The 142,904-nt window shown below is 40.3% G+C and overlaps 13 protein-coding genes and 1 long non-coding RNA gene across 27 annotated transcripts; 8 read left to right on the plus strand and 6 right to left on the minus strand.

Moving 5' to 3' along the window:
- Positions 1–2,740: 2,740 nt before the first annotated feature.
- LOC4335543 (U-box domain-containing protein 9) lies at positions 2,741–6,168 on the minus strand. Its single transcript, XM_015778323.3, has 2 exons — positions 5,819–6,168; positions 2,741–4,149 (listed from the first exon to the last, which is right to left on the minus strand). The coding sequence occupies exons 1-2, from the start codon at positions 6,110–6,112 to the stop codon at positions 3,064–3,066; spliced, it is 1,380 nt and encodes a 459-aa protein (XP_015633809.1). The 5' UTR covers positions 6,113–6,168; the 3' UTR covers positions 2,741–3,063.
- A 9,018-nt stretch (positions 6,169–15,186) lies between these two features.
- Positions 15,187–17,858, plus strand: LOC9268315 (two-component response regulator ORR29-like). Its single transcript, XM_015779664.2, has 4 exons — positions 15,187–15,350; positions 15,826–15,981; positions 16,097–16,258; positions 17,300–17,858. The coding sequence occupies exons 1-4, from the start codon at positions 15,239–15,241 to the stop codon at positions 17,692–17,694; spliced, it is 825 nt and encodes a 274-aa protein (XP_015635150.1). The 5' UTR covers positions 15,187–15,238; the 3' UTR covers positions 17,695–17,858.
- A 9,502-nt stretch (positions 17,859–27,360) lies between these two features.
- Positions 27,361–30,557, plus strand: LOC9269829 (two-component response regulator ORR29). Its single transcript, XM_066309791.1, has 5 exons — positions 27,361–27,433; positions 27,828–27,983; positions 29,168–29,244; positions 29,926–30,090; positions 30,204–30,557. The coding sequence occupies exons 1-5, from the start codon at positions 27,361–27,363 to the stop codon at positions 30,555–30,557; spliced, it is 825 nt and encodes a 274-aa protein (XP_066165888.1).
- A 3,401-nt stretch (positions 30,558–33,958) lies between these two features.
- LOC107280627 (uncharacterized) lies at positions 33,959–35,251 on the plus strand. Its single transcript, XR_010740553.1, has 3 exons — positions 33,959–34,114; positions 34,581–34,736; positions 34,855–35,251. It is a non-coding gene; the product is annotated as an uncharacterized lncRNA (long non-coding RNA).
- A 2,436-nt stretch (positions 35,252–37,687) lies between these two features.
- LOC107277718 (two-component response regulator ORR29-like) lies at positions 37,688–40,649 on the plus strand. Its single transcript, XM_066310106.1, has 6 exons — positions 37,688–37,820; positions 38,177–38,332; positions 38,457–38,618; positions 39,387–39,466; positions 39,700–39,828; positions 39,927–40,649. Exons 1-6 carry the CDS (start codon positions 37,706–37,708, stop codon positions 40,428–40,430), a joined length of 1,146 nt encoding a protein of 381 aa, XP_066166203.1. The 5' UTR covers positions 37,688–37,705; the 3' UTR covers positions 40,431–40,649.
- A 2,082-nt stretch (positions 40,650–42,731) lies between these two features.
- Positions 42,732–46,175, plus strand: LOC107277216 (two-component response regulator ORR28). Of its 2 annotated transcripts, none has more exons than XM_015779313.2 (5): positions 42,732–42,884; positions 43,293–43,448; positions 43,598–43,759; positions 44,318–45,459; positions 45,595–46,175. In XM_015779313.2, exons 4-5 carry the CDS (start codon positions 45,412–45,414, stop codon positions 45,934–45,936), a joined length of 390 nt encoding a protein of 129 aa, XP_015634799.1. In that variant the 5' UTR covers positions 42,732–42,884; positions 43,293–43,448; positions 43,598–43,759; positions 44,318–45,411; the 3' UTR covers positions 45,937–46,175. Both variants share the same exon structure in this region; 1 of them encodes a protein (XP_015634799.1).
- Positions 46,176–50,496: 4,321 nt separating this feature from the next.
- LOC4335546 (U11/U12 small nuclear ribonucleoprotein 48 kDa protein) lies at positions 50,497–56,124 on the minus strand. The gene is given in 7 exon segments (XM_066309683.1): positions 50,497–52,397; positions 52,479–52,744; positions 52,746–53,004; positions 53,074–53,236; positions 53,842–53,949; positions 54,340–54,454; positions 54,935–56,124. Coding segments are annotated over 6 exon segments (1,956 nt in total). The 5' UTR covers positions 56,008–56,124; the 3' UTR covers positions 50,497–52,397; positions 52,479–52,506.
- Positions 56,125–58,567: 2,443 nt separating this feature from the next.
- LOC4335547 (small ribosomal subunit protein eS8-like) lies at positions 58,568–61,336 on the minus strand. Its single transcript, XM_015781076.3, has 5 exons — positions 61,135–61,336; positions 60,919–60,991; positions 59,819–60,152; positions 59,127–59,302; positions 58,568–58,919 (listed from the first exon to the last, which is right to left on the minus strand). Exons 1-5 carry the CDS (start codon positions 61,136–61,138, stop codon positions 58,841–58,843), a joined length of 666 nt encoding a protein of 221 aa, XP_015636562.1. The 5' UTR covers positions 61,139–61,336; the 3' UTR covers positions 58,568–58,840.
- Positions 61,337–64,277: 2,941 nt separating this feature from the next.
- LOC136356200 (uncharacterized) lies at positions 64,278–65,528 on the minus strand. Its single transcript, XM_066309792.1, has 2 exons — positions 64,955–65,528; positions 64,278–64,756 (listed from the first exon to the last, which is right to left on the minus strand). The coding sequence occupies exons 1-2, from the start codon at positions 65,526–65,528 to the stop codon at positions 64,278–64,280; spliced, it is 1,053 nt and encodes a 350-aa protein (XP_066165889.1).
- Positions 65,529–74,653: 9,125 nt separating this feature from the next.
- Positions 74,654–84,284, plus strand: LOC9271016 (protein Rf1, mitochondrial-like). 4 transcript variants are annotated; one of them, XR_010740856.1, is made up of 5 exons: positions 74,654–77,207; positions 78,853–78,965; positions 79,055–79,361; positions 81,336–83,553; positions 83,632–84,284. XR_010740856.1 is itself a non-coding variant. In XM_066309686.1 (2 exons), exons 1-2 carry the CDS (start codon positions 75,014–75,016, stop codon positions 77,056–77,058), a joined length of 1,953 nt encoding a protein of 650 aa, XP_066165783.1. In that variant the 5' UTR covers positions 74,654–75,013; the 3' UTR covers positions 77,059–77,445. The 4 variants fall into 4 exon arrangements, 2 of the variants coding, with proteins under 2 accessions (XP_066165783.1, XP_066165782.1); XR_010740857.1 differs by having other exon boundaries at positions 83,626–83,971; XM_066309686.1 differs by lacking the exons at positions 78,853–78,965; positions 79,055–79,361; positions 81,336–83,553; positions 83,632–84,284 and having other exon boundaries at positions 74,654–76,941; positions 77,034–77,445.
- On the minus strand, positions 79,750–85,361 carry LOC4335549 (receptor-like protein 7). Its single transcript, XM_015780731.3, has 2 exons — positions 84,926–85,361; positions 79,750–83,290 (listed from the first exon to the last, which is right to left on the minus strand). The coding sequence occupies exons 1-2, from the start codon at positions 85,318–85,320 to the stop codon at positions 80,581–80,583; spliced, it is 3,105 nt and encodes a 1,034-aa protein (XP_015636217.1). The 5' UTR covers positions 85,321–85,361; the 3' UTR covers positions 79,750–80,580.
- Positions 85,362–97,959: 12,598 nt separating this feature from the next.
- LOC4335550 (protein Rf1, mitochondrial) lies at positions 97,960–106,109 on the plus strand. Of its 10 annotated transcripts, XM_015780177.3 has the most exons (4): positions 97,960–100,228; positions 100,328–100,433; positions 104,759–104,778; positions 104,904–105,044. In XM_015780177.3, the coding sequence occupies exons 1-2, from the start codon at positions 98,131–98,133 to the stop codon at positions 100,414–100,416; spliced, it is 2,187 nt and encodes a 728-aa protein (XP_015635663.3). In that variant the 5' UTR covers positions 97,960–98,130; the 3' UTR covers positions 100,417–100,433; positions 104,759–104,778; positions 104,904–105,044. The 10 variants fall into 10 exon arrangements, with proteins under 10 accessions (XP_015635663.3, XP_015635659.3, XP_015635657.3 ...); XM_015780173.3 differs by having other exon boundaries at positions 104,759–106,109; XM_015780171.3 differs by having other exon boundaries at positions 97,960–100,433.
- Positions 106,110–106,847: 738 nt separating this feature from the next.
- On the minus strand, positions 106,848–107,683 carry LOC4335551 (cysteine proteinase inhibitor 10). Its single transcript, NM_001419573.1, has one exon. It carries the CDS (start codon positions 107,656–107,658, stop codon positions 107,203–107,205), a length of 456 nt encoding a protein of 151 aa, NP_001406502.1. The 5' UTR covers positions 107,659–107,683; the 3' UTR covers positions 106,848–107,202.
- Positions 107,684–113,020: 5,337 nt separating this feature from the next.
- On the plus strand, positions 113,021–120,252 carry LOC4335552 (kinesin-like protein KIN-12A). The gene is made up of 16 exons (XM_015780166.3): positions 113,021–113,399; positions 113,489–113,641; positions 114,229–114,312; positions 114,412–114,534; positions 114,620–114,679; positions 114,767–114,820; positions 114,893–114,988; positions 115,504–115,599; positions 116,282–116,427; positions 116,991–117,140; positions 117,230–117,359; positions 117,469–118,128; positions 118,222–118,320; positions 118,399–118,551; positions 118,664–119,395; positions 119,679–120,252. Exons 1-16 carry the CDS (start codon positions 113,049–113,051, stop codon positions 119,979–119,981), a joined length of 3,390 nt encoding a protein of 1,129 aa, XP_015635652.2. The 5' UTR covers positions 113,021–113,048; the 3' UTR covers positions 119,982–120,252.
- The last annotated feature ends 22,652 nt before the right edge of the window (positions 120,253–142,904 follow it).

A 142,904-nucleotide genomic window follows, 5' to 3' on the forward strand; every position in this document is an offset into this window, starting at 1 on the left:
ATGTTGCGGCATACAACCTACTATCTCGTTCTTCTGAGCTCTTGGCATGTAGTAGTATTGTCTTTCGAGATGAAATTGCGGAGTGTATCTGGGATGTGCTGCTCTGTATTGATGCTGCTTAATCAATTAAGTGCCGTGATTATCTTTTAAAAAAATATAATTGTCCAGGCCTTCCAAGTCATTATTTCCTCTCCATATATATACATACATAAATTTGGGCCGGCCCAACATACTCCACCTACCTAACCAACAGATTTGGCCCATTATATTGTTTTCTTTGGTTACCTCATCCTCCAAGTTTCAGTGCAGACGAGCTTCGCCGTTTCATTGTCTGCGGATCTACAAATTGCTGCATAAGAAGATCCAAAATTGGTGCACGTGTACGTATCACATCATCAGATTAACAATCTTTTTTTTGGATATTTTCTTTTCTCAATTTTATAATCGATCAATTCATAACTCATACTATTTACTGTTGGTATTAGAATTCTCAGGTTCATGATTACCACGTAGTGTTTGATCAAGCAATTTTTTTTGAGGCCAATTACTTCTGTTAGCAAATCTAACTTCCAACTGTCTAACGCCGAGTTCGGTTGAACAAATAGCTAGTACAACAACTTTCTCAATCGCTATGAGCACGCTTATTAAACTGCTATGTTTCTTGCAAAAGTTAAAATTCAATAAATTCATTTTTTTATATTTATAGTAACTAACACTCAATTAATACTACGCTAATGATTTGTTTTATTTGAAGTGCCACAGAAAATCCTAGCCCAAGACTCATGGTGATGTAGATCGATACCAAAACCAGAGATTTACATATATATACTGATATACAGTATACTGGCTCACAATAGACTCATCTGATTTGGTATATGATTATCTTTGATTAGGCGCAACCTCTATTTTCTACATAACAGGGTTTTCTATTGTTACGCAGCAACGTGCAGGGTTTTATTTGATTCGGCTGTGTTCGGTTGGTAATGTTGAAAACTAATCCCCCACGCAGTAAAACAGAGTGACTCATTAGTATATAGTATTGATTAATTAAGTATTGATTTATTTTTTAAAATAAACCAATACTCCCTCTGTCCCAAAATGTAAGCATTTTTAACTATGAATCTGGACAAGCCAAAAGTTGCTACATTTTGGGATGGAGGTAGTATAATTTTTTAAAGCAACTTTCGTATAGAATTTTTTTTAAAAAATATACTGTTTAGTAGTTTGAAAAGTATGCACGTAGAAAATGAGAGGTTTGCTAAAGCACCCTGTTGTCTCATTCCTGTAGACTTGGAGAGTGCTACTTGAATTGAGACAGATAGGCAGTTTTGACAATTTCGAGTACCCTTTTTTTCGAGAATCCAAGGAAAAAGACCGAACCACCGAAAAATCGGTTTTTACATGACTGCGACCATCTCTCGGTCAATTCGGTCTCGGTCCTGGTCTTTGGTTTTATTTCACCCACTGTAGTTTATGTCGCTGTAATAACCGATAAAGTCCAGTCCAAACAGCAGGATTTTCTGCAAGGATCCTGTGGTGATATGGTGGCAGCGAAGATGCCGGCAATGACAGGAATCCAACATGTGAGAGCACGTGATTTCCTGGTACCTTACTAGCGACTTGCGGAACAGCACCGGGGTTACTCTTAAAGTTTGGTAGGGTTAGCCTTAGAATTCATTGGTAGTAATCCACTTCGGATCCGGCAATAAAACCAGAGGTGTACAGTAAAATGTGTCTGGCGCTACAGTGGAAGACAGTAATTTGTAGTAATTTACTGTAGCACGGTGCAAAATCAGCGAAAGATATTGCGCATAGTTACCATTCACCGATGTAATGTAGCAATCGCTCTCGCTTGTTCACTGTGAATTGGATGGCTAAAAATACTCCAAAGTCACAGCCCTGTAGCTCTCTGACTTTACACATGTGAAGTCAGAGGATCCATATCCATATACTTCCTCTATCCTAGTATAGTTTTAGAATTGAAAGATCAAATTAGTAGAAAAAACGGACTAACTAAATGCTCTTCGTTAAATAGACGGGGTTAGTGCGAAGGTAGACTGAGAGTAAGATGGGAAAAAAGTTTGAATAAAAAGTAGTTGGAGGAAAAAAATTGTAAATAGGACAATACTTATTATGGGACGGATGTAATACTAGGGTGATTTCAGCAACAACCTAAACATGCCCATATATGCAAAAACTTTATCCTTGGTAGTTTTTACCTCTTTATAGGAGTATAGGAAAACAAGAGAAAACTAACATAGACTTTTTAGAAGGGAAGTATATACTAATATTTTTCGAGGTGCTGATGATGTGTCAAATCTGCAGTTCTGAAATACATAATGTCGACTTAATGTTGATTTGCATGGTTGCTGAACATCTTAGTTTGAGCCCTGGAATATCAGGACACTAGGAAACGTCTAGAAGATTTCAGCTTAAACTACCTTTTTATGGTGAGTACTCCAAATATGAAACTCAAGTTAATCTGACGTGATGTCAGAAGGCTTCTTTCTTCTTACTTCCTCCTCATAGAACACTAAGGACCTATTCACTTTGTTGCCATTTTCAACCTTACCAAATTTTGATAAAGTTGCCAAAAAAGTGGCTACATTTAGTTTGCTGTCAAATTTTAGTAACTATATAACAAATCCTGCCAACTATGCCAAAATTTTGGTAATAACAAATTTTGGTAAGGTTTTTTTTGACATCAAAGTGAACAGGCCATAAGATTTAAAATTCAAAATTTTGTGAAAAGCCTAATATTGCGGTCTCTGCAATGATATTATCTCCAGACTGAGTCTTAGTAAGCAAAACTCATAGTGTTCAGCATATGCTGAAGGATTGCTAATCTGAAGAAAAATTCATTCGGCTGCCTGTTTCAAATGACCAAGATTCCAAAAACAGGCAGGACCAACGAGTAAAAACTCTTTACTATTATCTATGCATATGCGGATCTCCTATATACTGAAAAAGGAAAATAGCTATATATGTATCTCAACATATACATCAAATGAGCATCCTCATGCATTGTTCATCGTTCCTCCAGCTTCATCTTCGTTGCTGGAGCTAACATGAACAATGCCTATTGTGCATCGTCCTCTTCATCTTCTCAAGGATCCCAGAAGCTTTCCTCCTTGCCCTTTGAGTGCCAGTTTGTGCGAGAAAAGTGAGGGAGCCGTTTATGCTCTCATCTGCCTCGACCTCCTTCAGCTTTGTCCTGTTGTATGTACATATAGCGAAGAGAACTACCATCGCGTTCTCTTTGCTGCGCTTGCACTCACTCTCCCTTATCGAACGGAGCATGGAAGCGGTACCGTTGAACTCGGTGATGATCTCCACCATCTCTTGATTTCTTGATAGCAAAGCAAGTATAGCTAAGGACTCCTCAACAAGGGACTGATCATCGATGGCTCTCATCGCCACATCGACAATTCCGCTCCTTGCGGCTATTGACCTGTTCTCATGGAGCAGACAAAGATTGAAAATCGCAGATGCCGCATCTTTCTTCGCTATGATGCTGCCATGTTCAAGGAGATCAATCAAAGGATCCATTGCCCCTAACTTGCCAATCTTCTCCTTGTTTGAGTCGAGAGCTGACAGAGTAAAGATGGCAGCTGCAGAGTTGCTACGGCTCCCCATATCTCCCGATTTCAGTGCCCATATGAGAAATTGGATGGCTTCTGAATCATCTCCAATGATCTTCTTATTGCTATCATGGATTGAAAAGTTGAGAATTATAGTCACCATGTCCTCCAATACCTGTGGATCATTCTGTAATCCTGGGGTGGACCGTGCCAAGATCATCTGTGCGATGGAATCTGGTCTCTGTCCTAAAACAGCTCTGAATTCGCTGTTACGTTTTGTAAGAAGCCGAAGATCCTTGATTGCTTGCTTCCGTCCACCACTGTTTGCTGAGGAAGTTATTTTGACAAATATTTCATCAAATGTTTTCTCCTCACTGTTGGTAACATGATCTTGTTCTTGGTTCTCAATTTCTGGCAGAGTGAGCCCATTTTCTGTGCACCACTGTGAGATCATGGTACGAACAAGGTGGTTAGGAATGACAATTGTGTGTGAGAGCACTTGTTGAGTCTGCGGGCATATCTGGTTTCCTGCACTAAACCACTCCTGAATGGAACGACGATCATAGGTCTGCATGGAACAAGAAATAAAGATCAGTTGGATAACGTCTCTAGGTTCTTGTTCTAGTTGTTAATGTGGCGATGTCAAATTTAAACCTAACACTTTGAAACCATCCACTTGTTTATTAACTCTGGTGATTTTCCCCCAATGTTGTCAAGTTATACGTAGCTATTTCCTTACCATATTTGTTGACTTACTATTTTGCTCCATATTCCTAGAGAACCTCATCATATCAGCATATTTAAACAGTAAAAATTCACCTCGGTACTCATAAAGGCAAGTAGTGACAGAAAACACACCAATAGCATGGAACTGACTAGCCAAAATAATATACAAGATCCAGACTTCACACTACACGATCCAAATGTATGTCATAATATTATTAATTCCAGTACAATCAGTATGCCATTACTGCAACTTCATATAAGTACCAATGCCATACTATATAATTTCATAAAATTTTCATACTAACAAATATTGGTCAATACAATGGCCAAATTTGGTTTTTAGAACGCATGCAAAGTGCTCCATCCACTTATGAAAATTTCAGTGTTTAAAACATACATATCTCATTCATTTATGCATGAAGCAACGGAAACCATGCTAAACCTTTAGGTAATTCTGCATGTTGTGGAGTGAATATATAAGATAATACCGTAACTAATACTTACCAAACAAGTACTAGACATAAATTTTTTTGCCTCAATAACCATTCAATTCACACGTTTCGCATGTAAAGAAAGCAAACCAACTCCATTATGTGACAATTACAGGGTTTAAATGGAACCAAATCCATCTTTAAAACATCCGAATCTTTTACGGGAATCCCATCACAACAGCAATTAAATGTGAAAATTGAAACTCTTCGATTCACATACTCCAAAGAACGAATTAAAACTATTCTAAAATTGGAGATGCGGATTACAGGTACTAATCCCTCCATATCCACGCAGATCTACCATCAATCATGAATCAAACATTCGCCGAGAGAGTACCGCTTTCAATTTCCTGTACTAGCAACAAACTGTACTAAACAAATATAATTAAGATCCTAATATTAGGGACCTCTAAATGTACCAAATGTGACAATTGCAGTTGCTCTGCAGCTTTACCTACTCAAGGCATTGTCAAGTACAGCTACAAACAGCTCTTCTGTTGACCACCACATATTCAATAGCTTCCAACTAACAAATTTGCTGTAACCACAAACAGTGGTAAACAGACAAAAGAACCTAACAATTTGGAAGCCCCAAACACGGCACATCTTCGCACTGATTGGAGCAAGAATCGGCAGCAATCATGTTTGATGTACTCCCGGCGGGAAAAAAAGTACCATCGATTTCACACAGGACGAACCACGTACACGGATTCCGAGGGACGAACAGTGCGTTAATCGTTCACCAAATGCGGCGCGGTTGGTTGAATCGAACTAACGCAAGAACGACCACGACGTTTGTGCTGCTGCCCAAGAACTGAATGGAAGAATGCTTGGTGGGTGATAGCCGATCGAGAGCAGAAATTGACCGCGTTTACGAGGTGAGCCGCAGGATTGTTGGCACCGACGGCGCAGTCAATCGAACGAAGGAACCCCCCCCCACCCCCCCCCCCCAAAAAAAAAAAGATGAAATGAAGCAAAGAATTAATGGAGGTGAGGTGAGGTGCTCGGCGGCGGACTCACCTGTCCGGACTCGATGACGACGGGGTCCCTCATGATCCCGGACGAGATCGGGCACAGGAACAGCGCCGGGACGGCGGCGGCGGCCGCCTCCTCTCCTCCTCCGACGCCCTTCCTCCCGACGCCGACCTCCGCATCCCGCAGCGCCGCGAGCGCCGCGGCGGCCTCGTCGAGCACGGACTCCGAGGCGGCGCCGGCGGTGGCCGCCGCCACGAGCCTGCGCAGGCGCCTCCGCAGCGCCGGCGCGTCCTCGTCCTCCCGCGCCCCGGCCGCCGGCGCCGGCGCCGGCTTCGCCATGTCGGTGATGGGGACGCGTCGCGTCGCGGCGGCGGCGAGGGGAGAGAGAGGGAGAGAGAGAGAGAGAGAGTGGGAGGAGTAGACTAGACGGGTGGGAGAGTGGGAGGGAGAGGTTTTTATTTTTTTATTTTCAATTTAATTTAATTTAATGTAATTTAATTGGAAAGGCTTTCTCCTTCAGTCGCTCGCTTGTCGCCACGAGGGCTCCAGATGCTGTAAGGAAAAAAAAAAACGCCCCCCGTTAATGGCCCTCTTCCCAACCAATCTCCCTCGTTTTCCGCACACACGCTGTTCAAACTGCTAAACGATGTATTTTTTTTTACAAAAAATTTCTATACGAAAGTTGCTTAAAAAAACAAATTAATCTATTTTTTTAAAAAATAGCAAATACTTAATTAGTCACCCGTTAATTGCTGCTCCGTTTTCCGTGCGGGCACTTTGTATTGGGAACCAGGGGTTCTGAACACAAGTCTAATGCCTTTTATTTCAGCTTGATATTATTATAATCTAAATTATTGAGTTAGATTACTGTAAACTGGATTATAATAAGCCAACATAGAATAAAATATTAACTGTTTGTTTCTCAATTATTAGTTGTTTGTTAGCTGTTAGCCACCCAATAATCTAAAAAAATATTTAGAGTGGATTATCAGATTATAGTAATCTAGCTTATAGATTGTAATAATATATCATAATAAGCTATTTGTTTATTTCAGCTTAGTCTTAATAATCCAGATTATAAAATCCTAAGTTTTATCAAATAGGGTCTAAGCCTAAACAAACAAGTAGCCTTTTCATTTAGTATTTTTTTTGGAGTCATAAGCCACTCTAGCACTATTATTAAGCCAAATCTAGGTTAGAGAAGTTTTTTTTTTTTGGCTTGTGTGAGATAGATGTATGACTCCACCATTAAACTTAGGACATTAAATCTACCGGTTTATAAATCATATAAGCCAATGAGCTGACTTAAAAATCTAACCCAATAAACCTAAACCTAAACAAAGAAGACCTAATTAAGATACAGATTAAACGATGCAGCCATGCAAAATTTCCCATGCAGTCATACAAAATTTCCAGTTATTAAAGTAATCGTAGTGTTATTACATCGTTGGATTGTAGTTACAGATTTTTGAAAATTACATAAAAGTTGTATTATAATTACATACAAGCTACGATGTAATTACACTTCAACTACATTATATTTACATATGTTAAATTTTTAGGAGAAAATTTATCGACGAATGTATAGTTTTAATGCAATTTACCAAGTAGTGTCACTGAGGTTGCGTTCCTAAGTACTACCTTATAGCAAGAGCTGCTTTCTTATTTATCGTTAGCATACTTCATTCTCAAACTGCTAAACAGTTAATTAATATTCAATTATTCATATGCTAATCACTCATCTCATTTGAAGTGCTTCCGATAGCCCGAGCCTTTCCTCTTGATCGAACCATCGATTTAAAAGGATGCAATCGTATTCCTTCTAACCCTTTATTTAGGCATTTTTATATTAAAAGGGTGTAATTGTATTTTCCTAACCCTTCATTTAGGTATTTTTGTATTTTACATAATAAGGTTTGACTAGATCGATGGAGCCTAGCTCGGCATAAAGTCACAAACCCCAGCTGAAATTGTAAGAGTTATCAGGGTTACATTTTATCATTCCATTATTTACTCCATCCATTCACAAATGACGCATACAAGTTTTTTTTGTGATGATCAACATATAAGATTTTTGAGGTTATTGAAAATTGATCAGCATATAACCAGTTGGAGTGGTGCCTGTTCATTTATCTATGTGTGGGAGTTAATGTGCATCGGTCTTCACCTTCCCTCTGCGGAAACGAAACAACCACGCATCTCGTTCAATGGGAGATAAAGGTACTCCCTCCATCCCAATATATAAGCATTTTCAGTATAGTGTCAAGTTAAATATTTATAACGTTGACTGTTAATAGCAAATAAATAAAAAAGATCAATCATGTAAATTTGATGTTACTAGATTTATCATTAAACAAACTATCACAATATACTACTCTTTTTATTTAAAACATATTACTTTTATAAATATCGTTGGTTAAAGTAGCATCTCAAAGACCGTGTCAAAGTTTAAAAGTGCTTTTATTTTTTGGATGGAGGTAGTTGATGTCCAGAGCGGCCCTGTTTGGATCCGGAGGGCTATTAAATAGCCCTCCAGAATCTTGCTATTTAGGAGTATTAAACATAGATTACTGACAAAACCCATTCCATAACCCTTAGGCTATTTTGTGAGACGAATCTAACGAGGTATATTAATCCATGATTTGCTACAGTGATGCTACAGTAATCAGTCACTAATCATGGATTAATATACATCATTAGATTCGTCTCGCAAAATAGCCTAGGGGTTATGGAATTGGTTTTGTCAGTAATCTATGTTTAATACTCCTAAATATCAAGATTCCGGAGGGCTATTTAATAGGTCGGAGGATCCAAACAAGGCCTATACGACGATCAAATGTGAAAGGATAAAGTATTTTATTGGACTAAATTAATTGCATTGGTAGTACTCCTAGTATAAATTAATCTGGTCCCTTAGATAAGAAAATATTAACTGTATTAATTTCTACCACAGTAGGGAGCACATTAGAAATCTCAAGTTACGGAAAATGTCGGCTGAAGATGGATGGACCACGAGTATTTTCAAGGGGATCTCAGAACTTTTTTTTTTTTAAGGAATCAGAGAGGGGCATTGGTGGTTTGGACACATGGGTAACGAAAAAAAGGTTTTGGCTCTAGAATGTGAACCCGTTCATGTCAGTTTTCATGTAAAAAATAACAGCTTGTCAGTTTGACTTGCGTGCACACGATCTGCTCAGCAGTTTTGTCACGTTTTCTTCAAAGAAAGAAACATGTTGCTGTGAAAAACTATCTGCAAATTGCACTAACACATTTATCTTTCTAGACCCTCCCAACCATTTTTTTACGATATTCTGGTGCTCTCTGCTGGTAGTATTATGCTATCAGTATTATTAGGGGTAAATTAGTAATTTAATAATACAATGTTTAGGAGTTACATTATCATTTATGTTTTTCCCAGCTAAATCGATATATGATCATCCATTACACTGACATCGCTCATATTTCATTAAAAAAAGCCAAAAAAGATAAAAAGTTTAGTCATAGCTAAATGACGATTATACCCTCCGCATCTATTTTTTCTGTGACAATAATATCCCTCCATATTTCTACTACCGCTAACCGACGAGAATCTGAATACTTCGATCAAATAAGATCAACAGTTAAGATTGATTTTTACCGCTAGTAGTGAGCACCGTAGTGGGACTGTTTTTTTAAGGGAAAGCCATTCGGCTAGATTTTATTGATCTGAAAATATAGTTACATTGTTAACCAATTTGCTCATAATAAAACCAAGGGTTCATCGATCCAGATACATGACATTTTATTATTAAAATCTATACCGGTCAATTCATGAGCTACTTGGTTTTCTTCCCTATTATAATACTATATAGAAACCATACCAGAATCATTCAAAATTAATTTGCATTCTTGATATATTGGAGCTGAAACCGTTGCGAAAAACATCCTCTCTCCCTCCGCGTCCTCGAGTTGCTTCGAGAAAAAACGAAATAGATCAAAACAATCGTGAAAGATAAAAAAACCCTCTGGCGAGCCACCAGAGGAAAAAAAGGGAACCCTAGAAAACCCTAGGGGACCCTCCCAACCATTTTTATCTTAAGCATATATGGCCTTGCCTATTTTTAATCACTTAAAGGTAAATTCTCATATTATACCCTTAAAAAAAACTCACCTTATCCCTTATTGGGATGGGGACATGTTCAACCGTAGATGTTTTTTTCATGGGCCTCAAGTTCGACTCATGCTTATGCTTATTTTGACTGCACCTTTCAAGTTCGACTCAGCCCTAGTGAATTCCACATGGAATTCTGATAGCTCAGCTGTTTATGGTGTTTCACCAAGATCAAGAAAAAGTTTTCAAGTACAATTCTATCAGAAAGGTGCCCTCCATACTGAGAAACTAGAGTGCATGCATGCTTGGACAAAAAAGTGGATATATACTTGACTAAGCACATTCAGGTTGTGTTTGGATTCAACGGATGTGAACTAATCCCTCCCGCACGGAAAACGGAGTGGTCCATTAGCGTGTGATTAATTAAGTATTAGTTAATTTTTTTTAAAAAGGATTAATTTGATTTTTTAAGCAACTTTGGTATAGAAACTTTTTGCAAAAAACACACCGTTTAGTAGTTTGAAAAGCGTGTGCGTGGAAAACGAGGGAGAGGGGTTGGAAACATGGGGTTGCAAACACAGCCTCAATCTTTTCTAAACTCGATCTATATGAGATTTGGATGCATTCTCTGTTTGCCTCCATTCTTAATTTGAACGATGTCATTGATTAGTTAATTTATTTCGAACACATAGAAGATCGACGTATCATTTCATTAATAATAATAATAATAATAATAATAATAATAATAATAATAATAATAATAATAATAATAATAATAGTAAATAAATAAAACATACCCATGAGGGGAATTCAGAAACTCCCCAGCCTAAACACTAACACACGTTACAAAAACTAAAAGACACTAAACAAGACAGGGGCGGACACATTCTGGGGCATGGGGTACAATTGTACCCCTAATTTTATTTTTTTTTTGGCCAACAATCAACTACATATATGTCTATTTGCCATGCATATCAATCCAAGTATCAGTTAGAACTTGAAAAATATCAATCTATGTAACAATCCACAAACCCATCTACCTTTCAAATCCCTAGCTTCTCAGTGAATGAAGCACCACTGCACAATCTTCGTCGCAGCAGCGTGAGGTACCCCTCCATAAATAAAAAAAAGAAGACCAATTCTACCTACAAACCAAGAATTCATTTTTGTTTTTACAGAAGAGAGAACACCACCTTCTTGGCTGCTCTGCTACCTCGAGCCGATGGGCCCTCCAGTGCCCCAACACAGGCACTGTCACACCATCCATTCCACCCCTCCCCAACAGTTCCGCCGTCCACGGCCACACTGTTCACTCCCACTCTCCCCAAGGCTTCAGTTGATTGTTGATTGCTTTTTTCTATTTTTTTTTTGAAAAATAATGAATTGAGCAGGTCATTGATTTATGGCACCCATATGAATTTGTGATTTTAGGTTATAGAGCCTTCAAAGAAGAAGAAGTTTTTTGGGTTTGAATACATGTGGAGCAGAAATGAATAGAAACAGAAATATATATATATATATATGTATATATATATGTATATGTATATGTATATATATATGTATATGTATATGTATATGTATATGTATATGTATATATATATGTATATGTATATATATGTATATATATATGTATATGTATATATATGTATATATATATGTATATGTATATATATGTATATATATATGTATATGTATGTATATGTATATATATGTATATATATATGTATATGTATATATATGTATATATATATATATATATATATATATATATATATATATATATATATATATATATATATATATATATATATATATATATATATATATATATAGTTGACAACAACAATCTTCTCTCTTCTGAATGGGGAGAATTTACTTTTTGCCATCCTCTCAAAATGCCAGATCTCAAATGCCACTCTCCCAAAATTTCCTTTCCAAATACCACCTGGGCCCACATGTCATACTCTTTTCCCATTCAAACAAAAGTAATGTAAGCATTTCCTGAACAAGTTTTTTTTTCCTGCAAGTATGCATCTATATCCGAGAACCTGGAATTATTGATTCCTTGATTGAAATTCATTTTCTTTATGTAGGTTATATAGTACATGTTGCCCATAGATGACACGTGGGTCCACATGTATCTATGACATGTGAGTCCAGTGACAAAAAGTTAATTGCCACATCTAAATGTGGCAAATGGTTAAATATCTCTAGATAATATGCTGTACCGGCCGTCTCCTCAGCATGATCACAAAAAGGGCAAAGAAGCTGCAGGGTGTGGCGAGCATCGCTTGTATAGGCCATCGGCCGTCCAACATCGATTTTTTACCGTGAGCCACACAGAAAATTTACACTTCAGGGGTGCCCAACTTTTCCAAATCCTCTTGACCTCTTCCATGGAGCAAATATGATAGTCCCAACAAAAAGAGCCACAAATGCTGATTTGCGACAGCATAAACCGGATCCTGATAATCTGCAAACGGTGCTGATCCGCTGTATCATGTTGCAAATTTACTCCAAGCGCACTAAATCCCAGATCAGATGATACTCTCTAATCACCTGCACAGCGAGAGCTCCTTTTATATCTGTGATCATGTTTGATCCATTAGTTAATTGACAGTAATTATGTGTATAACTTGTGTTATCTATGTAACTTAAGTATGTGGAGTTTATATATATATAGGTTCGGGCCCTCCTCAGGGTACATCCTGTATGTTGTACGTTTGTATATAATTGTATGGCATCCTGTATGTTTGTATATAGGGAGGGTACAACATTTTTTTTTCTAGATAATGGAATATAAATTCCGACCTTTACTTCAAATAAGCTACAACTACTTATTTTAAAAAAAAACTCTCAAAGAGAGCCAATAGTCAGGCAACAATAAGAATAGAATAATAAAACCAGCACATGAGGAGAAAACAATTATTGAAGTATATTTGTGAATCTCCATCCGTAGTTGGTGAAAATATGCATGACCGTAACTTCTAAGCTTCGACATGCAGTATGTATGAGCTCATTGTTCTCTTCACACTTTTGAAACTGTGCCTAGAAGCAGAGCCAATGCATATAAGATTTATTTGGAGATTTGTCAAAAACTATCTCATTCCTATTCAACCAAAGAGCCCAACAAAAAGCAGATGCTCCAACAAATATGAGATTTTAAATTTTTGAGTCAACAACACCAAGCCAATTTTCAACTACATTAGAAATACTATTAGGAGGTTTCAGTCCAAAGGAAAAATAAGCTATTCTCCAAAGAAATTTTGCAATATGGCAATCAAAGAACAACATATATAAGTTGGACTAATCTAGAGCTACTCAACAATCTCAGGGTGACTTGTGGGGTTTCAACGGGTCTAGGTATGGTCTTCAGATCCGTGGCACTAGTCCATCTAGAAAGTCTTACCCCCTTGGAGGTCCCGGGCCCCATGTATTTATTCAAATGGATTTTTAATAGTTGCCTAAATAGGAATGCCCAAATAGGATTGACCTGTATTAACCCTGGTCTTCTGGATTTGATGCCCATCTCACACTTGGGCTGATATCTTGAGACTAAGATATATGTATCTAGATATGAACCAAACATAAAAAAGAAATTTCTCATATGATAATCTATTTCTATGCTTGATATTAGGCATGTTCAAAGTACAAACTCAACCCAATACAGGCTGATTTGGTTGTCCACTGGGCTAGGCTTGCACCCACATTTTGCAGCTTGGAAGCTTGAAATTTTTTTAAAAAGCCTAGGGTTTGGGCCAAAATTGGGCTTGCTTTTTAGGGCGGCATCATGCTTAGGCCTGAATTTTTGGCTTGCATTTTTTTAGGCCAGGCCCGAGGTTTGAACACACTTATTAGAGACATATCCCCTATTTATTACACCAACAAATAGATATGGAGAAATTAATGCATAGATCATCAAGATATGGATGTATGTTGAAAATTCATAAATGAAGTTATGTGAGATGTGGTGCATTAAATCCATCATATCTTCTTGGAACATTAATGTTTTATATAAAACATTTAGATGTGTTACACTTGAAAGATATAAATGTTTTATATCTTGGCCATCTCATTTAATTCATATGGTATAATCTCATAAAAGACCTTGGATTGGTATATATTTATTTTTCAAGACCCTTGTTTGGAGGTAGCACTAAAAGCCTTTCTCAGGACACAGAAGCAATATTTCTTTTTTTTTAAGTTAAAGTGTGGAAATAATATTGAAACTCCAGGACAGTTGTTCATGGTTCAATCAGGAAAAGTCATCACTAATTTTTGTTTGGAGCAATAATTTGAGCATTGTGGTAAGTCGCAACTTGGTGGCTTATATGGAGTAAAGAGATAGCGTTACAGAATTTCATTTCAAATTTGGAGTAATAATTAGAGCATTGTGGTAAATCATAACTTGATGGCTTACATGGTGTAAGCTAAGAATTAGAGATAGCGTTACAAACTTTCATTTCAAATTTAACATTTTCAAAACAGCACAAAATGCCTTTGGGTAACATAAGATGAAAAAAAAATGTGCTTACATTACATATATAGCGTGAGAGGATCACTATTTTAGAAATATGCCTTCCAACCATCATGGTTCACTTGAACAACACTCAAAGTAAAAATATACTTTAGATTTCTTACTGTGTAAATTTACAACAAAGATTGTAATAGTCTCAATGGCAACATTGCCAACTCATTTGTTTCCATTAGGAACATGTCATAGATTGGAAGTTTACCCATTAGGAACTATACTCTGGTTTGAATACATTTTAATGTCACATTTTTTGCCTGTGATAATGAAATAGTACTCCTACAATAGTAAGGATGTCGTACTCCTACAACCAAAGCATGTATAATGCTTTATTTTCCTTAATAAATCACTGATTTCATTTTAGGTTTCTCTTTACATACGACACTCCATATACACTGTAGTGACCATATAAGTTAAAGAATAACTATATTGGAATCATATTAACAAACAATATTTTTATATATGGAAAATATCGTGTGGTACTTTCCCAATTGTTCTGCTATCCCTGTTTTATGGCATTTTTTTTAAACACAAAACATGCATCACACAGAATATTAACATTTATATATTTAGTCCCGTAAGTTCTTTTGAAATTATACATATAATTGCTAGCAGGGGTGGTTGTATAAATATTTATATGTTATGGCGTTTATGAATATAAACGGTGTGAAGTTTGCTCTGCTTTTATTGAATGCAATATAATAATGATATCACGACAAAAACTTATAGCGGAAACCGTGTGCAGGAACCCCATTTTGTGCTATAAATAGACTCCACCGCTTCCAAGGGCTTCACACCAAAAAATAGAACCATAGCAAGTAGAATCCATAGCTTTGAGAAACTCATGGCTCAAAGGGTAGGACACTCTGCTGATGGGGTTTTTGTCATGATCGTTGATGAAGATAAGTCACATGCCAACTTCGCAAGAGGCATGCTCTCCAGCCTCAATTTTCATGGTAAGTTAGTTCAATTCCTGTATATAATCCATGTAAGGGAGACATTACAGTGGCGGATTTACCGCCCGCTCGGTGTTGTCACCAAAATCTCCAATGATTTTTTATGTTTTCGAATAATTTAATACAACTTTTCTTTAATCGGTTGATACTAAGTGTAGTTAGATTTGCTTGGGCTCTGAAAGTTATTTGGATATGTCTCAGGGAAACATACATATGAAAACATTTCTTCAGCTAAATTATTGGTACATGATTTGTCACTTCCAGATCATAAAGTGTCAACATCTGGAGTGACAAATCCTTGTTTTTTCATTTGGGGTACCAACAGTACTACTTTTGTGATATATTGATTTTGGCCTATATGTTACCATGTTACCGATCTCAGCTTTGAAGTATATGACATCAGAAAATGTTTCTATAAAGTCCTGAAAAGATACTGCATTCCAAATGGTTCTTAAAAGGTATTGTTGCTTTTCAGTGATAGTGTACTCAAGTCCTGTGAATGCACTCGTTTTTCTGGAGAATAACGCACAAGACGTCGCTGTAGTCTTGGCAGCAGTGGACATGAAACAATTGAGTGGTTTTCAGTTCCTCGAAGCTGCAAGAGTGAAACGCCAGGACCTTCAAGTTATCAGTAAGTAGGCTGATTCTGTTCTAATTCAACCCCATTATTTTTCTGTGATGCATCTGGAGAGACAAAATGATTTATTGGGAATTGGTTTTCGATAATCTTGCTTTATTTGTATCAGTGATGTCAGCTGAGACAACAATGTCCACAATGATGAGGTGTGTTAAACTCGGTGCACGTTTTCTAGTGAAGAAGCCTCTTAACGAAGAAACTGTAGGTAATCTGTGGCAGCATGTTGACCTGAAAGTTTTGAAGATGGAGAAGATCAGGGAATTACTGCAAGGTTGGAAATAGTTTTTGCAATAATTAATATTATTTTTAGTAGTTGGTATAATTAACCCCAATAATAATCCAGCCATCTATCTCACATTGTTTATTGAAGCTCGTGCTGCAGCTGGGTATAAATCAATATCCTGCTTTTCTTATGTCTCCTTCACATAAGCACAATTCTAACTTGACAATTTGTACAATACACTTATGTCACCTTATTGTACTCGCTCTTAGATATAAAATGACTTCATTAATTAGTATCCTGGTAGCAGATGACTGTTATGAGCAAGTATATTGAATGTCTTTCATTAGGATGATGCGTGCATTAGTTGGGGTATTCCTAATGCTATGCCTCACCTAGTATGCATGTGTAATATATAAAGTGACATTGCTTGTGAATTAATGAAGCAATAGATGACATGTGCAAAGTAAAAGAAAACAATAGAGTAGAGAGGAGTAATGGTCTTGAAAATTTTGCTATGAGTTAGACAAATAAAACCTATCCATTGAGATGCACATTTTGCTGACACAAATTTCTTGTTCTTTCCTGCTAGACTAGTTATAGACCCGTGTGTCGCAATGGTTCGGTTTCTTTAGTTTGGTGAAAGGATTTGATTGGTTTTTATACCATGGTTGATTGTTTTGAGACATCGGTTTTTACGGGAGGGTAACAGTATTTAGGAGAAAGTGGTGGAGGGCAACAAAAGGAGGACGACTCTCTCTTTTAATCAGTAGAGAAACAACTGTAACTTTACATTGGAAGTGTCCACATGGATCTAAAATAGGGCAAGTAATATAATAGAGTTACCGCTACTCAAGATAGATGTGCAAACAGAGAATGTGTAGCTATACTCATAAGCAAAACACTAGGAAGATACCTTTTCCACTGAAAGATATACTGACCAAAGCTTCAAGAAAGTGCCACTGTTGTTTCCATCTTCTATTTACAATGTGTCTCACAGCTAGTATCTTAGGTTGAATTTATCAAAACTATTTGATTGCTATATTTATGTGAAAGTTAGCTTGATTCAGCTTCATATGTTGTACAATGCAGATCCTGGACAAGAGACGGTGATAACTATTAGTTATGAAGAGCAATTCTCTGGAGAAACTGAAGCAGATGAAAATAATGAAGAGGAGGAAGTGAATTCCTTTGAAGCTAAGAAGGCTGATTCAGTTAAAGTTCAATCAGATGAGAAGGGACATGACAATGCTAAAATCTCTAACACTGCTGCTGCTGAAGGGTCTGATGAAAAAGTCTCTAGTGGTGATGGTCATGTAGTGCCTAAAGCGTATAATAATGTGAATGTTGAAGAGAGCATAGGTAGTAACAATACTTCAGGTGAACAAGTCTCCGACAAGATCAAGAGTGATGCAAGAGTTGGGGTGATCCTTGTGGACTACCCAGATTTTGAGGATGATGAGACCAAGAAACCCACAAGCACTTAGATATAATCCGGTCTCGACTCGACTCTGTGTAGAGATCGAGTGAGCTGAGAATGTGGGGGGAACAAGTGACTGAAAGAATGCACTACCATATATGTTTATGGTAGTGTTTGTATCTTACTTTCTGCAAAATAAGAAATGCACCATGTGCTGAATATCTGGAACTATTAGCATTCTGAACCGCGATATTGTGCAAAATTTGTAGAACTATTGAGCATACAAGAAACTGCAGGTGAAAAAGGAAAAAACACAATGTTGCATAAGTATTCTAAAACATGACATCACAATGCTTTACCAATTAAAATATACAAAAGAAAGTGTACGGTATGTAATAAGCTTACTTCTAAAGTTAGAAATTATAAGATTTTGAAACAATATGTGAAGTTCCCATCAATCTTTGTGATGGTGATATCTAGGAGCTCCTACCTCAACTCTATCTAGTGACTTCAATATTCTAGTGGTGCTCTTGATACAACAACACTAGTACACTACCAGTCCAAGCAGAAGCTCCACCTTTGCTCAAAAAAAAAAAAACTTAGACTCCATTGGAGGTATACATGCAACCGAGGATAAATGTCGTGCTGCCCTTACATCATTTTGGCCCTGCCAAGTACGCTAGCCATTAGCCCTGGTTTCAAGCTTGTAAAACCCTATTGAGCTCTGTATTCATTGTCAATTAATAGTATATGATTTTCAAGAAAAAGTATACAAACAATCATGGAAAATTATGAAATAACGTAATGATGCATATACCAATACCAAGGATATTGTAATATACTACGCTAGTAGTATAGGCTCATGTGGCACGTAAACACATATGGTAGTGCTGAATAACTAGAACTATTAGCATTCTGAATTGTGATATTATGAGAAACTTATAGAACTATTGAGCATACAAGAACCTACTAGTAGAAGGAAAAACACAAAGTTGCATACAAACATTCTAAAACATGACATCATAATGTTTTACAAATTAAAATATCCAAAGCAAAGTATTCATCATGTAATAGGTTTTCTTATGACCTTTCATCTATCTTTGTATGTTCGAAATAGATTTGGCATAGACAAGAGTCGGAGCGGGAGCTCCTCTAGTGGGGAGGAGTGGCACATGCCCTTTGGGATTCGGCAGGGGAGTGGGTGCACGGAAACGAGGCGATTGGCGTCGCATGTATGAACGAGGGATACAAGAGATGATGGTTTAGATAGGTTTGGGCCGCTCAGAAGCGTAACATCATACTCATGTGTTCTTAGCTAGATGATAATGATTAAGTTTACAATGTGGGTGTTGAGTTGAGTGGATGTTGTTCTAGGTGGGAGAGGATGAACCCTTCTTCATAGTATTGTGGCTAGATCCTAACTTCCTTTCTCCTTTTTCCTTTTCACTTTTTCACCCTATGGCCTTGGTCCTCCTTTTGTAGTTGCAATGGGATACCGCTTTTGTAGTTGCAATGGGATACCGCAGTGGCCCATTTCTTACAAATGGGCCCTAGTACAGGGGTTATGTGTGTTTAGTCTTGTTGCTTCTTGATGAGTGGGTCTGGCCATCAGAACGCGTGCTTACTGTCAGAAGAAAGTGCAAGATAGCTATGGACCGGACACGTGGCATGGCAGTCAACCGTGCTACCTGACAGCCCATGCCTTTCCACATAGGGGTGATGAAGGCTTGTTGCAGGGTTGGAGTGTGCTGTCTTGTCGTGTGTTGTCCCAGTCACATGCCGGGTTGATATACTTCACCCCGTATTGAATGTGAGGCCTAGTGGGCTTCATGCATTGCTGCTCCCCGAGCACTCGGGGCCCGAGCGTGGGGGTAGATGTGCCTCAAGCACAGCGCATAGAGTGTTGTGCTTCGGGGGCAGCGTATAGATGTACCTCGAGCACCACGTGCTCTGGGGATGTGATGTAGATGTACACCAATCACAACCGATGTGGGGCCATGCTCTGGGAATAGGATGTAAATGTACCCGAGCACAGCCCACGAGGGCTGTGCTTCGGGGGTTGACGGTAAATGTGTCTCGAGCACTACCCAAAGCAAAGCCCATGGGGGCTGTGCTTCGGGGGCAGCCTGTAGATGTGCCTTGAGCATCCACGAGGGGCTGTGCTTCGAGGGTTGGTGACTGATGCCCCCGGAGCACAGTGCATGGGGGGCCACACCCGAGGCTCTTGGAGCCACTACTAGAAAAATAATTTATCGCCACAAAAAAATCGTAGCATTAATGCTAAAATTGTGGCAATAGATACATGTTGCCACAATCTTAAAATCGTTGCTAGCCGTGGTAATAAATAGCGTGGTAATAGGTTATTGCAACGATTTTTATTTAGTTGTAATAAAATTTGATATTGCCATAAATGGATGTGTCAAAAAAATATATATTGCAACACTTTACATCGTTGCAATAAATAACTATTGCCACCACTCCATGTGTGGCATTAGTTCTATGTACCAAATTAAATGTTTCAATATTAATTTATCATCCTAACTATTTTCTTTTGATATCTTGTCATGCCAGGATTCGAACCCAAGATCTCTCCCTCTCGCGCGCTCTCCATGACCAACTCACCTACGCATCATTTTTGTTTAAAAATGCATACAATTCCATTTGAGACTGCCTAACTGAGATTTGAATCATGAATTTGAGTATTTAAAAGGTTTCAAATGAAATATTTAACTTGTAGATCTCATCGAGAGCTATAAATTTCATATAAAATTTGTCCTAATCTTTGTATGCCCCGTACTCAGGGTTTCACGAGTGCATTGTCACGATGTCACCCTGTCATCAACTTGACAACACAAAACCATGGACCCTCTGCTGTCTCAGACAGAGTTTCCTAAGCAAAGACAAAGTGTCACACTTTGCATCATGAGTCTTTCACAATCGTATCTATCTTGCAAATTTTGCTGACACCAAGTGTCAGTTCTCCCTAAGAGATCTAAAACTTGCTTTGTCCTTTTATCAACAAACAATAGAGGTTATGGGAGAAGAGCCTTTTGAACTCATGCTTGAGGAGCATGGTTGCGGAGGTACCATAAAAGGTGGAGCGATAAAGGTATATGGGATTTCAAAATCACATGGGTATTATGCAACTAATAGGTAGGACCATCAGTTCGTCACATGAACCGAGGCTGGTCAAATTTAATGTGCATACTAAAATAGAGTTTTGCAAACAAAACATATATAAATTAGGGGCAATATGATCAAAGGGTGACTTTCATCAGGTATTTGTCTTCAAAGTCTTCGAAAATCCTCGTCCGAAATAATTTTCGTCATCGTTGACTACGCCAAAAGAGGAGAGAAGTGCACAACACCCCAAAAATAAATTACTATTATTAATGACTAATAGTGCCATAGTGTAGATCTTAATTTTAGAAAAGTTTGGAGACTTGAACGGGATCAATTGGAGTAACGACTGAGGATATATGGATTTTTGAAGCTTTCATGGATTTTCGGAAAAAAAGTTTTATTTGATGAAGAAAAATAATATTCTCAGCATTATTTCTTTTCTGACAGGTTCGATATGGTGTCAGTGGGTCAACAATCAACCCACTGAGGAATGAGGACCACAGCCTACTGGGCCGTGAACCACAAACCAGCAATCAACGGTAGATAGTGTGCAGCACCTTGTGATGATTGCTGGCGGCTCATCATCACTGGCAGCCTCTGGCACAATGAGTGAGGGATGAAGAATGTGGTGAATGGCTTTGATTGGGTAATGGGAAAGCGGCGGCGTGGAACCAAGTGCGATTGCCAGGCTATGCGTCGTATGGTCCCCGGCGGTGATGGAGCACGGCCGTGGCTTTGCTCAAAGCTAGCAATCATTTCTAGGGAAATTCGGGGACAGTTAGAAAGGGGCTAGGGCTCACCAGAACTGAGAAATTTTGGAGGCAAATTTGAAGAGCTCAGGCTTAGCCAACACAACAAGAGTGGCAAGACGACCCAGATGCACGGGGGAAACAAGAAGGGAAAGGCAATGGATTTATAGGAGCGGGGCATCGCAAAGCAACAATAGAGAGAGCCGTTGGCTACAGGAAAGTGGTGGCGAGATTTTTTTTTTTTGCCTATCCGCGACGAGATTTTTCTTGCTGAACATGGAAGCAAAACAGACCCGCGCGGAATGAAGGTATATCGGCGATGGCTTGGTCGGTGGGTCAGATGGTGAGGAGGAGAGGAAGGCTAGGACTCGGCTAGCGATGGGACAACTTGGTGGCAGAGCGACGTTATTCACTTGCACATTTGATCGAGCATGTGGTTGACGTGGAGAGGGAAGATCGGAAGTAGGGGGATGAGAGGACGCAGGCGGGCGTTTGAGCGAGTGCTGCGAAGCTGGTGGCTAGAGAGCGGGCCTGTAGTGAGGGAGAGATGGGCGGCCGGTCACGCATGCGTTGTTTGGCCAAACACAGCGTGTGGGCTAGCCCACTTGGGCCATGGGCTTTTGTGGCTGCAAGCGGAGAAGAGGAAAAGATGACGTTGAATATTTCTCAGGATTTAAAACAGAGGGAGTTTGGCTGGGACGTTGAATATTTCTGAATATGATTTGAATTTTAAAATTCATGACTCAGGATTTGGGATGGAATTTTCGGATCGCGGTTTTGGGGTTTCAGGGATGGATCTAATTTAGATATTTGGCACTTAAGTCCTTCATTCACACATAAAGAACCAAAATTTTGAAAACAGTGTTTTTATTAAACATTTTTTAATGTCTCAAAAATCGGGGCGTTACAATTGGCCCTTATTGTCCATGATGTGGTGCTAGTAAGATTTAGGGCCAAAGGATATGGAGACTATACCCGGATGCCCCTTAGCATTTCTCATTAGCAAGTAATAATGTATATTAGTTTGGCCCATGTATGTATTCTGGTGTAGGACCATGTGGCCTATGTGTTGTTGTGTGATTGGATTAGTCCCATGTAGAGAGTTTAAATAGGTTAGGGCTAGCTTATAAATCCTTGTGCTCTAACCATAGTAATTTTGGTTCATCTTTTTATATGTGTCAGTGTTACGGATTAGGTACACTTCTTATACTTAGATTCATAACCACCAGGAATACCTATTATATTGAAAGATATATGCAAATATGAGAATATAGTAGATAGGGACGAAAATTCCTTCCACGTGAATAGGAGATGTCGAAGTACGACCTAGGGAAGGCAAGGTCTTATATTCCTGTATCCTACAAGGGCTCTCCGAGTTCTACTTGGAGAGGAAGTTGCCTACCTGTATAAATACAAAGCCCCCGGGAGGGGAGGGCATCGAATCACAAGCCATAGTCATGAGTCACATTGAGAGACAGCTAGGAGGAAGTCGATCGCTACCCGCTGACCCCAAGTCATTGGATTAGATCTCGGTGGATACTAGTCGACGGGTTAGATTAGCTAACTTGCTCCCCCATTGTAGTCAGTGTGATACATCCTAGAGCTATACATATAAACTGGAGTAGGGTTATAACTCAACTTGAGGGTTCGAATCAGTATAAAAATCCATGTCTCCTGTCTACTTTTCCGCAATCTCGCATATACCTTAGTATCAATGTCCCGTACTATACAAATACCATTGTTGGGTATAGCCTATCAACAGTGTGAAGATGATAGTATAAATTTAGTGCTATACATACATGGGCCTGTTCCTTGGAAGAGCTAGACTACTATGGATTTTTGGGCCAGGATGTTATAGATACCAGTGAGAGGTCAAAGTTCAACATAACAGAAGGATAGTATCATTTATGGCAACAACCAGGGACGTTTGGTTGGTCGATGTGCATGGTGGTGGTTGGTTGATATGCACGGTGGTGGTTGGCCGGTGATATTACATACATGTAGCGTATATATGTGCACTTTTTTAGAGGGTGCAATCCAAACTTTCTATTTCACTTTTGTCTTTGTGTAATAGATGCAATATATAGCTTATTTATGGGTAGGTGGGATAACTCCAAAGTACACTGACCCCAAAGAGATATGCACTGCGGAATTGATGGCCCATTTCTTTTATTCTTTATTGTTACATACCACCATACCTTTTTTTGACTGAAAATGTCATCATATCTTGCATATGTATGTAGCTGAAGTCAAAGGTCTTCTCCATTAGCCTAGGCTCAACCGGTAGAATTTCAAAAAACACCCTTACAATTATTGTATTTTGTTTAAAAACCTTTCTTCCCATGTACAGTCATATTATTTTATACTGTACCATTAATGGGTTATTGATTTTTAACCCCTTCTTATGTTCAGGCTTTCCACCAAGAATGATTACAGAGTTGAGTAAAGAAGAAAAGGGGAGATTGAGGTGAGCTGGTTTTTTTTAATCCTTTTGATTATATCTTTTTGTCATGCAAAATAATTATCTATGTTGATATTGGTTAAGTAACTAGACCTTTCCAGCATACCAAATCATATGTAATTAGTAAAACTTTCTTTTCCCCACTTGTTGCGACCATATTCTCTTTTTCGCCGTCAACAATTTGCACTTCTCTCTTTTACCTTTACTGTGTTTTTATTTTTGTTTTGCCATCCCCTCTAGTCAGCGAAAATTGCCTGGTAAGTTTATCCCTAAAAGACCATTATGCCCTTGTAGCCAAAACAAAATGACACTAAAAAATTTAGCAAATATCATATTTTCCATTTGAATAGTTCATTAAGCACAAGTAGAACTCTTTCGATTTTTTGTAATAATTTTGTAGTTACATAAGGGAATAATTGTCATTAGCTTTCACGCTCAAGCAGCTTAATAGGAATGTATATTTTGCATGATGATAAACTAATTGCAGCACGTTACAACACATATATTACCTCTATCCCATAATATAAAGAATTTTATCCATGTAATAACTATATCCAGGGATGGTGCCAATGTCCAAAATAACATATAGGGCCACAAGCGGCATAGTGCTGCACTTAACCAGGGGGGTTACAATTTTGGATCTGAATTTCCAAAATTTCAAGTTACAGGTGGATCCAGTACAAGGTTCTCCCAGCCAAAATTTTCATTTTTTTTTAGATTTAGCAAATAATTATTTAAATTTATAAAAAATTCACCAAATTCTTCAAGTTATTCATTAGAAATTTGTGGAATTTTGGCCACCCTGAAATAGTTATGCATTCCAAAATAGTGAACCCTGCACGCAAGCAGTTGGCTTTTATAGTCACTAGCTTGTAGCCGCAATTCGTAAATCAGATGATCGGTGCTGCAGCCATCATTGAAGCCTGTGCAACGTTGAACTTCGTATGCAGTTTTAATTGTGACTCAAACAAAGAATTGTTTTTGCTGCTATGTTTTCGTCATGCTAATGAGTGAGAGTTGCGACAATGATCTGAAAAAATGTAGATAAACATTATTTGGTAGTCCACACTATGGTAATTAGGGCTGTCAAAAAAGCTCGAGGCTCGCGAGCAGCTCGAGCTTGGCTCGTCCTAGGCTCGATTCGAGCTCGGCTCGAGCTTCAAACGAGCCGAACCCGAGCCTGAGCAAAAGCTCGCGAGCTTTACCGAGCCGAGCTCGAGCTTTTGCCGAGCCTGGCCGAGCTTGACTATTTATAGTTCATATTGCATGTTCACCTTATTAATATAATAAACTAATAGGTAAATATATATATTAGTATCTATTTACACAATAAATTAGCATGTGTTAGCATAATATATTTATTTTAATTATTTTCTACTCTTTTATTAGTGTGATTAACTAAAAAATAATTATACTTATCAAAAGATTATCATTAAAATATATATTATACTACTTATGACCGAGCTCGGTAGCCGAGCTCGAGCTCGAACGAGCTCGAACCGAGCTTGCCTAAAAGCTCGAAGGTAGAATAGGCTCGGCTCGAGCTCGGCTCGAGCTTGTGTCGAGCTCGAGCTTGGGCAGACGAGCTCGCTCGAGCTCGGCTCGTTGACAGCCCTAATGGTAATGACACAGATCAAAGCCGGTAATGGCAATGATAGTGCAGGTCAGGAATGGAGGCAGTTATGGCCAGTCATGCTTTCTGCACCAATTATTCCATTTTCGTACTGGTCCTCATCCTACTCAAGCTAATTGTAATCCACAAACTAGTCCATCCAAGTAACCCGCAGTCGTAGACAAATTTTGAAATTTTAAGCTAGAGTGGATTTTAGGTTGTTGTTGTAGTTTATTTTCCAGCCTTAACTTTTTAATCCTTCTGTTCCCTCAATTTATTTGAAAGTTTGTGACCAATTTATTCTTGGCAATTATTAGGAAATGGAATTAAGAAAATAAATTGAGGGGGGGGGGGGCGAAGTGATGAGCCAAAATAGAAGTATCCAGAGTAGGGCAATGTTGGAATTTTACTAATGGAAGTGTAGTGGTGGCAGGCATTTTGAAACAAATGATTTGGTCAAATTTAATAGTTATTCAGGACCGTGTGAGTAAACTACTAATAACACACATATAAAAGTTCTATTCATAGATTAGTTTTGATTATTTCATTTATTTTTGTATGACTTATTAGCCGTAGCTAAACCAATCAGACAATTAAACTAGGCCTCCATCATGCCTTAGTATCTTTGACGATGCACAAGTCTCCAACCAGTGCAAATAACAAGGATTTACCTGCGTTTGCATGCACAATATAATGGCTGTTGTGGCTGCCATGACATAGTTTATTTAAGATATCTCCAAGAGCACACATCAGTTTGACAAAGATGCTATGGATGGATATCAAAGTTTCTAATACTTTATATCTCTGCGCACATTTCCTTAAAAAAATAATATATATTGCTGAGCACATCGCAATATCCTACTGCATGCATCATCGAGATACATATCTAGAGTCAAAACTATTTGGCTAGGTCCAATTGGTAGAATTTCAGAAAGGACCTTGGTTGCCCCTCTATCTTGCGCAGAAACCTTTCTTTGGCAAGTTATTCTTGACACTAAAATATATACACTAGTTAGTGCTGCACCTTGCGTTGACATTCTACTGTATATGTTATCAATGTTAAGGACATGATTTTTTTATGAAAAGAATGGGATTATTGGTACAGAAAGCATAGAGAAAATTTGTGTGATTATGGTGTCATCATAACTGTGTGAATACATTACGTCACTATAGTGTGACGTTCTGATTGTGTGATCTATATGTGTCAAAGGAATAAGATAACACACATTGGAAGTTCCATCAATGGTGGCCATCTAACTAATCGGAATTGTTACATCACTATAGTGTGTCACTCCCACGATCCAACTTTTGCCTTATTCGTACAATGTGGGTTCCTCCACTGTGTCTTGTTGGTCATAATCCAACTAGAGAGCATCCTGCTTATGATACACATGCATATTCTTCGTGTATATTGATAATATCATCTAGTAGTTGGTACATATTATGTTCTCTAACTATATATGTTCATATGGAAAATATTATTGGATTTTATCACATTACATGTATCACCATGATAAATTTAAGCAAAACTAATATAAATTAGTTATTTATATCCTTTCAAAATTTATATTTATACAATATGGACCTATTTAGAAATTATCATATGCAATGGCCCTTGATGAATAGCAGTAACAAAACATATACCAAAAACAACATACATCAAACCTTGTTGCACTATAAATAGCCTCTAGTGCTTTCATGCTTCACAAAGAACATAACTAGCGGAATGCTATTCTCGAGGAACTTATGGCCCAAAAGGAAGGACTCCCTGCTGGTAGGCTTAGTGCCATGGTAATTGATGAAGATAAATGCCATGCTGATTCTACAAGCTACATGCTTTCTGCAGAACTCAACTTTTCTGGTAAGTCCCTTCAATTCTGATCCTCCAGCTATGTTGAAATAAAGGTTGTGTTTTTGTCAAGGACTAGCTATCTGCATGTGTTGTAACCTTTGGCTTGATTGTTAAGTCGCATGTTAAAAGGTTGCAAACAAGTTATATATATCAGCTATAGTACTTATGAAGCAATGACAAAAGCTGTAGTGGATGTTATTCATGAACTTGTCTATATTACGTGCAAAAAAAGGCTCAATGAAAACTTTGGGCGGAATGTGTTCCAAGTATGCATACTGACATTAATTCTATGTGTATATTCTTCAAACACTGATTTTAACTTTTCATTTGGTTGGCATCCAAACATTGTAAACCTTATTTTTTAAGTTGGAATAGGCACTGAGATTCTTTTTTGGTTTTTCAGTCACTGTATTTACAAGCCCCATAAAAGCACTAGACTTTCTTCAGAATCATGCAGAAGGTGTTGATTTGGTGCTGGCAGATGTCCACATGGAAGAGATGAATGGTTTTGATTTCCTTAAAGTTGCAAGAGAGCTTCATAAATCCATTCAAGTGATTAGTAAGTAGGCATGCTAATTATTCTTTCTGGAGACTTTAAAGCTCATCTGTAGACCTCCGATTCTTGAATGTCCAGGCATCATGTTTATTAGTTTGATTGATCTACTAAAATATTTATCTGAGTTATTATGCTAATAAATATATCTTTTCAATTAGTGATATCAGCTGAAACGATAAAAATATCTCTTTTCAATTAGTGATGTCAACTGAAACGACAATGTACACAATGAAGAGGTGCGTCAAACTTGGAGCTCAATTTTTGGTCAATAAGCCCCTTGATGCTGGAACCATTAAGAATTTGTGGCAATATGTTGACTTGAAAGTTCTAAGAATGGAGAAGATCAAGGACTTGCTTCAAGGTGGTGTTGTTATAATTTATCAGTTTATTTTACAACTGAAAAAAATATAGCAGTCTTATATCAGCTTGGGTATAGTTTATCACATTTGTGTTTAGATAATTTTATAATTGTCTTATTTTGACTGCAAATATGTTTATTATCTTTTGATAATTTCTCCAGCAATATTTTATAATTAAGAGCATATTTTAGGAAATATTGTTTTATAATTATATAGTTTTTTTTACTACTGCATTGTTTTAGTTTATTTCGGATAGTCAAAGTTGCATTACTGCTATGCTGTGAAGTGTGAAGTATACAAGTTAAAATAAATAGTATCAACTAAAAATAAACTCTATATATGTAGAGTTGGCATAGAGACATATGCACACTTATTCAAGAACCTTTGTAGTGAGAAATAGTGATGGAAGAAAGGCTTTCTAATTTCATTTCAAAAAGTAAAAACAAAAACTTATTAATTTGAAATTTTTTATGTATAGTACCATAATAAAAGCAATATACTTTTTCATACCTTTTTCACAAAAGAACAGACAAGTGATGACAGGAATGGGCAGCTACTGCTCTATGCATATGTAGGTATTGGAGATGAAAGCACTTGTGCCAATGAAACGAATTCTCTTGCTGAAAACCCGAAGAATGATACTAAGAAGAAATATTATCTCATGTGGACTCCACATCTACAGAAAAAGTTTTTACATGCTCTTCAAATACTTGGAAAAGGTTAACAACTTCTGTGTAACTAAGTTCATCGCTATATATAGAAGATATTTTCGAGTCCATATATATAGAGAGTAAATTATATACATGCATGTTGATTGATTTATCTCAGATGCTTCACCAAAAAATATAAAGAAGATCATGGGTGTGGACAACATTGATTGTAGGCAAATTGCTGCTCATCTGCAGGTATGTGTAACATATACATATAAATGACATAGAAGTATATGGTAATTATAATTGCTTTGAAATCTAAAAATAAAGGTAAACATTGACCAAGTAGAAAAGCATTTTTCCTTTGAAGAATTAAATGATTGTCTTTTAGATAGAATAACGAATGCACTTATCCATTGTAAGTAAGCTCGATTGAGAACCTACACCCCTGCAAAAAAAAAACACTAAAGTTATGGATTTGAAAACATTGCAATAACTGCATCTTAACTGTGTCTCTCCTAAAGTGAACCTGATCATCCCAGTCAATTGCAAATGAGGGTGCCTTATAGCATCACCAAAAGATACCTTAAAATACATGATTCAGAATCCTAATAACAGAATTTGGGGATGCATTTTTAGACTTCTCTTGGGCATGCTCTTATGGTGCGTTTCAAAAACAAAAGGATTATTTTACTATAATGGTTGTTGGTAACTTTAGTGTTGATGATGTTCTCTTTGGCACATTTCTTGTCATTCCTTTTGTTTTCTTGTAATTATTTTTCTTCTTTTGAATAAAATATACACAACACTCTTGGGTATTAGGGAATGTGTGTGAGAGAGAAGGTCCAGGTGATATGTCATACGAAGAATATCATGACAGCTGTGCCTTCTTGATTATACAAATATTTCATTAATTGTTCCGTTAATTTATCATAGAAACATCGACTACGGCTAACAAAGGATTTGAAGAAAGCATCATTTACAACGGATACCAGCAAGGATGAATCAAATTCTAGAATAGGGCCTGCAGAGAGTCATCACGTGTGCCGCAACGCAAGTACACTGCAGCCTCGTTCCAACACTCAACCTACAGAAACAACCGTGAGTTAAACGACACAAAACTGGACATTATTAATTACCACGCTCAAATATATTGCCTGCACACTTCATGAAACAAACTGTCAATTTTCTCTTTTCCTTTTTTTACCTTTTAGATGCAAATCCTCTCTGAAGACGCTGAATATGACGATGTTTACGCCGCGATGCGAAGAGCCTTACAGTATGGGATTGTCTTTGATGAGTCCAAGCATTCCAGTGATCCTTCTGGTGATGAGGATGAACAAGTTGTGGTAGGAGGAGATCAAGATGGATGTGCCAATGAAGCCAATGACATAGACTCATCTGGTGATCATCATCAGGTTGCTGCTGTTGTCACTAAACCATGCAACGCAAATGCTTCACAAGAGATAATCAACAAGATGACTAATTCTGATGGTATGCAAGCCACCAAAGGAAGCAAGGCAGCAGTTTTCCGCCTTGTGGATTATTCAGAATCCGATAGCGATTAGACAGAGGCATCGGTCTGCTGCAATCTACTACTAACTGGTCGTAGTTGCAGCAGTAATTAGTAGCCTTCTAATAATAATAATGATGGCCAATTGCATATGGCAGTTCATTATATACCTGTCCTTCATGGAATGTTAAAACTGTTGAAGTTTCTGGACATTATAGTAAAATTGTGATATTGACATATTGTCTGTTAGGAATATGGTTCCAATCAGTGCTTACTTGTTGGGTATACCTTCTGAAATAACATGGTTGGTAAAGCTTAGATATTACAACCCAAACATAATGGAGCTGTTTTTTATTTATGCAAAGTTCACGTGCTGCCCATGGAAGATTAAAAATAAAATTAACAACGAACCATCTATATGTGCCTAGTAATTAGGAGCAAAGAATTATCTAAACACTCGATTGACGATTGGCCCAATTGTAATAGTTGGACTGCAGTGACAAGCTCATTGGTTCAAGCTATGCTAGGTGGCTAGCTTCATCCGGCTACCCAAGATTGAGAAATGTTGGTTGACCACCGGTGTGCACATGTGCAGCCAAGACACAAGATGACATTGAAGATTCAAGTACTCTAACTTCTAATTGACTTTCTAACCCTTACTTCCAAGAAGAATATGTGATCAACTTTAAGTCCTCAGGTTGGAATTTTCTGTAGCATGTACCTTGGACCCTACGTGTTGTTCGTTGTAGTTCTAATCTAAACAACTTATATATGCTTGTGGTTCTACTGAAAATTGTAATTATCCAATCGATCTTCAAGTTAGTGATGGAACTGCTCTAATCCTAATACCTATCAATGCGGATGCGCAAACCCATGCTATGATATTTCTCGAGTTGGCCGCCCTCTTTGTTATATCTTGTCCCTGCTGCTGGTCTCACTCTCACATGCCAGGGCTTACATTTGGAAGTGGTGTGGGTGAAAATGGTATGGAAGTTTCCGACTGTACATGCCGGCTTTTGTTTCTGTTTTGTACCAACTGTTTTTTCTTAAATTCAGTAGTGTCCAAAAATAGAACATAAATGGTGGAGGGTTTTTTTGGGACCATTTTAGCGTGGTGTATCATGTTTTCATCTTAAATTTTACCAAAAAAAAATTAAAACCATGGTATAGAGAGAACTTTTTCTTCCCTAGTGTCTTATAAACCCAGCTAACTAAAACCAACATCCACGCTTCAACAACGTTAGACTGACCACATGATACTCTGAGGTTTGGGAACATTTAACTATTTGCCACTTTTAAGATGTGGCAATTAAGGATTTGCCACTCGCTGCCTATGAGATGTAGACCCTCATGTGTCTATGACATGTGGGTCCAGTGGCAAATCCTTTATCACCGCTCTTAAGAGTGGCAAATAGTTAATTATTCCACTTTGGGGAGTTCACTGTCACTTGAAGTATAGCACATGCTTTTCCTAGCTAACATGCGTGTGTAGTGTGAGTGTGGTGTGCGTCTGTGTGTCCTTGTTGTAATCTCTCAAAAAAAGTTATAGCACATGTTTTTCCTCTTCAGTAACACGGATTTTCATATATACTCATTATGCCATCACGTAAGTCTCACATATATCCTATACCGCTAAACATTTCTGTTAACACCATCAAAATTAAATCAATTATTTGTATCATATTATCAACATTAAATCAATTTAATTAACCCGTTGTCGTCTCGGTTTCAATTATTCTGTCCCCGTTCATATAACTGATATGAACGGTACTCAGCCTAGAAAACCACCGGCCCAAGAACAGAAATCCTTTCTTTTCCAGCTGATTGACCAGCCAGAGGCCTTGCTCACCGAATTGTTCAGTCTTTCCTTGCTCACATGCTTTGCTAACTTTAGAGAAAAAACTGACTTTGGTTTCTACCGCTGTAGTTGAGCACCGCACACATGCTCCCTATCAGTTTCCACGGTGACTCCTATATCGTCTCCCAAAGACCCCTACTAAGGTTCTTGGCATAGGCATCAATGTTTCAATCTTTGCATTTTGGAAATTGCAACACATCCAATTCTCATGTTTGGGGACTATCACCTATTAGGTTGTTTGTTATGAATCACCAAAATCATTCACGCCATATATTTTTGAATAAACACATTCAATCTAAAATTGATCTATGTGATTCTTGCATGGATGCCTCCTTTATTAATTTGAAATGATATGGAAGAAAGTGCTTTGATCAGTAAGATATGGATGTATGTTCTAAACCATAAATGAACACCTGTGAGATGTGGTGCATCAAGTCCTTTATATTTCACCTACATAGCATACATGAATGCGTTAACTCTTCATAGCATCTGGATCATTTATGTTTGCATTACCCTGGAAAAGTCATAAATGTTTTATATCTTAGGCCATCCTCATTTAATCTAGGTGATGCAATCACACAAAATACCTTGGTAGACTATTTTTTTTAAGACCCTTGTTTGGAGGTAGTACTAAAAAATTTTCTTTGCAAATGCTAATTATTTAGTATGGAAGCAATATTTCTTTTTTTTTTCCTGAAATAAAGCCTTAGCCATCACTGAAATTTTGGTCTGGGGTTATAATCGAGCAATATAGTAAATCATAATCTAGTGGCTTTCATGGAGTAAGCTAAGAATTATAGATAAGAGTTTCTAATTTTTTTTCAACATATGCAATGCCAGCCTTTGGGTAATATAGAATAAGAATGTGATTTTGTAGAGCGAGAATACCACTATTTTCATGGTTCGCTTTAACAACATGCAAATTTCTTTCCTTTGAGACCTTTGTCGTTTCACTTAAATAAAAAAATATTTTTCTATTTCTAACTCAATAAATTTCACTAGAAAGATTGTAATTGTTCCTATGCTAACATTGCCAACTCATTCTTTTCTCTTATGGCAATTATAGCACAACTTCTGCCGAGGACTACGGCATAGATTGGCAGTTTGTCCCAATAGGAATTACACGCTAATGCTTTCCTTTTTGTTAATTAATGGCTGATTTCATTTTGGGTTTTGTTTACATTTGAAATTCCATATACAGTATACTAACCATGTAGTTTAAAGAACATCTGTCCTCAATCATATTAACAAACAATATTTTTTTTAAGTGGAAAATGTCACGTGCCATCTTCACCATTGTTGAGCTATCCATGTTTTATGGCATTTTATTTAACACAACGCTTGTGTTACCCACAATATAAATATTTATATATTTACTCACGTAAGTTCCTTTTAAGAAATTACATGTATACTTGCTAATATGGGGGGTCTGTATAAATGCTAATGTGTTATGGTCTTATATATATGGTGCGGAGATTTCCTGCTTTTATTGAACACATTAGAAATATTATATGACGACAAAGGCTTTATACAGATATCATGAGCAGGAACCCTGTTTTGTGCTATAAATAGACTCCAACGCTTCCAAGGGCTTCACACACCAAATAGAGGACCAGAGCTAGCAGAATCCAATCAGAATTTTATGGCTCAAAGGGTATGACACTTCGCTGATGGGGCTTTTGTCATTATCGTTGATGGAGATAAGTGTCATGCCAACTCTACAAGAGCTATGCTCTCTAGCCTCAACTTTCATGGTAAGTCTGTTCGATTCCTGTATACATCCATGCAAGGGAAATATTACGGTGCTAGATTTACCACCATGAGTCCGGCCGATCAGGCTCTTCGCGAAAAACTCCAATTAAGTTTTACGTTTTCCAATGATTGAAGACGTCTTTTCTTCAATTAGTAAATACTAAGTTTTGTTGGATTTGCTCAGTCTCTCTAAAATTTTTCTGGATCTGTAACCAGGAAATATACATATGAAAATGTTTCTTCCACTAATTGTCACTTTCAGATCATAAAGTGTCAACATCCAGAGTGAAAAAAATCCCTGATTTTTCATTTGGGGTACCTACAGTAATACTTTTGTGGGATATTGATTTTTGATCTATATGTTACCAATCTCAGCTTTGCAATATATTACATCTGAAAATATTTCTATCAAGTTCAGAGCAGATACTGCATCCCAAATGGGTCTTAAAAGTAATTGTTGCTTTTCAGTGATAATGTACTCAAGTCCTGTGAATGCACTCATTATTCTGGAGAATAATGCACAAGACATTGTCGTAGTCTTGGCAACAGTGGACGTGAAACAATTGAGTGGTTTAAAGTTCCTTGAAGCTGCAAGAATGAAACATCAAGACCTTCAAGTGATCAGTAAGTAGGCTGATTCTGTTCTAATTCAACTCTATTAATTTTATCTTATGCATCTGCATGGACAAAAAAAATTATTGGGAAATGGCTTTATTGATAATGCTTGTTTAATTTGTACTAGTGATGTCAGCTGAAACCACAAGGTTGTACACAATGATGAGGTGTGTTAAACTCGCTGCACGTTTTCTAGTGAAGAAGCCTCCTAACGAAGACATTGTACATGATCTGTGGCAGCATATTGCCCTGAAAGTTCTGATGATGGAGAAGATCAGGGAATTACTGCAAGGATGCACCATATATGTTAATGGTAGCGTTTGTGTCTTACTTTCTGCAAAATAAGGCATGGACCATGTCCTGAATATTAGGAAATATTAGCATTCTGAATGGTGATATTGTGCAAAATTTGTAGAAGTATTGAGCATAGAAGAGCCTGCAGGCAAAAAGGAAAAACACAACATATATGTTTTCTAAAATATGCCATCACAATGTTTTACAAATTAAAATATCCATAAGAAATTGTACGGTATGTAATAAGTTTACTTCTGAAGTTAGAAATTATAAGATTCTGAAACAATATGTGAAGTTCCCATCAATCTTTGTGATGGTGATATCTAGGAGCTCCTACCTCAACTCTCTCTAGTGACTTCAATATTCTAGTGGTGCTCTTGATACAACAATACAACCAGTCCAAGTAGAAGCTCCACCTTTGCTCAGAAAAAACTTTGATTTCATTGGAGGTATACATGCAACCGAGGATAAATGTCGTGCTGCCTTATATCATTTTGGCCTTGCCAAGTATGCTAATCATTAGCCCTGGTTTCGTTTTTTTTAAACCGATTAACCCTGGTTTCAAGCTTGGAAAGCCCTATTGAGCTACTCCCTCCAGTTCTCTTAGCTGACGTTATAGCCTAATAGCTTTTGGATTGAAAAAATTGACGGTTTAGCTTTCAAGACTCATAGTTTCCCAGCTTTACCCTTGCATGCATGCAAACACAATACACTCCCGATGCAAACATTTGTTGCTTCGTTTCCATCTGTGACGCAATGGCCAATACTCCCGGAGTAAAGATGCATGCATCCGTTACTTCGTCTCCATCCCCGAATGTATTTAATATGAGTATAACTAAAAATATGGATCCTAATTAATTACTTATTGCTATTTGCAATGCTGTCTAAAACGTCAATTAAACTAGAACTAGAGGGAGTATGTATTCATTGTCAATAGTATACAATATTCAGGAAAAAAGTATATAAACAATTATGAAAATTTATGAAATAATATAATGATGCATATACCAATGCCAAGGACATCGCAATACACTACACTAGAAGTATAGGCTCTTGTGGTTCATGATTTGGGGATGGTGAGATTTAGGGATATATGCTAGTGGAGATTATACTTGGTCATGACCCCCCTATCATCTCTGACTATAGGTGTTCTTTTGTATGCTAGTTCGGCTCATGTGTGTTTTGGTTTGGGCCCATGTGCCCTAAGTGTTCTTATGTGATATTATTAGTCTCGTGTAGAGTGTTTAAAGAGGTTTAGACAAGTTTTTAAATGCTCATGTTTCAACCGTTGTAATTCTGGGTTAATCCTTTTACACTAATCAAGGATGATAGTGTAAGTTTAGTTCCATGCATACATGGGCCTGCTCTTTGAAATAGGTAAGCTATTGTAGATTTTGGTCCACCGTGTTATAGTTAATATCAGTTAGAGGTCAAAGTTTAATGAAACAATAGTATCATATAAGGCAATCACCATGCATGATTGTTTGGTTGGTGGATGTGCATGGGGTGGTTGGCTGGTGACATTACTGACATGAAGTGTATATATGTCCACTTGCTCAGAGGGTGTAGCCCAAACTTTCTATCTTACTTTTGTCTTTGTGTATTAGATGCAAGATATATATATATATATATATATATATATATATATATATATATATATATATATATATATATATATATATATATATATATATATATATATATATATATATATATATATATATATATATATATATATATATATATATATATATATATATATAATTTAGGGGTAGGTGGAATAACTCCAAAGAACATTGACCCATGGAGATATGCATTGCGGAATGGATGTCCATTTCTTTTCGTTCTTTATTGTTGCATGTCATCATATCTTGCATACGTATGTAGCTAGAGTCAAAGGTCTTCCCCAATTTCCTAGGTTCAATGGTGGAATTTAAAAAACACCCTGGTACTTGCTCCATTTTATTTACCTTTCTTCCCATGTACGCAGTATTATGTCCCATGTACACAATCACTCTTAATGGTTTAGAATAAAATGCCTCTTTATGAGAAATTAGTGATAATAATGAATGTGTCATGCACGAAGAAGCTTGTACGATTTGTGTGTTATCACTACTTTCTATAGTGTGTCGCATCAATATAATGTGACTTCTTCTTGCAATGTGACATGTAAGATAAATCAATACATAAATGTTTAGACGTGTTATGCCAATGGTGGCCATCTTTTTAGCGAGCTATGTGATGTCCTTATAGTGTGTTGTCTTCCTACAATTTTATGTTTATTTATGATAAGATAAAACATGAAAATAATATACAAATCAAGTATGTCCCTGCAATATTATCAAACTAAACAAAAATTTTGCTTGTAAAGTACCTATAATATGATCATCAAGCGATACTCATATGGGAAAAATAAGTGGATTTTATCAAATCATATGTTTTATTATGATAGACTAACAATGGTTGCATATTGTAGTGTTTTTAGATATCCTTTTATATTTTATATTCATACATTATGGACATATGTATAAATTGTTTTTAGGCAATGGACTTCAATGAATAGTAATAAAAAGTATACCAAAACAACATATATTGTGCAACTATAAATAAGCTCTAGTGCTTTTGAGTGTACTTCACTCACATACACAACACCAAAAACAATACAATCCATCCTAAAGAAACATATGGAACAAAAGAAAGAAGGAAGGCTTACCGACATGCTCAATGTCATGGTAATCGATGAAGATAGACGTCATGCCTACTCTACAAGTTCCATGCTCACTCAATTCAACTTTTGTGGTAAGTCTTCAATTCTAGTCCTCGATCTATGTTCGAAAAAATGATTTATTCTCTTTCAAGTATATACCACAGTATAACTCTTGGAACATGTGGCTTACTTAGAGGTGGCCATGTGAGTAGTAGTGTGGGTTAATCACTCAATAAAATTTTACAGTAAGTTGCAGCATACTACCTTTGGTTTACCTTGGCTCCAATCAAATTTTGGGCCCAAGGTAATACAATTTCATTTTTTCCAATTTTCGGTGCATTTATATTCTTAAAATAGTATTGCCATATATATATTGTTTGGCATGCAAACTTATGTAAAGAGAAATTTTGAGTTGTAAACATGCACTAATTTTTTTTATTGTTCACAGTCACAGTGTACACAAGCCCCATCAAAGCGCTGGATTTTCTTGAGAATCATGCACAAGATTTTGATTTGGTACTGGCAGAGGTGCACATGGAAGAGCTGAATGGTTTTGCATTTCTTACGGCTTCTAGGAAGATTCATAAATCCATTCAAGTGATTAGTAAGTAGGCATATTATATATGGCATCTTTTGGGATTTTACACCTTCAATTATTAAATGTCATTCTGTCACTACTAAATTATTTTTCACATTTATTTGTTCTAATGAATCTCACTTTTAAAAAGTGATGTCAACTGAAACAACGATGTGCACAATGAAGAGGTGTGTGCAACTTGGCGCTCGATTTTTGGTAAAGAAGCCTCTTGATTTTGAAACTACACAAAATATATGGCAACATCTAGATCTAAAAGTTGTACGAATGGAGAAGATAAAGGGTTTGCTTCAAGGTAGTATTATCAGTTATTGATTTGTTTCTGTAGTTGGTAAAAACAAGTTTGATATATTTCAATCTTGTGTCTCTGCAAAAGTTAAACATATGTTTGTGTTTAGACAGTTTTGTAATCTTTCCAACCTTGACTACTTATATGTGGATTTTTTTTTTTGCTAGATTCACCAAATTAGGGGAGCAGTATGATTTCATAATGCTTTTACTTTTGACACATTTTACTAATTTTAGACGGTCAAAGTTCCATAAAATTCTTTTTTAAGGGTAAGTTCCATAAAATTTTAGTAATGGTGTGTGGAGTGAAAAATAATGCTGAGGAAAGAAATATTTTAAAAAATAAATTAAAATGTATCCACAATAAAAATCCATGTATTTTTTATACATATTTTGCAAAAGGGGTGTGTGCAGACATAGGTTTCTGTAAATAACTTTTCCTTATTACATAATATTCCCTCTGTTTTTTAATAGATAACACTGTTGACTTTTGAACACATATTTGACCATTCGTCTTACTAAAAAATTTTATACAAATGTATAAGATATAAATCAAGTACTTTGAGTGATAAACGACTCACAACAAAATAAATTATAATTATGAGAAATGTTTGAATAAGACAAATGGTCAAACGTGTGAAAAAAGTCAACAGCGTCATCCATTAAAAAACGGAGGTAGTATATAATAGGGGGTTCCCCTACTGTTTCTTAATAAAAAGATTAACTTGTAAATTTTAGATATTGATACTAAATTATGCATGTTGATTTATTTTAGATGACTCATCTAAAAATACGAAGGTGATCAAGAACAAGGGCACCACTGATTGCAATCAAATTGCTACTCATGTTCATCAGGTATGTATTTTTTCCCCTAAAATATGATATAGCATTTGGTGCATGCAATTCATTTCACTAATAAATGTCAAATAATCACTGCCAGAATCCATAATCACTGTCAAAATACATGTCCCCCTATAAATTCTGAAAAAATAAACCAAGCCCAAAGTTCGCACTAGTCCATCTAGGCGATTATCTTCCTCGCTACATATATATATTATTTCAATAATTATATAGTTCATTTATCCTAGGGCCGCCAACTGCACTTGGAAAAGGAAGTAAGCAATGCGTTATTTACAAACAAAAGTAGAAAGGGTGCGTCAAGTTCTAGACGTCAGAGACACCAGTTTCATCCCTCAACTCAACTTGCAAAAACCACTGTGAGTTAACCATACAAAAATTGTATATTATTACTACTGAAAAAGGTAATGTTGTACACCTAAGGTGAAGGTACCTACTGATTTCTTTTGCCATTCAGATGCAAGTCCTCAATGGAGATGATGTTTACACCGCTATGAGAAGATCCTTGCATCTTGGGACTATCTTTGATGAGTCCAACTATTCCAATGATCCTTGCAGCAATGAATATAAAGTTGGAGAAGATGAGATTGGAGGTTATGGCTGTGCCAATGAGGCAAATGCCACACACTCATCTGATGATCACAATGTTGTTGTTCCTGATCTATCCTGCAATATAGCAGATGATGTTTCACAGGAGATTATGAGCAAGGCTACTACTTGTGTTGATCATCGGAAGCAAGACACCACACGAACTGATGGGCCAGCAGCTATGAGTGCTGATGAAGCTAATGCTACATTCTCAACTGGTAACCTGCAGCAGGTTAATGTCATTGTGACCTGCAATGGAGATGGTTCACAAGAGAGCATACAGAAGAATACTTGTGATGACCAGCATGCCCCCACAGGAAGTAAGCCAGAAACTTTCAGACTTGTGAACTATTCAGACTCCGAGAGCGATTAAATAGAGGCATGTCCGAGATAATTAGGATGGAAATTGTAGCGAGCTGAAGAATGGCAAATAAAAATAAAGGTTCCAAAAAACGATATTGATGGCCATACATCTCGCCCATGGCAGTATTTGTATATTTTCATCATGCGAAATAAGTATTTATGGTGACACTTGCTTGTATGCACATCGGGGAATGTAGAGGAACTGGAATAATTTATCATTTTCCTAAAATGTATGGTTTTGTTTTGTTCTTTTTAGAAACAGTGCACTAAGTTCGTATGAATAGTTTCTAATTGTGACTCCAACAATCTATTTTCTACAGTTTGTACTAATGTGTGTGATTTGTGATGAGCCGAAAAAACTATTTATTTGGTACTCTCACACTATCAGTAATGACAACTATAGTATGTGCAGGTTAAGAATGGAGACCGCTACGGTCAAGGCTTCCACACCAATTTATGTTTTCCTTTCATCAATTACTGGTTCTTGGACTACTCAAGTGAATTTTAATCCGCAAACTACTCCACTCAAGTAGCATGTTTATATATGCTCTCATCGGTCTGCTTGTTGGCTTATCTGCCATAGCTAAAATTTGAATTTTGAAACTTAATATCGGAGTCGATTTTTGAGTTTTTGTTTTCATCGTGGTTTGTTTTCCAGCTTTTCAGTTTTACACTACTAATAACACTAACATAAAAGGTTTACCTATATATATTTTTGGTTGTTTCATTCATTTTCCGATGAATTATCGGCATAGCTCAACCAATCCGAGCGGTACATCTTTGCTCATAATTTACATCATGCAGGGCCAAAAACGAGGCTTCCATCATGCCTTGGTGTCTTTTTGATGAATGCACAAGTTTCCAGATAGTTGAAATGATAAGGATTAACACTTCCCTTGCATGCACGCCAGTATAATGGCTGCTATGGCTGCCATGTCATAAGTTCCATAGTGCCACTTGTCCATAATATGGCCAGATGATTGATATGCACACTTGCAGTGTTGGACTGGCTAGCAATGTCATGCTAGCTACATGCATGCACTGTGGGGCAGACCCAGAATTTTGCTAGGCCTCAGGCCAACCCATGGTGATTTCGTCCCAAATGCTGAATAAAATGGTAAACTATGACAAGGTTCTATGAGCTTTAGCACTTAGGCCCGACCATGGCCCAGGTGGCCCAAGGCCTAGGTCTGCTCTTGTGTGCATGTATATAGTGTATGTACACTTTTGTCCGGATATCATAGTTCTGACTAGCCATATATCAACACTCTATCTCTAAGATATCTCTGAGGTGTAGCTCTTATCATTATGTATTAGCTACAAGATATAATTTATTTATGTGCATGTGAGATATTTTCAAGAGTACACATCAGTTCGAGATAGAGATGCTATGTATGGATATATATGCAAGTTTCTATTATTTTATATTGCTACTCACATTTTGTTTGAAAATATATTGCTTTGCACATCACAATATCCCCACTGCTTGCATCACTAGAGATACATATATATGGAGTCAAAACTATCTGGCTAGGTCAAATTGGTAGAATTTCATAAAGGACCTTGATTGCCCCTCTATGTTATGCAAAAATCTTTTTTTTGGCAATTTATTATTTACACTAAAATATATACATTGTTTAGTGTTCCTCACCTTACATTGACATTCTACTCTATATATTGTCAATGTTAAGGACATGGGTCTTTCTATGAAAAGTATGTGATAATGGATAACACCATGCCTTGAGAAAAAAACGGTGATTGTGGTTTCATCACAACTGTGTAAATACATTACGTCACTATAATGTGACATCTCTCGGTTATGTGATCTACATGACAAAAGAAAAGATAACACACGTCGAAAGTTCCACCAATGTTGCCCAACTAACTAGCGAGCATCGTTTCTTCACTTCACATTCACAGGATCCAACTTTTGCCTTTTTCATACAAAATGAGTTACGTTCCTCCATTGTGTCTTGTTTGTGATCATCTAACAAGCGAGTGTTACGCTTATGATGAACATGCATATGCTTCGGGTATATGGAAATATCATTTAATAGTTGATCCCAGCTAATGTTACCCAACTATATATGTTTATATGGAAAATATTGTTGGATTTTATCACATTACATGTGCCAGCATGATAGTTCTAAGAAAAACTTATAAATTTAGTTAATTATAAAATATGGACCTTTTTAGAAATTATCATACGCAATGGTCCTTGATGAATAGTAGTAACAAAACATATACCAAAAACACCATACATCAAACCTTGTTGCACTATAAATAGCCTCTAGTGCTTTCATACTTCACAAAGAACATAACGAGTTGAATACTATTCTTGAGGAACTTATGGCCCAAAATGAAGGAATCCCTAATGGTACGCTTAGTGCCATGGTAATCGATGAAGATAAATGCCATGCTGATTCTACATGCTCAATGATCTGTACACAACTCAACTTTTGTGGTAAGTCCTTTCTGATCCTCTCCATCATAATATGTCAAGGACTAGATATTGAACTGCATGTGTTGTAACCCATGGTTTTATTGTTATACCACACGTTAAAAGTTGCAAACAAGTTTTATATATTATATATATAGCAGTGTACTACATTGGGGTTAATATCTTGTATGGTTATGAAGCAAGACAAAAGTTGTATTTGGATTTTATTAATTCATGGATTTGTTTATCTTACGTGCAACGGCTCTAAGCAAGCTTTGGGCGGAATATGTTACAAGTATGCTTATTGACATTCTATGTGTATATATATTATTTAAACACTAATTTCAACTTTCCATTGGTTGGCATGCAGACTACTATAAAGCTATTTTTTGATATGGAACAGGCATCGATTTTCCTTTTTTGTTTTTTCAGTCACAGTATTTACAAGTCCCATAAAGGCGCTAGATTTTCTTCAGAATCAAGCAGAAGGTGTTCATTTGGTTCTGGCAGATGTCCAAATGGAAGAAATGAATGGCTTTGAGTTCCTTAAAGTTGCAAGAGAACTTCATAAATCCATTCAAGTGATTAGTAAGTATCTAGACATATTTTCTATTCTTTATGGGGACTCCAAAGTTTACACATACAATTGTTTAATGTCCATATGGTTTATTACTTTGATTTGTCTACCAAAATATTTACTAGATTTATTATGCTAATAGATCTCTCTTTTGAATTAGTGATGTCAACTGAAACGACAATTTACACAATGAAGAGATGTGTTCAACTTGGCGCTCAAATTTTGGTCAAGAAGCCCCTTGATGTTGTAACCATACAGAATTTGTGGCAACATCTTGACATCAAAGTTCTAAAAATGGAGAAGATTAAGGATATGCTTCAAGGTGGCTTTATAATTTATCAATTTATTTTACAACTAATAATGTATATATAGCTTTCTTACATCAGCTCTAGCATAATATATATGCCACATATGTTCAGATAAATTTTTAGTTGTCTTAGTTTCATTGCAAATATGTTTATTGACTTTTGATAAATATTCCAACAATATATTATAATTAAGAACATATTTTTGGGAAATATTGTTTTTACAATTATATAGTTTCGTTAGTACTAACAGTTTGTAGTAATTTTGGATAATTAAAGTTGCACTAATGTCTACGGTGTTGTGAAGTATACAAGTCAAAATAAATATTGTCAAGTAAAATAAAATCTATATAGAGTTGGCATATTAGACACATAAACATAACAAGAGCCTTTTGTAGTGAAACATAGTGATGAATAAAGTTTTTTAATTTCATTTCAAAAAATTAAATATAAAAACTTCTTTATTTGAAATGTATTATGTATAGTATTCATTAAAAAAATATCTATTTATTTATATTTTTACAAGACATACAAGTAAAAAAAAGAATGAACATACCTGCTCAATGCTTATGTAGGTGTTGGAGATAAAAGCACTTGTGCCAATGAAATGAACTCTTTTCCTGAAAACCAAAAGGATGGTACTAAGAGGAAATATTACCTCATGTGGACTCCACATCTGCAGAAAAAGTTTCTACATGCTCTTGAAATACTTGGAGAAGGTCAAATATCTTTGGTGTAATTAGTTCAATTCATCACTACAGAAGATATTCTGGATTTCAGATATATAAATAGTGAATTATATGTATACATGTTGATCGATTTATATCATATGCTTCACCTAAACAAATAAAGATGATCATGGATGTGGACAACATTGATCGCAAACAAATTTCTACTCATCTGCAGGTATGTATACGATGTACATTTCTAAATTACATATATGCTAATTAAATTTCTTTGAAAATCTAAATAAAAAGTAAACATCAACCAAGTAAAAATGCATTTTCCATGTTGCAATAAAATACCTTGTCTCTGGGATAGAATAATGAATGCTCTGGTCCATCATAATTAAGCTCGATTGAGAATTTGCAGCTAAAAAAAACTACTAAACTCTAAGTAAGAGTAGGGATTTGAAACATCACAATAAATTTCATCTTTTCAATGGTGTATGTAATGTCAATGGATCAGCAGTCAATTGCAAATGAGGGTACCCTGTGGTGTGTTGCAGGAGAAAAGAATCTCGGTAGAATGGTTGTTGGTAGCTTAGGTATTGATGATGTTTTGTCTATTAGCACTTGCATTTACTGTTTTTCATTTTGTTTTCTTGTAATTATTTTTCTTCCTCTAAATAAAGCGATGCATAGTCCACCTAAGAGTTCAAGGGGAACAATGTAGAGATTAGAGAATGTAAGAGAGAGAGAGAGAGAGAGAGAGAGAGAGAGAGAGAGAGAGAAGGTCCAGTTGATATTTCATATGTGTATAATATGCAGGGAGAAAATATGACAGTTGACTTATTGTTTATACTAATATTTTCATTAATTATTTCATCAATCTATCCTAGAAACATCGACTGCAACTGAAAAAGAAGTTAAGCAAGGCATCATTTACAAAGGGAAGCAATGAGGATACATCAAATCCTAGTGCAAAGAATCATCTCACATGTCGTACCATGACCCTGCAGCCTCATCCCTACACTAATCAGCCTGCAGAAACAACTGTGAGTTAAACCATACAAAACTGATAGTGTTGCACACTTAATGAAAGCAAAATTGGTGGTCTTAATATAGTGCAGTATGAGTCTCTCTTGTTGTTTCTTGTAAAAACAAATTGACGATTTGCTTTTCCCTTACAGATGCAAATCCACTCTGAAGATGTTGAACATGATGATGTTTATGATGCAATGCGAAGAGCCTTGCAGGATGGGACTGCCTTTGATGAGTCCAAGTATTCCAGTGATCCTTTTAGTAATGAAGATGAAGATGTGGTAGGAGATGGATATGCAGATAAAGCTAATGCCATAGACTCATCTGGTGATCATTACCAGGTTGCTGTTGTCCTCACTACACCACACAACGTGGACTATACACAAGAGATCATGAACAAGGTTACTACTTCTGATGATGTGCAAGTCACTAGGGGAGGCAAGGCAACGGTTTCCCGCCTTGTGGATTATTCAGACTCTGACAGCGATTAGACAGAAGAATCAATCTACTTCAAGCTACTACTAGCAGTAACTGATTGGTGGTAGTTACAACAATAATTAGTCTCCTACATAATAATATTATGATGCTGGCCATATACAGTTGATGTAATTTTAATTCATGCAAAATAAGACTCCATATTGAAACAGTTAGTTTTGGACATTATAAAATTGTGATATTAGCATATCGTTTGTTAGGTGATACTCCACCAATAAATATAAGAGACTTTAAAGTGGAAGGATGTAGAGAAAAGACTTTAATACCCCTTATTAAATAAGGAGTTGTTGGAGGTGTGAGGTGGTTGGGAGGAAGGAATTTAAGTGGAAGGTAACTGACAAAATGTAACACCCTACGGGTCCTAGGATACCATCTCTACTACTACGTTGTATACCAACATCTTTATAAACTAAAGGCAACAAGTATTAGTATGATAATACACAAGTTTAAGCATATAAATAACCTTGTACATAAATATGTCAACTATTTGTAGAATTATGGGCCTGTTTGGTACAGCTCCAACTCCTAAATATAACTCCAGGAGTTGAGTCTGGAGTGGAGTTGTGGAGCTGCCAAAACCCAGCTCCACAACTCTAGTATATTTTGTGAGAGAGCTCCACCCAACTCTACTCCCAGTTTTGGTGGAGCTGAAACTGTTTGGCTGAGCTCCAGCTCCAGGAGGGGTGGAGCTAGAGCTGGAGCTGTGCCAAACAAGCCCTATATATCCCATCTGAATGCTTCATCTACTCTCTCCCACTATGCATGCCTCGTAGCATCAAAACCTAAAGTAAAATATACATGTCCTAATCGGACTCTAAATAATCTTTCCTAAAAATAAAAGGAAACTAACTTACTCTTCCTAATTAATAAATAAACTGTCATGTTGCATCCTTTTTTAAATTGACCCCCTCTAGATAAACTTCTTTAATTGATTAATTCCTTAACCGGATCTATCAAGAATCCAACAGCTAGCGGCTGATAATTTCCATTGGCTCACTCCAAGACTCTAAAGCCGATACTGACTCTAGGCCGATGATAGTTTCAGGGTTTACCAAATTTTGACGTTAATTGGTTCCCACTTTGCCGTCGTCGCCCTCCCAACCTCCTGTCGCCACCGCCAGCCTCCCGGCCTCATGTAGCCGCCTTCATTGGAGAAGGCGAAGATGAATCGAGACATAGAAGCAAAACGGCAACAGAGAGGCAACAGTAGTGGTAGAAAGGCATTTTGGAAGAGTGGCGGCCACCGCTTTCATCCTTCTGTACCTTCCGTTCCTCACCGCCACCTTCCGCTCCCTCACTGCCTCTGATGACCTGTCGCCCCGACCACAGGAGAGAGGAGGGAGGCCACTCTTCGCCACCACCTTCTAGGCTCTAGTGCACCCACCTCGAGCCTGCCCTGGATTCAGCGGGCGAGGGCCGCGCAGACCTCATCCATCGCCATGAGCCTCTCGTTAAGCCTGCCAACAAGGGGAAGCTAGACCCAGAGCTCTAGTGATAAGAGAGAGAAAGGAGGGAGGGAGGGAGAGAAGACGGGAGAAGGCATCGGTGCCCTTCCCATCTCCGGTTCGCCGCTGCTACTATCACCCTACCGAGTCCTGGCCTCTCTGCTGTGGAAGAGGGAAGAAAAGGAGAGGGAGGGGAGAGAAGGGAAGAAGAGGGGATGGAGACTTACATGTGGGTCCCATTGTCCTTTTTTATCTTCTTTTTTTATTATAGTGCCATGTGGACGCCACGTATGAATGAAGAGACTAAGTCAATGCATGCCACGTAGTACAAAACGTTGTCCAAACAATCCGAGGAGGCAAATTGAACCAGTATTGATATTTGGAGAAGTCATTATATCCGGTTTTGCGGTTGAGGGATATGAATTAGATCTGAGCTATATTTGAGGGAGTCAAGTTAGACTTATTCCAAGGGAGGAATAAGAGGGAGAGAAGTGGACTTTGGCCGCGGGCCGAGGGAGAGGAGAGAGACTTTGGGCCATTATAATTTTTAGTTTTTCTTTTTAATAAACTATGATAATTGTGTTTGTTGCTTAATAAATATTTTCGGTGCTCTGAAAATTCTAGTAAAATTTGAGGGCTCCTTTTAGACCAAGGAGAATTTAAGAAAAATACTCTGGGCCACATTTGATTTTTTCTTGTGCACATTTTAATAAATTCTATTGTTCCTTTTAGAGTGATTTTTAATTTGGGATGAATTTACAGGACGTGACAGGTAGGTACAATTTAGTACATAAAATTATAAGTTGTTCGTTTCGATGCACAAACTTGTCTAGTGCGTGCAAAGTAAGGCCAAAAAACACTTTATAACTAATTTCTCTAAAAGTTGCGCTCTGAGTAGGATATTATGCATGTGCTCAATCAGTAAAATGACTCTTTAGATCAGTAAAACAAACATGGGTTCATGTTTTTGGCTGTTGGCTCCGATTTTTCTTAGGAGATTAGCCCTTCATTTCATTCATGGCTGCCTTGGCGTATGGTAATGATATTTACTTCTGAATTTTTCTCTCATTCTATCAAATGAAATAGCATAGCTACTGCTTGTTTTAAAAAATATATACTCAATTAAACATAGGATATATGTTGAGTGTACAGACAAAAGGTATATAAAATATAAAAGGAAGATCCAATGAATACAAAATAATGGATAAAAACAAGGTAAACAAAAAAAGTATATGTAAAGGTTATTTAGACATAAGACATCTCTCGTAACCTTAATTATGCACGTGACATCCTAATCAAACTCTATATTAGCATGATTAGTCACAATATACTGTTTTTGACTTGATTTGCATGAACTAGACAAATTCATGCACCATAATAAGTATTTTACAAATTTGTATACTAAATTACACCTACGTAACAGGTTTATGTATCACCAATGCAATTTACTTTTCAATAAAATGCAGCGTTACTTGCCTTCAGTGAGAAGTAGCACTTAGCATATGACGACCAGCTGTGATCTCAAAAGCACTATATCATGATAAACATCATCAGACAATACCTCAATGCACAATCGATTACAAAATAGAAACAAATCACACATCAATATAATACGCCTCACCAAGCTAGGATGTTTAACTAAACAAACCATATTGCCTTAGTTCGGAGTCTTTCTAGTATTTGATTCGTAATAACTCATATACACAACCATGCTTTTCATGTGATCTACTCCCTCCGTCCCATTTTAAGTGCAACCATGAGTTTTCCGTGCCTAATTTTGATCGTCCGTCTTATTTGAAAAAAATTATAATTAGTATTTTTATTGTTATGAAATGATAAAACATGAATAGTATTTTACTCGTGACTTATGTTTTTAATTTTTTTTTTAAAATTGTTTTAAAAAAAACGGACGATCAAAGTTGGACGCGGAAAACCATGGCTGCACTTAAAATGTAACGGAGAGAGTACATATAATTATCTACCATTGTTATTTTATCAACAGGGTTTAATTTTTATACCCATCAAGGTTGTTGCTATAATTAACTTCTTGACGTATACAGATAAGCTGAAAAAAATAAAATAAAATAAAACAGAGTTAACAAGCTAACCAAAACTAACTGATTTAGCCCTCAATTCAAGGATTGTGAAGTCATATACCATTGTTCATTTAATTCCTATACCAAAACTAATCGTCTCCAAAGACCACCTCGGCCCCGTTTTCATTTATGCTAAATACACAAGCTGCCCACAAAAGGTAAAACTATTATCAATTGTTTATGCGGCAATTGCAAATATGCCACCATTTTAAATCGTTATTACTAAACCACCATTACAATATTACAAAACTGCCATTAGAACTATCATTCAAATGATATTCTCACAAGATATTATAAAAAACCAATAGGAAAATTTGAAAATGTCCTGTTGTTTATAGCATTTTCCAATTATCTCAACGATGCAAATTCTATGAAGATTTAAAGTTGCATCGTCTAGCTACAAAACAAATCCATTTAGACATCCTATTTACCTATTTGCCATTATTGTATTTACCTATTTGCCATTATGATACAATATTCCTGCAGTAACGTACGTTGTTCCTTAGTTATTTAATACAGATAGGACCCGACAGAATTTTATACATCGATGAGCTTTTCACATGTTTGCTATGGGACCCTTAGGGCTTGTTTCACACGTTTGCTATGGGACCCTTAGGGCTTGTTTGGTAGAGCTCCAACTCCTAAATTTAACTTTAAGAGTTGAGCCTGAAGTGGAGTAGTAGTGTAGTTTAAACCCAGCTCCGCTCCAATTTTTAGGTGGAGCTAAAATTGTTTGACTAAACTCTGGCGTACAGAGAGGTAGAGCTAGAGTTGTACCAAACAATCCCTTATTATAAGGCCTATTTAGGGAGCGTAAGATTCTAAGAAGTAAGAAGCAACTAGTTGATAACCAACTTATAAGAATCTAGACATGCTGAGTTTCTCAGCTTCTGGTTTCTAGTTCATCTTGTAGATTTTAGAACTAAAATTTCTCATAATCTAAACGAAAAGTTGGACTGTCAAAAGTTCCTCCAGACATACCCTTAGCAACCCCTCACAAAGCATACGCTGCGCATGCTATCCAAACGGATTGTACAGATCTCATGGCCATACGTGGAGTGGTAAATATACGAAGGTTTACAAATTTGGATGGTATTTAAGTGCACCGGAAACTTTTGGTGGTACCTTTCTACAACAGGCATCTTGCGACGTGCAGTAATGAGGTCAAAGTCAAACTGAGGCTTCAGGAGATGAGCAGTAATGATTACGAATGTCATGTGATGTCCAAACAGTCCAACCTGTGCTCCTGCTTACATAACATCAACTCCACGCGCATACATTCGAATGACAATACAAATCACACTAATCCAGCTAAACTATTTCTAAGAGTTTGCAGCTTTACTGCCCAGCACTGTTGCCTGCACAAAGAGAGAACATGTTAAGGATGCCAATAGATCAGATAACAGTTTTGTCATTAAATGATGTATTTGAAGTAAGAAGGAAAAACTGGATGCATATTGAAAAAGCAAGTGACCAATAACTAGCAGGAACCCATCATAGACAGCAAGCAATTCTGGTCATTCTACAACCTTTTAATACTCTGAAAACACATGTAACGATAGTAAAAAGAAACTACATTTGTTTCCTTAAATAATCAATATTTATAAAACGATCATGTATTTTGCAATTTGAATGAAACACAAGTGTCAACTGCTCATTCTTAGTTCTAGAGAAATAGCAGATAAAAGCTCCATAAAGACAGTTCCAACCAAAATGCAAAAGTCACACTGAATGTTAGACCAATAGGCGATGCCAATCTAGCACGGCATTGTTTTTCTCATAAATGAAGGCAAATAAAGTTATAGTGCCATAAGTTTTGATTGTAAATATGAAGTTCAAGAAACCCAGGACTGCTAGTGTATTTTACCCTATATTTGTACTGTGATATATAACAGATTAGAATGGATGGTAAGTAGTTCGAGAATTCAAAATTCATGCAAAGATAACTCTCAAAGATTAATTTTGATCATTTTTAATAATTCATGCAGAGAACACATGGAAGTAATAGCCAGGTGGAAGCTGTTGCAAATCAAAACCTTCAATTTGATTATTTCTATGCTGATTATTTTTTTCTCGAAAATGCAGGACGACTGCATTTCATTTCATTAAGAAGAAAGCGAATAAATGTCCAAAGAAAGGGTCAAGGAAACAACCCCGATACAACCCAAGAATGCATCCTACACAAGCGATGCTCGACCAATACGCTGATTAATTGACTGCTGTCACTAGCTTCATCTTGACAGATACAAAAATAAAAGAGAAGTATCAGTTCTTATGTTCAGGTACCCGATTGGTGCAAGATCCCCATTTCAAAAAACCTATACAGTATATGCATCATTAAAAATGTCAAGCAACAAAAAGTAAATTTGCCTCTAGTGGCACAAAGACATACCAAATCTTGAACTCCATTAGGATTAGGAAGCCCATTATTGTGAAGTAACTAAGTGTCCACAAATTAGAATGAACGGGAGAATTATTCATGCAATTGTCAATTAGTATCTAGAAATATTTTAACCAGATGAACATAAATTTGGACAGCTCAGAAATATATGCATTTCTTCAATTCTTGCAACACAGAAGTACACAGCTAAGATTTCTTTGTCGGCTCATAAATAAACTGAGCAGAATTCTAGAAAGAATGTTACATTGAATGAAAGTTGAGAAAACTTTGTTACCCTACATAAAGTTCAGATATGTACAACTAAGATAGTTCAGCTCAATACTACTAAAAAAATATATGAATAGCAAATTTGAATATTATTTGTCGGAATGCATTAATATAACATATGCATAGGAAGAAAAGAACAGCATAATACAGATGTATGGTACAGCTGCAGAAATAGAACAGCATTTTCTGCATAAGGATACAGAAAAGGATACAGGTGAAGGCTATACCAAGATGCTTGTATTAGTATACTGCAAGATAATGTCAAATAGCAGTGTAAAAATAAGAACAAAACATCAAAAAGAACTCAAAATGTAAGATAGCAAGTATACCTGACCAAAAAAAGGGCAATTGTTTTCTTCAGTAATGGCGATCATGTTTTCTTCTATGATGTGCCCCATCATGGTATATCTCACGCTGCCCCGTAGACGCCTCATCAATCATGCTTGTTGCAGGATCAACATCAGAATATGCGCTTTGGGGATCAGATCTATCACTGAACTTATCTTGAGTCACAGACACTGATCTATGCCGGGTATGACTAGTTGTACTTACATCATTGCTTCTGACTCTTGACATGCGGTCATATTCTCTCTGAGGACCATCTTGTACAACTGCTTGATTCAGAATAATAGTCTGACCCATTTTTGTTGTACTTATAACCATATTTCCTATGATCATCAGAATTTCTTTGGTGTCCGCTGTTCTCATGATGGTGAGAATACCTTTGATCTACTGTGCTTTCTGAATCTTTAATACTTCTATTCTCATGATCAGATACTTTCTGGTACTGGCGTTGATGACTTCCATTTCTTAAGTCCTTATATGAATCCCTCGTGCCATGGTTCCTTGATGAAACTATTCCAAAAGAATTAGCACATGGTAATTTTTCACAACTGACTGATGGAATACCAAAACTGTCCTTACCATAAGAACTGCTTGTAGGATTAAAACTTCCTTGGTATGTGCCATCATGAGGACTATTCTTAAGCACACTCTGTGCAATATCACCAGGCACATCCAAATGGCAACCAATCCCTCCTGCCTGTTTGATCTCTTCCATATGCTCATCAATTATGTCTCTTAAAATCTTCAACAGAGAAGGAAAAAAAATTAAATCCATATATCGATCACATATTGCAGAATCAACTGAGTATAAGTAACATAACATGCACTGAAGGGTCATCTGAGTATATGACACATTGAACAATCTAGATGGTATAAGAATAATTAAATATGAAATCTAAGCGTAACTAACTTGAGATTGAAAATGAATAAATAAATCAATTGAGATGATGTTCCCTGACTTCGAACCCTAATAGAAAGTGAGCTGTCATCAACAAAAGAGAGTGTTGAGTAATGTTCCACCTGAAAAGTTACATAGACCCTCCATGTAAATCTGAATTATCATGGTCACAACACAACATTTGGACTGGCTTTTTGATAGTAACACACAGATAAAAATAATAATATGCTAGGAAATATTTTCAAAGACATCTGATGGATTTGTTTTTCTTGTGATCAGTCACACAATCTTTTACTTATAATAATACCCAAGATTTCAAACGTTTGCAAGCAGGATCCCATAGAGAACTATATTTAGGGGCCATTGGACATACATAAATGATTCATATATCAGAAAACTTGAGGATGATAAAGACAAATGATATTTTTGAGAAACAAATCCAAACGAACCTCTTTTGGATTTCTCTTCGCTTTCTTGCCACGGTACGACGTTCTTCTTCGCTTGTAATCTCGCTCTTCAGCTAAAAGCTCCTCTCTAGTCTTGACTCTACCAAATTCCTTTTCAAGATGGCAATAAAGAGAGCTAAGATACACTAAAATGATATTATGAGCACCATCTTGTACAGAAAACAAAGTCAAGAGGATCAACACTATGTTCTTAATTTTTTTTTTAAGAAAATGTGCATTTAGATAGTAAATAACAAAGCAAAGAGATCAGAGCATGTTAGTCAAATGTTCAAATATAAAGTATCTACAGATCATTAAGGATCATAAAAACTATAAATGCAACTGTTTCATGAGTCAATATTTTTTTCTTAAGAGCTGTTCAATAATAGGTACATACAACTCCTGGAACAACTAGAAAATATAAAAACATTGAGCATGAGCATGGTATCTACTATCTAGATATTAAAACCTACTACTGACAGAGTGGTTGCATGCCTTTACCTGGCTATCTACTCGGCGTGATATAATACCATCATACTCCAGAACAGCTCTGTAGTTTGGTCGTTTTGATCGCTCCTCGCGGCCTCGTTCCAGTGCTTTTGAATATTCCAGTAAACTACCAACAAATGAATATATGGGGTCATGGAAGGAAAAGCTTTGTGAAACCAAGCAGAAGTGCAAAACTAATCATATGCTGGGAATGCAAATTACTGTGAGGGATCAGGCTGTTAAATATTATTAATAACTATTTTAATTATGTGCATTCATGACAGGCAGCCTACATGTAGCATAAAACCAATGTACTTGAATTCATATATATCAGAGCAACATATTTGAAACACAGATAACTTGTGATTACTAACCCAGATTCTTTCCCTCGAATTTCCATATAGCTTATTACATCATGTCCATTGGACCATCAAATAATAGATTGTTAGATGTCGAATTTAATATGCAGCTTTTTCCGACAGTCTGCTGGACTGAAACTAGTGATGTCAAGATCTCCAAAGCATTCTTCAATCTTGGTAGCATAGAACTATATAATTCAATAAGCAATGCTTGATTAAATAGGACAGTAGGTTTTGAGAAAGCGTACAGCTGAAATTTGGCCGGACGTGGCGCTCGAAGTGCCTTGATCTTCTCCTCCAAGGAGAACCTCTCATGCAACGCCGCAATGGCAGCAGCAACTTGAGCAACAGACACAGAGGGCGTCCCAACATTTCCAAAATCACTTCCTTCTACACCTGAACCTCCACCGCCGTCAACACCGACGGCCAAACAAGACCCCGCACGCAGAATAGCCTCCCTCACCGCCGCGATCGCGAAGGATCTCCCGCTACTCTCTCCATACAGGATCCTCAGCTGCGTCCCTAGCCACGAGACGGCGTCGACAAGCCTCGGGCACTCAAACCGTATGGCCCTTGGGTCAACAAACCCAGACCCTCCACCCTCGGCGCCGCGCGCATCCTCCAGGGAGCAGCGCGCCTCCGACGCCGCCGCCTTGAGGCACAGCCGCAGCAGCACCCAGACATGGTCCCTCGTCGCCGCGTCGATCACGACCCCGTACCTCTGCGAGGCCGCGAGCACCCACCGGCGCATCTCGGCCTCCCACCGCGGGAGGCCAGAGCGCTCCGCCGCCGCCACCGCACGTGACGCGGCGTGGGTGTAGGACCCCGGCAGCACGCCGTGGGCGGCGGCGCCCCAGGAGTCCAACTCCCGGCGAAGGAGGCAGAGCTCCGACGGGAGGAGGAGGAGGAGGCCGCGCGGGGGAGAGGACGGGGCGGAGGGGGAGGGGGAGTAATCGGCGCAGTGGGCGGCGAGGAAGGCGGGGAGGGAGGAGGAAGCGGGGGGAGACGGGGTGGTGGTGGTGGAGCGGACGACGGCGGGGCAGTCGGAGTAGGGGAGAGGCGGGGGAGGGAGAGGGATGGGGATGGTGGCGGCGGAGGCGGAGGCGGGCGGAGAGGCGAGGGGCGGGAGCGGAGGCAAGGGGAGGGAGGTGGAGGCGGCGGCGGGGAGGGGGGTGGTGGGGGTGGTGGTGGGGTGGGGGGGATGGAGTGAGGAGGGGAGGGAGGAGAGGGCGGAGGAGGCGGCGGAGAGGAGGGAGCGGAGGTGGGCGAGGGCGGAGGCGGCGGAGGGTGGCGGATGCGGCGGAGGTGGTGGTGGATCCATGGGAGGGGAGGGGTTTCGCGGCGGCGGCGGCGGGGGAGGGGGATTGCCGCGGCCTGCCGGCGGGTCGTGGGGTCGTGGGTACCCGCTAGTCGATGGGCACAAGAAATTTCACTCTTTGGTGTCTTTGCAGTTTGGCACCTTAATCTTTGAAAACATTCTTAGGCCCTTTGATGGTGAGTTTAGTTCACGCCAAAAATGAAAGTTTGGTTGAAATTTGAACGATGTGACGGAAAAATCAGAAGTTTACTCCCTCCGTCCCAAAAAAAGACAAACTATGGGTTTCCGTGTCCAACTTTAACTGTCTGTCTTATATGAAATTTTTTTATAATTCGTATTTTTATTGTTGTTAGGAGTAGATGATAAAACATGATTAATATTTTATGCGTGACTTGTCTTTTTAATTTTTTTCATAATTTTTTCAAATAAGACGGACGGTCAAACATTGGGCACGGAAACCAGGGTTTGTCTTTTTTTGGGACGGAGGGAGTATGTGTGTAAGAAAATTTTGATGTGATGGAAAAGTTGGAAGTCTGAAGAAAAAGTTTGGAACTAAACTCGGCCTGAATCAAAAGACTTACGTAGGATTTTCATAAGATTCAAATCAAAATTTTCCTATTTGGCCCCTTGATTTAAAAAATTGAAGCTTTCCAAATCCTATGAAATTCTTATGTAATGGCACATTGCATGTGGATTTTTGAAGAAACTTAGCAAGAGCTCCAACCTTTTGGAAAATTCTTTTAAGTCTATCTCTCTCATCTGATTCCTGTGTTTTTTCGTACGGTCCAATCAAACAATCATTCATGTATTTTTTCTATATTTTACAATCATTTATTTTACACTTCAATTCCTGTCGGAATCTTGTGTTTTTCCTATTCCTCCAAAATTTTTTTCAATCCTGCGATACAAAGGGCCCTTAGGCTTTGTTTTCTTTGTTCTAATTAGATCCTTGTCACTGTAAATTTGCTAGTTTTATAAAAATGCCATTGCAATTCGTCTAACTAAATAATATGATTATAGATTTGTTAAAATCGAAAATATGCCACTACTTATCCTTTGGATGCACTAAGATTTCTTTTTGACCAACTTGCCTTTATCTTATACCTTAATCCCATCCTCTTTCTCTCCCCATCCAAGTCATCGATGAGCAAAAGCAGCAGCCCAGTGTCCTCATGTTCATCGACTCCCCGATAGTAGGTGAGGCAAGAGCAACAATAGTAACTGTCCTTATCCTCATCCGACTCACCCATCGAGATCCCAGCAGCACTAGCGGCGACGGCGAGGGAAGCATGAGGCTGCTTCCGCTTCAGATCTACTCCCTCCGTCTCAAAAAAAGACAAACCCTGGTTTCCGTGCCCAACGTTTGACCGTCCGTCTTATTTGAAAAAAAATTAAAAAAAATTAAAAAAACAAGTCACGCATAAAATATTAATCATGTTTTATCATCTAACAACGATGAAAATACGAATTATAAAAAACTTTCATATAAGACGGACAGTCAAAGTTGGACACGCAAACCCAGGGTTTACCTTTTTTTTGGGACGGAGGGAGTAGCTGACAAAGTCAACATCAAGGGGATCTATTTGTGGCAGTGGGGTCAAGGAGGGACCTGCTGCTGCGAAGGACATCGACCATTAGGAGTTCACCGCAGCTTAGCAACACTGTCCTACATCGTGTGAAGTGCAAACTTAACCGTCAACTTCTACATAAAAATATATCAAATATAATATCAAAACTTAGTGGTAGGAGTTTACTACTAATCACTTCCACTAGTTTTAGTAAATCTATGTATGCATGTTATTTAAGGAGAAAATATACCGGACATTATATGAGTGCTCTAGTACTAAGACTCTGGATAAGAAAGAAAGTTCCTACGCAAAAGTAATTTTGTCTAGAGTGATTTCTTTCACGTTCAATAATTCAACTAATTTGTCTGGATAAAGATCTCCCAGTACACGTTGAATTCATATGATGAGTTCCCGCGCGCATCGAGCCTGTCGCAGCTACACTCCATGAAGTTAGAGTGCATGCAAGCGTAGCCCACGTTATCAGCTATAGTATCGTTACCTGTATGTTCGGGTTTAACACGCACCATCGCTACGGGAAATACCTCACGCCTTTCGTTGGCATAGGCATTGCTAGCCACCCATCACCAAGACTAACGACTGGAAACATGAATATGTGGTGCTCGAAGTTGTGCGACACTTCCTTGTGCATGAGCCTGAATAGGCACACATATCGTTGTGGGCACGTAGGAAAACGCCCTGCTGTAAGCTCACAACTCGAAAAATATTTATGGTAAATTGTAAAACCTCTCTTCGGCTCGAATAATACGAAAATCAATGGAATAATACGAAAATCAATGTTATATGGGATGAAACTACCATCAAAGAACATGTTTTTTTTTCAAATTTAATACCTATTTACGCTATTTTGGAGATGGACAGAAACTGAAACAACCAAAGAGTTGCTTGACTGTAGGATGCTCAGTCTGCTCTCATCCTGAAGGATGGTCACTGCAGGGCATCAGTCGTGGCCAGCAAAATGTACTTCCATCACCGTCTTAGACCGAAAAACTAAAACCTTGGAAGGGCATAAAACATAACAGAATGCTGTAGCTGAGTACACATGGAACCTAAATACCACGAGAATACAACCATAGCATGTGAAAATTCTCACAATCAGTTCTTCCAAGCTAAGAGTTGATTCATCATTCTTTCAGAAAATTGGTGTTCAGTAGGGTCTGTAGGCACGACATAGACGCAAACATGACTAACAAAATCCACTGAATAAAATAGGCGGGCCTTCCAGCGTAAAACACACTCGAGAGAACGCTCTAAGCTGCAGCACCCTTGCCCTTCTTCCTCTGGAGCTTCTTCATGTAGAACTCAAGCTCTTTGCCCTCCAGGATGTACCTGTCATTCAAAACGTTCAATGTGATTAAATAGTCCTTGTTAAGTGGGAAATTTCAAAGTTTGTTAAAAGCTTAAAACGGAAATTATCAACATGACTAGTTTAAACCCAAGAATAAGACACCTAACACTCTGAGCATATAAACCAAATGTAAATAAAATTATTAACTCATCAAAGAAAGGAAAGCAGGAACCTATTGTAGTCCTTACCCATCAGCTCTGCCACATTGCCCAGGCCGGGAGGAGATGCAGGCCAAGAGCCTTCCGCTGCCAAATTGCTCTTCAATGTGCGAGTCCAGAGTGCGAGTTTGCTGACGCTTTTCAAGCTTCCTCACAACATGGTTGCTCTTTTTTGCTTCCTCCGTGGCAGCCTCACCCTCTTGTCCCTACATACACAAAAAATGGACATTTTGTTTCAAACAAGGGAGCCATTACAACTACAATTTTACATAGTAATGGACAAAAAACAGCATGAGAATAAAAACGCATAATTTTACATATGAATAAAATAAAGCAAGCATAAAAACATAAAACTGCACTATATAGCTATCAATGAAATGATCAGACGATACTTTCAAATCTGAGTGCAACTTGCATCAAGAAATAATAGCCCAATGTTTAATATTGCATACATAAACAAAATAATAAGGTACCAGGTTAAATGATTCAACAAATCAATACACAAAAGAAGTAGCCAACAAAAAGAGAATGGGACAATAGACAAAGGAAAATTTTACACTAATTTGAACATAGATAAAACAATACAGCAGAACCGCATAGAGCATCTCAAACAAAACAACAAAAAGACGGTTTTGATGCTTATGTAAAACAACCAAGACAAACAGATAATCAAGTAAGTGTGTAGTGAAGGGTACAGAACATTTGGCCACAATAAATAATACCTCAGCAGCATCCTTCTTAGCAGCAGGAGCTTTCTTCTTCCTACCGATATCGACACCATAGTGAGTGAGATACCACTGCTTGAATGGGGCAGCATCAACTTGCACAATGGCACTCTTCACAAGGGTCTGGGTCCTCACAAGCTCATTGTTTGACGCATTGTAGACCACATCAAGGATACGGGTCTTGCGAGTGACAGCCTCACTTCCCCAAGAATAGTTACCAGTATCCAGGCGAAGAGCCCTCCACTTCAGATTTCCTCCACGAACACGGACCCTCCTCACTGTCTTGTTGCTCGACAACTTGGTGTTTGCCGGCTGGCGACCAAGCTCATACCTTAACAACAAACCAGAACGACAATATTACACTCTGGAACAAGAAGCACAAGCAACCAAGTCATCACAATTATCACAGCTACAGCCTACATTTAGCATTTAACATTGTCATGGCTCAATCAAATTCTTCCTAGTGGTGGTCCATTGTTTTTGACAGAAACAACAAAGTCATCAGAATGGAAGCTTGTGCATACAACAATCACAAAACAATCTTAGAATCACACACAGCTGCAACACATATTTAACCATATAATTGCATTAGGTAAATGAGGTGAGGACAATCATCAACGCTATGTGACTTCTGCATTCTAAACAGTGACCGACTCATTCATCAATAATTCAATAATCACATCTTCAGTGGGGAGTAATTTCTTTCACGTTCATAATTTAACTATCTACAACTAATTTGTGGGGAAACAGGGACAAGCGTGTCAAGTTCTAGGAATTTCAGCCACATCCATTTGCAAGCACATCATTCTCACATATAACTATAACCAACTAAAATTGTGGAAAAATGACATACTAGCATCATCTTTCCCAACCATTTATCGAGAGAACACAATTGTCTTTCTAATCTAAGTTTCACTGCGCCATGCAAGAGATCTAGGTATATACCATCATATATGCAAACATAACAAACCATCCAAAGAAACAATCTAAATCATGCACTCATCCAACACACCTAATCCCCAAAACAACAACGCCCGCTCGAACCGAATGGAAACGCACGCAAGAAAATAAAAAAAAGAGTGGGAGATCGGCATTACTTTCGCTTCTTCCTCCACGCTTTCTGCTTCCCACCGGTGGCCCGGCGCTTGTGCATGGAGTCACGCGAGATACCTGCACAGCCATCACCGCACCCCCATCAATCCATCAGCACACACACACGCAAAAAACCCAAACAACGAACTCCACAACCCCCCACGCGGATGGGGGTAAGCGGAGGAGGAAGGTTGAGCACCCGGGTTGCGGGCGTGCCTTACCCATGGTGGCGGCGGCGGCGGAGGTGGCTCCGGCTGCTCCGCCTCCTCTTCGTGTGCTCGCGCCGCCGCAGCTGCTGGTTGGGAACTAGCGGGGGGGAGGAGAGGCGGGCGAAACCCTAGTGGGTGGGCTTATATAGGGAGGCGGCCGTGGCTTAGGGTTTACTTCGCAGGCGGTGATCGGGTCGATCCGACGGCTGGGAATGAGCCTGCCATCTGATCCACCCCATTCTTCAGGCGAGGGGGGTGGTGGGCAGTCCGTTGGGCCTAGATTGCAACGTACGAAGGAAATGATGCATTGGGCCCGGCCCACACCAACGTTGGCCTTCTTGATTCCATCAGATTTTTTTTTGTTTTGGCTGTGTTCTCCCTCAAGGTTTCAACCACATATTTCTTGTTTTCCACATGCACATATCCCAAACGGTTAAATGGTGCACTTTTTTTAAAAAAAATTACACAAAAGTTACTGTAAAAATCAAATTAATTCATTTTTCAAACTTTTTAAGCTAATACTTAATTAATCGTGCATTAATTTGTCACTTTGTTTGCGTGCGAGTGGGATATGCTCCAATCCCTTCAAAAGAACACTGCCATCAGAATTACTGTCAAGCCACCTGTTTTACTCATAAAAAATAAACTTCTAGCTTATTATCTAGGTTTGTAAGCTACAAGTTGGTTTTTTTTATATGGGATAGGGGTCTTAGGTTTTTTTTTCCAACTGCCTCTGCGCAAAAAAAAAAAAAAAACTTTACCCTAACACGTTGCTGAACTCATTATATATTGGCAGTTTTGTATTAAAGTTGGGGACATCATGCTCGCAATGCAAATCCATCCTGTAGATTTGTAGTTCTGCGTAGTGGTGTAAAGTGGCTACGAGAGCAGAGCGAATCTGGTTGGCAATCTTGTAAATGGCTGGTAGAAAAATGGCAGCCTACAACCTAATAATAAGAAGGTGGATGGATCATGTCTAGGGATGCAAGCGGGTTTCTTTAGCCCGCTAATCTCACTTCTACTTCATTTTTTCTTCTAAATTTTATACTATCATGTAAGAAATGAACTAGCAAACGGGTTTTTTTGCGAGTAGAGGAACTATCCACTTGCATCCCTAATCATGTCCACTCTAATGGTCCAACATACTCTTCTTGGCACCTAACATAATGGAATAACGTGAAGAGACCGGTAATGACAAAAATAACATCAAACATAAGGATCTATATAATTTTGAGATTGAAAGGAGCAAAACGGACTGAGCAAGCTAGTAAACTAGGGAATGCCTCCATGCAGGGAAACAAGGTGGGTGTTAGATATAATGCCTCCATGCCTCCAATGCAGCGCGTGTTACATATACTCTGTTGCTTAAAAGTAGGATTAGATTAGATTGAGTTGCAGGTGTCGGCTCTATATATAGGGTATTTAGCTAGTCTTTGGAATTTAGCAATAAATAATCAGAATTAGTCCCCTTCAAGTTCTCTTCCCAGCATATATTCTCCCCTTAGTATAAGCCGATGTCGCCCGACTGTCTTTCTACAATGTTTACCCAATAAAACCACGCACATAACATAGAAAAAAACATGTCTCACTCTCAGGATGAATGGAAGGAGCATATCGATGCCAGAGGAAATATTGAGTGTATGTAGAAGAAAACAGTCAAATGCTAATTGATGATTCTTAAAAAAAATGGAATAAGAAAATGTTATGCCTGCATAAAAGTTATCAACAAGAATTAAAGAACATGTAAAATTGTAGTAGTAATGATGAAGATTGTATAGTTACATCTGCATTATAAGGTTACTGCATTACACCTGATTTGCATTCTTGTTACCTTATGTCGTAGTCAAAGTAGTCTGGAAGGATAATTACGTCATATTTTAGTTTTTTTACTGCACATAATATACATATAGGAACCAAAACAAAACCAAAAGAAAAAAAAGAATCACACAGAATATCAATTGGCACATTAGTCTATATTCTAGTATTAAGCAGTTAGATTGTTTCGTACAACAACAAAAAAGCAATAGCACCAAAGGTGCTCCTAATGGTCTACTACTTAATTGGTGCACAACAACACTACAAATCAACTAGAACAAATCTATTGGAACAAAAATTCCAAGCAAGATTAGTATTTAGAGTATTATGTTGTTGATTGAAGAGATCATGCCATTACCGAAAACATTTCTCACTGGGGAGATGGTAACCATCACTTTTAACTAATAAAGAAACTATACAAAACTTTATATTATCCATAAGTCATCGCATCATCTCATCGCATATATCAAACAGATAAACATGATATCATCCTCATTTCACAACATATCACGACAAATAAAAATATCACATAAGAATATACATCACAATCCAATCACATAAGTATTTACATCACCATACTTAACAGTTTGTTTCCTCGTCCTCCTCAAACTAAAAGCATTGGAGTATATCCCAATGAAGAAATTATCTTACTTGTTGCATTAGTTGTTTGTTTGTCCTCATCACTTTGAATCAGAACAAAGAAGCATCAATCCATTCTTTAGAAATACATCAATATATAACAAAACTACCCAATATTTTGATTTCAAAGCCAATCAAGGTAGAATTAAACATTATACAACCATGTAAAACAGAGCAAACAAGGCTTTGCTAAAATCAAGCTTCATTTTTTTATGCTTCGTTGTTTATTCATTTGTTTTTGAATTTTGTATCTTCCTAATGAAATCAAGATACTTTTTCAAAAATAGTTTTATTTGTTGTAGAACAAGGCATCTCCTAATTACGTTAATATTTATAGAACTTCCTAGAACATATAACAATAGCATGTGATGTGATTTCCACCAGTATTGTCTCAACGAACCATCTGTCTTCCACTATATAGTTCTCATAGGTTTATTGTCTCACTAACTACTCTTATATTTTCCATTATTCGTACTCAACTATGTGTCGTTTCATAGCACAAAGACAAAACAAAGAAAACAATTGTAAAAAAAATGTAGCAACTCATTCTTCCTTCAAATCAAGGAAACTCATATCCCAACCAAGTAATTTAAATGGATACAAATTATCAAAAGGAATAATTCCTTATCAATGTCTATCATCTCAATATGGATGGTATAATGTAGACAAAATCCATACAACTGACATAAAGCACTAGATGCTCACTTTAATATATTACCCATCATGATCTTTTTAGTAAAGGTTGGAGGCCAAGCCATCATGAAGGGGTGTACACGGAAGACCTTGCCATTGTCAAACACCTTCTCCACCATTCTCTTTTTTATATGCACCAAGTAGACATCATCATCCACATGCAAGTATATAAAATCACCACTATTCCCACCTCTAGCAATTTTAATATCAACCTCTGAATCCCAACTAGGGTTTGCAATATGACCAAACACTTCCAGAAAACTAATGGTATCAATCAATACCCAATTGCTAGTGTTGCCAGTGTTGTTAATGTCATGAAACCAAATATGAAGCTTCAAACCATTCAAATGGAATATATACAACTTGGAATCTTCCTCTTGAGAAAGCTGGAGCATCTCTGGATTACTGTGTTCCAATCCATTTGGGAGGTCAATGATGAACAAGCTCATAGACACTAGGTCCAATCCAAGAATGTATTTACTTGGACCTAACATATAGAACTTAGTGTCAATAAGCAAGCCAGAATTTTTGCGTTGCAACCACCGTGATGGTAGATCTATCATGGTTGAGATGTGATTGTAACTCCAAGCTCCATCTTTAAAACCAAATATCATTGCACATATGGATTTTCATGTAGGGGTACATCCCAATCTCACCCTATAGATGGACATCTGACCATCATTACCTTTCTCATAAAAGAAATCATATATGTCCATCTTGATATAGCCTTGGGGGACATCTAGTTGGCGATGTGGGATAAAGGTGAAATCTTTGGTTGGATTTAAAGGGGTGCATATGGCAAGCCTATGTTGGAAGTCCATGATTGAGTTCTCAACACTAATGAGCACTTGACCATTACACCAATCCAAAACATCAAAGTCATCACTACACCAATTTTTCTCCAAATCAGAGAAGTAGTCTTTTGCACGAGATAAGATGGAGACAAACTCAGTGGGCAGCCCTTGGGATGGCACAAGCATATGGCATCCTGACATAGTGGAAACATAGGAGGCAAGCAGGCGAGGCAGATGGAGCTTACCAAATCGACCAAGGAATTCAGGATTGGCGATGATGTGAAGCCAACGTTTGCAAACGAGAGTACCATGAACAAGCGGGATATGAAGGCCAAGAGAAAGCAAGATCTCCTTTAGTAGATCATAGTTACCAAGAACTCTTGACGCCTCATCCATAACTCCCGGTGATAGGGGCAAATCCCCTTTATCTTGGGAAGCTCCTTCGGCTTCTACCACGGCGACCATGGCCGCACCCTTTCTTGGTTTCTTCTTGTTTCTTTGGATCTCCATTTTTGCTCCCGATTGGATCTGGTGGAATTTGGGGGAAGGACAAAGGGATTTATCAGGACTTATATATAGATACAAGAGTGAAAATTTGGAATAAAATGGAAAGCTTTGGCCAAACGGTGTGAACTTGTACGATGAGTCGAACCATGGCCCACTTTGATGCTTCTATATATGAAAATATTCTTCTCAAGTAAACAAGGAAAGAAGGTTATGGCAAATTAGTTATTTTCCATTATTTCCACATCATTATTGTCTTCCATGTTTCGTCTACTAGAGGTTAAGTGTTATTCAATTACATAGCAGAAATTATCCCCAATACCTGGTTTAGGTGCGATCAAGAAAATTTACTAGGTTTTGTTCTGCCTTTGTACTCTTTGATTTTGGTGAATAACATTTCATTGTTACAAAGGATAGCATTACTCTCTCTAGTAAAAAGAAGGTACTTCATCTGTTTCATATTATAAGACATTTTAAGTTTTTTCTAAGTTGAACTTCTTTTAACTTTGATGAAGTTTGTAGAAAACTGTAGCAACATTTTCAGCACAAAACAAAAATAGTATCAAAATATATTCAATGTTAAATTCAATAAAACAAATTTGGAGTTGTAGATTTTGCTACATTTTTCAATAAACATGGTCAAACTCATGAAAGTTCGACTTAAACAATTCAAAGTTTTTTTATAATATGAAACCGAGTGAGTATTTGACATCTCCCCAACGTCAAATAAATTTGACTGGAGGGAGTATTATGCTGTGAAATGATGCATCAATTTTGTAAGACCTTGGCAGTTGCATAGTTTATTTTAGATTACATCATTTGATTTCGTAATCAAACTACTAATGATTATAGATTTACAGGTTCACAGCTTAAAAAATATGGATAAGTCCATATTGCACCCCTCAGCTATCAAGTTTATATATAAAAACACCCCACAATTATGAAACCAAGAAAAATACCCTCATTAGGGCAAATACAACCTGGTCTTGATGGTGGTTTTCATGATTTTGGTATCTAAATACTATATTTTTAACTTACATTTAACTATTTTATATCTTTTGCTAACTAGGTGTCATATAAGTAAAAAAATCAATATCCTGCTAGTTTGGAGGGTGAGAGAGGAGTTGATGAAGAAGGAGATAGCATCACTGGCATGTGGGGTTTATAATTTTTTATTTTGCTGGCTGGTTGCCACATAAGTGGCATGTGCGCAAAAACAACTCTAAATTTGGTCTATGATGGGGTCTAGTCTGCCAGCATTGGCAACATCTTTGGAGGGCCAGTGCAAAGGTGTTGATAGCTTGAATAGTCAATGGAGCTCCTCGGGCTGCGGCAAAGAAATTGGCGAGAAGAGTTGGTAATAGACATATGGGCCTACGGGCAAAATTATCATTCATGTAAATATATGACAACTAACGTTAAAACTCTCATAGTGGGATGTTGTGGATGGCAAATAAGGGAACATCTAGTTTTGAGTGACAAATGAGGAAAATGGATAATTTCAATGGCAAAAAAAAAATCTCGATATGTTAAGGTGGGCAATATATACTTATTTTTATTTCCTATTGTTACTTGCATTTACTTAATATCACTTAAAGGACCTTGATGTCACCTAAAGGAGGGTAAATAGGCGTTTCTAAAAATTATCACAACTTTGAAGCGGATTAATAAGCAATCTAAACTTCAGGTTTGAATAAAAGTTTCTAATATTAAATTGGAGTTTTTATATGAACCCGAATTTCCAATAGCTAAGAGAAGAAAACACCAATTATGAACTTTTAGCTCAAAGAAACAATATGTCTATGAATCAAAAGGTGACAGACAAGACATCTAAGATATATGGTCACCAAATAGATCAACTAAGCATGCAAACATATGGGGCAAGAATAGACTCAAGCACAATATGAATAAGGCAAGAACCGGCAAACCAAGAGAGAAAACATGCTATTTCTTTATGGAAGTTCGGATCCACCGATCCTATGTCTCCGTTGAGGGGCCACAAAGACCAGGTATCTTTCAACCCTTTTTCTCACGAGGTTACCTATATACACTCCTCGATTTCACTCTTGATTTCTTCCCTTGCAGAGACGAATCGAAGCCTTCACAAACTTCCAGTGGCACACCACGGGTGCTCACCGATGATGCCTAGCCATCTAGGAGACCTTGATCTACAAGAGTAACAAATGCAAACAAAGCTTGTTCGGGCCATAAGGGTCAAACGATCATGTAAGATTTGTCATGTTAGAGTACCCGCTAGAATGTATTAACTAAGCTGTGTAATCGGAAATTGGTTTTCCCAATTTCATGGCTGGGGGCTAAGAACTCGCTGCTTCAGCATAGTTTGTTATAAGATTTAAGCTGCCTTTGTGAAAATACGATTTTCCATAAAGACAGCTAGGGGCTAGGAAGAGTACAGCAAACTCCGTTTAGCTAAGGGCAGCTTTGGCGAGAGTACTATTTTATTGTCACACACAGATTTAATTTATTTTCAATATGTTTGATTCATATTTTCAATTTAGATTATTTAACTCCCAAGCGTTCGCTCAGGGTCTTTTCTATCTGGTGGTTTGTTCTAACTAATTGATTTCAAGAAAGTCAAATATCGGAGATTTGTCGCATACTCTTTACCTGCTCGGCTATCCGATAATGGTTGGATGAGTTTGACAAGGGTTACTGGGTAAAGCATTGATGTGCCTGCTATCACACCCTGAAAATCGCTAAATTATAAATCGTTGTAAAAAAGGAATTTTTAGAAATTACTTAATAATTAAAGTAAGTGTGCGAATAAAATCTATGAAAATTTTGAACATTAAGTTGATATAGATAAAATTGTATTAAATATTTTTAATGTCCAAGTATTTTCTGGATTTTTCCCAGAATTATTTGAGCATTGGAAGTATTTTTAATAAATCAAAGATCATTCAGGGATTAATTTAATTGGAAAAGTAATTAATAATTCTTTCTTTTTCCTCCTTTGGTTGTGAATCATTCCCGGTTCACTCTCCCTGTCCGCGGTTTCGTTTTATATGACTAGCCGAGTCCTATTCTCTTTCTGGTTCCGTTTCCTCTTCCTTTCCCAAAACGGCACCGCATCTGTTTCCCCCACCTTTCCTTTCTAGGCAACCCCTCCTCCCGTATCTTTTTCCCCTTCCTCCTCTCGGTCTCCCCTTCTGCCGTGCGCCTCTCCCCTCTCCCAGCCGTGCGCCTCTCCCCTCCGAGTCCCTCCCTCTCCCTTTCTGCCGTGCCTCCCTTGGTCCCACCTAATCCTCTTCAATCTTCCCCTATATAAGCCGTCCTTTCCCCTCCTGTTTCCTGTTTTTTTTTTGTTGCAGCCGCCCCTAGCCTCCTCCTCCTCCTGTTAGCCGCCTCCTCCAATACCCTAGCCGCCGCTGCCCTAGTCGCCGCTGCCGCTAGCCGTCACCCCTCGCCGTCGTCATCTTGGTCATCGCCGTCGTCTTCTCCGGTGAGCTCTCCTCTCTCCCATGTCGTTTACCGGTGTAGTTTATCCCTAGGGATCTAATCTAATCTAATATGTTGTTTGGCCCTAGCGTCGTCATCGTTTCCGTGTGTTGTCGCCGGATCATCCCTCTCCGGTCGCTTTGGTTCGGTGAGACTTCTATCCGTGTCCCCTCGGGTTAGGTTTCAATCCCTCGGTTGTGTCACCGCCGCTGTCGCTCTAACCCTAGCGCAGCCGTTGCTGTGTCGCTAGCTGCTGCCCTAGCGTCGCCGCTGCGCTAGCTGCCTTGTTGCCCCCGCGTCGCTGTTTAGTCGTTGTACGTCGCCGTCGCGCTGCTGCTGTATGTGTGCTACCGCAACCGCTGTTGTGCCGCTGCCGTGTGTCAATCCAAGCCATCCGATCTTGGTCGACTCGGTCGAGATTAATCTCAGCCGTCCAAAATCGATATAAATTCGTTCTTTCTTTTCAATGGCATATTATTCCTTTTTAATATATGTCATCTATCAAATATGATCTAATCTATTTCCGGAGGATGTTTTAATCTTTTGTCTCTGCTATAAATCATTTGTAAATTGTTTAATCAATTTGGAATAGTCTTTTCTTTAATAGGTTTAATTGGAATTAAATCTTGTAAAATTGATATCTAATTCATACGAACTCGGAATGAGGTCGTTCAAGTCTCATAATTCATCTAAATTCAAACTCTACCTATTTATGAACTTTAATTGTACTATTTATTTGGTTTTTATTAGTGTTTTTCCTTGTTTTGCGTTCTAGGTTTAGTTTTCCGTTGATTCGGAGGATCGTTCGATCGTTGGAGAAGTTCCTGAAGACGAATTGAAGACACTTGTTTGCAAGGCAAGTCACACAGATCCCAAATAACCCTTTGAGCATGTTGAACCTGTTTAAAGCTATTGTTTTATTTCAACTTATGCATTATTTTCGAATGTCATCGGGTGGTGAGCCTTTCCTGATTAATTAATGGCCGAAGATGACTTTATTTTCCTATGGGTTATAATTTGATTAGCTAGAACCTTATATATTAGTTTGGTTCAGCTAAATGCTATATATATATAATTGCTTAGCCATGCTTAGAAACATTAGCTCATTAATGGGATGAATCCTATATATACTACATTATTATTTATGGTTATATTTAATGGTAGCTCACGATGGTCAATCGTGTTATGATAATTAATTGATAATTAAAATATGATTAATGGTGGGTTGTGAGCACATGGTTTTGAAGGTCGTGCTCATGACAATTAAGGACCGGTTTGCGAGCTACTGTTGTGAGACATTAACCGTGCCAACCACAAGCCAGCGTGGGCAACGGCTTTACCTTTTGTATAGCATGGTTCATTACGGGGTGCCAGACTGTGAAGCGGCGAGAAGTCCGTGGGGGTCGCTGGAGAGTCCATTGCCTCTGGTTTTGAGGGGGGGATTATGATCCAGGAACGGTGCACGGTTTTGAGTTGTATTGTGCAAAGGGTATTGTCACGATTTCCCCCTTAGCAGTGCCGTGGTGGTACTTCGGGGCATGGCAACATGATTGGAATCGTGTCTTGTGGGTACAGTGGTACATCTCTGGCCAGAGTAAAACTATTCGAATAGCCGTGCCCATGGTTATGGGCGAGTTGAGCAATGTTTTTCGTGATTAGTCCCACACTACTCATTAATGTTAATAATGTGATAATTAATTTGACTCCTGGTTTGGAATGGATAATTCCTGGTTTGGAGGTTTGATCTGTACGACCGGGGTTGGTTGTACAGGTTTGGTTGGGCCTGTGCAGCATGGGTGTGCTATTCAGTGTTGATTAATATTGATGATTAATTACTCTACTGTTTTACAAATTCTCAACTCTTTGCTAAAAGCTGCTTTCGCAAATGAGCCTATATTATGCCATCCTTTGGTATCCATGTGCACTTGCATATTTGCTATGTGGCTTGTTGAGTATGTCATATGCTCATTCTTGCAATAATCATCAAACCTCAGTTGAAGAAAAATGATCCAGAAGGAGAAGACGTTTGGCTTAGATCTCAGTTGAGCTGCCTGTGGGAGTGGACCTGAAGCTTCGCTAGATTTTGTTTTCCGCTGCAGTTTTCTTCATGGTGAGGACTAAGTGCCTCTTATGTAAGTATTTATCGTTTTAGTTATTTTGATGAATCTGTATATTAAATTGTCAGTTTGTGTACCTCGGCTGATTCCTGGACAAGGGTGTTAATGCACAAATTAGTTTAGAAATTACTTGTGAATTTCTGGGCGTGACACCTGCCGAGATGGTATCTTTTTTACTTCAATCTAAATTTGAATTGGTATCGTTCTTAGGCAAGATCGAATAGGTAACTTGGTCGCATACTCTATATCCTCTCGATAGGTAGAGAACGGTTAGATGAGTATGACACCAGTTTTTCAAAGGGTCTTTGGTCGAGGATGCAGTGGGCTCATTTGCATTGAAGTCGGGGCTACTGTAAGTGTCATAGATAAGGCATACCCAATAATATTGGGCTGGCTCGGTGTGGCCCACCATACATCATGTCTTATACGGAATCATGCCTCATATACGGAAGGTATTCTAGGTAAGGAAGGAAAAAACAGAGTTCTATTCAGACATTACAAGGACTACTCGGATCATATTCATATTTGTCTCCCTAGTTCTACTTGGACAAGGAGACATCCGAGGGTATAAAAACAAAACCCCCTAAGAGGAGGAGGACACGCCAAGAGAAGCCAACAGACAACAACATAAGTCTAGACATACCCAATCTGGCACCATAAGGGCCGACATGAGGGATGAAGACTATACTAGCCGTTGACTATGTGTTGGAGATCCATGCCGGCAAGTCGACGCCGACTAGATTAGGTCATCCCAGCTATTGTGCTCGTGTGATACTGATATATAAAGGCAACACCGACTGTGGAGATTATGGGTACCACATACCCACATGGCATGGATATCCGACTGGTTATAGGGATATCTTATGCAGATAGAATATGTTTAGTAAAGGACTCAGTTGTTATGTTAACTTGTGTATCAAGAAAACATCCGATAGTCCTAGTCGGTTATGATTGTAATTTATCTTCAGATGCCTAGTCCGTAAGGAACATGGGATGTATGTTGTAATCTCGGCTCCTCCCCCAATATATGGAGGGGTCTAGGAGCTCTTAGGGACATAACTTTTCTCCCAGATCATACGATCAATAATACACTCGACGGATCAATCCCCGGACAGGAGTAGGGTATTACTTCTCATCGAGAAGGCCTGAACCTATATAAACCTTGTGTCTCCTAACCCATCCACTTTTTCAGCTTGATTGCCACCCCTTTTAGTATTGCCGAAATCTTGTTTCGACACCGACTTCGGCCAACAGGAGTAAGGCTATTACCTGCTAGTTAAGGGGCCCGAACCTGTATAAAAATCCCTGTCTCTTGTCTCTTTTACCTCAATCTCGCGTATGCCCTAAGCACCAACGATCCCCGATAATTCCAAATATCATAGTCGCAATATAACCCATGGACAATAGCATACTAATCAGAATTTAAATTAGCAAACTTAACCGTGTAGTGTCTTCTTGAGAGTTTTACAAGTTCATGTATCAAAGTTGGCGTTTTACAAGTTCATGTACTAAATTGCACCCATCTAATAAGTCAGTGTACTGTCAATGCAATTTACTTTTTCGATTATGAGAAAAAGATGGGACTAAGAATTTAAGAACTTGAATTAGGGCCAAAAGCTAGAAAATGACTCTACCCAAGACAAAGAAAAATATCTTAGACTCTCCATCCTTTACATGGTATGTCTTCTTCTTTCAACAGCCATCATCAATTATTCCGGGAATGAACTACATTTGACCATTTGAATATATGCAATGCAAGATCCAAAAGTCTCTATTAAGTAAACTCCATGGAAATGAACTTTCATCTGAGAAACCATTTGGCACATCCCAAACTGAAATCAAATGTTGCAACTACTCTGAGGCAAGTAAAATCATTAGGCTTCTCTGATGAAGGATGATGATATAAAGCCTCCAGTGTGTTTCTAGTCATACATGTGTCAGGGTTATGGATACCACGTACCCAATAGTAATCGACTAAGCTCCGCAGGGCCCACCACATACCATGTCTTATACGGAAACAAACCTCGTATATAGAAGGAGTTCCGGATAAGGAAGGACGAGTAGAGTTATATATGGAAACGACGAGGCCTACTTGGATTGTATTCATATTTATCTCCCTAGTTTTACTTGGACAAGGGGGCATCTATGGGTACAAATACAAGCCCCCCTAGGAGGAGAGGGGACACGCCACAAAGCCACAAGCCAACACATGCCGCCATATATCAACACCAGAGATTAGCCTAGCCATACCCCATCCGGTGCTTACGGAAGCCGGCAAGAGGGATCTAGCGCTATCTCTGATCTCGACGAGTTCATACTCGAGGAGAAAGACTACCCTGTTATCGATTATGAGTTGGTGTTCATGCCGCCAAAATCGACGACGGCTAGATAGGTTATCCCAATTATTGTACTATATGGTTTCCTATATCAATCCTATATAAACAGGATGTAGGGCTATTACATGTCAGATAAGGGGGCCGAACCTGTATAAAATCCCTGTCTCTATCTCTTTTACCTCAATCTCGCATATACCTTGGTACCAACGATCCCCATACCATCCAAATACCGTAGTCGCGATCTCAAACGTCGACAACATGCAAGTAAAACGTTTAGCACATTTGCTGTGTTTGCATAATCTTTTGTTATATACTCCATCCATCCCATATTCCCATATAGGGGTGGGCGTTCGGTTTCTTCGGTCTAACAAAAGTTCGGTTTTTTAGTTGTGCCTACCAAAACATATGTAATTAAAAAAAAAGCAAAGCGGAAACCGAGTTTCCTTGGTTTGGTTTGTATCAACGACATAACAAGAGAGATGAAATTAATCTTGGGAACTTGGAGAACTAAGGGCAACCTCAATGTTTAAGATCAAATGAGTCATAAGATGAGACCCACATTCTTATGTTGTTTTATCTATAGTACATGCTATAATGTAAATATGATAGCTTCTTGACTCTAAGGTGGAAGCATGTTACAATGCCATGATATATATATTTTTTAATTCTTATGGCCTAGCCTTAAGCTTAACACAACTCTATATCTAAAATTTTTCAAAACTGGCTCTATAAATCTATAGATATGGATATGTGAATGGTTTTGTTAATAATATTTAAATGAATCATTTTGTTCCTATTTCTAAAATAAACTATGAAAATTTAAGCATTGCAATTTAACTTACAAACTTTGAATCCAAGGTGAATCCAACTTGTGCAAATATAGCAAAAATAAGAGTTTACATTTGGCACAAAATATTTTACTATAAGAGATATAGTGTGTGTTTGGATAATGGGAAATGAGGGGTGGGATTGGGATTGGGATTGGAAAATGAATGAAGGGTTAGGATTAGATGGATGAGAGAGAATGAATGGTTGAGATTTAAAGAGGGGTGGAAAATCATTTCCTTTAGACATTTGCCAAACACTGCCATAGGTAATGATAATTTTTTTAATAGCGCAGAATTTAAATTTCTAATTTTTTTTTATAAATAAATGTGACTGGCACAAAGTCCCCAACCCGAACGGCGCGCACTCCCGTGCCACACGCCCACAACGCACGCCCTCCTCGAGACCTCGTCGGCGGTCGGCCTCCGGCGACAGGAGTGGGAGCCGAGCGGCAGCCGCGCCACCCGCCGCCGCCGGCTGAGAAGCAGCCTCGCTGTGGTGGAGAAGGGAGGGAGACCGGCGAAGGAGGAACCGTCAAGGCGGTCGACGGCGGCGCCGGCGCAGAACCACGTCGGCGAGGTCGCCCTCCTCTCGGCTTCGAGAAACCGAGCGCCGATGTGCTCGGCCTCGCGGTCGCACCATTCCCCTCGCCGTCGGCCCACACCAGTGTCGTCATCATCGCCTTCTTCCGGACGAGACCACCGCAGCCATGTCCTCCCGCCCCCGCCTCTCCTCCATCTTCGCCGCCTCCACCACGGCGTCGACCACCACCACCACCGTCGCGGCATCGCCAGCGCGCCCGCTCCCTCCTGCGTACGCCGCGTTCCAGGAGCGCCTGAGGTCGGGAACGCTCGGGCCCGACGACGCACGCCACCTGTTCGACGAATTGCTACTGCGCCGCGACGACCCTGCCCCTGCCCCCGCCCCCGCGCGCGCCATCAGCGACATCCTCGCCGCGCTCGCCCGAGCGCCGCCTTCCGCCGCCTGCAGTGATGGCCCCGCCCTGGCCGTCGAGCTGTTCAAACGGATGGACCGATGGGCATGCCCCCATGCGGCTGCTGATGCTCCCACCATCTACACCTACAACATCCTCATCGACTGCTACCGCCGAATGCACCGTCCAGAGCTAGCGCTTGCTGTCTTCGGCCGCTTGCTCAGGACGGGCCTGGGTCCGGATGTGTGTTCGTACAACACGCTCATCGACGGTTTCTCTAAGGAGGGCGAGGTGGACAAAGCTTACGAGTTGTTCTATAAGATGATAGAACAGTCCGTTTCGCCTGATGTGGTCACTTATAACTCGCTGATCGATGGGCTCTGCAAGACAAAGGAAATGGTGAAGTCTGAGCGTGTTCTGGAGCAGATGGTTGATGCCGGTATTCGACCTAATAACAAGACATACAATAGCCTGATATATGGATATTCCACTGCGGGAATGTGGAAGGAGTCGGTTAGAGTGTTCAAAGAAATGTCAAGCTCCGGTCTCATACCATGTGTTGTTAATTGCAACTCCTTCATTCATGCTCTCTGCAGGCACAATAGAATCAAAGAAGCAAAAGATATTTTTGATTCAATGGTTCTGAAGGGCCCCAAACCTAACATTATCTCCTACTCTACCCTGCTTCATGGGTATGCTGCTGAAGGTTGCTTTGCCAACATGAATAGCCTCGTTAATTTGATGGTATCTAAAGGTATTGTACCTAACCACCGTTTTTTCAACATACTGATTAATGCATATGCTCGTTGTGGGATGATGGATAAGGCTATGCTTATATTTGAAGACATGCAGAACAAAGGAATGATCCCTGACACTGTCACATTTGCAACCGTGATATCTTCTCTTTGCAGAATTGGCAGGTTGGATGATGCTCTGCACAAATTCAACCACATGGTTGATATTGGTGTACCACCGAGTGAGGCTGTTTACCGCTGTCTGATCCAGGGTTGTTGTAATCATGGTGAGTTGGTAAAAGCCAAGGAATTGATTTCTGAAATGATGAACAAGGATATTCCTCCTCCTGGTGTCAAGTATTTCAGTTCAATAATAAACAACCTGTTCAAAGAGGGAAGGGTAGCAGAAGGGAAAGATATCATGGACTTGATGGTACAAACGGGGCAAAGGCCTAATGTTGTTACTTTTAATTCATTGATGGAGGGATATTGCTTAGTTGGTAATATGGAGGAGGCATTTGCATTACTTGATGCTATGGCATCAATTGGCATTGAACCGAATTGTTACATATATGGTACGCTTGTTGATGGCTATTGTAAAAATGGAAGGATTGATGATGCATTGACTGTATTCAGAGACATGTTGCACAAGGGAGTCAAGCCTACAAGTGTTTTATATAACATCATTCTCCATGGGTTATTTCAGGCCAGGAGGACAACTGCTGCAAAGAAAATGTTCCATGAGATGATTGAAAGTGGAACGACCGTGAGCATTCAGACATACGGTGTTGTGCTTGGTGGACTTTGTAGAAACAATTGCACCGATGAAGCAAATATGCTGTTGGAGAAATTATTTGCTATGAATGTAAAATTTGATATCATTACTTTCAATATTGTGATTAGTGCAATGCTCAAAGTTGGCAGAAGGCAAGAGGCTAAGGAATTGTTTGCTGCTATCTCAACTTATGGGTTGGTGCCTACTGTACATACCTACAACTTGATGATATCAAATCTTATAAAAGAAGAGTCATACGAAGAGGCTGACAATCTCTTTATATCAGTGGAGAAGAGTGGCCGTGCTCCTGACTCTCGTCTTCTTAATCATATCGTCAGGATGTTACTCAAGAAAGCTGAGGTTGCCAAAGCTAGTAATTATCTGTCTATAATTGACGAGAATAACCTCACTCTTGAAGCTTCAACTATTTCTTTACTGGCTTCTCTCTTCTCAAGGGAAGGTAAATGTCGGGAGCATATAAAATTGCTCCCTGCAAAGTATCAGTTTCTTTAGTTAGCTTGGCACTGCTAATACATTGTTGTATCTGAAATTACATTAAACATATGGCACTCTTGAGTTTATTGTGCTCCTACAGAAAGAACAAAACATGCCTCAGAAAAGTCAGGTATTGATTCTTTTGTTATTATTGTTTTTGTAAGAGACGTTGTTGTCTATGATGCTATATTTGTGTTTTGAAATTGTGACCATGTGTATTCTATGTTTTTTTTTTTAAGAAATAAGAAAGCTAGACAATGGAGTGCAAAACAAATGGTTGTATTTCTAAACATGATAACGTGTAATGGACAAGGTAGTCAGGTATGTATAGTAGAACCTATCTGTAGATAATAATTTTGAGTTCCTTTTGGTAAAAATCTTGACCCCGGTAATTTTGCATACTCTTTAACAGCAGTATTTTGACCAACTATGGTATTTAGCATATATTCTTCCTGCTGCAAGGGAAGAAATGGTCGATCCCTTGTAGGAGTTCAGAGTTGAACCGTGTATTACAGTTCTCTTTCAAAGCCTACAGGATGAAAATACACTTAGCAGCTCACGTTATTCATTCTTTAGCAATAATGCAATTGGCCCCACATAAAGTTCTGTGCATTCTTAATGAGCCTGATGAACTGCTGAGAGAGCCATGTTGCTGAAATGGCACGATTTGATTCTTATGACATCTGTGATATATGCTTGGAACTCCATACCAGTTTTTGAGATCTGTAATTTTTTTAGCAGGCCACAAAGCATCATACTGGAGCTTTGCTCACTTCTGCTATCCTCATACTGGACCTTTTTTAGAATGTGTTGTTTGTTGACATGACATGCCTTTTGTTTCTATCGGAATGACAGTAATGATGGCGTAGGATTAAATAGGTCAATCGTTTAACTTGGCATGCACCACAGATGCTCCAGCTTGTGCGTTTCATTACTGAACTGGAAAATGCTCCTGGTGTGGTCCAGCAATTGTAGAAGCACCAAAACAATGCAGAAAATAGTAAAACCATATAATCATTTATGCCTTTTAGATACTCAGAGGGAACCTTCTGAAACATGCCTCTCCAGTCCTAAGGAGTTGTCAGGCTCATCCAATAAGAATTTGCAACAGGTCAGATTTTCTCTAGGATTACTAATCCAATTCATGTCCCCATTGGTGGTTACTCTGTTCTTCTGGAACTACTACATGTTGTAATCTAGCGATGGCCGTTTCGGTGCTTGGCTTCCCTCTCTGTAGCGTGTGTTTGGGCGGATGGCACATGGTTCGGGGCGTGTGCTCTGGTGCACATCCTTCCTCGACAGCTAGCTATCGATGTAAAACTTTTCTTGTAACTTTTTCTTCCTATCTTAATTACATTGAATGACCTCCTTCGGTCATTCCGGCAAAATATATGTTGTAATCTCACCAGTTGTTTCTAGATACTGGACTAATCTTTTCCTTTGTAAAATTTTGTTTCCATTTCACTCTTCGATATGAATTCCAGCACATACAGTACCCGTAACTATTGATGTTGTTTTAATTGATTCATACACCATATCTGTATTCCTTTTTGTTCTTCAGATTTATGAGAGTTCATGCCAAACTTTGCTTTATTCTTTCTTTCCAATAGGACAGATGATGTTATGGACTGATTTGGAGAAATAGCAATATATTTGTTTGGGCGGCAGGTAGAGAGAAAAAGATAGAAGAAGGAAGAACCCTGCAGAAGGGAGAAGATACTCGGTAAAGCTTATCTCTTGATTTCCTAGTATGCCATTTGCAATTTGTCTGTTGCTTCTCATGCACCTGATTTTCTGCCCTTCCAATGACAGGTGATGCATGGTTCATAGAGGTGAGATGAGCACCCAACTAGGCAACTATTGCAGTATGATTTCCTCTGCACCTTTATTGACGATAGCATACACTGAAGCTTCAACCACTTTCTTTCTTCTGGACTCGATTTTGTCAGTATGAGCAGTAGAACTTGGTGCATACAGATCAGATGGCTATTCTTCTGTTGACGAGAACTCACTGCACTGAAGCTTCAACTACACTTTTGACAGTGTGCAGAAAATACGAGCAACAGAGTGAGCTTTCAAGCTCAGACAAAGTGGACGAAGGGATCAAACTAGTCACATGGTGAGAAGAATACTTTGCATTTTTCCTTTCAAATTATATAAAGGTTTGCAGCGAGCTAGTCACAATTATTGTTTCTTCTGCTCCTACAGAAAGAAAATTAACTTGCCTATAAAAAGTCAGGTATCGATTCTTTCGTTGTTATTGCTTTTATAAGAAACATGCTGTTGTTGTTGGTGATGTTATGCTTTGTGTTTTGAAATTGCGAGCATGTGAATTATTCAGTGAACTTGTTTTTTAGAATTAAGAAAGCTAGACAACGAAGTGCAAAACAAATGGTTGTATTTCTGCAAATGATAGCTTGTGATGTTAAAGGTAGTCACAAAGGGAGAAACTGTCCAAATTATCTCAGGCCCTTAAAGCTGAACAAATTTATCAAACATGTTCGACAAAAGAGAGAGACCCTGAGATATATTTACAATTCTTTTACTATGAATGGACATAAACTTTGTCATCTTTGACAAGCTGTTCTTCAACCTGTCACAGATGATCATCTGTGATGGGTTTTGATCACAGATGTGAGTCATCTGTGATGGGTTGAACTTACAACCCGGCAGTGATGTGGTTTTACTCAAAAAAAAAATTAATTTGTTTTATTGGCTAGCCTCAAGTAATTGCTAGCCATGCCCACTGCAAAAACAAATAGAATGGATATATCCCTAGAAAATAAGAATGGATACATCCCACACATCCACATATATAGCTTCTCATACATTCCAAATTAACATGCTTAATCGACTTTGTCTAGAAAACCATTGGATGGTAAGGTTCTCAAGCTGTTGTTCCCCATTCTGGCAATCACAATTCAGAGACAACATAAGGTGCTCTAGTTCAGGTAGAGAGATACAAAGTCGAGCATATATAGCCCCTATTTGAAATGAATGCACACCCCTAGATAAAGAAAAGCTGTAATGTAGAGTGAACTCTGAGATAACAATGTGGACAAACCTTAGATCCTTGAGTGATGGGAAGGTGAGCCTAGCTCCTCTTGAAAAAGAAGAGATTCAACCTAGCAGAAGCTCGGTGTTTCTTTATTAAGAAGAAGAAATAGGCACACAAATTTGAGTTGAAGAGGACTCAAAATTAAGTTGTTTGGATGCACGAGGGCACCTATCTGAGCTAGCTAGGCTAGGGACACTTCCTGCGTGTCCCCTCTTAAGATACTGTAATTGGTTAGGTGAAGTAGCTGGACGAGTGGAAGACAGAGCATTGCCCTGGTAGCTCATTGCGACAGTCGTAAAGCTAAGGACAAGCTCCTTGAGGTTCCCCATGTTAAGAGAATTGCAATTGCGAATCCAACACCAAATCCGAGTCCGGCAAAAAGGAACAACACAATGTCTATTGACACCTTCTCTGATTGATGTAGAACCGTATCTGATGATATGTTGTTGCATGCTTTGGACAGCTGAAGTCCACAGAGACCCATGTTTCCTAGAAATGAGAGATTAGAGAATGTCAAGAAGTGGGGAGACTCGGGTATTCTTCCCTCCAACTTATTGTAGGACATATTCAACGTCGAAAGGAAGTCCAGTGATGCCAACTCTTGTGGAATCTCTCCTGAAAGATCATTTGAAGAGAGGTCGAGCGACTCGAGTTGATGTAGCATGCCGAGCTGAGATGGGATCAGTCCAGTGAGGGCATTATGTGACATGTTTACCCCACTAAGTAGAACTAGGTCCCCAATAGACTGGGGAATGGCACCATAGAACGCATTATCCGAAACATCAATGACTACAATTGTCCTCAATATCTTCGAAAAAGTAATATCAGACCCTTTGTATGTGATGGCAGTGGTGATTTGGTATGTTTGGCCAAGTAGATCATATTGATTTTCCATGACCAGCGTCTCATTGACTGTTTTAGTCATCATGGATTTCATTGTTCTAAACCATTCATTTTGTAATAGTCCAGAGAAATTGTTTGAAGCCAAGTCAAAAATTCGAAGTTTTATAAACTCACAACTATTTTTATCTCCAGGAACAGAAGGCCCCACATTCCCGACAAACTTGTTGGATTTCAGAACAAGGACTTGAAGTTTAGGAAGCATACTCATCCAACATGGAAATTTATCATCAATACGATTATTTCTGATATCAAAAGCCTCCAAGTCTTTGCAAGCAACTAGGGATCTGGGTAACAGTCCTTCAATCCGATTGTCACTAAAATCTAATGCCCCAAATGCACAATCTTGCTTTAGGCTATTTGGCAATCTTCCACCAAGTTGATTTCCTTTCAAGTTTAATACATTCAGGTGGTCACTCATATCCTCCATTAAACAAGAAGGGATGGAGCCAAGAAAATCATTATTGGAGAGATCAAGGAGCAAAAGGCTTGTTGCTTCACAAATCGATGGTGGAATTTCTCCGGACAGCTTGTTGCTGGAAGCCATGAGAAGGGAAATACTGCTTAAATTAGAACCAAAATTGGATGGCATGGATGAAAATCGATTGTTCGAGCAATCAAACAGTTGGGTCTGTGGTCCTGGTACAGGTATGTGACCTTCAAATAGGTTATAACTGATATCAATAACAAACATACCATCTGAAATGACAGAGCCATATCCTATACTACCACTGAATTGGTTGTGTGACAAGTTCATCAGGATGAGCGAGTTGATCCAATTATCCCATGCCCACTGAGGTATAGTGCCATGGATGTGGTTGCTTGAAAGGTCAAGAACTTGAACCGATTGCATGTGCCTCAAGGTATGGGGGAGCTTGGATATGTTACAAGATGCTAGACATAGAGTGTCAAAATTATCGATGGATTCCCATGAAGAATTATGTTCCCCGACTTGTACAGAAAGTTCGTTGTTTGAAAGATTCAGTATTGATAGATTGGGCAATTTGAAGAATGAGCTGAGTTCGATTGTGCCAATGAAACCATTGGAATGAAGGTTTATGACTTCCAAATTAGTTAGATTAAAAAGATGTGGAGGTACCTGACCAGAAAAATTGCATGCATACAATTTTAAGGTACTTAGGTTCTTGAGATTGCCTATGAAGGAAGGCAGTTGACCAGATAAGCCACAGTTGGAGAATTGCAGAGTTTCCAAAGAAGTCAAATTCGCAACCCAAGAAGGCATTTCTCCTACTATGCCAGACCCAGAAAGCTGTAACGATGTTAAGGACCTGAGCTCACCAATTGAAGAGGGAAGCTCTTCTTGGTGACTGTCACCAGCTGCTGCAACACCCAAATTCTTCAAGGACTTGAGATTGCTTACAGAACTCGGGATGGGACCAGACAGGTTAGTGTTGCTACAGAGCAGCTCAGTCAGAGCACTACCCGATGAGAAATCGGGCAGCACACCGGACAGTCTGAAATTATAGCTGATATCAACGACCCTCAAGTTCTTGCTTCCAAATATCCTCATCGGGAATGGCCCTTCGAGGAGATTGTAGGCGAGCCTAAGAACACGGAGGGAAGGCAGATCAGCCAAGGAATCCGGAATTCTGCCATGCAATTTGTTGAACTTCAGGTTGATCTCGACCAAGGAGCGAATGGCGGACAGCGATCCGCAGATCGGAGCATCGAGGTGGGTGTTCCTCAGCCTGAGAACCTCGAGCCGAGGAGTGGAGCTAGCGAAGCCATCGCACCATGCCGCGCCATTGCCGGACAGGTCAACATTGCCCAGATCGAGCGCTCTCAGGTTGCTGAGGTTGGCGAGCAGCGATCCGATGTCTGGCTCGACGACGGGCCACCGCCCTGCGCCGAGCGGGAGGGAATAATCGTTGTCTGCTTCAATGAGATAGATCCAGTTTGACAGGTCGAGAGACGCCAATCTGCTGAGCCGCGGTATCCCGCGTGGTATGTTTCCTGTGAAGTCGGAGTAGGAGAGGTTGAGGTGGGTGAGCTCGGTGAGCCGCTCGAACCCAGTGGCCGGGAGCTCGGAGTCGTTAGCGTTGAGGCTGTTCTCCGAGAGGTCCAGGTACCTGAGGGGAAAAAGAATTTAAGAGTATATTTTCGTAATTTTCCCACAAACATGTATATAAATATAGCATGTGTTTGGTTGGGAGGATATCCCGGGATGGGATGTGATCATCCCATTTTTGCATCTGTTTGGTTAAGAGACTAGGAGGGATAGGATGGCTCCAAAAGAGAATATCCCTTCAATATTTGGGACAGGCTCATCCGGAAAAAAAGTGGCGGACGAAACGATCCCACCTCCGCACAAGTGACTCATGCCTCACACGCAGTAAGACAAAAGCGCCTCACCTCTTTTTTTTCCCCTTTGTTCTTATCTCCTCTCAGTCTGATCTAGGGTTAGCTACAGGAGACACGGGGTGGCGGCGGCGCGAGCGTGGGCGGGCGAGTTGGCGCGCGGGGATGAGGCGGCGGCGGTAGAAGGGTTGAGCCGGCACGCAAGCAGGGCACGAGCAGGGGTGGTGGTGCCTCCTCTCTTGCCGGTAGCTGCTCACCCTCATCTCCTCCATTCGTAACCACCGACTGCAGATCAGGGTTCCCATTCTCCATGGTAAAAATACCCTAAACATTGCATGAGGATTTCGTTTTTAGATCTTTGCATATCTGTTTTTCTCGAGAATGTGTGAAAACTGTTAGATGGTTTATTTGACACCTTGAAAAGCTTGCCTTCCTGGGTTTGAGGAGATCCACATATCTGTTTACTATGCTCATTTGGTTACCAACCCTCACATTGCTAGAGCTTTTGATAGACTTCCATTTGAAAACAAGATACATTGGGTTGCTATGTTCATTAATGTCAAGTTTCCTGGATCAATGTAGCTTTGTTGAATGAGTTGGATAGTTCTTTTGGTATTATGTGTTGCCGGTTGGCCTATGTTAATGTATGACTTATACTGCCAATATTTTTAAGGCAGTGATCTCTCTAGTAGGTGCAATACTTAAATTTGCTATTACGTGTAAGACTTAATTTACTATTATGTGTATGACTTGAACTTCTTATTATGTTTGGCTTGGACTCTATATGTATGGGTTGAAATTTTGACTGTGCACTAATTATGCATGATTGTAACTGCCGGTACTGTTTATCATTTGGTGGCTTGTCCAATATGTTGAAATCCCAAAGCCTCCACTGATCTTGGCTGCAGTGAACGAGTGCTCAGGCCTAGGGCTGTAGAAATGAAGCTGCTAGAGCATATTATGCGTGTGATTTGTATTTTATTTTCAAATATAGTATATGAATGGTATTTTATTTTTAAATAGTATGATTATCATGTAGAAATATTATTTTGTAGTTTGTAGACTATAAGAGGTAACCTCATCAACTAAGGTGCGAGGTAATTGTATCCAGACAACTCATCTTGATTGCTTCATCCAAATAAAATATAGGATCATTTCAACCCATTATATTCCTTAAAAAAAACAGAATCATACCATTCAAAAAAAACAAGGATGATCCAACCCATCACATCATATCCCCAAACCAAACACATGTATATATATTTTTAATATTAATATATATATTCTCATATTACTTTCTTACCCGAAGGAATTAAGAATATATTTTCGTAATTTCCCCACAAACATGTATATAAATACAAATTCTAAAAAAAACATACATATATATTGTCAAATTCTTTTCATACCTGAGGGAGGTGAGTTCGAAGAGAGCGGGGTGGAGGCCGGCGGCGCTGATCTCCAGCCAGCATCCGCCGAGGTCGAGGGTGGTGACACGGCCGCCGCCGCCGCCGGTGCCGGTGCCGGTGCTGCAGGCGACGCCCTCCCAGTCGCAGCAGTCGGTGCCGGGGCGCCACGACGCGAGGGTGCACGCGGAATCGTTGGTGGGGGAGAAGGAGCGCCTCCTCAGCCGGAGCAGCGCCGAGGCCTGGTCGGGCTGGCAGTACGGGACCTTCGCCGTTTGGTTGCTGCTGCTGCTGCTGTAGGTGCTGAGGGAGCAGGAGTGTTGGATGATCGCAAGCAGGAGGAGCAGGTGAACAGCGAGCGTGGACAGCAGGAGCCGGCTGCAGGTACGGGAGATCATCGTTGTTGAGACGTCAATTCTCTTGGGTCTTGGCGTTCCCCACGCAAAGGACCTCGATCGTACGTATATATTCACACGCAAAAGGCTATGTTGCTGGCTATTACTCGTTCTTTGGAAAGAACGAGTAATTTTACACTGTTTATGTTTAACGTTTGACCGTTTGTTTTATTTGAAAATTTTGTATGATTAGTATTTTTATTGTTATTAGATGATAAAACGTGAATATTACTTTACGTGTGACTAATTTTTTAAAAATTTTCATCAATTTTCTAGATAAGACGAACGGTCAAACGTTGTATATGGATACCCACGAATGCATTTATTTTTTAGACGGAGGTAGTATGTGCTCTCGTCCTAAAATTTAATTACTACTTTCGTCCCAGAATATAATAATTAACTGGAAAGATATTATAATTGGTTGAAAAATAAAGGTATGTTGAGATATTGAATGGTGAAGAGTTGTAATTGGTTGGTAAAACAAAGTTGATAGATGAGTTGTTATATTTTATGATGGAGGAAATATTTTTTAAGGTGGATATGGATATGGGAGTACCTATGCATCTTTCGAAAGATTTTTATAATCATATCTCACAGATTTTTAATCTTTGGATTAAAATTTAATAGACACATTAAAAGGCAAAAAGCAACTAAAAACACCATAATAGACACTACATTACCATATCTTCAAGAAAAAGACCAAATCCAATATAAATTTTAAAACTTACATGTGAAGATTCAAAAATTACACAGTAATTTACAAAAGTTACATTGTAAGTTTCATAAATTACACTGTAACTTATAAGAAAATATACTGTAAATTTGAGTGAGAAAATCGAGTGAGAGATAAGAAAAAATCTTTCAAGTGAGATATAGCAAAATCATATGGATATTATGGAAATAGGTAAAAATGATTAAAGTAAGGTTGTGATTGGTTAATAAGAGAATAGAGATATCAAATAGAGAATGATTGTGATCGGTCGAATGAAATAGGTAAAGAAATAACTTTATTTCAGAACCAGAAAATATTCGAAGTGAAGATCTTTACCATAATACTATTATACGTGGGTCTCATCCTATATTGTTTCATACGTCAATGTCGGGTGCGTAGAGGCTATGATCCCATATCGGTCGTCACGGACGCACTTGTCCGATGAAGCTTTCAAAAACGAAAAAGACGTGCACGTACACCCTGCATACACGTTAATGAATCTTTTACTACTGGCTTTGTGCGGCGTGCAACTGGCGGTAAATTAATTTAGGGAGTGTTTGAGGAGAAGGGGATTGAGGAGATTGGGAAGATACGCAAAACGAGGTGAGTCATTAGCTCATGATTAATTGAGTATTAACTATTTTAAATTTTAAAAATGGATTGATTTTTTAAAGCAACTTTCCTATAGAAATTTTTTTTATAAAAAACGCACCGTTTAGTAGTTTAAAAAGCGTGCGCGTGGAAAACGAGAGCCAATCTCTCCTGTCATCCCTAAACGAACAATGCACATTAATGGTGACCAACAGAGTCCTGATGCAGCCGGCCGGCAGGTCCCCATCGCGGTTGGTTTGGTATCACGACTCTGGTACTGGGTCATGCTTGACTATAGATTTTTTTATAAAGGCTTGACTATACATGGTGTTGTAATTTCTCTGTTTTAAACAGATATATGAAATACAGTTATATTTAAGCGGTTCATATAACACGTCACACTCACCCTATAAGAATTACACATATACCTTGTATAAATACCTCTGAAGAGTAAGACTATACTCGACCATACTCAGCCTATGACTTGAATTCGGTTGGACGGATTGCTGGATTCTATCACCAGGGAAAAAAAATCTAACTGGTTAAGCTATACTTACTTTGCAAACGATTACTTTGATCGTGTTTGAATCTTTTTAAGATGGAAGATTAAGTGTAAGCATGCAAAACGAGAAATCATTACCGCATGATTAGTTGAGTTTTCATTCCTTCAAACTTGATAAAATGGTTTATTTGATGTTTTAAAGCAACTTCTATATAGAAAGTTTTTACATAAAATACACCATTTAGCACTTATAATCTATATTAATTTTAAGTGCTTGTCCAGATGAATTTTTATGATTAGATTTTTTCTTTTAACGGGGGAAAATTGTAGAAAGCTAGCTTGTGATTCACTCATGGCCGCGTCACTACGCATTGCAGGCACAATTAATTTTGGTCAGGCTTATCTGCGCGTGCCTGGAAAATATGGTGACGGCGACACTACGTGTTCGCTCTCACCCCCGCTCAATAATTCAACAGTAAGGCCTGGAACCAGTTCCTAAATTTTTTTTTAAAACTTTCAAACTTTTCTATTACATTAAAACTTTCATACACATAAACTTATTAACATTTTCATCACATCGTTTCAATTTCAATTAAACTTCTAATTTTAACGTGAACTAAACACACAAGTAAACCAGAAGAGTAGCAGCAGCTAGCTGTACGTCTTGATCGTGAACATTTCTGCTCGGCTTTTGGGCTGAGTTCTTATCTCTACTTTGCTAACTCACCTCCCTCATTTTTCACACGTACGATTTTCAAACTGCTAAACGGTCCGGTTTTACAAAAATTTTCTATATGAAAGTTACTTTAAAAAATTTTATTAATCTATTTTTAAAATATATTTTAGCTAATACTTAATTAATCATGCACTAAATGCTAAACGCTGCTTCGTTTTATGTGGTGTGTTCGGAACACACCCTTGATGTGTTCGGCGCCTCCTTTTCCCAATTTCTCTCCCTTGTTTTTCACGCGCACGTTTTTCAAATTGCTAAACGGTGTGTTTTTTTATAAAAAGTTTCTATACGAAAGTTGCTTAAAAATCAAATTAATCTATTTTTTGAAAGAAAAATTAGCTAATACTTAATTAATCACGCGCTAATGGACCGCTCCGTTTTCCGCGTGTACTAGGAACATGTACCAGCGAACACACCCAGCTCACCTTAGCACGCAGATGTTCACACGATTCCTGATTTGCCTCCAATGATATAATAGTGGCAGCAAAAGCCACCTGCTACTGGCCCTGACGTGTCCTGGCCCCTCGCCACGCGTCTCCTTGCGGGCAATTCTTTTTTTTAAACAACTCACACAAGATAGTGCGAAATTTCGTATTAATATAGCAAGAAAAGTACAAGATTACAACCCTGTAAATTGTAACTAGGAAAAGAAAAAACAACCATACCACCACCATACCACCACCGTACAAGTTAGCAGCTCCTCGCACAACCAAGAGAAGTTGTTATACCACTTCTGTGTATAAAAAAATACACGAGGTGCTGAACCGATGCCACTAAGCGTGACCGAACACCGCTAGACCTACAAAAGGGTTGCAAACGCCCCGCCAAACACCAACTCCACACAGAAGAATATCGGCGAGTTTCTGATTGTCTTCACGTAGAGGGGTTGAGTTGAAGGAGATGGCGAGAGAGAAGGAGATCCACTTGTCCCTCGCTCCAACCTGATGACGACCACCAAGAAACTCCGATGATCAAACCGAGAGAAGATGGTAATGGTGAGGAACAAAAGATCTCCTAGACGATGCCTCCAAGAAGGTCATGACGCTAGAGGCGTCAACATGGCCCGTCCACTAGACTTGGTTTTCACCTGGAGAATCTTGTCAAGAGAGGGAAAGGTGGCTGCTCGACAACGCCCCAAAGGGAGGTTATGGCGCCCGAAGGTGTCATCGATGCCGGCTTGGGAGATCTCGGGCTAGGCTTTCACCTGCAGCACCCTTGCCCAAACCTATCAACCCAACCCCAAAGCTCCACCGTCAAGTCAACCCCTGCCAACCCATGGCCCCGTCGCACCAACGCCCCACCGCCGGCCAGCCCACGTCCGCCTTCGTTGGGCCCCCCATGCGGCCAAAGATCTCTGCACCGGCCACCGGCTCGCTCACCGTCAGTGCTGCTGGCCACCGCCAGCAGCTCTCCTGCCATCGACACCTTAGCCAACAACCTTCACAAGCCCGCCTACTGTAGCCGAGCGCGCCGGCCTCCATGCTATCGCCAACCACCGCCCGTGCTGTCCTCCTGCCATCGCCGACTGCGTCAGCCTACTTGACATCGCCCGCGCTGATCTCCTGTCATTGCCAGTCGCATCCCCGTGCTATCATGGCCTCTTCGCCCCAACCTCTCCGACAGGACGCACGACGCCTGCCTTGCCGCCGGCCATGCTACCTCGCCCCCGGCCATCCGCCGCCACCTTCTCTCCGAGCTGCAATCCCACGCCTAGAGTTTGGCCAGATCCGAGCATGGGAGGGTTGGAACCATGTGTAAAGGTGCCGGATCCGCTGCCCCCTTGCCAGAGTTCATCCCCGTCGCCTCTAGCCGCCATGGTTACCATCGCTGTGCATTGCGGCGCTCTTCCCGTGCCAAGAGAGGGTTTCGCTGGAGAAGTGGCCCCGCTGCCACCTTCCCGGCTCGCCGTCGGCTTTTTTGCTAGTGAGCTTTGGCGGCGGCGAGGTAGAGGAGGGGTGAGGGGGACAGCTAGGGTTTTGCCCCCGAGCCGCCCACGCGCAGACGACGCGGAGGAAGGTGTCGTTTTCCTTCGGAGGAATTGTCTTCCACCAGGTTTACTTTTTCGGTTTTAACTGGAAACCACTGCTCACATGTTTAAAAAACCGACGACTTTATATCAATGCCATATAAAAAAAACCGGTTAATACTGATTAGTTTTTACAAAGGGATAAGTCCATTTTACACCCCCGAGTTCTTCTGTTTGTCTAAAATACACCATCGAACTACAAAACTGGGTATAATACACCCCCCTAACTATTAATACCGGGTATTTGATCCCCTCAAGCTGTTTTACTGCGGTTTTGCTACACGCGGACGTATCTTAGGATGCCACCTGTCAAATAAATCCACATCATCTTCTTCTTCCTCCTCTCTTCCTCTCCTCCTTCTCTCTTGTCCCCACACTCTTGCCCCCACATAGTGTGGCCGGCGATGAGCTCTTTCTTTCCTTTCTCTCCTCCCCGAGTGACCGGTGATGAGTTTGAGGTCCCCCTCTAATGCCGCACCCCCAAGCGCCGGTGAGCATGATCTCCCCCTCCGTGTCGCCCTTCCAAGAACTGGTGAGTTCTAGATCCCCTCCTTCCCCTTTCCCCCAGCTACTCCTCTGTAGCCACACCCCCGAGCACCGATGAATTCGTTGCCGGCGAGCACGAGTTCAAGATCCAACATCCTCCCTCCCTTCCTCGAGCTGCTTGGGGACTCTGAGTTCAGCAAAGGTGACGGGGCTTAGGGATGAGGAGGCGGATGCGGAGCTTCAGCTGGACCTTGCCCTTGACTAGGCGGTGATGCCCTGTCAGATGCCGCGCCGCTGCTCGTCACAGCTTCTCCCGTGCTGCCTGTCATGTTATAAAAGTTAGTCGATATAACGGAACAACGACTAACCTTCCCGATCGCTTCAGTCGTTGATCACCCAAGACATGCCAGATGACGACACAAGAACACACGATATTTGTTAACGAGGTTCGGCCGAAGCCTACATCCCCGGGGCTCTGATTATGGGCGCTCCTCCCCAACCAACATAGGACCTAGCCGCTACGAGTCTATGGCCACGCCGCCATCGTCTTCCTGCGTGTCTACGCTATATTGTAGTCGATGTAGTTACATTGTGGTGCCCTCCTCTCTATTTAAGAGAGATGCCGGGTTACAGAGTTCGACTCTAACTCCACCCCCTAACACCTATTATAACTCCAAGTCCAACTGTAACTAAATAGGACTAGTATATTTGACACATATTCTAACAAACTCCACCTTGGCGAATATACGCCACCCAGAAGTAGTAGAATCACCATGCCGATCCACCTGTCCTCCAGACTTGGGCTGTCTTCTCTGCAGCTTCACCGCAAGCCGCCCAACGAGTCTACGCCAGACCCACCGTCTTCAAGAGACTCTGCTATCCACGTAATTTCTTCCTTTTGATTCCACCTGCAACAGTGCTCCACCTTCTCACCTATCATCTCAGTCATCTTGCCAAGCGAAATTGGATTTCTTCCTAGCTGTCACATCATAGACTCCCCGAAGACCATGTTCACCTCCATCTTCCATCTTAAATTTGACTTGATCTAATCCATGGCCAGATAACCTGCGTCATCACCAAATAGATAAATCAAACTCACCAGACTTGAAGAGAACCATTTCTTCCTTGTTGTCTTATGAACTGAGCTAATAAATCCAACATCCTCGCTTTCCCGCATCCGTAGACTGAACCTATGATACTTTCAGAAAATTCACCGTTGCCTTGAATCACTTGAAGAAATTAACACCATAGCGCTTGCTCTTCCTCTTCAGTGACGCAGATTTCATATATCCCCATCATGCCAACCTGCATATTTTGGATATATCATGTACTACCAAACAGTATCGTCGACCCCATCAACGATATTTGACCCGCTGTTGCCCGGAATCTTTTCTTCAGTTCTGGACTAACTCCATATATCTCAACTCCTCATCAAGTCCCAGATATATCATGTTTCCACCGAATAATTCCATATGCAACCTGACTAGCCTGTTGCCGCCAGTCTACTCGCCCTTTGCACTTGCAAACTATCCATCTGTAGAACCTTCTTGTCCTTCTTTTGGATCCGTTAACAAGTTCCTGCAATGAACCACACGTCAGTTAAACCCGGTCTAACCGTCCAAACTCCGCAATCTAACCAGTCCGTCGGTCTGACCACCCTGCCGGTCCAGTTTAACCGTTATACATGCACACCTCGTGCACCTTCTCCCGAGCCGTATACTCACCGCATCACCTTGATCACCACAAAGCTGCACCATGCCTCCCGTCTGGTGCCCGTGAGCCACGCCGCCAAACCAACGCTTTGCACCAATCATCAAGTTCTGGACTCCAGGTAAATATGATCTCCTATCCATGCCAACGCAACCGAGTTAGCTCATGCCATCTCGTCCATTGCATGGATATATCAATTCTCCCCTGATGAAGTCCGTTGCTTGCTTTGATCTCCATGCATTGCTCAATGGCCTGTGACACCACTGCACAAATACTGCATCTTGCTTGCTTTCCACGTGACCATCCCTTAATTAGTAGTGCCACACCTTGTGCTGTGCATCCAATCCTGGGCCTGTTGACCATCATGCATACACATACACAGGTATGCAATTAATCTACCACGTGTCCATATTGTCCATGCATTAGCTTAATTATTGCACTTCCAATTCCTTACTGCTTGCAGCTAAGTAAATTGCTCGTCTTCTAGTATCAACCGGAGTCAAACCCCTCGACCAGATTGTCACACGTCGGACCTGCTTGCAAGTCGCTGCCTCCCTCGTGAAAACTGAAAACCACTGCTCTCTCCAGATCACAAAACCGCGCCACTGATCACAACTGTGGGCCGGGCTGGACGGTCATGGAGATGCTGTCCTCGCCGGCCGGAGACCGCCACCACCTCAAGTGCCGCGGCGGCCGGTGGCCTCTTCACCTGGAAGCCTAAGACTTCAGCATGTCACCACTGCCTCTGATCTGTCGAACCCGGGCCTTTGTACATCTCTTTGTGCTGAGATTATATGCGATCTCTTGCTTGAGTCCTTGCCAGTATTGCTTTGTTGAATTTCTTCGGTCTTGATCCTCACATACGACAAGGTGCCCCGTGGTTGCATCGGACTCGGTCAGTGCTTGTAGAGTTAGACAGTACAGGTCCAGACCGTCACCGACTCACCAACTCCTCCTTGCCCCCACATTATTGAATCCATCTCCGAATCAACCTCAACAGCCAAGGCGTCGCCTCCCTGCTTCATCGCTCAATCTCTACACCTGTACACCGCCCGCATCGGTTCTGCTCTCCAAATTGACACCGTGTGCCTATGTGCGTGTATAGCACGTACTCCATACGCGCTGTCCGTGCCTTTGCACGCACCGCAGTCGCAGCCCTCATGTTCACCGTCCACGACCCCGTCGTCACGGCCCTGCACGTCCGCCGAGCCGCGCCGCGCCACGCTCGCCGGTTTCGCCCTTCCGTCAGTGGCCTCCCTGCCGCCGCGGATCCGCGTTCGCCGCGTGCGTCGGCGCGCCGTCCATGGCGCTACCCCTCCGATCTCTCCGAACGCCTTCGCCACGCCCGGCTTCGTCTTCCGGTCACGCTCTACCATTGTCGGTCCGATCGCGAGTGAGGTCGTCGCCTCCGCAACGTCCTCGTTGTCGCCATCGATCTCATCGCCACGACTGACGATCTCTTGTCAATGCGCGATCCTACCTCGTGTTTCCTTCTCCACATGTCTTCTTGATCCAATGCTGAAACCTTCTGCTCTGATACCACTTGTTATAAAAGTCAGTCGATATAGCGGAACAACGACTAACCTTCCCGATCACTTCAGTCGTTGATCACCCAAGACATGCCAGATGACGATACAAGAACACACGATATTTGTTAACGAGGTTCGGCCGAAGCCTACATCCCCGGAGCTCTGATTATGGACGCTCCTCCCCAACCAACATAGCGCCTAGCCGCTACTAGTCTATGGCCACGCCGCCATCGTCTCCCTGCGTGTCTACGCTACATTGTAGTCGCTGTAGTTACATTGTGGTGCCCCCCTCTCTATTTAAGAGAGATGCCGGGTTACAGAGTTCGACTCTAACTCCACCCCCTAACTCTCTATTTAAGAGAGATGCCGGGTACTCCACCCCCTAACACCTATTACAACTCCAAGTCCAACTGTAACTAAATAAGACTGTATATTCAACACCTATTCTAACATGCTTCTCCCGCGCTGCTGCATGCACCTCTCCATGGATGGGCTTGCGGGGAGTGGAGGGAAGGAGTAGGGGTGGATGCCAAGCCAGCTCGGCTCGACTTGCTCTAGCTCGTTTAGTTAACGAGCTGGCTCGGCTCGGCTCGTTATCTAAACGAGCAGAAAACGCAGCTCGGCTCGGTCAGTAGCTCGAGCTAGCTCGTTTCGGCTCGCGAGCTGGAGAGGGCAAGATATCAGACATGTTGCCCTCTCCAGCTAGGACAATGGAACGTGAGCCGACGAGCGGCCTGCAGCGGCGAGGACGAGCACGACGGTTGACGGCGAGGCAGACAGGCAGCCCGCAGCGGCGAGTTCGAGTGCGATGACCGACGACACAAAAATCTGCGGTGGCGAGGTGACAGCGCACGTGACGGCCAAGCTGGGGCGACGCCGCGACGCCGCGACGAACGACGGTGCTGCAGCCCTCAGCGCAGACTGGTAGATGGTCGCGACAGGGAGGTGGCGACGGCGCAAGCACTAGAGACGGGGAACGGGAAGGAAGGGGCGGCGCGGCGTGGCTGCGAGGTGCGTGCTGGGCGATGAGCGGCAGACTGGCGGCGGATAGGCAGAGTGAAAAGGAGAGATCGAGACTCTCGAGAGGCAGGTAGGGTTTGTGGTATAGTAGTAGTACTTTACATGCTCTGATGGGCCACGTGGTCTTGTGTGGGCTTTGTGGCCTCGTGGCCTTGTGGGCTTGTGGACTGGGATTGCTGTTGCCTGCTGGGTTGTCAAAGCTCATTACGGCTCGCGAGCAGCTCGAGCTGGCTCGTTATCTCTAACGAGCTAAAAGGCTAGCTCGGCTCGTTAGGAAAATAAAACGAGTCGAGCCGAGCTTGTCGCGAGTCGAGCGAGCTAACGAGCTACGAGTTTTTCGTCCACCCCTAAGAAGGAGGATGCCGGGGGCAGAGGGAGGGAGCACGCCGGCTACCTCCGGCCTTCCGCTCCTCGTTTTCCTCGTTGCCAGTTCGCCACTCCCTCCTTGCTCAGTTGCCCATCTCCACACGGGACTGGTGAGGTGCATGCCGACGTTGCTTTGACTTGGTGAGACCATGCTGACGTGGTGTCCATATAAATCAAAACCAGTCTTTAAAACCGCTCCAGGGGATAAAATGTTCAGTATTAATAGTTAGGGGGTGTATTATACCCGGTTTTGTAGTTCGAGGGTGTATTTTATATAAACATATATAAAAGTTTGGGGGTGTACAATAGACTTATCCCTTTTTAAAACAAATAAAGATCTAGCCATTTCACGAGAACTGGTGATCAATTTTGCGAATCCTGTTTTTCACAGCCCGGAGGTATCAAAGGGGTGCCACTAATTTATAGCACTAACTTGTAAAGTGTCAAGCTTTGTTTGGGTGTGTAGCTGATTGGATAAGCAACTCGTTGACACAGAAAACACTGTGGATAATTAGTACATTATAAACCTGAAAAATTAATTTATTTGATTTTCAAAACAACTTCGGTATTGAATTTTTTAAAAAAGAAATACATCATTAATAGTTCGGAAAAACATGTTCGCGATAAATGAGGAAATTGCTCATTCCAATTGAAGAAACGAACACAACCTTAGTAATAGTATCAATCGTTAACTATGCACCAAGCTGCGATTGTTTCTCCATACTCTTCCTCGTTTTTCGTTAGCACATTTCCTAAACTACTAAGCAGCGTGTTTGATGTAAAAATTTCTATATAAGTTGTTTTAAAGAATAAAGTAAATCATTTTTTTAAGTTTATAAAATTAGTACTCAATTAATCATATGCTAATAATTTGCCTCGTTTTATGGGCCACTAAATTTCACCCAAAACCTTCTCCCGAACGCACCTTGGGCCTTTGAGCAACTCAAACTCATGGTAGAAGAACGCAATATGACCTTTGCTTGACAAACGACAGACCTCCTTGGTCTGGCCGGCAAGCTTTGATGACAGGAGGCAGTAACGTCGATCGATCGAAATGTCGCTGTACAGCGAAATAAGACTGATAATTTGGGAAAGACTGAAAAAATGGGCATTGTTGCACCGCTCATAGAAAATGTTTCACCGCAACATAAAAAAAAATAGAGTAAAGTCTATCACCGGTCCTTAAACTTGTACCGTTGTGTCATCGTGGTCCCTAGACTCGCAAATCGACCGTTCAGGTCCTCAAACTTATTCAATTGTGTCATCTCGGTCCCTAAACTTGCAGATCACTTGTTTAGGTCCTCCAACTTGTTCAGTTGTGTCACCCCGGTCCCTAAACTTAGATTTGAATATCATCTGGGCCAAATAGGACGGTCTAAAGACTTTATATTTAAAAATAATTCATAACTTTTTCATGTGAACTCTAATAAAGACAAACTTTATATCAAACTTGTAGCCCTCGACGCGATCTACAACTTTGTAGTTGATTTTTTTATTCTAATTCATTTTTTGTCCCAAAATGTAATTTTAAAATTAAAATTTCAAAATCTATAAATATGCAACAATATTTTGGGACCCTAAACAGTTTTAATTCAAAAACTTATCAACTACAAAGTTGTAGGTCGCGTCGAGGGCTACAATTTTGATATAAAGTTTGTCTTCATTAGATTTCACATGAAAAAGTTATGAATTATTTTTGATATAAAGTTTTTAGACCGTCCTGTTTAGGGACCGGGGTGACACAACTGAACAAGTTGGAGGATCTAAACGAGTGATCTGCAAGTTTAGGGACCAGGATGACACAGTCGAACAAGTTTGAGGACCTGAACGGTCGATTTGCGAGTTTAGGGACCGGGATGACACTGCAGTACTAGTTTAGGGACCGGTGATCGACTTTACTCAAAAAAATATATTTCAATTAAAATAATAAAACATAGTGGAGTCAAAAATTGAAACATTTTGCTTCACACACATGAAACATTGGGGTTACATTGTTGAAACATCAAACACCATAAAAAATACGCCGTCCAACATTTCAATCTAACACAAATAAACATTAAGACAAATAGACTGAAATATAAAAAAAAATCACAACATTAACCGGACAAAACTTGGGTCCTTCCTCTACTCCAATGGATACATTTTCGATTTCCAGCCGACCACCCACCAACGATAACAAGTCGGCCATGGATATGTTCCCGCCAAGCATTAGAAGAAATCAAGCTAGAGGCTAGCTCCTATGGAGGGATGGACTTGATCCCATTGGGCATGGACCGTGGACTAACATGTACAGGTGCTAAGAGGCTTCGCCGGGGCAGACTGAGCTCGAGTCCCGCCATGTTCAGATTCTTGCGAAGCAGACAACGACAGCTCAAGGAGAGGATAAGAGAAATCGAGGGTGACGAGGTGGGGTGGGGGGGGGGGGGGAGGGAGGAGGCTCGTAACCCTATACCCATGCTTGCACCTCGGGCCCTGGCTAAGAAGTGAAGCTTGAATCCCACATTTCCACGCTCCTCTTGGGCTTGGCTTGGCAATGCTTTTGCACCCACGCGTACAGGCTCTCGATCACGCCCAGGCAATAAACACGCCTATCTCTACACGCCAAATGCGAACCAACCTAGATGTAGGCAACCAAACTTGTTCTAATTGATTGAACTGGTTTGAGAAACATGTTGTGCGACGAAATGGAGCGGGTGGGTTCGGCCTAGTTTCCAATCCATTGGCACCTCTATTTACGTGACACAATCTGGGCCATTAATCTTGGCAGAGTAGTAATGGCACCAAGCTAGTTTGACAATATTTTTATTCTCCTAAACTTATGGGGTATATCGACTTTTTTTCCTAAAAGTATTATACCCGTGTTTAAATCTATAACTTTGGACGGAGATAGTAATATATTTCGAGTCAACACTAGATTAAGAAAATAAATTGAGATTTAAAAGGAAAATGCACCAACACATATGGGCCGCTATTGTCCATGTGGTCCATGAGGTCCTCTCGAACCCAGCCGACGAACGAGCTTGTGCGCCTTGGCTCCTAACGCCGCCGGCTGGCCGGCCGCCGGCGGCGGCGGCGGAGGAGAAGCCCAGGCTGTTGACGACGGCGCGACGACGGCGCCGGCGCAGATCCACGTCGGTCATGTCGCAGACAACCGCACCCATGTCCCGCCGCCGTCTCTCCTCCATCCTCGCCAGCACCGCCACCGCCTCCTCCACGGCGGCGTCGACCACCACCGCGGCGACGGCATCGCCGGCACGCCCATCCCCTCCCGCCCACGCCGCGTTCCGGGAGCGTCTGCGGTCGGGAACGCTCGGTCCCGACGACGCGCGCCACCTGTTCGACGAATTGCTGCTTCGCCGCGACGCCCCCGCCCCCGCGCGAGGCCTCAACGAGCTCCTCTCCGCGCTCGCCCGCGCGCCGCCCTCCGCCGCCTGCAGGGACGTCCCAGCCCTCGCCGTCGAGCTGTTCAAACGGATGGACCGGTGCGCCTGCCCCGAGGCCGCTCCCACCATCTACACCTACAACATCCTCATCAACTGCTACCGCCGCGCGCGCCGCCCCGACCTCGGGCTCCCCGTCTTCGGCCGCTTGCTCAGGACGGGCCTGGGGCCGGATGTGTTCTCGTACAACGCGCTCATCGACGGATTCTCTAAGGAGGGCGAGGTGGACAAAGCTCACGACCTGTTCTACAAGATGGAAGAACAGGGCATCATGCCAAATGTGGTGACTTACAGCTCGCTGATCAATGGGCTGTGCAAGACGAAAGAAATGGACAAGGCCGAGAGGGTTCTACGACAGATGGTCGGCGCTGGTGTTCGGCCTAATAATATGACTTACAACTGCTTGATCCATGGATACTCCACTTCAGGAATGTGGAAGGAGTCGGTCAGAGTGTTCAAAGAGATGTCGAGCTCCCTTCTCGTACCGGATGTCGGCAATTGTAACTCCTTCATGACTGCTCTTTGCAAGCATGGTAGAATCAAAGAAGCAAGAGATATTTTCGATTCGATGGTTCTGAAGGGCCCCAAACCTGATGTTATCTCCTATGGTGCTCTGCTTCATGGTTATGCTACTGCGGGATGCATAGCTGGAATGGATAATCTCTTTAATGTGATGGTATGTGAAGGCGTCGTACCTGACCGTCATGTTTTCAACACACTGATTAATGCATATGCTAGATTGGGGATGATGGATAAGTCCCTGCTTATGTTTGAAGATATGACGAAGCAAGGCGTGAACCCTGATATAATCACATTTTCAACTGTGATATCCGCTTTTTGCAGACTGGGTAGGTTGGATGATGCTATGGAAAAATTCAATCACATGATTGATACTGGTGTACCTCCGGACACAGCTGTTTACAGTTGTCTGATTCAGGGTCAATGTAATCGTCGTGATTTGGTGAAAGCCAAGGAATTGATTTCTGATATGTTGAGCAAGGGCATTCCTCCTCCTTGCATCAAGTTCTTCACCTCGATTATAAACAACCTATGTAAGGAAGGAAGGGTAGCGGAAGGGAAAGATGTCGTGGACTTGATTATACATACCGGTCAGAGGCCTAATCTTATTACGTTCAATTCACTGGTAGATGGATATTGCTTAGTTGGCAATATGAAGGAAGCTGTTGGATTACTTGATTCTATGGAGTCGGTTGGTGTTGAACCTGACATTTATACATATAACACACTTGTTGATGGTTATTGTAAACATGGAAGGATTGACGACGCGTTGACTCTATTCAGAGATATGTTGCACAAGAGAGTGACACTTACAAGTGTTTCATACAACATCATTCTCCATGGGTTATTTCAAGCTAGGAGGACAATTGTTGCAAAGGAAATGTTCCATGAGATGATTGAAAGTGGAATGGCCGTGAGCATTCACACATATGCTACTGTTCTTGGAGGACTTTGTAGAAATAACTGCACCGATGAAGCTAACATGCTGTTGGAGAAATTGTTTTCTATGAATGTTAAGTTTGATATCCTTACTTTCAATATTGTGATTAGAGCAATGTTCAAAGTTGGCAGAAGGCAAGAAGCTAAGGAATTGTTTGCTGCTATCTCTACCTATGGGTTGGTGCCTACTATACTTACCTATAGGGTGATGATAACAAATCTTATAAAAGAGGAATCATTCGAAGATGCTGACAATCTTTTTTCATCAATGGAGAAGAGTAGCTGTACTCCTGACTCTCGCATATTAAATGAGATCATTAGAATGTTACTCAATAAAGGTGAGGTTGCCAAGGCTGGAAATTATTTGTCTAAAATTGATAAGAAGGGTATCTTGCCTGAAGCTACAACCACTTCCTTGTTAATTTATCTATTTTCAGTGAATGGGAAATATCGAGAATACATAAAATTGCTCCCTGAAAAGTATCGTTTTCTAAGGGAGCAAGCTGCAGTTGATAATTGTATCTGAATTTAAATCCTCAGAAGGTAAACTTGAATTGTCTTTTCTATTTTTAGAGCTCTTCTTTTAGTACAGTAAATTAATGTTACCTGCATAAATATTCAATCTTTCATTGCGTAAATAATTTTGCGTTCCTTTTGGTAACAACTTGGCTCCAGTAATTATGCGCACTCTTTGACAGCAGTATCTTGTCCTACCATTGTATTTAGTATTAGTATTTGTTTGTCCTGCCGCAAGGAAAGAAATGGTCATTCCCTTGCAGAGAGCTTAACTATGAATTAAATTTCTTTCAATGGCCTTGCAGGATGTGTGTGTTAGATGTGTATTAGATAGGTTGTATTTATGGTTTTATGTCTTTTGGCTTTCCATGTTCCTGTCTTTTGGTTTTCCCTGTATTTGTATATATATTTGGGCTATTGCTCTCTGATGAATGTTCATAACATGGTATCAGAGCAGGTTTAGACTTCTCATCTTCTTAGAATTTTCTCTCTCGACTTCTCCATGATTTTCTTTGAGGATTATCAGCCTCTTCATCTTGAAGCCATGATGTTCCTCTTGATCTAGTATGGTGTCGCTGAGAATCGTCCATCTCTGCTCCCCAACGTCGTCAATTTCTTCAGAACAGTGTAGAGGGCTGGCGGTTGTCCTCATCACCGGCTGTCGTCGCTTCTCGTCGCTGGCCGCCGTCGCTCCTCGTCGCGGGCCTCTGGCCGCCGTCGCTCGTCGTCGCGGGCCTCCAGCCACCGCCGCCGCTCGTCGCGGGCCTCCGGCCACCGTCGCCCCTCGTCGCGGGCCTCCGGCCGCCGTCACCCCTGGTCGCGGGCGCCTCCACCTGGGTTGTAGGGCGCCGTCACCTGGGTCGCCACCTTCCCCGGCGTTGCCTGGGTCGCTCGGTGCCTGTTTCCTCGATCCGGATCTGGATCGGGAGGTATAAAAAAAAGAAAAAAAGAGAAAAAAAAGGCTTCTCTGGCTCTGCTACTGTTGTGCTCTGATCGCACGTGGTGGCTCTATATTTTGGGCTGAGGCATTTAAAAAAAAAAAACTTGCTGCCGCTTGTTCTGTTTTGCTCTCTCGCTGTCGCTTCTTCCTTCTTGATGATGCCGTCTTTATCCGGCACTGTGTCTGTTCCTCGTTGCCCAGTTCTTTTTGATGGTGTCAACTACAGTCATTGGGCTCAGCACATGAGTCTTCATATGCGTGGTCAGCGTCTTTGGGATGTTTTATCTGGTGAGCTACCCTGTCCTCCTTGCCCTATTGCTCCAACTATGTCTTCACTTGCAAGTCAAGCTATTGATGACGATAGAGCAAAGGCTAAAGAGCAGTTTAATGATGCCATGGAAAATTATCAGAGTCAGTTTGCTTTATACAAGGCTTGGTTGGATGAGGATGCTCGAGCTTCTGCTCTTCTGAGAATTCTGCATCCTCTTATGTGCCTCCTCTTACCCAGGTTTATAGTCGTAAACCTCGTGTCCAGGAGCCTTCTTTGGATGCTTCTCCGGTTGCTCCTCCTCGATACAATTTTCGTGATCGTAATTTAGTTACGATTCGTCCAGAGGATCGCTATGGTTATGTTGCTACAGTTCTTGCTGAACCTCGTTCTTATCGTGATGCTATTGTCCATCAGGAATGGCAACTTGCGATGGCAGAGGAGCTTGCTGCACTTGAGCGTACGTGTACTTGGGATCTTGTTCCCTTACCTTCTCATGCTCGTCCCATCACTTGTAAGTGGATCTATAAGATCAAGACTCGCTCTGATGGAACTCTTGAACGCTATAAGGCTCGCCTTGTGGCGTGTGGTTTCCAACAAGAACATGGTCGTGACTATGATGAAACTTTTGCTCCTGTGGCTCACATGACTACTGTTCGAACACTTCTTGCAATAGCTTCTGCTCGTCATTGGAATATATCGCAACTTGATGTCAAGAATGCTTTTCTCAATGGGGAATTGCATGAAGAGGTTTACATGCGGTCACCTCAAGGCTATTCAGTTCCAGAGGGTATGGTTTGTTGTCTTCGATGCTCTCTTTATGGCCTCAAGCAGGCTCCTCGTGCTTGGTTTCAACGGTTTTCCTCTGTTGTCCTAGAAGCTGGTTTCTCAACTAGTGCTCATGATCCCGCTCTCTTTGTTCACACTTCACCCCGCGGTTGCACAGTTCTACTTCTCTATGTGGATGATATGCTAATCACGGGTGAAGATGCGGAGTTTATTACTTTTGTTAAAGCACGTCTCGGTGAGCAGTTTCTTATGACTGATCTTGGTCCTCTTCGTTATTTTCTTTGCATTGAGATTTCCTCTACTCCTGAGGGATTTCATCTCTCTCAAGCCAAGTATATTCAGGATCTTTTGGATAGGGCTTCTCTCACTGATCAACGCACAGTTGAAACTCCCATGGAGCTTAATCTTCATCTTTCTGCCACTGATGGTGAACCGTTAGCTGATCCCACTCGCTATCGTCATATTGTAGGGAGTCTTGTTTATCTTGGTGTCACTCGTCCTGATATTTCATACTCTGTGCACATTCTGAGCCAATTTGTTTCTGCCCCCACACAAATTCACTATAGTCATCTTCTTCGTGTCCTCCGTTATCTTCGTGGAACTATCTTGCGTTGCCTTTTCTTTCCTCGCTCCACATCTTTACAACTTCAGGGTTATTCTGATGCTACTTGGGCCAGTGATTCCTCCGATCGTCGATCTCTTTCTGCTTTTTGTGTTTTTCTTGGTGGTTCCCTCATTGCTTGGAAGACTAAGAAACAAACATCTGTTTCTCGTTCTAGTGCAGAGGCTGAGTTAAGAGCTATGGCCCTTTTGACAGCAGAGGTTACTTGGCTACGATGGTTACTTGAGGATTTTGGTGTTTCCGTGACTTCACCGACTTCTTTATTGTCGGACAATACATGTGCTATTAGTATTGCTCGTGATCCTATAAAACATGAGCTTACTAAGCATATTTGTGTGGATGCCTCGTATACCCGCACACAGGTACATGATCAGGTGGTTGCTCTTCAGTACGTGCCTTCCGAGTTGCAGCTAGCTGATTTCTTTACAAAGGCACAAACTAGAGCTCAACACAGGTTCTATCTCTCCAAACTCAGTGTTGTTGATCCACCCTGAGTTTGAGGGGGGGGTGTTAGATGTGTATTAGATAGGTTGTATTTATGGTTTTATGTCTTTTGGCTTTCCATGTTCCTGTCTTTTGGTTTTCCCTGTATCTGTATATATATTTGGGCTATTGCCCTCTGATGAATACAAGTCGTGTTCATAACAGTGTGCTTAGTAGCTCACCCCATTGGCCCTGTCACGATTATTTCATTGTCACATAGAATCCTGTACAATCTTTCTGAGCCTGATGAACTGCTGACAGAGCCAAGAGCCATGGTCCCAAAGTGGTAAAGTTCTTTTTGTGACATCAGTTGTATATATTTGGAACTGTGTATCACTCTTCAAGATCTCTTTTTTGTTTTGCAGTCTAAAAAAACAAGTCTATGAAATCAGTATATTGATATAGAATTGGGAAACACTGTGGGACTTCAATCGCTTCTGCTATTCTGTAGTAATAATAATAGGATAAGTTCTGTAGAATATTTTGTGACATGCCATGCCTTTCATTAGTATAGTAATGATAATAAAGATATCATAAGATTAGATGGGTCAACTGTTAAACTTGGCATGCCCCACAGGTGCTCCAGCACGTGCACTTCAATGTTGCATTGGAATTTGCTCCTGGTAGAATGCAACAATTGTAGAAGCACCAAAGGATTGTAGAAAGGAATAAAACTATATCATTTATACCTTGTGGATCCTCTGGAGAGGACCTTCCAAAATGTGCCTCTCGAGTTCCAAGAAGTCATCAGACTCATCCAGTTAGAGGTTTGACCGGATCGTTTCTAGGATTGACCTATCTAATTCGTGCCCCTGTTTGTGGTTACTCTGTTTTTCAGTAACGGTGTGTTGCAATCTCACTAGTTGTGCGCTTTACAATATTCTCACTTGTTGTTTCTAGCCACTGGAACAATCTTTTCCTTTGTAAAATTCTGTTTCCATTTCACATTTCTATAGGAATTCCAATGCCTTTGTCGCATATGGTGGCTGTAACTGTTGATGCTGTTTTAGATGATTCATACACTATGTCTGTAATATTTTCGTGCCAACTTTGTTATGGGCTAATTTGGTGAAATAGCAATAGATTGGTTTAGGCTGCAGGGAGAAGATATTTCTTTACCCTATTTTCCCCAAGTGACTCCCTTAAGCTTTTTATAAACAAACTCCACAGATAACTTGGTAATAAGGATACCATTTTGCATTTTGTTAGTTGCTTCCAATGTACCTGATTTGCTGCCCTTCCCATGACAGGTGAAGCATGGTGCATAGAGGTGAGATGAGTACTCACTGTCACAGTATGATTTCTTCTGCACCTTTATTGATGAAAGCTTACATGGAAGCTTCAACTATTTTCTGTTTGGTGCACTCCATTTCATCAGTATGGCTTGTGGAACAGGTCAGATGGTGTTCAGATTTCAGTATGGTTTCTTCTGCCGATGAGAATGCAGAAGGTTCAACTACATTCCAGTGTAAGGAAAATTCGAGAAGGGGCACTGCTTGGTGACCTGGAGCTCGGTTTGCTTGCCTATCGAGAATGGGGGGCTGCACATCAAGGACTTAAACCTCTTTGAGCAAGCTTTGCAGCTCAGGTAGTTGGCGCAAAAAGTGAACAGACTGAATGACCATGGGCGTTTCCTGTGTGTGTTAAAACAGCCAATAGAGATGCAAGACCTCTTCTTTTCAGCAACAGAAAGTGTGGTAGGTGATGGAAGGAACACAGATTTCTGGAGGACCAATTGGCTAGCAGGGGAGTCATTAAATCTGCACGGCCAACTTATTTCAGTTATCAGCAAAACTGATCCGACGGTTGCATAAGGGTTGCAGAATCACAGATGGGTGAGGGACATTCAGGGGGCTCTGTCAAAAAGGGCGATAGGTGATCAGTTTGATCTCTGGGATGCCATTCAGGATGTTGAGTTACGTCCAGAGGAATGGGACAGGACAATCTGGAAGATGGCAGTGGATGGGCAATTCTCTGTTTCGTCGGCCTACAGTATTCATTACCAAAATGAGAGTGTGTTGTGGCAAACTGATCTGGCAAACAAAGGTTCTGGTGAGGGTGAAATTATTTATGTGGTTGGCAGAAAAATGGCGATGTCTCCCAGCGGACAATCTACTGAAGAGAGGATGACCTCAACAGCAGGCATGCATGCTCTCTCTGTATGGTGGCGAATGAGGATTATCGCCATCTGTTTGTGAATTGTACTACGTGAACATAATCTGGATGCTTAGAGGATGGGTGAGCATCTCTTTTCAACTGCAGGGCGAGATGGACATGGAGATAGGACAGTGATACCTGAAAGCACGGTTCCATTTCCGGAACAGCTACAGGAAGTCATTCGACATGGCTGATTTGAAAAGGAATGTAAAGAGTGTTCAACCAGCGATCGCGCACAGCTGGTGACATTGTTTCGGTGAAATTTCCATTTGGAAAGAGGCGGGAGTGTTCAAACCATCAAAGAGTAATCTGCCGTAGTGTTTCCATGTTTATGTTGAGGTTGATCTAGTTACCAACCTCACCCCGATTTTGACAGCTTTCTGTTAATGTCTTTGTAAAATGTAGTAACATTTAACCCCTTTCAATCTTACTAATGTTATTGTATATGGTAATTCTGCTGACACCTAGTTTATGAAGCTACAAACCCATGCCAAATAATAGTAGCTCTTGAGGCCTGGTGTGGATCCACATACAAGTGGTATGCATCTCATAGCTAGGAAACCAAGGCAATTTGAAATATTTTGTGATTTTGTAGCATTAAGCACATATATTGAGTACTAGAATTGTGAGTATCAGTCAGAGATCGGTTGGTAGTCTCAGTAATTTGTGTTCTAGATTCATCCTGTGGTAACCATAGATTCAGCGACTCTATTCCTTCGATGCCTAACATGTAGTTTCTTTCATTATAGCAGACAATAGAACTTTCATGTCTTGCCTAACGTTCAGCTATTTACATATCGTTTGCACTATACTTCCCTTAAAATTGTACTACCTCTGTTTCTCTGTTTTAGGTTACAAGACTTTCTAGGATTACCCACATTCATATGTCTAGATTCATTAACGTATATATAAATGTGGGCAATCGTAGAGAGTCTTATAATATGAAACAGATGAAGTATAAAGTTTCATTTTTATGTTTTTAGAGCGTGGCCATTATCCATCGATTTTTTTTTATCAGAACAAGCTGTCCCATAAGTTTATCAGATTTTGAAAGTACCATTCAAGACAAACCTGCATATACTCTTTTTATATTTTAAAAGGCATCAACTTTCAAAGTTTCAAAAGTTCGGCCGGATGATTGTTCAAAAGCATATCACACCTCAAATCAAATGAAGACATTACTTAGTAACCAATCTGAGTTTATTTATATGTTTTTTTAACACGAGTTTATTTATATGTGATTATCGATATGTAAAACTCCAAAGGAACCAAACAAAACCATACATGCATATGCCATATACTCCAAAAGGAGGAGTATAAGCCTGTGCACGCACATGCTTCGTAATTATTCCATCCGTCCCATAAAAAACTAATATCTCCGTTCCATAAAAAACTATGGTACCGGATGTCTGATTCGTAGTACTATAATGTATTACATCCGTACTAGGGTTGATTTTTTATTAGACGGAGGGAGTAAAGTCCAACTAGTAATAATTAATATAATTAGAGTGAAACTAATACATATATTTGAGCATGATTATTTGGTAGAAGAAGCAGGCGTGAAGGAGACGAGCTCCTTGGATTTGAGCCAGGCCTTCACCACCACCACGGCGTCGAACACCCGGTCACCGCCGGCGGCGGCGCCGCCGCGGGGGTCCCTCGCGCTCGCGGCGACCTTGAGGTAGTAGGCCACGCCGGAGACGACCTGCTTCTGCGCCTCCACGACGCGTGCGAACGCGAGCTTCACCGGGACGGGGTCGGCGGGGCCGCCGGAGCCGCCGTGGCGGAGGCGGCGGTTGTGCTCGGCGACGGCGAAGCGGCCCAGCGACTGCACCGCCTTGTTGCTGCCCACGTCCCTGATCTCCGTCCTCCCGCCGACCAGCACGGGCGCCGCCGGCGCCGCCGCGTTCGACGGCGATGCCTCGTCGCCAGTGGCGGCGGCGACTAGTACTAGTAGGAGGGAGACAAGGAAGAGCATAGGAGAGGTGGCCATTGTTGCAGCCGTGTGCTGTGCTGCTGTGCTGGGCAACCTCGGCACCGTTATATATAGACAGCGGAGTTCGTCGTCCCACTTGACTATTATTCATCTTATTCAAAATATCATGTAATTACTATTTATTTATTTAAGATTTGTTTTATTATAAAAAAATAATTTAAGTATGACTTGTTTTTTATATATTTACACTATCTTTTTAAGATAAAACGAATGATCAAATATTTTTTTTAAAAAAAGTCAAAACAACATTTAATTTGAAACGGAGAAAGAGGAATTGGATCGTACATATAGGGATACTCCTCTCCTCGCGAGCGCGCTTGCTTCGTGTGTGCGTAAACCGAGCCGAAAATCCAGAGCGTGCTGCCGCGATATCTTTGCCATCGTGTATGTATTGTAGTGTAGGGTAGGGTAGGATGGGGTAGTGTATAGTGTGTCCATTTGACTTGGGACCCACAGCGAGCTAGCTTGCCTCTTAGCTCGCCCATCCATTTGCAGCTCTAATTTCAACTTAATATTTTCATCACCTCCCACCTCAAAACTGGTTAATCTTGAACCAAAAGGACTTGCATTGCAATTTGGACATTTGGTCTTAATAGGACCATGTGGTGTACTGTGGTAACCGGGCTTACCGTCAGGACACGATACCGATAAATGTATGTATGGTAATAACCTAACCAAGTTTTTGGAAGTTGAATAAAAAGTTAATATGTTGGTCTATTTTGTCAATTTTTTTCTAAGTTTACCTCAGGCTATCCCTCCTCAAACGGTAAGGGAACTCTTGAGTTTGGTTCACTTCAGACACACACAGTGCTGAAGCCGGTTTTAACTTTTAACTAAACTCGTAGATCTCAAACTCGTAAACTAAGGCTCTGTTCTTTTTTACCCATTGCTACCTAGATTATCGTGGATTCGTTTTCTGAACTGCTAAACGGTGGAATATATAATAATTAATGCTTAATTAATTATATGCTAATTGAGTTAATTTATTTCCTGCGAAGCGAACCGGCTAATTGCCCCCGACCTCACTTCCGATCTGAGCATAATTCTCACTACAAGTTTTCCAATATAACTGTTGTAATTTGAATGATGCATAATGAAGGATGCGTGGGATGGTTCTTAGGGGTTCCTTGCAAGCCACCCCCAAGCTAGGTCAAAACAGTCCACAACAACACCACCTCCACCCAATGACAACAAGGCTAAAGCTAGCTAAATCAGATCAACACGTAGTAGCTAGCAATTGTGGCCAAGAGCGATGCATGCATGAGCCCATCATCAATCCCTGCTTACTAGCACTGCACTACAGCAAGTATCTACAGGTGGGCTCTCTCTTCTCTGGAGCCTTGTGTCACGGGCAAACGCATACATCCAACACAATCTTTGCATGCGTGCTTAAGGGCCATCAAAACCAAAAATAATTTCTACATTTTCTATCATGAAGAGACTGTACTTGATGAGGACTAGTATCCCGATCTTCCATTAGATACTGGATAACTGAAAGGCTCTAATCAGGATGATCAACCCCTCGCAATCACTACACCACAGCTTCGTTGGTTATCACCCGAACCAAAACACGGCTGACCTCGCCGATAAGACTATCTTCTGCAAGCGAATAGAGGACACAAGCAAGAGAGTATAAGATACAATCTGAATATATTATACGAATACAAGATGAATATCACAAATTAATAAGGTTCTACAACCTGAACTAGCGGCGAAACTGCAATGACAGAATAATCTAAACAAAACTTGACTCTAAACGATGACGGCTACTAAATAAATATGATTAGGGACATCCTAGAGTTAGCTGTCCATCCCTTGGACTTAGCACACAATACAATTATAAGGCACAAGACCCAAATCACGAAGTGGATAAGGTATATGGCTTGTTTTGCAGATTCCTGGCAAACCAGGAGAAATTTTGACGTGAGACCATAACCATCTGAAAGTAGACTCATAGGCTTTCCAATAAGTACTTATGGGTCCTAAGAGTCCTTCTGGATCGGTAGCTAGGTCCGTTTGAAGTTGATGTTGTTAGTAAGTCCGAATCTGAATCTAAAACGTGTAGAACTTCATATTTGGTTTTCTATGAACCAAAAATGGCATGGTGATGTACGAATAAACTTGGGAAAGATCTTGGTTTGGCCTCAATCAACTTCTTTGATCGTCTAAACACCTAGTGAGCCCACTCTCTTTTTCTTCACCCAAAGTATTTCTCTAAACGAGAAGGTACAAAACTCATTGTGCAATAACATTTGTTCAAACATATAATAAGTAAAGTTAATATAGAGCATATGCACCTTTAGCTTATTGATAACATAAACAGGAATGCATAGCTTATTGATAACATAAGCATGAATGCATGATCATATCCGAGCCAGTAATGTTCTCAACTTCTCATCAGTACTGCACATTACTTTTCCAATACAAACAATACTAGTTCATATTCGAATTTAATGCTACTTCTCTCGCATTATGTTCTGAATATTGTGTAAAAACCACGTCTCATGCAGATCAGATCACTCACTTGTCAAATTATATTTTACCATATGTGACAACTTATTAGTTTTATGGATCGTCGTTGCATTTTGAATGCCCTAAATAGTTGGCGTTCGATCTAATGTGTCCAAACGCAAGGAGAAATAAACTAAATTTTAAGCTTACTTACCCTTGTTTACTTCTTCAAATTAGAGTTATTAATAATGATGCCATATCGGCACCAATGTGGTCTATGTTACATTAGCGTCACGTAAAGTCTTGGATAGGACGTACGTGGTAATTTAGAACTGAAATGACATACTTCAACAAATTATGTGATCTGAATTCACATTTTAAAATATTGTGAACCTACAAGTTTAAAAACACATCCACCCACAAGTTTAAAAACCAATCATACACTTTACTTTTTCTTTTTCAGACGGTGACAATGTATCTTCTTGGAATGGGGCCCCTAATGCAGAAGCTATATAGCTCTTTTGAGTCATGGCTAACAAGCATCCATCGATATGTTAGTATACGCCTCCCGTATAGTAGACACGTAATGTTGGATCTGAACCGTCAACTCTTAAGCAGACAAAGCTCCGTAGGTTATGGGGGCCGTAGATGCTATAAATAAACCTCCAAATGATCCAATCAGGAGTTGATCGCCCCAATCCAAGTCGCTTCCCACATATCGATGATAAGTAGAGTACCTCGTCTTGTTTTACGACACGACGACTTTTTTCAATCACCGCTACCAGTGTGTGCCGCCGTTGGTTTTCGGGTTAAACCACCAGTGACAATAATAATACTCACTCCTTCCCTAAATGTTTAATGTCGTTGATATTTTTAAACATGTTTGACCGTTCGTCTTATTCAGAAACTTTTGTGAAATGTGTAAAACTATATGTATACATAAAAGTATATTTAACAATAAATCAAATGATAGAAAAAGAATTAATAATTACTTAAATTTTTTGAATAAGACGAACGGTCAAATATTTTTAAAACATTTTGGGATGGAGGAAGTATAAAGTTATAAAACTACCAGTGACAATATTATACCCTCACTGATTTTTTTTTCATGATTTCGAACTAATAACCAGCATCATAAGGGGATGGAGGTAGTCAGGTAGTATATATCAACAATCACATCACGATTGTGTGCCACCCCTGCCCCTCCCGATGCTGGAGAAGGAGAAGGCACCGACGTAGCAAGAGAAAATCATGAACTAAATAATAGTCTGAACCGGCGGTCCGACCGCTCGACCAATGAACCAGACATTCAGACGGTTTAGTGGCCGGTCCGACCTTTTCTACTAGGAATTCAAATAAGTTCACTTTAGTTTCTTATCTTGACGTCGAGCTTGAATTACGTCTTTGAACTACAAATACGAGATATATATGCTGCATCTCTCAACTTGCAAAATCAGTGTACTCGAGATCCCAGGGCAGTATTGTGCTTAGTTTTGGCTGACGTGACGGGTGGGCCTCACATGTTAGTGACCCACTCTTCTTTCTTCTCTCTTTCGCTCTCCCCTCTCTTACCCATCCCTCTTTAGGCCGGGAGAAGGGTGGTGAACGATGGGAAGAAGGGCAACTGCTAGCAGGAGGGGACGACGGTGGTGCTCCTCGGGTTGAAATGTTGCAATGTGGAAGAGAATGAGTTGGCAGGAGCGCGTCGGCTGCTGGAGGCGGCGATGAGCACAACGTTGAGGAGGGCATGGTCATCGTTGAATGGCAACGACGGCGTGCTGCCCTACTTCCTCGCAACACTAAATGAGGTCTGCGGGAACTGGTGACGGGTTCTTCTACGAAGCAAAGGCAATTAGGTAGTGGTTGCACAGCGGGCACGGAATGTCACCGATGAACAACCTGAAGCTCCCCCTCCCTCCCGGAGCTCGCCCAACCGTCCCCTCTGTGAAAAACAAGTGGCTCATTGGCAACTGCCCTTCTCCTCGCTGCTTGTTGCCATCTTGTTAGCTGTTATCCTTTTGCCCACCACTAATCGCCCTCCCGTCATTGCTCAGAGGCCTGGTGACGGACAGGGAAGATAGGGGAGAGATGACAAAGAATGTCGCCTATCGCCCTTCTAGTTCACGGTCACCGTCTTTCTCTAAGTGCGGAGGGCATCCTTCACCCCACCGCTTGCCGTCCTCCCACCGGTCGCCGCCTCTGCTGTAGGCCGCCTGTCTCCAAGTCAACGGTTGTCCTTCTACCCGTCGCTCGCCGACATCTCATCGGCCACCACCCCCCGTTGGCCGCCTCTCTCCCTATTGGCTGCCCCCCTTTCTCCCCGTTGCTCGCTGCCCTCATGTCAGCCGCCGCCGCTTGAAGGCTTGGTGATAATCTAAGAGATGAGGGGAGAGAGGTTATATGGGGAGAGAGGAGGAAGAGTTCATTGCTGATATGTGGGGCCTACTCGCTAGCAAAAAGAACGATCACTATACTATCCTGGATTCTTGGGTACACCGGTTTTGTAAGTTAAGTAACACAACATATTATTAGTATTACAGTTGAATGATGTAATTCATACTCGACGTTAAACAGGAGGGGGCTGAAGTGAACTTATTCCTTTCTACTATGCCTCGAACGGTCAAACCACAACGCAAGCTGGGCCGCGCGGGCCTCAAACTGTAGACGAGTACAAACCTGTAGAGCCCATAGCCCATGTCACGCGGGACCCACACGTGTCCCTCGGGCCCACCAGCTGGGTGACTACCCCCAGTTGACCACCCATCCGGCCCCACCCAACAGCGACACAGACGCACCGCCCAAGGCCAGATCCCATCCATCCCGATTCCAAAAATTGAAAATTCCCCACCCCTTCCCTTCTCACATTCGAAAAATTTCAAATTCTCCCTCTCTCTCTCTCTCTCTCTCTCTCTGCAACGTCTCTCTCTCGCTGGGCCATGAGGTCTCTCTTCTCCAAGCACGGCCGCCACCCGGCCACGCCGCCGCCGCCCTCGCTCTCCGGCGGCGGCGGCGGGGACACGCCCCCGTCGCGGCGCCGCGTCCCCAAGGAGAACGTCGACCCGGGGTCGTCCCCCGCGGGGCACTCCCCCTTCCGCTCCCCGACCTCCTCCGCCAAGCCGCTCGGGAACCGCAACCGGGGCCTCCTCCCCCCGCGGCCCCCCTCCTCGAACCCGCTCAAGCGGAAGCTCGACGTCTCCCCCGCCGCCGCCGCCGACTCCAGCGGCGGTGCCGCTGCTGCTGCCGCCGCTGCTGGCGGCGGATGCCCCGCGCCCGACTCCGGAGTCCAGGTGTGTGGCTAGGGTTTTTTGTTTCCGGCTTCGTGCGGTGGTTGGGCGCTGGATCTGGCTTGACCAATGTGGGGGGGTTGGTGTTGCAGGTGGTGGTGAGGATACGGCCGCCGTGCCGGGTGGAGGAGGAGGAGGACGCGCGGGCGCCGGACTTGTGCGTTCGCAAGACGGCGACCAACTCGGTCGCGATCCAGGGGCAGGACTTCACGTTCGACGCGGTCGCCGACGAGGTGTCCACGCAGGTGAGTGAGATTGGTGTAAATTTGGGGGTAATTTCTGTTTTGATGTGCTTGTAAAGGTTGTGGATTAGCTAAAATTTAGGGGACTTTCAGTGTATTGAGCGCATTAGCGGTTAAACGTTAACTTAGATTCCCCACACCCTAAGTGCTTATGTGTGAGTTGATACCAGAGTGGTGGTTTTATGTAACATGTATGCTGTAATTCCATCCATTTTGTGATTTTAGCATCCTTAAGATCTGGTACATTTATGTTCAGTGCTAAGGTTCCTGCGTTAGAACTGTAATCTTTTGGGGGGTTGTGATTCAGATTTATTGAATTCAATGTTATGTGTACTATTGTTTTATTTTCTGCACCCTTATGATATAGTACATTTATGTTCGGGGCTAAGGTTACTGCGTTAGAATTGTAACTGTTCTGGGGGTGGGTGTTTAAGTTTGTTGAGTTCAACATTATGTCTATGTTTGCTATTGGTTGATCATACCATGATAGTTATCTGCGTACTCTATATAATTTGACTAACTTTTGTTAGTTCTACTGTGTAATTCTGGTGGCTAATGGCTTGATTGAATATTTGTTGGCACTTTTATAGGAGGATATCTTCAAGCTTGTCGGGCTGCCACTTGTTGAAAATTGCTTATCTGGGTTCAACAGCTCAATATTTGCCTATGGCCAGGTGATTATTACCTTAAACCAAACATTTAACTCTTATAGCTGGTCATCAGAAACATATTGACTTATGCTCACCCTCTTTTCATCTGATCATCTTGAAAAGACTGGCAGTGGGAAAACCTACACAATGTGGGGCCCTTTGTCAGCACTGTCAGAAGACTCAACGTGCAGCGAGAGGGGGCTGACGCCCCGTGTCTTTGAGCAGTTGTTCTCTCGTATCAAAGAAGTAATCTCATGAACTTTTTCTAAGCTGCCTATTCTGTTGTGAGTTTTTTATGAGTTGAAGTTGACTCTTGCTGTTCTATTTGCAGGAACAAGGAAAGCATGAAGACAAAGAGCTAACTTACCATTGCGTTTGTTCTTTTCTCGAGGCAATTGCTATTCTTAGAACCTAAGGCATATTTTCATTGTTCTTGTTTTCTATAGAAAATGTAATTCTTCCTGGTTGTAATTTGCAGATTTACAATGAGCAGATTACTGATTTGCTAGACCCATCACCTAAAAGTCTTCAGGTGAAGTTAAATTACAAAATTTAGTAGCATAGCTTTTCAGGTGATTTACCAATATGACCTGTTGAATTGCAGATTAGAGAGGATGTTAGAACTGCTTGTGTCTATGTTGAATCATTGACAAAGGAGTTAGTTTTCACTACAAAGGATGTAACGCAACTGTTGGTGAAGGTACATGCACGTCAATGTTGTCGTCTAAAGATTTGCTGATATGTTTCTCATATGTTTGTGCTGTTGAATATTGATCCTAATTTCTAATAGAGTTAAATTTGTCACTTGTCGCTGTCAGACGTGCCTATTCTGAGCTAAAATAATTCACTGTTATGATTATTCTGAGCTAAAATACTTTGCCTTTTATTTATGTGTAAGATTTCGTCTTGTTTAATGTCTTATCTGGCTTATAACGTGTCCTTGTCAATTCTGCGGGCAGTGGAGTGTTTACTTTACCTGAGTTCTTGTTTTCTTCCAAGACAGTGTAGCATCTAGAAATAACAATGATGCAGCATTTGCAACAAGATGATTTTTATGAGACAAAGATTAGCAGATGCTGCATAGTTGTTGTAAAAAATTAATGATGAGCTGCATGCTTATTTCTTCCTAATTGTTATTTCCAGTACCTGCCCATACACATAGAGCATATTCTTTCCTCTTCTATTTAGGAACTTTGATTAATTCATATGTTGCAGGGCCTCTCAAATCGGAGGACCGGGGCAACAAGCGCAAATGCAGACAGCTCACGCTCACATTGCGTTTTTACATGTGTCATCAAGTCTGAATCAAAGGTAGTTCTATTAATCATACTATCATGTACTTTCAACTTTTATTTGGTCATGTCCTTTTCCTAGCGATTGTGATGCTGTATCTTATCCTGTTTATGTGAGCTGATAATTGTTCCGAGTGGGTTTTCCACTTCACCTGTCTGCATCTTATTTATAGTTTATTTCATTCTGCTGAAGCATACGCCAAATGCCAAATGTAGATGCTTGTGTGATCCCTGATAGCTTGAAGCCTTGAAGGCACATTTGGATAGTTTAGGCATATAACTCTTCTTCTCCCAGCATCACATTCTGTTTCTTTGAGTATGATAAAATTGTCATGGAACACAATATTCTGTTTATGGCACTTGTTTGACTGTGTTTGCACTATGCAATATGCAAATTTCAATATTGTAGCTGCACATGTTCAACTTTGATACGGACTGTCAACTTCTAGAAGAAGAGCTTCCGTTGCTTATATAAATAGGATGTTTCTCTTTTGCATTCTTTTCTTCGCCGTTGTCTTCTGTAGTCATCCATATTTTGTTGTGATCGTATTATCCCATGATTTTCGTTGCATGGATAAAATGATAATGGGCCAACCGGTTGCATTATTCAATCCAAATAATAGTAAACATGTTCTCTTAAACTGTTGCTAGTTCTACTTTTGAATTTCTTTGTTCTTTAATGCCTTGTTATTGTTCTATAGAATCTGGAGGATGGCTCAAACAGCACAAGAACAAGCCGGATCAACTTAGTAGATCTAGCTGGATCAGAACGACAAAAGTTAACCCATGCATTTGGTGATCGCCTAAAAGAAGCAGGAAATATAAACCGCTCACTTTCACAACTTGGGTATGGTTCTGTTTATACATAACACTAAAGATAAAGGTTTATTTAACACATAATCTGACCATCTTTGTCCTGATATAGTCTTTATTGATTATCTCATAGACTGTTATGCTTAAGGTCAGTATTTAAGTAAATGGGTTGTAGTTTGTCATGCATGCATGGAAGTTATGTTTTGTGAAGTCTACTTTCATTATCATCTTTTTGTTACTGATATAAAGCTACAGTTCTGTTCTTGCTCACAACATATCAGATTTGTTTTTCATCTGATTGCTAGTTTATTATATACATGTCTATTGTTTTGGGCACAAACCGATAACCGATATTAGTTATATAAATGATATATCTATTGTGCAGAGAGTTTTTTTATTTGATTGCTAGTTTATAAAGCATTAACTGAGTGGGTAATGGGGTTAATCATGGAAAGAAACACCGTGTTATCAAGACGAAATGTTTAGCACAGAATGAATAAAAATATACATTTATTTCAAAATGTAGTGTGCTTTAGTTTGATTAGTCAAAATGTGGTGAGATGGAGAATCTTATTTTTATGCTTTTGGCCACTGCAGAAATTTGATCAACATATTGGCAGAAATATCACAGTCTGGAAAACAAAGGCATGTTCCATATCGAGATTCAAAGCTGACATTTCTATTGCAAGAATCACTGGGTGGCAATGCCAAACTTGCAATGATTTGTGCTGTTTCGCCTTCTCAAAGGTACTACCAAGTAGAACCAAAAGCCACTTTTCTCTTCTTTTTAAATATTTGTCCTGACTCCTGACTGTATTTTCAATATTGTAATGCAGCTGTAAGAGTGAAACATTAAGCACTCTTAGATTTGCTCAACGTGCAAAATCTATAAAAAACAATGCTGTTGTCAATGAACAAAAGGAAGAAGATGTCAACATGCTGCGTGAGCAAATCAGGCAGTTAAAGGTATAATCGCGTTCTTGTTGTTGACTTTGTTGTCTCCGTAATGTTTTGTTGTTCTGACTCAAGTTGTCCACTAATGTCTTATTTTCTGTATGCTATGACTACATTGCAGGATGAACTTCATCGAATGAAGTCTGGAGGTTCAGATGGAAGCAACGGCAGTTTTTCCACTGGATGGAATGCTAGGCGTAGTCTGCATCTACTCAAAATGAGTTTGAGTCGTCCTACAACATTCCAAACTATCCATGAAGATAGTGGTGATGTGGAAATGGAAATCGATGAGAATGATGTTGAGAAGCCCTATAATCAAGACAATATGGTAATATCTCCTCCTGGAGATAAAGAATGTAAAGAATTACAGGCTTCATTGAAAATTAATGGTGGCACTTCCCTTGATGTTTTTGATGGGGAGAATCTCATGCCAACAAAAAGGTCATGCTCTGATGACAGATATAAGTTAAATCTTGCTGCCAGTATACAGAGAGGGCTTCAAGTCATAGAAAATCATCAAAACAATGGAGCTTGGAGGAGAGCATCAGTTGGGTTCAATGCTAGAATTGTGGATGTTCAGCCTTGCAAGGTTGATGTAGCGATCCAAACTGAGCCAGAAGAATCTGAAGCAAGAGACAACCCTTTGGCTCTAATTTCTTCTCATGTACTTGGGACTTCTGCTACCGTGAGCAATGATCCCAATGCATGCAGGGATCTGCAATTAGTACAATATGATGCAGGAATAACACGTGATGAACCAAAACAGCAACAAATTCTGAAAGTAAGTTTAAACAAAAGATATTTATATGCATTTTTTATGCCAGCTTATTAAAGTTACAATATCAGCATTTACAAATAATATTTGTCTGTATAGGCTGTGGAGAAGGTCTTGGCTGGAGCAATCAGGCGAGAGATGGCACGTGATGAACAGTGTGTAAAGCAAGCTGCTGAAATCCAACAGCTAAATCGTTTGGTAGGTGCCTTAACTCTATTCTTTAACAATTAACTATGTGTTTTCTCTGTTCTGCTGTCTTAGTCATCCTGCTTGCAGGTACAACAATACAAGCACGAACGCGAGTGCAATGCAGTTATCGCCCAAACACGAGAAGGCAAAATTGCTAGGCTCGAAAGTCTGATGGATGGAACTTTACCAACAGAAGAATTTATCAATGAGGAGTATCTATCTCTTATGAATGAGCACAAGGTTACCTTTCACCGAACTTCCCATCCATTTCATTTCCTACATGTGTACCACAACTTATATTTTGGAGTCATAACTTTCTTATTGGCTAATTTCCTTAAACTGATGCAAACAGATACTCCAACAGAAATATGAAAACCATCCTGAACTTCTACGTGCTGAAATCGAGCTAAAGAGACTTCAGGAGGAACTGGAGCTGTGCCGGAATTACATTGATGAGAAGGAAGTTCTACAAGAAGAGATACAGGATCTAAAAAGTCATTTGCATTTTATGCTTTCATCATCAGCATCGATTCGCAGGCTCTGGCCTCCAGTGCAATTGTCTCACGGCGTTGGTCCTTCACCTGTAACAAATGATGCTGATGGTGATAATAATGCTGTTGACACACCAGATTGGGCTGAAGCTGAGAGTAAATGGGTAACTCTCACAGAAGAACTTAGAGTTGAACTTGAAGCAAATAAATCTCTTGTAGGAAGGCTGCGGTCAGAATTGGAGTCTGAAAAGAAGTGCTCAGAGGAAGTAAAGGAGGCATTACAAACAGCAATGCAAGGACATGCTAGAATCTTGGAACAGTATGCTGAACTTGAGGAGAGACACATTGGTTTGCTCGCAATGCATAGGAAGATCCGTGAGGGTGTTGAAGATGTGAAGGCGAGAGCTGCAAAAGCTGGTGTCAAGGGAGCTGAATTGCGGTTCATCAATTCCCTTGCTGCCGAAATGGCAGTTCTGAGAGCGGAAAACAAAGGCCTTCAGGACCAGCTAGGGGATACTGCTGAAGCTGTTCAAGCAGCTGGTGAATTACTTGTACGATTGAAAGAGGCTGAGGAAGCAGAAGCACTTGCCCAGGTATGAATTTCCAATGCTCAAATGCATCTGTATTCCAACATATTTGTCAGTATGCTGCTTGCAATGCGCTTGATATAGATAATTGACGTATTACGGCACAACTATAAATTTTAGATGACACCTAACTTTAGGAAGAAAATGCAGATTGACAGTGCCGTATCGCAGTTCATGCGTGCTTTTACCAGCCTACCTTGTTGATTGTTCCATATTTTCCCTGTATTTCCATATGTGCTAGTTACCATTTCTCCCAAGTTATGCTTACAGTTGTATTTATTTGTTGCAGAGGCGAGCATTGTTGGCAGAGCAGGAGACGGAGAAAGCGTACCAGGAGATTGATAACTTGAAAAAGAACTACGACCAGGAAATCGTTGCCCTAAACCAGCGCCTCTCGGAATCATCTCATCATCAAGAAACTACTCTGGCCATTGAAGCTTGCGACATGGAGACTACAAAGTATGATACGGCTGGGAGCCCCGGTGACCAGCAATGGCGGGAGGAGTTCAACCAGCAGGGCGGGTCGTTTGAGGTCTCCAAGAGCACTGATCTCAACTCGTGGTTTTCCGGGTACGACAAATGTAACATCTGATGATGATTTGCACACTTTTGTTCAGTTCTTTGTACCTTTGTATTGCTAGCATTGCATGTTGTACCACCAGCTGGTGAGCACAAGAGAGGAAGAAGAGAGTTAATCCTGAAGATGTGTGTACTACCTCTTCACTGTCTTGTGAGGAGGGCGCGGCAAGATTCTTCGGATTCTCCCCCCCAAAAAAAGAGGTTGTATTGATCTGTCTTGTAAATTCAGATGGACACTTTACATATGACAAGAGCAACAACGATGTTCATGTTCATGTGATTTATCATGACTCTACAATTTGTCAGTAAGTTGCAAAGATGTTCATGTCAACAGGTACTTCATCTCACAATGTTTGGTCCTTACATAATCTGTTTCTGTTGCCACTGCTGAACCCCTGAACTCTTGTTCCTTTTCACTGCGGTGCAATTTTGAGGTTTTTCTTTGGTCCAATTTTTTTTTTTCTTCAGCTAGTTTCCGCACGAGATTATATGCTTATGAAATGCTACAAAATTCATTATATGAATGCTTTCAATTTAATTTGAACCTGCCTACAGCTAAGTTTGTCGCTGCTGGAGCGTCCTATTCTGTGCAGTGGAGTGTACAGGACTATCTCCCAATGCTAGTACTGACAATTTTTCTTCACTACGGTTTCCTCTAGTTACATAAAAAAATATGAGGTTTGAAAGGACACTTCTTATTGTTCTTTGTATCATTCTCTCTAGTCTCTATGCACAGAAATACAAGTGTGAAGTCTGAGTTCAGTATATTCCTATAACGATTTTGCTATATCTCACTCGAAAGATTTTTTCTTATCTCTCACTCGATTTTCTCACTCAAATTTACAGTGCATTTTCTTGTAAGTTACAGTGTAATTTATGAATCTTCGCATGTAAATTTTAAATTTTGTATTGGATTTGGTCTTTTTCTTGGATATGTTAATTTAGTGTCCATTATGGTGTTTCTTAATTGCTTTTTGCCTTTTATTATATCTATCGGATTTTAATCCAAAGATTAAAAATCTGTGTGATACAGTCATAAAAATCTTTCGAAAGATGTATAGGTACTCCCTTCCTATAATAACTAGTTTGCACTGTTTTAATCTGAGCTAGAAACACAAAACCATTTGATCCTCTACCTTCTCTTTCTCCATAAACTATGCTCTTTCCATCACGAATTAAAATCGGAAAAACCTCAAGTTTGCATGGACTGATAGGCCACATCGATCATTTAAACCATCTGAGGACTTGTGCTTGGTCGTGTGTTCGTTGAGCCATGGCAATCACCTTTGAACCCTTGCCGGCCGGCCGATTAATGCCCAGCAAACTCTCCCCAACGCCGATCTCGATCAGCCGGCCAGAACCATCATAATTCATTTACGCTTATGCATGCATGCACGCGCGTAGGTAGGTACTACTACGTACTTGCACGAGCCACGGCACGATGGAACGTAACAACGACATCCGTTGGATTTAAGATGTTAATTAACCGTTGTCATGCGTAACAAAAATGTTTCTCTTCTTTTGTCCTCTCTATTCCATAATCAACAAACTCTAAGGTCCCTGCTAATAATTGTTGTTGTACATGCCCTAGGGGCTATTTGGAGAGTTCTTAACTGATATAGTTTCTTCCGGAATCTCCAACTCTCGCAGATTCTTACTCACATTATAAGAGAATCAATAGCTACCATCTACTCCTTACATCCCAAAATAAATTCACTTTTGTACGTGAAGTCATGTACGAAAGTGAAATTATTTTTGGACGGAGAGAGTGAACTTATTCAGTTGGGTTAAACCTAATTGAATATTTCTAAAGAATTTATAGCTTCGCAAAAGGTCCCAAGTAAACTATGCTATTTCTTTGTACCTTATTTTTTAGGGTTAACTGGCTAATACTATTTTGATTCTCAGAAGCTGACTACCAACTAGCTGTTTTTCTTAAGCTACCCCAAACAAACCCCTAGTCTATGGCACACGCAATATGCATGCGAGAATATAATGTTGGTGTTGAAGTACTGTAAATTGACCTTTTTCTCTGTCGGCTTGAGATTTTGGGTGAAATAAAAAAATCTCTACAAAATTACAAATATTATGGGTTTATTTGGAACATATCAATCTGTTCTGTTTTCAACGGGAGTTGAATTGTTTCACGTGAAATTGCTACTTTTGGAAGGCGAGCTAGCCCGGAGACAGAGGTGGTCCTGAAAGACACAGCAGGTGCGATTGATTGACCGTTGGTGAAAAATTAAATTGTGAAAAGTTTTGAAGTAATTGCTGTGCATACGCATGTAGTACTACCATTCTCCTAGCTAATTTCGGTTGGGGGTTCCTGTGGCGCTACAGGAGGCGGTGGCTAGCACCACACGTTGCTTATTTGCAGGATAATCCTCTCGTCGTCGTCACTGCAGTTATTGTGGGCGCGGGTGGCCGACGACCCATCCATACTATTCCAACCTATCACAATTCACAAGTTCACAACTCAAAAGCTCGAGCTTAGGGTTACTTCTATCTTAAAATATAAAAATTTATACATATAAGTTTTTATAGAGATTAAAGAGCAATAAAATTAAATAAAAAGTAATTATGATTGATTGAGATGAAAATGTACGTGAAAAAATATATAAGAGATGATTGTGATTGGTTAAGATTGAAATAGTAAAGCCCCATCGTTTTGTATATTCGGGGAATAAGCGAAACGGCATATTTGTAAACGAAAAATAATTTGTGAATAATTAAAACTTTTATATACATGTTCTTAGCGATCTAAAAAGCATTTGTTGAAAAATAAACTTCAATGAAAAAAAACCCTAAAATCAACTCCAAATTGAAAGTTGAAAATTCAAATTTTGGTTGATAAGCATAAGCATAAGCGAAAAAAATCTTAACCTAAGTGTAGAAGTTGTTAAAATATGAAGTGAGTTGCTCATCTTTCCTTGGTATCTCAAGTTTTTTGTTGAACTGGGTTGGTATGTGTGAGAAGTAGCTATATTTTGAAGCAAAATTTTAAACATTGGAAGTAGCTATGTTTTGGAGAAAAGAAATATAGGTTGAAAAGTATACTTGCAATTTTAAACATATACTTGCAATTTTTTTCTCGGTTTTTCTGTTGGATAAGTTTCAGTTTTTTTCCCGTTTCCCCCTATTTTTATCTAGGTTTTCTTGACTGGTTTCTTTTAATGATTTTTTTGTTTGTTTTTTTGAATGGTTTTCTCTTGTTCCTCTAGAGAAAGGGAATAAGTACGGAGTTGTGTTTATAAGATAGTAGGGATTAATGAATTCTAGGAACATTTCGACAACTGAAGTCATATTAAGAGGTCAAAAGAAATTTCTGTACTACATTTAACATATTTCTATTCAAAATAAATTGCATTAGAAAACGATCGATCAAAAGGGTGTCACAAAATGTGATCTTCCATAAAAGCGCGATCAGGACGTACGATCGAGATTATTTTTTCTTAAAAAAAACACAAGGAGGATATATATATAAACAAAATAAAATACTATTGCTCCAGTGGAAAACAAGCACACGTGTAAACCAATCGATCGAACTGTGAGATCGATCGATCAATCCAGAGAAAAAATAATTGAGGATCGATCGATCGATCGATATTCTTTTCATCCCAGCTGTCGTCTGTGCATTGCTAGCTATAGGGGTATAGCAAAGCTCGTTGTTGGGTTTTGTTTGTTTGGAGGTACGTCGCTGTGGTGGTATCTCCGCTAGGGGACAGCCATCCCAGCAGTTGGAAGGACCGTCACTGTGTTTGCAGGCAGAGGCACCTCCGTTTTAATGAGACCCTCCACCTAACGCCAATCAACCCCGCCCGGCCCCCAAAAGAAACCCCTCTCTCCCTCACACGCGCCTTACAGCCTACTCCCTCCACCCCAAAAAAAAAATATATCCTAAAATTAGGTGTGACATATTCTAGTATAATAAATCTGGACAAATGGATGTCCAGATTCATAGTATTAGTATGTCACATCCAGTACTATGTTGGTTTTTATGGGACGGATGGAGTATAGGATGAAATGATTAATTTTTCTTATTTTTTTAAAATACTTTGTAATTTTAGAAAACAAACTCTACCATAGCTTGTTTTTTAAAATCTGAACATTTTAGACACGCCACTTCATCTAGAGTGACGAAGCAATATTAGATCGCCACCCGTAGTGGACGTGGTAAAGTAGAGTGACGGAGTAAATGCTGAGACGCCACCCGTAATGATTTGCTTTGCCACACCATCTAGGCTGACATGAGGAAACTACACTATCACGCCAGTCAGAATGACATGATCTAATAATGCACCCGCATCAGTTTAGTTGACATGACATTGTTTTGTCATGCTAGTCTAACTGACTTGGTTAAAATGTCTAGAATCGTAATAAGTTTTGGGAGAGTTTATTTTTGAAATTAAAAATGTTTAAATAATAAGAAAATCATAAAATGAATTGCCCTAATTATGTGCATGTGGGCTGGTAATTGTAAGGTTACTTGGGGTGTTATAGGCTCACACGTGAAAAACTAGTTCACGGAGTTTTAAAAATATATATGAAGCAGAGCAGATATTCAATTTTAATTAACTGTACATATGATTGATATATTAACCCGTCTCGTGATTTAGGCTTGTGATATGCGACAAACAATGGATGGTTTATCTTTACAGATTTTCTCTCGAGATCTGTTATATTCACACATGCCACGTACCATTAACTGGTTCTATACAATGGCACTGTTTTGATCCGAAGGGTTATTTAATAGCTCTTCGGAATCTTGCTATTTAAGAGTATTAAACGTAGATTACTGACAAAACTTATTCCATAATTTTTAGGCTATTTTGCGAGACAAATCTAATGATGTATATTAATCCATAATTTGCTATAGTGATGCTACAGTAATCAGCCGCTAATTATGGATTAATATACATCATTAGATTTGTCTCGCAAAATAGTCTAGGGGTTATGAAATCGGTTTTGTCGATAATCTACGTTTAATAATCCTAAATAGCAAGATTCCGGAGAGCTATTTAATAGTCCGGAGGATCCAAACAAGACCAATGTCGAGTTCTTCTCGATTAACAAATCTGTCCATCCAAAGTTACGACCAATCAGTTATTTTTCTCTGTTTTTTTAATACAGTTAACCTAGACCCTTCTCTTTAAGAGGCCATTCCCTACATATTTATCTCCATGATACTCCCTCCGTTTCAACATATTTGATACAGTTGACTTTTAAGTACGTGTTTGACCATTCGTCTTATTCAAAAAATTTAAGTAATTATTTATTCTTTTCATATCATTTGATTTATTGTTAAATATACTTTTATGTACACATATAATTTTACATATTTCATAAATTTTTTAATAAGACGAACGGTCAAACATATGCTAAAAAGTCAACGGTGTCAAACATTTTAAAACGGAGGGACTATATAGCACCTGACTAATTTATAATGATGTGTTTCTCTTACCCCTGCATATTTTTCTCCATGAATCATTAATTCAACCCAAATGGCCATGAATTGTTTTCCGATCTATCTACCCTTATTCCTTGCACCCCTTCTACAAAAAAAAGTCGAACTGTATAAATCTAGATATAGACATACTTTCTCCATCCTAAAAAGACGAATCTAAAACTGAATGTGACACATTCTAGTATAATGAATCTAAATAGAGTTATATCTAGATTCGTAATATTAGGATGTATCATATCGTATTAGGTTAGTTTTTTATGGGTTCACTGTGAAAGTATGTGACATGGCATGTCTGTAGATTTGTCACGGAGAGCTAGCTAGCATGAAAGAGGAGACAGGTTTCTGGGAGCCCTGTAGATTCTGGTCTAACCAAAATAGACCATACAGCTTGGCCATGCCTAGCTTCTTCTTTCATCTCTTGTCCACTCTTTCCTAGTTTTTTTGTTTTTCTTTCTCGTGCTAATTAACAGTATTAATTGAATGTAGCCTCTGAATATATCTGTCCATTTTGCACATGCATTTCTAGCCGATGATACATCGAGTTCTTGATCCAAGTTAATTTGATGAACAATACAAACAAAGGAAGATATAATTTTTTTTGGGGGGGAACACAAGGAAGAAAAATTATACACAAATATAGAGGAGATAGTCAATGTTTGCGATGAATATCGGAGCAATGCAAATTAGTAACCGTGCATGTTTGTACCTTATTATAGTCCATTTGCCCTCGTTGCTATACAATGAAGCACGATGGATATATTGATCGATCAACTTGCCTTGCATATTAATTTTAGCAACTAGTAGAACAGATTTGAGCACAACAGTGTACGGTTAGATCTGAATTATAAGTCGTTGGAGGTAGTGTTCAGGGTGGGAAGAGGAATATTTTGTAAGATCGAATAAAATAGGATTAATTAGATACATGGAATTAAAAATATGCCGGTTTCGAAATATGCCATCAGTATTCGTGTATTTGGATCATACCATTATAATTTTACACATATTCGAGATATGCCACTGAGATGCATTTACAATAATTGTTTTTATCAAATTGCCCTTCTTTCCTTCTTCTTCCTCTTTCTCCCCTCTCCTCTCTTCCACGAGACCAGCGATGGTAGTGGCAAGCGCAGCCAGTGATGGACACCGCAGTCGTTGTCCCCTCCCTCTCCGGCGAGCAGAACCGGTGGGTATGTCCTCTTCTGCTCGGTGTCCGAACCGTTCCACAACTCCTGCACGGCCCTCGCGGCCACCATCCCCGCAGTCGTCGCCTCCGTCGACACCGACGAACCTGCAGATGCTGCATGTGTGTACTACTAGCTCAGCTCCTCCATGCCGCTAGACATGGCCTCCCATCTCGGCGGCGACCTGCGTGCCGTGCACCGACTTGAGCATGAACCCGCCAATGCCAAGGTCTGGCTTGCCGCTCGCGTCGTCGTCGTGGTAACCCGCCGTGGCGCGTCTGGTCCATGCCGGCCATCTTGTCCTCGGCCGAGATGCGCAGCAAGCCCAGCTTGTTGAGCACCAGGAACAGCAGCGCCATGGTGAAGCTCACCCACGCCATGATGACCAGGATGACCACTATGTGTGCCCCGAGCAGCCGGCCGCGCTGCCACCGATGAACAGCCCGCAAACAGCGCCGTGAAGATGACGCCCCACGCACCGCACCCGCCGTGCAGCTGCGTGGCCTCGAGCGGGCCGTTGAATTTGAGCCTCGCCACTAGCGCGTTGAGTCCGATGAACACCCACGCCGAGACAAACCCGTAGATGACCGCCTACCCGCCACGTTCGAGGACGACGCTGGCGCGGTCCGGTGGGTGTGCTCGTACGCCGCGGGCTCGCCCGGTTGCAGGCCCCTGTTCCTGATGGGCAGCCACGCCGGCGCGAGCATCGCATTCCGCGCGGCGCTGGCGGCGGTGGATAGGCCGTGGTGCCGGAGGTGTGCAGGAACAGCGCCACGTCGAACAGATCGTTGGCGAAGTCCCGGGCTGCAGCGGCGGAGGCGGGGAAGCCGGCGATGGTCCGGAGGAGGGGAATCGGCGATGAGGATGGGGACGCAGAGGATGGCGCCGGCGGTGACCTATGTGGGCAGCGATGGCGAGGTGACGATGACGATGAACGACGAGAGGTTAAAGAGGGGGGGCATTTTTGTCTAATATAGGTAAAATACGTGTATACAAGTGGCATGTTGCAAACTATATAAAAATTGTAATGGCATTGGTACAAATACAAGAATTGTAATGGCATATTTCAAATCCGTTAAATTTATAACGGCATGTATCTAATTAACCCAATAAAATAACTAAAGTTGTGTTCGGGAGTTTTTCATGTGTATGTTTCTCAAACTGCTAAATGTTTTTTAAAAAAATATAGAAAAGTTACTTAAAAATCATATTAATTTATTTTTCAATTTTAAGATAATATTTAATTAATCATATATCAACAAACAACTCCGTTTTCCATGCACGAGAAAGATGTTGCCAACCTCTCCTTCCGAACACAGTTTAAGTCTACAAAAGAAGGGTTGAATGATAGGATCATAAAAATTGTGTGTTTGTAAAGTGCCTCCAAAGTACCCATGTTTCAACTCATGAATACAAGTCATAACTCATGGCTAAACTCTAAATTTCTCTCCTTCAAAAGTTTTACTCTTGAGTCTAAACTTCTCATCTATTTATACCCAAAAGAACTGCTCAAAAATTATGAAGCCAATTCAAATTAGTAGTCCTATTCCCCAATAAACCCTCTTCAACGAAGATACAATTTATCTCTTTACAATTGAACTCAAGCTTTCCGAACTTTGATCCCTATCCGAATTTAATTCATTTCCACACATACATCTCATATATGCCATATGAAAACTCCACTTCAATGTATATTTTTCTTTAGCCTGAGCATCTCGTATGATTTTCTTCATCATCTAGAAATCAACTTCTCTTAAGTTGACTCCCGATCCATCATCGATAATACTCACATGGCCTCAAGACATGTTCACACATGAAAAAAAAAACTTGAACACAAATTCTTTCTCAACGTGACTCATAGCACCCAAATAGTATATGATAAGCATATGAAACAATTAAAGGTTATAAACATTAAAGAATCATCAGGAAGCACAAATTTACCCCAAAACCAACTCCACATTGGAAACCAACTCCACATTGGAGTCTGTTGGTCCCGCTATTGCGCAACCTGATCCAACAACCACACATACATCTCTTATCGTATGGCCATACCTGATCAGTTGGGCCGATCACTTATAGAATGAGAGTCAGTCAAAGAAAACACTTCACCATATTCAATTCAAACACTTGTAAAACCAATAGTTCATCACAAAACTTTTAGAGTAAAGTGCATAGGCGGTCCTTAAACTTGTAGGATTACGTCATCTAGGTCCCCAAACTCTCAAAATACAGATTTAGGTCCCAGAACTTGTCAAAGTGTATCATCTAGGTCCCAAATCGACACAGGCCCTCTAGGATCCTACGTGGCGATAATGTGGCATGCCACATGGACATGACGTGTCCTTTTCTTTACCGTTTTCTTCTTTTCTTTTTCTTTTTCCTTTTTGTTTTCTTCTCATTCTTCTTTTTTTTCTTTTTTCTTCTGCTCGGGTCATAGAGAAAGGAGAAGAAAGGAAAAAAAAGAGAAGGAGAAAAGAAAGAGAAGAAAAAAATAAAAATGAAAAATGAAAATTTTTAAATGGATTTCATTTGTCACGTCATGTCCGTGTGGTATTCCACATCAGCGCCATGTAGAATCTTGAAGGGGCTGTGGCGATTTGGGATTTAGATGACACACTATGATAAGTTATGGGACTTGGGTATTCATTTTGAGTGTTTAGGGACCCAGATGACACATCATTACAAGTTTAAGGACCGCCCATGCACTTTATTCAAACTTTTAAGTAAAAAATATTGATTTCACAATCTTCCCCTTAAGAACACGTCGGCAACTTCAAAATATATGAGAATTTAGAACACTACTCACTCCATCTACTTTTGATAAGCATATTTCCAAATCTGAAAAATTTACTTTTGATAGGCATATTTTAATCCAACCATATATTCTCTTAATGACTTTCTCGGATTTAATACGTGACTCTCTATTCTTCCACATAAGATTGGCTACATGGGCATCGAGAAATGTAAATGTTAATGAATCACTTGTTTACGAGGAATAGCTAGTAGCATATTTAAATGGATGATAAGTAGAATTAATTATCCTTGGTCATTATGCCAAGATGAAATATGACTATCAAATAGATGGAGGGCATAATTTTCGGATCCATCTGACTACTGTATTTATTGCTCAATGGTAGTTGTGTTGCTAGGCGTGATTTTTATATCACATACATGCAAATAATTTAACGTCAACCTTAATACTCCCTCCTTTCCAAATTAATCATCATATATATTTATACACCAACACTAAGGATAATTTAAATCAAATCAATCAAGACACCATGCACACATTCTCCCACAATGCATACATCAATTAAAACACCATGCCAATTACACCTTAGCATGCACATATTCTCTCATGCTGTATTAATTGTATTTTGATGAAATCCGTGTCCATACGGTTATATGATGATCAATTTAAGAAATTTTGAATTTCATTATATGATGATTAATTTGGGAAGGAAGGACTATTTGCTTAACCAGCTAAAATCTCTTCCTGAAACATGTTTGTAAAAACATATAGTGATAACACATAAGAAGGATAAAAATGCATGGTAAAAACCAGAGATTGAAAAACAAATGAAACTTCATTAGATAGGATTGTAAAACACATATTCGGACAGGAGAAAGGAAAAAATATAGGAAATAAAACAAAATACGTTGGAGTGGGTGGAATTTTTTTTCTTTGTTTTTCTTAAGGAGAATACAATGGGAAGGAAATTTTCCTCTGCTTTCCCTGAGATCGTTTCTTGTGAAGCAGAGATTTTAGCTGCGAACCTTTTATATCTTCACCTTATACTACCTCTGTTCTAAAATACTTTTACTTTTTTATATGAATCTACACGTATATAGCTATATTTATGTTCAATACTATAAATTAATTTATAAATAAAAATAAATATACTTTTGTATATAAGTATTTTAAAATAGAGAGAGTATTTCGGAGTACGATCCTAGGTGTATTCCCACCGTCCAAATAAAAATCTAATTCTAGGCATGAATTTGGACACATGTTTTAGGAATGAATCTGAACACATGGATCTCTAGAATTGAATTTATTTTTAGTAAATTTCACAAAACTACATGTACTTTAACCAAATTATCAGAAAACTATATATTTAAGGTGATGTATCATAAAACTACAGATTTAACAATAAAATTATCACAACACTACAGGTTTAATACTAAGTATCACAAAACTATAGATTTAATAATAAAATTATCATAAAGCTACATGTTTTGGGGTTTAAATCCTTAGCACTAATATTATGATTGAGTTATAAACATCCAAGTTTTGTAATTAAATTGGTGCTACACATGTAGTTCCGTGATAACTTTGTTACTAAATCTGTAGTTTTGTGATATTATATCTTAAATATAGTTTTATAATAAATTTAGTGTAAAATCTGTAGTTTTGTGATACGTCATCTTAAATCTGTTGTTTTATAATAATTTAATTCATATATCTGTATTTTGTGAAATTTACTTTTTATTTTTTTTAAGACAGAGCGAGCAGGCAGTGCGCACAGTAGAAAAGCACGGAGAGTATGCAGGATACAAGGTGACGCCATGGATGGATGGATGACGGTGAGGCGGTGAGCGAGCGAGCAAGACGACACAGTCGTCAATGAGAGGACTGTGCTGTCAGTCTGCCCTCGATCCCTGCGCCCTTCCCCCCTTGGCGACCGAGAAAGCCGCGCCCCCTGCACTGCACTGCTCCGCGTACTCCTCCTAACGTAGGAGTAGAGAGCGGGCAGCTTAGCTTAGCTTAGCTAGCTGCAGATTGGTGATCATCGTCATCTTCAGTAGTAGCAGTAGTCGGGTTTCCGAAACCGTCGGGACCAGGTTATCACGTATCATGCGGTAACGGTAAAAAACCGTATGAAACAATGTAAAATTTAATAAAAAAATTTAAATTATTTTTTAAATTTATTTGAATTTAAGAAGGTTACCGCTGTTTTTCTATTACCGTATCCATGGTAAGACCGGTAACCACGGTAACCGTACGGTTATCAACAGTAATATAAACCTGGTGGTGGTAGTAGTAGTAGCGTGGGCCATCATATCGCACATCGCCCATCGCTCATCGCTCATCGCTGTATACTGCATATGCTATGCGAGGTGTGCACTATGGCGAGAGCAGCTTGACTTGGCTGAAATCTCCGGCCGTAGTAGCAGGAATAGGGGTAAATTAATTGCAGCGCGCGGCAGCCAGCTGATGATATGCCTCGCAAAAGTTGCCCCCCTGCGGTGGTGAAAATTGGAATGGTACTGCGTAGAAGTCGGCGGTTGAGGTTCTGTTCTGTTTCATATACACCTCGATTAGTTGGAGAAAATTTTTATGGACATATATTTGAAGTATTAAACGTAATCTAATAACAAAATAAATTACAGATTTCACCAGGAAACTACGAGATGAATTTATTAAGCCTAATTAATCTATCATTAGCAAATATTTATTATAGCACCACATCATCAAATCATGGCGCAATTAGGCTTAAAAGATTCGTCTTGCAATTTCCCGGCGAATTGTGTAATTGTTTTTTTTACATTTAATACTCCATGCATGTGTCCAAATATTCTATGTGATGGGTGAAAAGTTTTTGTTTTGGGAATTAAACAAGGCCATAGGAAGGTAGCCCACGCAATGCGTGGACATGTATTAGATATTATGTTTGAAAAAAATCTTAAAATGACAAAATATCAACCAGATGTCACTTGCCATTTCAAAAGTAATGTTTATCCATAACTTATCCTCATCAGTGTTGCTTTGATAATTTTTCAAATATATTTGTTAGACAATATTTATAGGAATATTTAATACATTCGATAAACAATTATCTAACATTATGTAGAAAGGATTTAGATTTGATTTGTTTAGAACCATGCGGTGTTTTGTCTTTTAATAAAATGATTAGGGGCTTTCTTTTTTTAGCAAATCCTAAATAATATTATTGTTAATGAATATGTTTTATTTGTACCACCAAGCTAGTCATCCTAGTTGATTCAATTGACGCAGTTTGTTACATATTTACATATAAATTTCTATAGGTATATCGTAGACCACCCTTCCCTGATATATGGTGATCTATAGTATCTTTTTTTTTTAAAAAAAAAAAGAAAATACCTAATCAATATGAGTCCGAACATATTAGTTTAATAATTACAAAAATAACTTCTCAACCAACTATAAACCGCTAACCTTTTTGTGCCTTATATATGCAATAATATGTGAAGGAACTCATAATGTCATGAAAGCCAGTAATATCTAAGCACTTAAAAAATGTTATATCTAATCACTTAAAAAAATGTTATGGCCATGGAACATGCAGTAGTTGTTCTAATTTTAGTGAAAAGTAGGAACAAATGTTCCTTTTATATTTCTTGTTTTATATTTTATACCACTCTTATTTTAAGTTCAAAATATAGGCGTTATGGATCTTTTAATTGTTGGTTTAATTATGAATAGAGCAATTTAGATTAGAAATCGGATGTGTGTCTTAAAAATAATATATATTTTATTATTATTGATTATTTCTACTTTTAGTTTGAGAGCTATAAAAATATCAAAGACGGGTAGAAGGGAAATCGCGAGCCGAGGGGGTGAGGGGACTGGTAGTGTTGTGTTTGTGCGCATGGGAGGAGGAGGGCGAAGTTTGGGGGAGGGGTGGGCGGTTTCTTTCCTATTTTTTTATAAATGATTTAAGTGAAAACCGATGATCTATTGTTTTGTTCCTAAAATTTCAAATATTTTTTTTCTAACTATTAAGATGTAGTAACTCTTAGCGGCTTAAGATTTCTTTAAAAGTAGATCTAATGGTTGAAAATAATGGATCTACATATTTAAGTAGATCTAATGGTTGAAAATAATGGATCTACATATTTAAGTCGAAACCGGTGGTCAAATGTTTTTCTTATAATTTCTAATATTTTATTTTTAAATTTAAGACGTAATATGTGACACTGTTAGTGCTCTATAGAGCATGTACAATGATTTAAGATGATATAGTAGTTATTATCATTTTTTATTGTTCTATATTTTTATTTGGTTGACACGCATAGTTGTCTATAAATGACGTATTATTTACAGTGAAATATGGGTAATATGGATCTTGAATTATTTATTTTTATAAATAAAATAATATTTTAAACTATTGCTTTAGAGGAAGAAAGAATTGAATGAGGGGAGAGGAGGAGAGAGAGTACGTATGTATATAAATAAGAATATTTATTTTACAAGTTTAATGCGTTTTAATTACTATTGCTTCATTGTATAAAAATAGAATAAATCCTTTATTGATTGATTAAGATGTATCTTTTTTTTGTCTTTTCATAAATATATTTATAAGTATACAGTAGATTTTCAAAATATGTACACTACAAATATAACAATATTATTTTGACTTATTATAATGTCGGAATGAGAGGAGTATTTTTGGGAACATTACCCAGAGTTAGGTCCATTCAGTTTTTTCATCGTATATCTAATTCAATTATTGTTAAGTTATATACGGTGATCAAATCTATATCATTATTTTTTTCCATAATTTTATAATCTTTTGAATTGGACACAAAGGTCGGAAAATATAACCAAAAGTTACATATTTTTTTCATAGTTGAATTATAGTGAATGTGGGCCCTTAAATGTAAAATAGTATAAAGAATGTGGTGTGTGCATAGGCATGGACGTCTTGTGATTTAAATAACATTATTGATATGATTTAGAGATCACAGTTGCTTAATTTTTCAGCACAAATTTGATTTCTAACTAATATATTTTGGGAGCATTACTTCTGTGTTCTTTGCTTTAAGTTTCTAAGTCATCCCTTTTTTCTTTCGGGTGCACACTTTTCAAATTGTTAAAAGGTACGATTTTTGAAAAAAAAATATACGAAAGTTTCTTTAGAAAATCATATTAATCTATTTTTTAAAAAAAATAGCTAATATTAAATTAATCATGCGTTAATGAGTTTCTTCATTTTGCGTGCTAGGGAGATTAGGTCCCAACCCCATGGAAGGAACATAGGCAATTCATTTTACTTTTAGAACTGTAGATCTAATTTAATTATTGTGAAGTTATGTAGGATGATAAAATCTATATTATTATTATTATTATTATTATTATTATTATTATTATTATTATTAGGAAAAAGTACGAATTACCCCCCGAACTATTACGATCGTCCGAATTACCCCCTGAACCACAAAACCGAACATTCTTCACTCCTAACTATGCAAACCGGACGAATTACCCCCTTCTACCCAATCCGCGGTGGTTTTGGTCTACGTGGCGTACGCGTGGCAGTCTAGTCAGCATTTTATTTATTAAAAAATGTGGGACCCACTTGTCATAGTCTCTCATCTCTCTCTCCTCTCTCTCTCTCACTCTCTGTCTCTCTCACTCATCCTCTCTCGCGCGCAGGACAAGCGGCAGCGGCGGCGCACACGGCGGGCGGCGGCGCGGGATAGGTGGTGGGCAGGGGCGCGTGGGTCAAGCGGCAACGGCGGCGCGCACAGTGGGCGGCGGCACGAGACGGGCGGCGGGCAGGGGCGGGCAGGCGGACGGTCGGCGCGAACGGCACGGACGACGGCGCTCATGGCGGCTCGGGGACGGGCAGGCAGGCTGTCGGCGCGGATGATTGCGCTCATGGCGGCGCGGGGACGGGCGGGGGCGGGTGGGTGGGCCGTCGGCACGCACGGCGGCGCGCATGGCGGCACGCACGGCGCGGCGGAGACGCGGACGGGACAGTGGCTAGAGGCGGCGGCGAGGCGGGGGAGGGTGTGGGAACGGGTGGCGGGCCGCCCGCTCTGCCTCCGCTGCCGGTCGTGTCGCGCCGCTGGCTCTGCTTCCGCTGCCGGCCGCCCGCTCCGCCTCCGCCTCAGTCGCCCGCCGCAGCCACCAGCACCCACCTCTGTATCAGCCGCCCGTCGCCGCCGCCAGCGCTCTCTTCGCCTCCGCCTCCACATGCGCCGCCCCACCCCCTCCCCCGCCTCGCCGCCGCCTCTGGCCACCGTCCCGTCCGCGTCTCCGCCGTGCCGTGCGTGCCGCCATGCGCGCCGACGGCCCGCCCACCTGCCCCCGCCCGTCCCCGCACCGCCATGAGCGCCGCCGTCCGCGCCGTTCGCTCCGACCGCCCGCCCGCCCGCCCCTGCCCACCGGCCGTCCCGCGCCGCCTCCCGCCGTGCGCGCCGCCGCTCCCGCTTGACCCGCGCAGCCGCCCGCCGTGTGCGCTGCCGCTGCCGCTTGTCCTGCGCGCGAGAGAGAGGATGAGTGAGAGAGACGAAAGACTATGAGTCTATGACAGGTGGGTCCCACATTTAAAAAAAAAAATAAAATGCTGACTGGGCTGCCACACGTATGCCACGTAGACCAAAACCACCGCGGATTGGGTCGAGGGGGGTAATTCGTCCGGTTTGCATAGTTGGGGGTGAAGAAATGTCCGGTTTTGTGGTTTAGGGGGGTAATTCGGACGACCACGATAGTTCAGGGGGTAATTTATACTTTTTCCTTATTATTATTATTATTATTATTATTATTATTATTATTATTATTATTATTATTATTTATTCTAATTTTTTGAAATGCATGCAAAAGTCAAAAAATATAGCTGAAATGTAACATATTTCTTTTCAACTTTTAATTATAGTGAAATTTAGTCTTTAACCGTGAATTTGGTCGTAAACAATCAAAAGATATCGATGGATAAAAAAACAATTATATGATTTACATATCGTAGTTACTTAATTTTTTTAACAAATAAAGCATAAAAATAGGAGAAATAATTAATAGAAAATAGAAATAGGGAATCGAAGGAAGGGGGGAATACGTACGTAACTTACAACGCACGTATGTAATGCCTGTTGGGGCCGAGTTTAGGATATGATTTTTTTTTAAAAAAAAAATAAATCTAATGGTTATAAATAATGGGTCAACCAAATTTAATGAAAATCAACGGTTATTTTTTAGAGTGCCATGTGGCGGCTTAGGAGCGTTTATAAGATTTCACATGGCGACTTAGGAGCGTTTGTAGGAAGTTTAATGGACTTTTAGTATATAATAGAAGATAATAGATAGATAGATAGATAACGTTTATAGAGAAAAAGAGTAAATTTCACATTATAATGTTTCATCTTGAATTATCCCTTTAACGAGGTTTTAATTTGGGCTAGCTAAAGTTACTTTATCTTTCGCAATTTGGGCTACCCCTACTTCTTCATCCTTCTCTTTTTCACTCTAGTTTTTCTCATCCCTAACATTCCCCAACACCAATTTGATTCTACATTGAAACCATGGGTGGAGCACAGGGGTTGGCTAGTTACATCTAGAAGCCTGAAGAACCTCCATAGAGGTCGCTGGCGGAAGACTTCCACCGTGGCTTCTATATACTCCCACTGATGAGCAGATCCTGTTACCTCACCCTCACCTTCATTGAGATGGGATGCACATACCTCCAACACCAAGTTAGGATCAGTCAAGATATTGTCCGTCAACCAGAGATTTGCATGGGAAAAAGAAAAAGTGGGAGATGAAGGGCACATGTGATCCAAAGGGCAACAAAAGGTAATTATATCTAGCCCAAGCGAAAACTTTGTTGAGGGGGTTCTCCAAGGTGAAACCTTGGTAACCATAGGTAGACCAATGTGCAACTTACAAAAAAAAACATACCAACATCTGTAACACAAAATTAATCCCATCAACTTCATCATTAAATATAGTATATTTTAGGGAATGACTATATGGTATTTTGATAGAAAAGCTGAATCTTGTAAATTTTGGACCATTTTATCGCTTTGAGATTCGTGCACTACACTTCTAGCTGTGACCCATCTCCTCTCCTCTCTCGTCGTTCCTAGCGTGCGATGCCTGCGCCGCCGCATAGCCTCGCCAGCTGGCCTAAAGTTGTCAATGGCGTCAGCGATGCACCCATGGCTAGCCTCCTTCCCTCGCACTTCTCTTTCCTAAGCAGGTGATGACAGCAAGTGCTCATGGCCCGCCATCTTATCTCCTTTTGGGCTCCCCACTACCGATCCGCCATCACCGACTGTCACCTCCTAACTACAAACTTCGGTTTACTGCAGCACTAAACCCGCCTGCTCATGTCCCCCACTACAACGGGTTGCCGCCTCCCACGGCCATCCCTCTAAGCCTCTTGACCCCCCCTCCCCTTTCCCTTTCCCCCAACCCAACCCTAAACCAAGATCTTAAACCCTAACTCATTGTGCCGTTTCTGATTGCTGGAACTTCGCCAGGGACACAGAAGGGGTCGCTGGAGTATGAATCATGACACATGTCCTGAGGTTAAAAATTTGAAAGATTTTGATCCCAATTTTGTTGTCAATGGCCATTTAGAAATTCTGTATATTTTACAAGTCCAGAATGTAAACAGTTATAGAGTTGGGTATGAATAATATAAGAAAGTAGATGTAAATGATTTGGGAAAGACTGTGATTGGTTGAGAAGAGAAAATATGTAATAAAATTAAATAAAAAATGATTCTGATTAGTTGATATGAGAGGATAGGTGAAAAATAGCTCTATTTTAGCATAATACTCCAGTGGTAGAAATAACTTCATTTTAGAACTAATGGAGTACTTTTTTATTAATAATATTACTATATTTTTTATAAATTTAATTAAACTTAAAAATAATTGACTTATGATAACTCAAAACATCTGTATAGAACCGAGGGAGTAATGTCTCCTTTGAATGGAGAATTTATGTGGAAGGTGAACTAATTCCTGCAAAAGTCTTATACTCAGTTGTTACAGAGGAGCATTACTGATGGACACGTTATACGTATCTCCTTCGTTTAAGCTAAACGACCTCAATATTTATTTCCCGCAACCGAATTGTCCTACAATATAATTCACCTAAAAGTATTCCCTTCTCAAATGGCCCATGGATTCTTACCATAGATGCCTATTGTACTACAATCCTTTAGTTGAGAGTCAATGTTTGTCCCTTCCTCTCATATTTTGTATGACGCCATTGACTTTTTATCAACATTTGACCATTCGTTTTATTCAAATTTTTTGTGTAAATATGAAAATATTTATGTCGTGCTTAAAAAACATTTGATGATGAATCAAGTCACAATAAAATAAATGATAATTACATAATTTTTTTAATAAGACGAATGATCAAACGTTAGACAAAAAGTCAACGGTGTCATTACATTAAAATATGGAGTACAAAATGAAGAATCAGTACATGTCCCTTCCGCTCATATTCACTCGATCTGTACCTCTATTGGACAATTAATCACTACTTAGAAAAAGCCAATCACGAATGAGCAAAACATGATTTTACAAGTGGCCAGCAATGCCTGTGACTTCAAGTCGGTGAAAATAATGTATTTTTACATGCGGGCAGCAAACCGTTAGCGAAAATCTATTTTAGCAGTGGGCAAGCTAAAATCGATTTTTGTTGGTGACGGTGTAAAAGACTGCCCTCTTTTTTTTATGCGTTCGACCGAAAACTACCAGGTGGGCCTTGATCAGGGACCTCTCCATACATTTTCACAAGCGAGACTTTTTAGACCGCCTCTAAAAATAAAAAGGGGCACCTACAAAGATGATTTTTTATAGTGAAATTCCTTTCCAGTTTTCATTTCCGATTAAAGAAAAATGAAAACAAATGTGTTAGAGCCGTGTCTGAGCCATTTTCACTCTTGTGAGCTGTTTATGCGCATTTGCTTCACTCTCTCCTCCATATTAGACACTGTTATGTTTAAATGATGCCCATTATTTTCACTTTTAGTTTCACTATGCATGCTTTAAAATGTGTGACCTTAGAGAGTACTCCAAATAAACAATATGTATGCCAATCTTCATATATCCGGTAAATATCCATGGACTCCTATCGTTTATTCTTCAACTTATAAGCCGCAACTAAAATTTAAATTTTAAAATTTAATTTTAAACTTGATTTTTGGGTTCATTCATCATAGTTTACTTCCCAATATTTGTTTTTAAATTGCTAAGAAGAAAACATATATATATATATATATTTTATTTATAAATTATTTTTTATTGTTGATAATCAGTTAATCCCTCCGTCCCATAATATAAGGGTGTGTTTGGTTTGGGGACAAGTGGGATGGGTCTAACCCATCCCAGTTTTTTGGGATGGGATGGTTCCAATTGTGTGTTTGGTTTGTGGTATGGGATGGTTATAGTTTTTTGTTTGGTAGAAGGGATTGAGGTGGGATGGGATGAACAATTTTTCACGGACGTTAGGGCCGTCTGCTCCCAGCGGCTAGCTTCCAGGCTGCGGGTGAGATTGAGGACGAAGGAGCTCGTCGGCGCAAGTTGAGGAGCTCGTCGGCGCGAGCGGAGGAGAGGCGGAGGCGGGTCACGGACGAGCGGCGACGGTCGCGAAGGTGGCGGCGGGCGCGGACGAGCGGCGGCGGTCGCGGAGACGAGGCGAGCGCGGACGAGCAGCGGCAATTGGTCGCGGAGGCGGAGGTCGGACACGGACGAGGCGGCGGCGGTCGCGGAGGCGGAGGTCGGACGCGGACGAGGCGGCGGCGGTCGGTCGCGGAGGTGGAGGGAGCAAGCGAAGGAGGACGGAGCAGCGCCGGGGGAGGGAGCAAGCGGAGGAGGGACAGGCGGCGGTCAGGCGAGCGGCGGCCGGTCCCGGAGGCGAGGCGAGGCGCGAGCGAGCGGAGGCCGGTCCCGGAGGCGAGGTGAGGCGCGGACGAGCGGCGGCCGGTCCCGGAGGCGAGGTGAGGCGAGGCGCGGACGAGCGCGCCTCGCGGCGACGGTCGGTCGCGGACAAGGCGGCGGCCGGTCGCGGAGGCGGAGGTCGGACACGGACGAGGCGGCGGCGGTCGCAGACGAGCGGTGGCGGTCGCGGATGAGCGGCGGCAGTCGCGCGGAGGAGGACGGAGCGGCGCTGGGGGAGGGAGCAGGCGGAGGAGGGACGAGCGGCCGTGGCGGCGCTGCGGCGGAGCCGAGCGGGAGGCTGCGTGCGGGAGTTGACGCCGTTTTGTCCGTCGAAGTGGGATGGATTGGTCCGTCCGATTTTGGCGGACCATCTCATCCCGGATCTGAGAGGAATATTCCTCTCCAGGGACCATCCCATCCCACTCACCTCTCAACCAAACACCTCTAAAAGTGGGTTCATCCCATCCCATCCCATCCCATCCTTGCAACCAAACACTACCTAAGGGATTTTTAGTTTTTATTTGAACTGTTTGACCACTCGTCTTGTTCAATTTTTTTGGAATTATTATTTATTTTTTTGACTTAATTTATTATTTAAAGTACTTTAAGCACAACTTTTCGTTTTTAATATTTGCACAAATTTTTTGAATCAGACGAGTGGTGAAAGAGTTCAAACAAAAAAAACTCAAAATCTCTTATATTAGGGACGGAGGGAGTACAACTTATAATCAAAATAAGCGAAGCGATGACGGCGTGTTTTTCAAACTTGTACTCTAGGGAAATAATACATAATTTATACTTTGATTTCTAACTCAACATCTTTCACTTTGACGTATCCATCTATTGATGCTCGATCTGTTGTCGAAATCCGAGGTTAACAATGTCGCAAAAGAAACCACCGCACAAAGACGCGTTTGAATTTGGATCACGTGATTTAAAATTGAGGTCCCGCACATCACAACTACTGCAGTGTCAATTGTCATCAGTACGTACACACATATGCAATCGATGGCTTTGAGCATGGGTCGACGTCAGAAAAGAAGAGAGCAGACGATGCATAAGCCAGTTGGCAGGGTATGATGGAAAGCACACGCTACACAGAAACAAACAACAGCAACAACATATGTAGGCCGGTGAGAGAGGACATCCAACCTTCTTTTCACCTTTCTTCCTTTCTTTCTTTCTTTTGTTCTTCTTTTTCACTAATATACTTTTGTAGAGAGGAAAAACATGCCTTTACATCGTGTTTAGTTCCAAACTTTTCTTTTTCAAACTTTCAACTTTTCCATCACATCAAAACTTTCCTACACACATAAACTTTCAACTTTTCCGTCACATCGTTCTAATTTCAACCAAACTTCCAATTTTAACGTGAACTAAACACACCGTTAATTTTGTAGTACAAATAAAGCACTTCGATCTTGGTGAGTGATTTGAGCGGTGACAATATGCAAGGGAACCGAGGAAGCATTGGCTGTGCGGTGGTGGAATCGTGGGTGCATGGCTTCACTCACTAGAGTTTAAATCGTAGTGACTACGAATATTATACATGTATAGGTGAACTTTTAACAGGATTGTAATACGGGATCAGATATATGTCTCGCTGGAGCATGTGTTAGGGGGGCACATTCACGCTTCACGGGTGTGTGAGTATACTGTAATGTGTGTGCTTATCGTGTAATCGAAAAAGAAATGCAAGGGAACATTGCCACTGGCTGCATGGCTAGTACCCACTTTGGTACATTGATTTTAGCTTAGATTACTGGTTGATTTCCTAGGATTAAGCAGAAAGAATGTGCTACGAGTTGAGGAATCTTTTTGCCACGCCGGATCACCACACACAAATCCAGTTGTATAATTGAAAGTGCGATGTTGTGGTGTCAGCTATAGTTGTATAATTCAAAATGCGACGATCGACAGCCGCTTGATTGTTGTGGTTATCAGTCTCCCTTATCGAACCAGTTGTATTTAGAAATCGATCTGTAAATCAGCTAAATAAAAAAAAATAAAAATTCAGATTTTTACAGAATTCGTCCTAATCTACTCGGGTTTTATTAGTAACCGCTCGGTTATCGCGGTATCTAGGAAATCACTGATTAGTGATTTTTTATGATGGAACGATTGTGCAAACCCTGGTCACCACCCACCAGCTAGTCATCAAGGTTTCCATTGAATATGTTTCGCCGGCTAACAATGTTCCATTTTGATTTACTATTTGATATGCATCTTGAAATCTGATCTGCATTTTGTTCTGACCTGCATTTGGGATCAGGTAAGATCACTTCACACGGTTAATTAAGCTTCTAGGAAGTTCATTCTGTATCAACGTCTGAACATGCATGACATTTGGACATGGATCACTGATCTGTCTAAGTGGAAATTGTGCATCAGTAGACTATTAACTACTAACAGGCTGGGTGACAATTTTTGTTATGTATTACCTTGTAATTAAGTATATAACCACATCTTAATTATTCCCTGCATCTTTTGACCGAACCTTCCAAATCTCCCAACCTGGCTTGCTTGGGCCAAATCCTTGTTTCAATTTTGACCAGCCTCTGACCAACTTTTGCCAGCCTTGCCTTAATCCCCAGATTAACACCTCCCTAATCAGTAGTTAGCA

This window comes from Oryza sativa, chromosome 4 (assembly GCF_034140825.1).
Source record: "Oryza sativa Japonica Group chromosome 4, ASM3414082v1".
Taxonomy (NCBI): Eukaryota; Viridiplantae; Streptophyta; class Magnoliopsida; order Poales; family Poaceae; genus Oryza; species Oryza sativa.

Coding starts and splice junctions, on each gene's coding strand:
- LOC4335543 (XM_015778323.3), bottom strand. CDS start 6,112: ATGGCGAAGCCGGCGCCGGCGCCGGCGGCCGGGGCGCGGGAGGACGAG. Junction 4,150..5,818: donor TCGTCATCGAGTCCGGACAG/GTGAGTCCGCCG, acceptor TGTTCCATGCAG/ACCTATGATCGTCGTTCCAT.
- LOC9268315 (XM_015779664.2), top strand. CDS start 15,239: ATGGCTCAAAGGGTAGGACACTCTGCTGATGGGGTTTTTGTCATGATC. Junction 15,982..16,096: donor CCAGGACCTTCAAGTTATCA/GTAAGTAGGCTG, acceptor TATTTGTATCAG/TGATGTCAGCTGAGACAACA. Junction 16,259..17,299: donor GATCAGGGAATTACTGCAAG/GTTGGAAATAGT, acceptor TGTACAATGCAG/ATCCTGGACAAGAGACGGTG.
- LOC9269829 (XM_066309791.1), top strand. CDS start 27,361: ATGGTAATTGATGAAGATAAATGCCATGCTGATTCTACAAGCTACATG. Junction 27,434..27,827: donor TGCAGAACTCAACTTTTCTG/GTAAGTCCCTTC, acceptor TTGGTTTTTCAG/TCACTGTATTTACAAGCCCC. Junction 27,984..29,167: donor TAAATCCATTCAAGTGATTA/GTAAGTAGGCAT, acceptor GATTTATCTCAG/ATGCTTCACCAAAAAATATA.
- LOC107277718 (XM_066310106.1), top strand. CDS start 37,706: ATGGAACAAAAGAAAGAAGGAAGGCTTACCGACATGCTCAATGTCATG. Junction 37,821..38,176: donor CACTCAATTCAACTTTTGTG/GTAAGTCTTCAA, acceptor TATTGTTCACAG/TCACAGTGTACACAAGCCCC. Junction 38,619..39,386: donor GATAAAGGGTTTGCTTCAAG/GTAGTATTATCA, acceptor GATTTATTTTAG/ATGACTCATCTAAAAATACG.
- LOC107277216 (XM_015779313.2), top strand. CDS start 45,412: ATGACCCTGCAGCCTCATCCCTACACTAATCAGCCTGCAGAAACAACT. Junction 45,460..45,594: donor ATCAGCCTGCAGAAACAACT/GTGAGTTAAACC, acceptor TTTCCCTTACAG/ATGCAAATCCACTCTGAAGA.
- LOC4335547 (XM_015781076.3), bottom strand. Junction 60,153..60,918: donor GCGTGGAGGAAGAAGCGAAA/GTAATGCCGATC, acceptor TTTGTTGTTAAG/GTATGAGCTTGGTCGCCAGC. Junction 59,303..59,818: donor CTAAGAAGGATGCTGCTGAG/GTATTATTTATT, acceptor TTGTGTATGTAG/GGACAAGAGGGTGAGGCTGC.
- LOC136356200 (XM_066309792.1), bottom strand. CDS start 65,528: ATGGTCGCCGTGGTAGAAGCCGAAGGAGCTTCCCAAGATAAAGGGGAT. Junction 64,757..64,954: donor TGATTTCTTTTATGAGAAAG/GTAATGATGGTC, acceptor TCTATATGTTAG/GTCCAAGTAAATACATTCTT.
- LOC9271016 (XM_066309685.1), top strand. CDS start 75,014: ATGTCCTCCCGCCCCCGCCTCTCCTCCATCTTCGCCGCCTCCACCACG.
- LOC4335549 (XM_015780731.3), bottom strand. CDS start 85,320: ATGATCTCCCGTACCTGCAGCCGGCTCCTGCTGTCCACGCTCGCTGTT. Junction 83,291..84,925: donor TTCGAACTCACCTCCCTCAG/GTATGAAAAGAA, acceptor TTTTCCCCTCAG/GTACCTGGACCTCTCGGAGA.
- LOC4335550 (XM_015780167.3), top strand. CDS start 98,131: ATGTCGCAGACAACCGCACCCATGTCCCGCCGCCGTCTCTCCTCCATC.
- LOC4335551 (NM_001419573.1), bottom strand. CDS start 107,658: ATGGCCACCTCTCCTATGCTCTTCCTTGTCTCCCTCCTACTAGTACTA.
- LOC4335552 (XM_015780166.3), top strand. CDS start 113,049: ATGAGGTCTCTCTTCTCCAAGCACGGCCGCCACCCGGCCACGCCGCCG. Junction 114,821..114,892: donor CATCACCTAAAAGTCTTCAG/GTGAAGTTAAAT, acceptor GTTGAATTGCAG/ATTAGAGAGGATGTTAGAAC. Junction 118,552..118,663: donor CTCTTATGAATGAGCACAAG/GTTACCTTTCAC, acceptor TGATGCAAACAG/ATACTCCAACAGAAATATGA.